Source organism: Rhipicephalus microplus, chromosome X (genome assembly GCF_043290135.1).
Source record: "Rhipicephalus microplus isolate Deutch F79 chromosome X, USDA_Rmic, whole genome shotgun sequence".
NCBI classification, from domain to species: domain Eukaryota; kingdom Metazoa; phylum Arthropoda; class Arachnida; order Ixodida; family Ixodidae; genus Rhipicephalus; species Rhipicephalus microplus.
Genome location: NC_134710.1, coordinates 309,515,090 through 309,659,268, shown reverse-complemented (window position 1 = coordinate 309,659,268; position 144,179 = coordinate 309,515,090). Strand labels below are relative to the sequence as shown.

The 144,179-nt window shown below is 45.2% G+C and overlaps 5 protein-coding genes, 1 long non-coding RNA gene and 1 pseudogene across 7 annotated transcripts; 3 read left to right on the top strand and 4 right to left on the bottom strand.

Annotated features, from left to right (window-relative positions):
* Positions 1-58: 58 nt before the first annotated feature.
* Positions 59-838, bottom strand: LOC119162108 (uncharacterized; annotated as a pseudogene).
* Positions 839-24,534: 23,696 nt separating this feature from the next.
* LOC119162110 (dolichol kinase-like) lies at positions 24,535-25,217 on the bottom strand. The gene has a single exon (XM_075876643.1). The coding sequence runs from the start codon at positions 25,104-25,106 to the stop codon at positions 24,564-24,566; it is 543 nt and encodes a 180-aa protein (XP_075732758.1). The 5' UTR covers positions 25,107-25,217; the 3' UTR covers positions 24,535-24,563.
* A 16,271-nt stretch (positions 25,218-41,488) lies between these two features.
* LOC119162111 (eukaryotic translation initiation factor 3 subunit G-like) lies at positions 41,489-50,310 on the top strand. The gene is made up of 3 exons (XM_037414586.2): positions 41,489-41,507; positions 42,936-43,069; positions 46,666-50,310. Exons 1-3 carry the CDS (start codon positions 41,489-41,491, stop codon positions 46,774-46,776), a joined length of 264 nt encoding a protein of 87 aa, XP_037270483.2. The 3' UTR covers positions 46,777-50,310.
* A 16,011-nt stretch (positions 50,311-66,321) lies between these two features.
* On the bottom strand, positions 66,322-104,474 carry LOC119161324 (GPI-anchor transamidase). Of its 2 annotated transcripts, none has more exons than XM_037413735.2 (9): positions 104,242-104,472; positions 104,008-104,174; positions 103,783-103,918; positions 98,180-98,291; positions 84,667-84,763; positions 81,900-82,017; positions 72,139-72,249; positions 69,282-69,454; positions 66,322-66,550 (listed from the first exon to the last, which is right to left on the bottom strand). In XM_037413735.2, the coding sequence occupies exons 1-9, from the start codon at positions 104,320-104,322 to the stop codon at positions 66,469-66,471; spliced, it is 1,077 nt and encodes a 358-aa protein (XP_037269632.2). In that variant the 5' UTR covers positions 104,323-104,472; the 3' UTR covers positions 66,322-66,468. The 2 variants fall into 2 exon arrangements, with proteins under 2 accessions (XP_037269632.2, XP_075735605.1); XM_075879490.1 differs by lacking the exon at positions 66,322-66,550 and adding an exon at positions 66,634-66,712 and having other exon boundaries at positions 104,242-104,474.
* Positions 104,475-105,056: 582 nt separating this feature from the next.
* Positions 105,057-108,492, top strand: LOC119161323 (uncharacterized). The gene has a single exon (XM_037413734.2). The coding sequence runs from the start codon at positions 105,380-105,382 to the stop codon at positions 108,380-108,382; it is 3,003 nt and encodes a 1,000-aa protein (XP_037269631.2). The 5' UTR covers positions 105,057-105,379; the 3' UTR covers positions 108,383-108,492.
* Positions 108,493-127,395: 18,903 nt separating this feature from the next.
* LOC119161325 (uncharacterized) lies at positions 127,396-131,220 on the bottom strand. The gene is made up of 2 exons (XR_005108447.2): positions 130,619-131,220; positions 127,396-129,658 (listed from the first exon to the last, which is right to left on the bottom strand). It is a non-coding gene; the product is annotated as an uncharacterized LOC119161325 (long non-coding RNA).
* A 396-nt stretch (positions 131,221-131,616) lies between these two features.
* On the top strand, positions 131,617-134,330 carry LOC142776224 (uncharacterized). Its single transcript, XM_075879489.1, has 3 exons — positions 131,617-132,001; positions 132,130-132,376; positions 134,153-134,330. The coding sequence occupies exons 1-3, from the start codon at positions 131,863-131,865 to the stop codon at positions 134,328-134,330; spliced, it is 564 nt and encodes a 187-aa protein (XP_075735604.1). The 5' UTR covers positions 131,617-131,862.
* The last annotated feature ends 9,849 nt before the right edge of the window (positions 134,331-144,179 follow it).

The following is a 144,179-nucleotide window of genomic DNA, read 5'->3' as shown; positions in this document are numbered from 1 at the left end:
CATGGAGACGACATCATTTATTTATTCTAACGTGAATCTTCAAGACGTTGAAGGTAGCTTAATTGAGCGTTTTCAGTTTCCTCTTCAGTGTCGCGCCCTTCTTTGCCGCCGTTAACTTGTCGGTTTTCATTTGGACGTAGTTTTTCAGTAAGGTGTTGGTGGCTGCCCACAAGATGTTGTGAAGCACTGTCTCCGGATGGTGTCCTTTGCAACAAATATCCAAATCTTCATTGTCAATTAAAAGGTGCTTCACCACACTGAGAAGAAGCTGCCTTTGGTGCCGTGCTTCATGAAACCGGGTGGTGTTCTCTTTCGAGGTCAGCTTTTCAAGCACAATTTGTGTGTGCAGAACAGCACTTATTACTACTGGTTGGGGAAATTTTAGGGCCCCTCTTGTGAGGCCTTCGATTAGCATATCATCAACCATTGGTATATCCCTATCTTGTCTCGTGATGTTGGCCGCACAATCTTCACAGGGAATTTTCCTGAGAGCGGCGTGGGCGCAGTAACCTGCAATATACACTGTTGCAGGCAAGCTTTCCTTTTTTGATTTCACGTCCTCTTCAGTCAACTTGATGCCATATTCTTCTATCACCTTGGCTGCATCAAACACACAATACTGCTAGGTTGGGACAGTTCTTTCATATCTGGAAAAACCAGCGAGTTCTGAAGCCTCAGTTTTGCTTCTGATTCAAATATTTGTTGGACGGAAATATGGTAGTTGGATCCACATAGCCGACGGTAATGACCAAACCTCTCCTCGAGGCTGTCTGTCTGAAACTTTGCAAGCAAGACATATTCAAAACCTAGCTCCTCCAGGCAATACCGACTGACTTCGATCAAGGAGTACGACGTGAGACGTAGCGCCGAGTGCGTCTCCGTGGTTAACAGTCCCGCACGGCCAGGGCCAATCTTCAAGTTTTCCCAAGTGTCAAGCCAGTCCACGAATGCATTAAGAAACTGCAGCTGCATGTCCTCCATACTTCTTACGGGTGCTTGAAGAGGATTTCTTAGGTGCTTGCCTTTCGATGGTGTTTTAGTGTTCACAACGCACCACCACTTGTGTATTAATTCAATAAATTCAGCAGTTTCTCGGGCACAACTCAAACCAAGCTTTGCACCATAAGTTTTTAGCGCTTCTGCAATAAATGGACTGATCACTTTCAGTGCTAGCTTCATGTTTTGTCTTTCGATGTTAGAGGGGTTCAAAGCCTTACAAGTAAGTCCGTATCCAAGCTACGAAAGATTGTGTTGCTCGGAAGCGTACGAAGTGTTTCAAATGTTGCTTTCTTCACTTGGACCTGTGATGTCGTACTTGAAAGTTCGGGATAAAAAATGGAACAGCCTTCATTTTTCTGGTTCAACCAGTTGTTACGGATGCACTTTAATAAATGCACGGTATCGACAACAAAAAATAGCGGCTTTGAATTGTCTGCTGGATGTGGGTAAACAATGTCTATTGTGTTATTTTTTGAAAAAAAAATGACATTACTTTTCGGTTCACCGCGTTGTTATCAGTGATAACGGCAATTACTGTAAGTCCCGCTTTTTCAAGACCCAAAATTACTTTTTTCAGGATGTCGTGCAAATGGCTGGCTTCAATGCTGAAAACGGGAAGGATGTGTACCACATCTTTGTGCGCAGAAAGCAATGAATTTGTCATGAACACGTGTGCTGTTTTTGCCGCTTCAGAGGAATTCGATGCCGTCCCTGTTAATGAGCCACCCTTATACTCAGAATACTGCTGGATGTGGATTTCATCTAACATGAGTGTTACGACTCTTTCGTGTGGCTTTAGAAGGCTCACTTTTTTTGTAATGTACTGCAAAAAGCCTTCATCGCTTTGTTCGTTTGCAGGACTTGCATTGTACTTGCTGCACAGCCTTAATATTGTGGAAGGATGAGGTAACATTAATTTCCCAGTGTTGCGAACGAATTTGTATGCGTGAGGAGAGATCGTATGAAAAATGCTAGATAATATAAGAATATCTGAAGAATATCTCATAGCTCCTCGCTCTTTAAGAAGAAGGCGCATCTGTTCCTTCAGAAACTCGAACGCTTCTACTTTCTCTTCTGGTAGGAGGTCACCATCAGACAGGTCATCAAAAATAGAAAAAATAATGTGGAAGCAGGCTTTCAATTTTTCTTCTTTTTCGCAGACATCTGGAGCATTGAAATGCTCCACACTTTCAAGAATAGTGTACAAGCTCCGAATGTCCTCTAGTTTTTCAGGAATGGGAACATCAGCAATGTGCAGCTTCATCTTTTTCCAGTAGGCAGAAATGTGCAATTCATCGGAAACAACCACAGAACGTTCCACCTCTGGAGGTAGTGTGTTCCTCTGAATATGCAGAAACATAACTGCAGCTTCCGTGCTGCTCACTATCCAATAGTCCGACAACTTAAGTTGTGAGAGTTGTGACACGAGCTGCTCGAAAGATGCCACTCTATTCTTGCGTTCCTCCTCTTCGTGCGAAACAAGCGACATCTGAAGGCCCTTTTGTAGCTGGTCTGCCTCACGGTGCTTCCGTTTTGCGTCAGGCTCCTTGCGAACGGGAGCACAGTCGGATAGATAAGCGGGGCTGTTCGGAAACATCGCCGGCACTGCATCTTCGGTTAGTCGAGTAAGGCTCATCGGAACTTTTATAGTCTTTCCGTTGCTATCCGTGTAAGTGGTGGTAGTCCTCAAATACTCCGCTTTAAAATGAAGTTCGCAGACCTGCGATATGCAAAAGCAAAAAGAATGTTTTAAAATATTTTAGCAACATTTTATATATGTTTTTCTGCCTGATTACATTCTAGAACGTTATAATTAGCAAGGATTGAAATCTAGAGTGACGCTGCTCCGTAATGCACTGCACTAGCACAGATCTGCGACACAGAATTCGCTTTGTATGAAGGTTTATCGGTAAAAATTTTAAATGCTTACCTTCGGATCACGCAGAGTGTCGATGTCGACGTCCTCGCGACGAATAGCACGTTTCCATTTTATCCTGCGGTCGTCTTTAGGGAAGGAGAACAAGCGGACCTTCGGTCCACCGTCATAATTTCCACGACAGTTCGGCACGCAGCAGCGGCCCATCCTGTGAACTTCCTGGTAATTTCACGCGAACAAACTTCACTGCTTGGACTCCAGATAACACAGCCAGGGCCAAAACTTGCACATATCTCCGAAGAACGTCCACCAGCACTATTTCAAAATTCTTGTGCAGCGTAGCACCTCGCTTTGCCAGGGTCAAACAAGTTCTAACAGGCTCGCCCTAACGAAGGGAGTCACTGAGCCTGCATTCCCCAACCGGTCCTCACAATGCCCACCAGTTCGTCGGGCTAGGTGTGCTGACGTCAGACAAGGAAACGAAGGGAGTGAAGGGGCCTTGCAAATTCTAGGAGGCGCTGGTAGCACCACGGAGGATTTTTTTTTTCGTTCGGGCTGTCAAGGTGGATGGACGTGTTTTTTGAGCGCTCCGGATCGACTGCGCAGATAAGTGTTTTTGCATGTTTTGAGCTTGTCTTTATAATTATAAGGCAGCAGTTGAAATCTTCGTAACACTTATTTTATGGTACGGCTTTTTCGGGGGCCAGTCACCAGGTATTTATTAGTTAGTGCGGGTGTGTGTGTTTGAATTTTTTTGTTGTTTTTTTTTCTTTTGCCACCCCGTGGGGGAGGTGCGCGTACATTGAACACGCAAATTTTTGTAGTAAAGCTTAGATTTTTTTCTCGTAGCACAGGGCTCGAGTTTAGTAATTATCGAGTATAGGGACAATTGGTGTCAGAAAGGCATGGTTAAAAAGACTGTAAAGTGTTCAGGATGTGGAGTGGGTTTGAAAGTGGACCCAAGCGTAGAAGCGGATGGAGAAGAGGCTGACGCGAAGTGTAGGCAATGTGAGGTCGAGGAAAAAATGGAGAAAATGATGGTTGCCCAGAGTGAACTGCTGATGAGAATCGCCAAGCTCGAGACTGAGTTGGCGACAGAGCAAGAGAAAACGAGGGCAATGGGAGAAAGACTGAAGTCCGCCGAGGAAGCGCTAGCGAAGCTGAACAAAGAAGCGACCTACCGAGAGAACAGTAGGGAACCGGCAACCAGAACGGTGGAGAAGGAAAAGCAAGCAAGTTTGGAAAAAACAGGTTTAGCCGGTTCAACTGTCGCAAGGCCCAGCTTCAGCGAGGTAGTGGTGGGGCAGGGAGGGAACAAAGCAGACGGCGTCACAGGTGCAAGTAGCCCCCAGGTGCAGAACGCTCCAGCTGAAAAGTCGCAGCATGTGATAATCGCCGGGGACTCAAATTTAAATCGATGCACAGAAGCCACCAAAGAGAGGGTAAGAGGTGACAAGAGGGTGGCAGTAGGGGCGTTCCCAGGACGCAAGCTGGAAGCAGTCATGAGGCAAGCGAGCGCAAAGCTCAAAACGACAGCTGATAGACGAAACCTAGTGATAATTTTAGGCGGTTTAAACGATGTACTAAATGGAGATGCAGCAGGACTAGCAGCCACACTGGCGAAAGGCGTCGATGAGATGCGCGCCACTTCTCCTAAGGTACAGGTAGTGATATGCACGATACCGGAGGTACTGGTGCGTGATAGCAACCTGCAAAGAGTGTTGGTCAACGCAAACCAAGAGATATGGCAGATGAGTCGAGAGAAAGGCTTTGAGGTGGTGGAAATAAACAGAGAGGTGCATAGGTGGGGGGGTTTTCAACGAGACAGAATTCACTTCGATGGGCGGCTAGGTCATGAGGTGGGTTGGCGACTTGCAGGACGCGTGGTAGCTTTTTTGGGGGGCAAGCGAGCCCTTCGGGGTGCAGGATAGCTAGTAACGAGGAAAACAACCAGGGAGACTCTTCGACAGGTGGTATGGACAGATACGATTCCAATGTGGCACCAATATCTAAGATAGGTAGAGTCCGGGGCATAAATAGACGTAGCCACGAGCGCCGAGCCAATTCAGACATAGAGTATATTAACACGCAGGGTGGTAGGAACAGGCTGAAGTGGGAAGATATAGAAGAACAGCTAAGGGAAGAGAAGCCGATGGTATACGGTTTTGTAGAAACACATCTCAGGGACATGGAACAACCTCCGAACAATCCGGACTACGCGTGGGAATATTGTAATAGAACAGAAGGCAGCAGAAAGGGGGGTGGTATTGGGGCATTCATTCATAAAAGTACAGACTGGCAAAGGGTCAAGCAGGAGTGCAAGGAACATTTATGGCTAAAAGGGAAAGTGGCAGGTCAAATGACACTCCTTGGTTTCGTGTACTTGTGGACGGGAGCAAAGGCCAGAGAGGAAAACCAGACAATGGTAGAGTGTATATCAAAGGACAGTCAGGAATTAGGAAGAGAGTGCGAGATAATTATACTAGGAGACATGAATGCGCACATAGAAGATATAGATGGGTATACCGACCCGACAGGCAAAATGATCATGGATATGTGTGAAAGGCTTGATTTGATCATTTGCAACAGTACCGAGAAGTGTGAAGGGCAAATAACATGCGAGGTAGGAAGTCTTCAGTCGACGATAGATTATGCACTGATGTCACATAGGATGTATGATAAGCTCAGGGGAATGCACATAGATGAAGGTGGCTCCAGAAGTCTGGGTAGCGATCACAAACGTATCAAGCTAAGTTTTGGAAGAGGAGTGAAAGTGGGAAGGAGACAAGATGAGCAACTACAGGAAAATTTTTATCCAGAAAGGCAAATTGAAATAGCCACTAAACAAATTGAGAAAGTAATCACGGAGGATAATAAGACAGTGTGGACATACACGAATCTAATTAGACTCTTTGAGCTAGAGCTTGCTAAGATGCATGACAAGTCACCCCGGAAAAGAAGACACAAACCCAAAAGTTGGTGGGATGAAGAAGTTAAGAGAGCCATAGCAAAACGTCAGGAAGCCTCTAGGAAACACAGACATGCTAAGCAGCGGGGTGAACCGACAGATGATGTTGAAAGAAAATGGGCAACCTTTCTAAGCTGTAGAAGGGATGCATCCCTTCTGATCAATGAAAAGATTAGAAGGAAGGGAGCTCAGTGGCTGGCAGAAGTACATAAAAAAGATAGAAAGGCAGCTGCGAAATTTTGGAACCATCTAAACTCCCTAAGAAATGAGACGAGCCTAGAGCTTTATAACTACAGCCCAAGGTGCTAGGCTAGAAGGGGACGAAGCTATTGAATATATAAAAACAAAAGTGACAGAAAAATTTCAACAAAGAAGTACTTTATGCACCACAATAGACGAGGACGAATCAAGTGGTGCAATGGCTCCATTTTCACAACAAGAGTGTGAAAGGGCTGAGAAAAGGGTTCCTAGTAGTACATCAACAGGCCCAGATGGCATTCCAATTAGGCTGATAAAGACGTTAGGTCCGAAGTCTAAGCAGGCTTTGAGAGAGGCAGTGAGCACAATAATAATCGATGGTGAAGTTCCCGATGGATGGAAACTTAGCAGGATGAGCATGATCTATAAAGGAAAGGGGGACAAAGCTGACATAAACAACTACCGTCCTATAACAGTGACATCAGTGGTCTACAGGCTGGCGATGCAGATTATAAAGGAAAGACTGCAGGCGTGGATAGAGGATGAGGGGGTGCTGGGGGAACTGCAGAATGGGTTTCGGAAACACAGGAGGTTGGAAGACAATCTGTTCTCACTGACGCAGTGCATCGAAATAGCAGAAAAAGAACACAGGCCCCTGTGGCTAGCATTTTTGGATATCAAGGGAGCGTACGATAGCGTGGTTCAAGAGGAATTGTGGGAAATACTGGACACACTAGGCGTGGAACATGTAGTCACTAATCTTTTAAAGGGTATCTATAAAGGTAACAAGGTAGTTATAAAGTGGGAAAAGCAGGTATCCAAGCCTGCAGAGGTAAAACGGGGGCTTAGGCAGGGGTGCCCCCTGTCACCCTTATTATTCATGATGTACCTACAAGGATTAGAGGCAAAATTAGATGGAAGTGGACTGGGCTTCAACCTCTCTTTAGTCAAACAAGGAAAACTTATTGATCAGGCACTACCAGCATTAATGTACGCAGATGATATAGTGCTAATGGCCAACAACAAGGAAGATTTGCAGAGATTGATGGACATCTGCGGTAATGAGGGAGATAGGTTAGATTTTAGATTCAGTAAGGAAAAATCAGCAGTCATGATTTTTAATGACAACGAAGGTAGTGAGCTTAGAATACAGGAGGTCACGCTAGAGATAACAGATAAATACAAATATCTGGACGTATGGATAAGCAATGGGACCGAGTATCTGAGGGAACACGAAATATACGTGACGACGAAAGGTAACAGGAATGCAGCAGTCATGAAAAATAGGGCACTGTGGAATTACAATAGGTATGATGTTGTGAGAGGAATATGGAAAGGGGTCATGGTTCCTGGGCTGACGTTCGGCAATGCGGTCTTGTGCATGAGATCAGAAGTTCAAGCAAGATTAGAAATTAAGCAACGTGCAATAGGTAGGCTTGCTTTAGGAGCTCACGGTAACACACCAAATCAGGGAGTACAAGGTGATATGGGATGGACATCATTTGAGGGCAGGGAAGCTAGCAGCAAGATAAAATTTGAGAAGCGATTGAGAGAAATGGGGGAAGAGCGTTGGGCTAGGAAGGTTTTCAGCTACTTGTACATGAAGAATGTCGATACAAAATGGAGGAAGCGAACCAGGAAGTTGACTGGTAAATACTTAGAAAACAGCAGGTGGCCAAACCAAAAAGAACTATCGGTTAAGAAGAAAGTGAAGGAAACGGAGACTGACATGTGGAGAATGGGCATGATAAAGAAGTCCGCACTAGAGATCTATCGAACGTTTAAGCAGGAAATTGCCAAGGAAAGGATCTATGATAATACTCGGGGTAGTTCTCTACTGTTTGAGGCCAGAACGGGAGTACTGCGAACCAAGACATATCGGGCCAAATACGAAGGGGTAGACACAGTATGCAGTGCGTGTGGAGAGGAAGAAGAAACTGCCGAACACTTGATAATGTTTTGTAAAGGGCTTCACCCTATAGTTCAGGATGATGGCGCAGAGTTTTTCAAAGCACTGGGGTTTAGGGACCGGGAGGGCAAAATAAACTTTAAGCGGGTAGACTTGACTAGAAGGAGGTTATCTGATTGGTGGCTAAAGTCAAGGCACGAGTGAAAATTAAACTCTTCACTGCAAAGTACGAATCCTCAAACTCACTTTTTAAGGGAAAAAAAATATATAGTTTTTGGTTCATTAGGTATTACGGCTTGGTGGCGCTAGCCACTGCCCGATCTAAAGGGTACAGCCATATCCATCCATCCAGGAAGGAAGGAAAGGGTAGTACACACATTTGTCTAATTTTCGTACTTCTGGCCTGCTTCTGGCTCCGTGTGTGTTCGTGTGGCTTGGAGCTGTTTTTTCATAAAAACCTAAACTAGCAAACGTTCACCGTTTGCACTTCACAACCTTATTCTTTTAGGCTTACCATTTCGAATCAAGTCACCAAGTTCTAAAGGGTTTGTTCTTTCTTTCAAAACAAAACCGTAACCAGCAATAAACGAAGCCACAAGTACGATTCGCCGCCCGCAAGTACGAAGACTATGCAAATGTGTGTACTACTCTACCCATCATTCCCACGGTCGTTGAACGATCGCAGCGCCCGAGTGCCCTCTAGTTAATTTTGGGAAACTCTATGATTCCGACGACCGCCGCTTCCCAAGTGACCGCCGATAATCCGGCAGGCACAAAAAATCTAGGATGCGTTGACAACACAAAACGCTAGCAAAAGCTAGCCAGGGTTGGCAAGTGAGCTGCGTAGCACTATAGTGTACTAGAATACTATAGTAGCACTGCATTGCTTTCAGCGCCACGAGGGGCTGGTCAAACCCGATAATGTCTTTTGCAGGAATAAAATAACAAAGCTTTTTTTCTTCCGATGCTGGGATTTGAACCCATTCCCTCATACTCCAAAGACAAGTGTCTTCACCACTAGACTACACACCTTTTTTTTCTTTATTGCCTATGTACATACAACATTCGCAAACAAATATACATCAAACAAAGGAGAAACATGAAACAAAGAAAAAAGGTAAAAAGCGTCATACTTAACAGGCTTTTTAAAATTCCTTCATCTGTAAAAGGCTTCCTACTTGATGAAGCCATTCGGGCACCTCTTGTTGAACCTTTTGTGATTCCACGAACGAACAGACAGATTGAAAGACGTATTGCCTAACCGGACGTGCATTAACATCAGCATGGCGCACCGCCATTCTAGATTGCCATATACCGTGCAGGCCCAGTAACATAACTAGGTCGAAACCTTCTTCATTTGATACTGATAGAAATCTGATGCCATAGACATCGAGAGGCAGATCCTTTTTCAAAGTCCTTTGGAGAACATCCCGGAAAAAGACTGCATCCCAGCAGTCCAGGGAAACATGTTCGATTGTTTCCGGCTTTTTGCAGAGAAGGCAATCAACACCCCAAGGAACGAATAAACCTTTTTCTTGCATCCATGTTTTCACGGGCAATTTAAAGAAAAATGATTTTGCTCCAGGTGATACCTTCATTTTTTTTACACCGCTTAAGACATTTTGGCCTGGGCCTACACGGTATAATGTTCTATATATGGGAACAAGAAGAACTGTTTCTACTAAATTTTTGTATAACTTTTTACGCGAAACTCTACTGAGGTATTCCAATGAAAAACGCGTTTTTAGAAAGAGACATGAATCAACAACTTCTTTTAGGAAACCTCTAATGCTTGCTTTCATGTGACCAGATGCTACCACATTCCGATGGAGGCGGAAATGTTGTAGGCCCGTGTGCTCAGATTTGGGTGCACGTTAAAGAACCCCAGGTGGTCGAAATTTCCGGAGCCCTCCACTACGGCGTCTCTCATAATCATATGGTGGTTTTGGGACGTTAAACCCCACATATCAATCAGATGCTACCACGAATTCTGGCAACCATCTTCCAAGCCTAAGCTGTATAACAGTACGTATGAATGGGTCTCGATTATTTCGGAAAAACATAAACCGATTAACTAACTGACGAAGGTACAAATGACACAGACCAAGTCCACCAGAGCTAGCCCGTCTGATTAAGTTAGTTCTACTTGTTCGCTCCCAACAAGAACCCCACAAGAAAACAGCAAATATTCGATGAAGCTTCTGTAGATTCACACGTGAACAATGCAATACCTGAAGGACATACCAGAGCTTACTGACTAAAAATACATTACAAAAGGTCGCTCTGGCGAAAATTGATAGCTGTAAACCATTGAGTTGTTCAACTTTTTCTCGTAGCTCCACGGCCTGACGCCGCCAGTACGGTTCACTGTCACAATAATATTCTAATGGCACATTTAAGTATCGTACCGGTGTAGTAGTCCATGAAATACCAGCAACAAATTGTGGAGTCACAGGCCATTCGCCGTGCCAGTAACCCAGGCACTTGCTCCAGTTTACCAAACTACCACTTGCATTTCAATAAAGGTTCACAATTTTTATGGTATCAGCGATACTATCATAATCTTTACAAAACACAGCTATATCATCTGCGTATGCCAGTACCCGTACTTCAGCTTCTTGTAGTTTGTACCCCACTATGTTACTGCTTTTCATGACGTTTTGGCAAAATGACTCTATATAAGTTGAAAATAGAAGGGTAGACAAAGGGCAGCCTTGTCGTACAGAACGTCCGACATTAATTCGTTTCCCAAGAACTTTGTTGATGATTAGCCGAGTTTTACATCCAGTATATGCCATTCGAACTGTATCTCGAATTACTTTGCCAACATTGACATAGCTAGTCTAACAAAAGAAAAAGAATTTCGTGTGGTACTCGGTCAAATGCTTTTTCTAAATTTATTTGGATCATCGCGATGTGATCGTTTGTGGCATCGCCGCACTTCAATACACTTCGGGCCTTGTGAATGTTTGTGAATATAGTGCGCCTTTTAATCCCACATGTCTGGTGGTCGCCTGCAATGTTACTAATAACTGTCTGCAGTCTCCTAGCTAACACTTTCATCAAAATCTTGTAGTCGATATTTGATAGACTGATGGGCCTTTACGATTTCACTTCACGTAATTTAACTGCGTCCTCAGTGTTTGAAATTAATATAGTATGAGATAGCAGAAAAGAAGGTGGTAGAATCTTTATGTCTAAAGCTTCGTTGAAAACCGCTGCTAGGATCAGTGCTAGTTCGTGTTTGAATTCCTTATAAAATGCGGCTGTTAACTCATCAGGTCCTGGGGACTTTCCCAAATGGAGGGCAATGATTGCTTTTGTCACTTCCGGTTCAGAAATAGGACATTTTAAGCTGTCTTTCCTGCCGTCCTCAACCTTTGGCATTAATTTTAAAAACGCATTCTTGAATTCATCTACATTTTCTTTCCATTTATCAATTAAAGTGGTGTAGTACGCGTTGAAAGCATCCTCTATAAATCTCTGTTCACTTGTAACGTTACCCATGTATTCAATCTGATGTATAACATTCCGCTGAGAGTTTCGTTTTTCAAGACCAAGCATTCTTTTGGTCGGTTTCTCTCCTACGGTCATTTCCTCTGCCCTTGCCCTTATTTGCGCGGGACGGTACTTCTCCTCATCAATAGTTCCAATTTGGACTTTACTGACCTTATATCATTTGTAAATAAGCCTGGTGTTTTGCTTTCCTCTGCTAGCAGTTCTTTCAGATTTAAGCATAGGGTTCTTTCTTCTTCACTCTTCTCGTGTTTTATTACACATGAGGGTTCTATAGCTCTCAACTTTATATTCTGTTTAAATTGTTCCCACCTCACTCCATATTTTTGGTCTCCACTGTCTATGTTTACCAACGCCTCTCGAACACTGTCCATAAATATTTCATCTTCCAAGAGATTAGAATTTAGCTTCCACGTGTACCAGTTAAATACTGGTCTACGTCTATTTCTTTTACCTCTTACAAATGATACTAAGCAGTGATCACTAAATGAAATAGAGAGGACATTGTACTCACTGATAATCGGAACTGATTCCAGTGACACGTAAGCCTATAGGCGCGCATGATTGGAGCCTTGGAAATGAGTATACAGTATTGGTCCTTTACCAATACACTGTGCAACATCTTCAAGGTCTAAGTCAGAAATTATATTCGTTAACGCGACTGTGCTTGAGTCGTTGAAATGCGATGTACTTGTTTTATCATCGGCACTGATCACACAATTAAAATCTCTCATTAGGATGACTATGCGATCGCATTCACAATAAGTACGAATTTCGTCAAATGTTGCACACCGTTCATCAACATTAAGAGGTGCATATAAACAAATCATTCGCCAGTTAAGAAAAAAGAAGGCCAATCACATACAACAGACCTTCCGGATGAATCAGACGTGACATTTTGAACACTGGCACCTAAACTATTCCGCACAAAGATCACACACCCTGCCGACCTACCAAGTGCATGACTGACGCTGGCGGTGTAGCGTCCAGTGAAACGTTGCAGTAGGCTCTCGGTGGTGTCCATGCTCTCCACTTTGGTTTCCTGAACTGCAATAATGTCCAGGTCTTGGTCTATGGCCAGTCTGTAGAGCTGAGTCTGTTTCTTTCTGGAAGCCAGTCCTCGTACATTGAGCGTCGCTGCTTTCACGAACCCGCTCAGCGACGTGATCGGTGAGCGGGTCCAAGCTGAGAGCCCTGCATGTTCACTTATTGGGCTCTTGTCATCCAGGGTGGATCCATGTTGTTCATTTTTAGTTTGAGCGGCCATCGTCGCGTTTGAGCGACGACGACCGTTGTCGGGCAGCGTTTCGTTTCTTGCCTCCACTGACCACCTTCCGCTGCACTTCCGGCTTTACTTGCGTTTCGTCTACTTGAGTGCCGTCGTCTGAGTCACGACGGCGTTTTGCAGACGCCGATTCTAATTACATCCTTAAGGTATCCAGGTCACCAGGCAAATCCTCATTTTCGTGTGTTTCGTTCGCCAAGGAGTGCTGTGAAGCCGAGTTTAGAGGAGTCGAAGCAGCGTTGGCCTGGGACGCCGGCGTTTCAGGGCGCATTGCTTGCAGCTGCGACGCAACGTGCATGGCAGGCGCAGGACGCGTCTGTTCGCTAGTCGTTGGGGCCGCTGGATTTCCCATCTTCCGCCCGGCGTTCATGTCCAGGGCTGAAGAAACTTGCTTGTTTTTTTTTTTCAGCACCGGCGTGTCATCCGATGTCGTCTGCTTCTGTGATGTCGCAGGCAAAGACGCTTGTTCAGATTCCTCCTCATCCATGAGAAGTTCACTCTGTTGAGTCTCTGGTCGTCGCCCTGCAGCTCGTGCGTATGAACGGTTGCACTGGTCCTGCTCATGACCGAAAGAGTGGCATTCTCTGCACCTTGGGACCTTACAATCGCGTCGCATATGCCCCGTGCTTCGGCACCGCAAGCACAAAGGTGGTCTTCCCGGCACCACGACCAGTGCCGTACTGCTGCCTATACGCACCTGATGGGGCAGTTGATCCACAGAAACGCTGTCTCGTAGTTGCATGCGTATTACACGAGTTGTCGATTCAACTCCTTCAATATCCTCGACTCTCCATCGGTCATCGGTCACCTCCTTGACGTCGTCCTTTTCATAGAAGTCGTTCCTTGACGTCGTCGTATTCATAGAAGAAACGTTATTAAGCCAGTGCCCATCATCTTGCCTTCTTTTCAAAAGTGTATATCGTCTGATCAGAATAATTCATTTGCTATCTTTGAAGCAAGCATGCATATGTATGCGTGGCAGTTGGTTGAATCTTGAGGGTTTCCTATGGCAGTAGATGTAGCCTCCATCTATCTGGCGACCTTTGTGTTGTGGGACTCTGCTTTTGTAGCTACAATGGATGTGACCATACATTTTCTCATGCTACCGAATTCTGGTTCTGTATGTTCAGAGCACTTGTATATTTGTAGCTAAAGCTCCTCACAAAATTGAATTTCCTCCTTAAAACCATACAGTAAAATCTCGTTAATTTGGAATTTCAGTCAATTCAGCCACAACGTCTAGTCCCGTCCAAAATATACATTGTTCTATGTCTGAAAACTCTCATTATTTGGACAAATTCGGCCGCACTTCAGTTAATTCGAACGCCCGACCGCGGTCGAGTCACGATGAAGAAGCAGCAGCGGATTCTGGCGCACCTAAACAACTTTGAGATTGGATTGCGGCCTCTGAGTGAGATTCAAAACTTCGTCAATGAGTAGTACATCTCGGAGGCACCTCCCCCCCCCCCCTCCAAAAAAAAAAAGAAGACCACATAGTGGTTTAAATAACTGAAATGGAAGGCAGTGCATCACTACTGTCATCAGCAACAGTCAACCTACGGATTTACCCTTCCGTTTTTCTTGCACCTCGAACACGTTTGCGTCACAATTGAGTTGGATTTCTCACCTCTAGTATGATTTCCATTATTCATCTGTACGTGATCAGTGCCATCTGCAGTCTTACTATTTGCTGTTTCTTGAAAAGTTCAACGGTTTTTATTTCGTTTTTATCACCGTGCTCTGTGTGTGTGTGTGTGTGTGTGTGTGTGTGTGTGTGTGTGTGTGTGTGTGTGTGTGTGTGTGTGTGTGTGTGTGTGTGTGTGTGTGTGTGTGTGTGTGTGTGTGTGTGTGTGTGTGTGTGTGTGTGTGTGTGTGTGTGTGTGTGTGTGTGTGTGTGTGTGTGTGTGTGTGTGTGTGTGTGTTGTCTACTTCGTGCACGCGCGCCTGACCACCGTGCGAGCGACAACAGGATGGCTCCCCTCTGTCTTCTGCGACCCCAATCGCCCCAAACTCCCGCATCGAAGAGGACGAAGTAAGAATCAAATGATTTGGCTGTGAAGGTGAAAATATTGAAAGCGTTGCAAGTGGGAGCATCTCGAAAAGAAGTGATGGAAAAGTTCAATGCGAAGAAAAGCACACTAAGCATTTACGTGAAGAACGAAGACCAGATTATGCAAGCGTATGACGGGGACATGTTTGGCGACCAAAGGAAGAGACTTCGAAAGGCAGCGCATCCCAAGCTAGAAGAAGCGCTGTTGCGCTGGATTGCCGTTCTGCGCGTTTTGCCTTTGAGCGGCCCCTTTATCTGTGCACAAGCAGAGAAGTTCGTGGTGACTATGAACATTGACTCCTTCAATGCGTCGGAAGGCTGGTTCGACCGCTTCAAAAAGCGACACGTGATGGTGTTCCGCAATGTGTGTGGTGAAAGAGGTGCGGTTGACAAAAGTGTTGTGCAGGACTGGCGGTCTAGACTAGCCGCGCGTTTTTCTACGTACGAGCTGTGCAACATTTTCAATGCTGATGAGACAACGCTGTTCTATAAGGCTCTGCCTGACAAGACAATCGCATTTAAGGGGGACCCGTGCATCGGTGCAAAACGAAGTAAAGAGCGCGTGACAGTTCTTCTGGCTGCTAACATGACCGGCACAGAGCGGCTGCCGCTGCTGGTGATCGGGAAGGCTGCGAAGCCAAGATGTTTTAAGAATATTAAGCAGCTGCCTGTCGACTACCGGTTCAACAAAAAGGCTTGAATGACTGCCGAACTATTTCAAGCCTGGCTGCGTCAGCTCGACTGCCGCTTCGCGGTCAAGGCTCGGAAGGTGTTGTTCGTGCTAGACAACTGTAGTGCGCACACGAATGTGTCCGGGCTCGAGAACATTGAACTGCTATTCCTGCCTCCGAACACAATGGCTTCCCTGCAGCCGATGGACCAGGGAATCATTCAGTTCGTGAAAAGCCGCTATCGACGGCAGGTACTCGAGTGGATGTTGCTCTGCATGGAGTCAGGCAAGCAGTAGAAAAATAAGCCTGCTAAGAGAAATCCACGTGCTGACATACGTGTGGAACAACACACCGCCTGCAGTACTCGCAAACTGCTTTAGGCGTAGTGGCTTCGTGCACGACGCTGCTGATCCAGGTGTAAAGTAAAAATGGCCAATGAGGAAACCGGCGAAGAGCAAGATGGCCGCTATATAAGCATCATGCCAGCTGATGTGCCCCTAGGCGATTACTTCGCAATTGAGTGATGTTGCCGTGGCCGGCACAGTGGCCAACATCGATATCGTCGCCGAAGTCTTGGACGGCGAAGGGGAATAGGATGACGAGGACATAAGTGATGCTGACGAGCGTGCACGCCACACTATGACAGAGGCTGTGCATGCGTTAGCCGTTTTGGAAGACATATGCATGCTTTCCTCGGACAGTGTGCACGGAATAAGCCACCTGCACGAATTTCGCAAAATTGTGACCATCGCGCATTGCATTTGTGAAGCAAACCATGATCACAGACTTTTTTTAAGAAATAAAAGTCTGATGGTGTAGAAGACATTTTTCAAGTTTTTTGTTCGTACTCGCTATAATTCGTACCCTCGGTTAATTCAGACATTCTCTCCGGTTCCGTGAAATCTGAATTAACGGGGTTTTACTGTAACAGCACTCATTCACAACTTTCAGCATCTTCATTAAAAGAAATCCAAACAATGTAACATCTCGGGAAAATCAAGGCTTGAAGCGATGAATGCTGGCGTTAACATTTTGACATTCCTTCCATTTGTCCTGATGAAGGCTAGTCCTGTTGTCCAAGCACTAATGTAGCTGTTAATCATTTCAATTACGATAGGGTCCATCAAGCTAATTTTTAATTCTACATGATGATGTGAAAAATTTTAGTTGATAATGCATTATGGTCTATCAATATATGGCGAGTTCAGTTAACTATCATGTTAATTACCATATTGCACCTGTTGCCGATATTTCCCACTGGTGCCAATTCAATTTTGATAAAACCATCTCTTTATCTAAGAAAAACTCCATTTTAAACATTGGTCATTTTTAAAACATTCAGTGTTATTCTGCATAATGCTAAATCAAATACAATTGTGTCATTAGAAATATGGCCTCACTCTTAGAAAGGAACATTAGTAAAGCAAAACATTAGGTTAGAAAAGATCGATTAATTATATTTTCAGATTTATATAATGCTCAAATTGGCCATCATAGATTCATTACCAAAAGAGAACATGAAGAATTCTTCGATATCTTTGAAAAAAAAAAACCTAGTTTCTGGACATCAACAAGATGACAGGCTACGTGACGCCAACAAGAAAAAAGAGTGTTCCACACTCGCCGCAACGGCAACAGGCAAGGCCGACTGACGCTTCCACGTTTAAGGGCCAAACCTCATAAGCGCGAAAATGCACGCGACAGCGACGAGCGACGCGACGTAGATCAGCGTCGCGCGATCAGTCGCTAGCGCAGGCAAACCTCATTCACGCGACGGCTTCGGCGAGCGAATTCCACTGTCTCTGGCATGAGGCCGTCTAATCGCACCAAGAAAATCGCGTAGCGAGCAGTATGCAATTTGAAAAGAAGATATATTGTTGTGTAATGAAACGGAAAACGTTTATTATTACCTTGCAGCACTTTTTATATGCACATGCGTAATAAACATTGCGTTATTTCTTGTTGCGCGTACGTGACTCGGGCATGGTCACGTGCACCTATGCAGTCTTTGTCTTTTCCGGTTTTTCGCTATTGGCAGCTTGAGCCCAGCACTTCCGGGCGATGAGCGACGGTTTCCAAATCTGGAGAATCAAGCGATCGCGCTAAAACGAGCACGCGACACGTCGCGCGAACGCCCTGTTTCGTCGCTCATAGCATCGCTCGTCGCTGTCGCGTGCATTTTCGCGCTTATAAGGTTTCCTCTTATGCCTAGTTCACACTGAAACATTCGCTTTCTACAGCGACCGAAATTCCCCTGCCACCGAAACACAGCGTCGTTCGCACTGGACGCGCCCCGCGCCGCCGAATATGCCATCTACTACGGGGCGAACGCGGGATGGATGCGCTGTCACCCGGTTGTTGTCGCGGCTCGCAAACGCTACTACGCTATCCAGTGGTGCATACTTCGACGATTCTCGTACGCAAGACGCAAGAAAAGACAGTACTGCTTACTTTGCTGGCAAGTGGCTGTCTTGTGATGCACGAAGAGCAGAAAAACCACCGACGCCAGCGGCGTTGGTGGGTTCGTTTTGCTTTGCAAGACCGCAACAAGCTCGGTCACGCCAACAGCAAGCTCGGTCACCTCTTTCACGAAATACGGAGGTGAAGTAGGCACAGAGTAGGTTAAACTCCCGTTGGTTTCAACATTCAGTTACGTGCACTGCAGCATAACAAGTGAGTAGGGCTTGGCCGCCATTTTTCAAAATTCCTTGACTAGCGCTCCTATTGGTCCGCCGTGACCGATTCGGCGGCAGACGCCGCAAAAATCGGTCCGAGAGCGATCGCCGCGGAAAGGGCCCTTTCGGCGTATCTCGCCGCCGCCGAACCGGATTCGGAGCACTTTCGGCGGCCGGAATGCTCAGTGTGAACGCGGCCTTAAAGCGGTCCTGCGACACTATTTGAGCATGTATTTTTCATCGGTTCTTCTGGTGATGTGGAAAGCGCCGATGTCATCGCGCACATGGCAACACCGAAATGGACGCTGTTATAATTTTAATCTACGGGAAAAACTACCTTGATTTCAGACTACAGCGACACACGTCGACTATTTTTGTTATGGGAAGTGACGTGATGTCATGTGACAGGACGATAAACATCACTCTCTTTTGATTGGCTTGACGTGAGAAACAGCGTGCAATATTCGTATGGTGGTAGCTAGGCAATACGAGTGAACGCTGAGAATAGCAAAAACCTTTTTTTAAACTTTCTCAGAAAGAAATCGTTCCTGTTTCTAAATAATGTATTTTCAGAACAACGAACACAACACCTGCGAACAAGGCTATGGTATGCCAGAAACTAAAAGCGGAAACGCGTGCCGAATTTTCAGAGAACCAAAAATGCTACTGTCGGTGGGCGCCAGCGTTGCTGTAGAACGCGTCTTGCATGCAAGCCGAGAAGTGACCACGCCCAAAGCGTATGTGTGTATCTTACACAGTGTGACCATGGGAGCGTTTGCTACCCAATTCGTGTGGTTCGCAGTGACCATGCTAACGACCCCGTCAAAGAGAGTGGTAGGGAGGTATTGTGTGAAGGCCACCATGAAGTGACATTTCCGGAAGGTCTTTGAGACGCGCACTGTGATTGGTAGAAGTCTTTGACGTCGGCAGGCGAGTTAAATGCAAAAGAAAACGTTTCTCCTCGTCGTCTGCTCGAGTATTGAACTTTGAGGACTCATGACTTGACTTGCCGTGCACAAATATCGAGCACTCTTGTTGCATTCGTCTCGGAAATTATAGATGCACGCGTTCCGGTGCTAAATAAAACTGTCCCGAAATTGTAGCAGGGCCCCCTTAAATGCAGATATGTACTCAATGAAGTGGACGGGGAGATGACAGCCACCGTAGCTCAATCGCAGAGCATCGGACGTGTTATTCGAAGGTTATCGTTTCGTCCACTTTTGTTTCTTCACAATTACATTTCAATTACTTCTAATAACATTTCCTATAGTTCTCTTGGCATCATTGTTTATTAGTTCTCATTGATAATGTTTCCATAACATGTGCATGGGATGCAATAACTGACGGGTGTGGGAACACAAGTACAGAGAGAGCGAGAAAAACAAGGAATAGAGAGATTTCAAAAAAATATTGAGATTGAGAGGAAGGGAAGAAAGAGGAAAGGAACTATAGCGAGAAAGACAAAAATATAAATAGATGCAAACACCACAGTTTCATCACAAGGGTTAACCAATGAATGCGAAAGCAACAAATTTAAATGGTATACGAAGCGAGGCTGGCAGTGAACTCTTCTGAATTCAATCTCGTGCAGCTCTAAAAAACACTGGTGCGAGACAGTACGGATGCTCCGAGGACAGTTTTCGCGCAGTCTCTTCGCTTCTAAGAGCAGTGCAGCACGCACGCTCTGCTGAGATGGCGTGCGCGCGCTAGCAAAGGAGGCGGCACCCGTAAAACCTACGTCCCCAGTTGCTGCTCAAGTAACTCCCCCCAATCGGTCGCATCTTCTCATGCTTGTTAAAAAGAGAGGCGGGGCGTTTGCTCTCTGCTTGAGCATTTGACAGCTGGTATAACAGGCGGGGGGGGGGGGGGAGGGGGGAGATCTTATCACATGCGTTCTCCGCACAACAGAGATGGGCAGGCTCGTTTGATCTCTGCTTCAGCCACATTCGTTGCCCCACTCGTGCACTATTACCCGAGGGTGGAACGGGCGACGCTCCCAGGGATCTTATCAGTTTGGACCTTATATGGGACATGATGGCAATGGCGAAAACCTGTGGAGACTGCCCATGCAATTGTTATCGCAATAGAAGAGGAGGGAAGAAGAAACAAGGCACGCCACCCAGTTCCGCACCTCATTCAGGCTTGGCACTATTAATGCGAAGCTGCCTTAATTTGTTCGTATCACTTAGTAGTTTTGTAGATAATAAGACCTCTGGCCAGCCCACTCATCGAGGTTGACGTGATGGATGTACAATGTAGGCGTTTTTTTTTTTTTTGCATGCGTGTGCCTTCTGGGGAAAGGAAAAGAGAAGCACAGCACAGGTAAATTGTTCAGAAGGGAGAGGAAGAAACTGAGTACAGGAGAAAGAAACAAACACGAAGAGAAAGAGAGAACTTCGCTAATTAAGACTGTGTTAATGAGGAGTTTTTGGTAGTCTAGGTCGGCCACCAACTTTGCTGTTATTCCAGCCTTGTACTACTAATGCAAGCTGCCCACATTATTATTATTATTATTATTATTATTACTTCCATGTTTTAGACACGTTGGCTCAATATAGTTTCCTAAAACTTGCCATGTGAAGTGTTTGGCTTTATTACAACACTATGTTGTTAGTTTTTATCTATTTAGAATCATGTAGATCTTAGCAAATGTTATCAAAACCTATGATGCCACGGTGAGTGGTGTGGGAGCCTTATCACCATACTCAAAGGTGCAGTGCAGATATTTTGAAATATTTATGTTGTGTGTTCTCTCATTACTTACCTTGAGAAAGTGTAAGCCTACTGCACAATGAAGTCACCTTAAAAGAAAGGTATAGAAAAAAGAACCTTGTCAAGCAATACATTTACAAAGTTGAAAACGAACCAATTAGCCTGCAGAAAAGTACTTTTTGATTAAGTATTTAAGCACTGATCCTTTCTTTCTTTTTTTCTGCAGTGCTCAGATGAGGTGAATGGCAGCATCCTATCGGAGATTGTCAAGATAGACGCCATTTCTATACTCGAGTTCCAGGCTGGCCCGATCTCCGTCGCAGACAACTTATGTGACAGCAACAAAGAGTTCGACTGCTGTTGCAGAAAGGCCAGTACTCGCAATGCATTTGCGACTGCAAAATCCTTAGGACAGCCCTGTGTTGGCATTGGTGACAGCACATCCACTGCTGCAGTGTGTTCCAACCCCCCCCCCCCCCCGTTGTACGCTAACTCGTCTGAACACGTGCACAGGGAATGTCAAACTTCTATGTCCACCTGTGGTGATGCAGGACAGACATTGATCACACCCATCGTAGTGCCCATCGTCAGCATGTGTGCAAACCCTGATGTTTGTATGGATGCAGAGAAGCCCTCTGGCAATGTTTTTTGTGACAGTGCATCATTGTGTGTTGACTTCAGCTTGTGTGAGGGTGATAGGGAGCCCTGGAGCAGCATACTTGACTGTGAATTGCCACGTGCTGACGATATGTGGGTGGATGCAGAGAAGCCAACTGACACCAGTAACATTATGTTGCTGTTTGCCGACTCTACTGTGTCTCAAGTTACAGGGGAGTCCACCAGCTACATCTGCTACAATACACCAATACGTGCAGACTCTAATGTGTGTGTTTATAAGGAGAAGCATGAATATATGACACCTGAAAATTCCGTTGTCACTTGTGATGATGCAAATCGTACTACTGCTGAAAAGGAGAAAGTGGGCGGTGATATGGAGGAGCATGTATATATCAGTCCTGAAAATTTTATTGTCACTTGTGGTGATGCAAACTGTCTGACTACTGAAAAGGGGGAAGTGGGTGGTGATATGAAGGAGCATGTATATATGACACCTGAAAATTCTGTTGTTACCTGTGACGATGCAAATCGTATGACTGCTGAAAAAGAGGAAGTGGGCGGTGTTCCTGTTCCTGACAATGTGCAGACATCGTTTAGTGCCCACACCTCACGGCACGCGAGCTCGCATGAGCATGGGTCTTGGTCACGTGATACCCTCCACATTCCTATCACTGCTGTAAAAAACCATTGTGAGAGTGACCGCATCATCTGATTCAGATTTCAGCAATTCACCCATGACTCTCTCGAGTGCCGACCTTTCATCGGAAGCAAAGACACGGAAGCGGATTGACACAAGGGATGGTCACGCCTTCTACACATCTTTGATGCCCAAGGCGGTGGCAGCGAAGGTTGTCACTTCATTAGAACGACCTTTCTTTCTCTCTAGGGCTGATTAACCCATTGCTAATCCATGCCTAGAGAAAAACAAAACAGAGTACTCGTGGCTAGAGGAGTTGCCAGAGGAACTAGAAGGTGAAGGAATGGCAAGACCGGTATTAAATGAAAGCGACATCATTCAGGGAAGCTTGCTAAGTAAAGCAACAAGTGAAACGATATCACCACCACAAGCCTTGTGCAATGAGCAAGCAGCTATTGAGGGTGTGCTCATGCATGACGGAAGCTTCTTGTCGAGAGCTGCGAGTTATTGCTCCAGTCCACCAGGTAGAAGGGAGGTGTACTCGAAAAAAGGCTCGGTAGTTGCAAGTGAAACACAGTCTGTGGGGTTGGTGGAGCCTTCACAGACTGGACACGGTGACGATTCAAGGACGGTTACAAATCACCCTGCATCTTCTGCCATGTCGAACGCTATCGCTGAACCCACAGTTGTGCCCAGCCGAATCAGTGCACCAGGTCTTGTAGAGGTTTCCTTCGGAGGATCTCTTACATGATCCTCTGGCACCATCATTATACATTGCTAAGAGCATGTCAATTATTGGTCCGCGCAATTTTGTGCTGAAAATTCATGTACAAGTGCCTCATTGACAGAAAAGATTTCATTGCAGTCCAGTGACCTTAACGTTAAGTACTTCACTTAGTTGAAGGGTGATGTGGGCGGTGAAGGTGGATGTCTTTCACTGACTGCGCCTGCTCCGCATCAGCGACTTACTTGCAGCTTAAAGAGAACGAGGAGTCCCTCGCCAAGTGCAACATTAAGCACTACTGTTCGACCATCTAGTCATGCAGGAGGTGGTTCAGGCACTTTGCAACAGTGCATGTCAACTGGATTACTACTGCGATCAACAAGCACTTTATGCAAAAAACCTTCTAGTTCTGATGTACAGGAGGGCAAAGTAAAGCGAGCTAGACGGGGTTGCGAAGCAAAGTTACCATCGGCACGACTACAATGAGGAAAGCTGTTATCCTTTCTCTTTCAGGTCTACAGAAAAGCGTGCAGAATGTAGTACTCGAGTTACCATCCGATGTCGTCACAGGTGGTGACACACAGACTGCAGCTGTTGATCCAATGAACAAACGGGCACGTGCTCAAAATGCAAGGTCAAAACAGCAGGAGCAAGTAGCGAGTAAAATTGCGAGCAAAGGGCGTAAAAGTAAGACAACAAAAAAGCTAAATAAATCTCCTCTGCCTCCGAAACAAACGGTCACTCGTACTGATTTTGCAGCCGTGGACAAGTTGGCCGCCATTAACGAAGCCGTGGCTGCCCCGATGGCCAATGAAAGTGCACCAAAGAAGTCCGAGGTAAATGCAAGAGCTCGGAGGCAATGTGACCGAACCTGCCCCAATAAAAAGGCGAGGCAGCCTAAAAAGTGTCCAATAGCGTCGCCTAAAGAAGCAAAACGGGTTGCGAGCGTAAAAGGGAAAGGTGGCACCCCAAATGAGGAAGTATACAGAGTCAGACATGGGGCCTGTCCTCAGCCCCACATCTAATGATCTCAGCTCCATTAGCTCAAAACCAAGCAAAAGCAGCTTTTCTGGCACTTCCTACAATGCCGCCAGCTCCTTCTCGACTTCTAAAACAGGGAACTAGAAGTTTCTAGTCTGCCGAGGATTACGTAGAAGCGATAAAAAAACAGTCGCTTTCCAATGGAGGAGACTGGGAGTGGGTTTCCTGGGTACCACACCATGCTGGCAACTCGTCTGCCTTACAAGAGGGACAAGAAGTCAACTGTGATAGCACCAAGGTGTAGACGGACAAAACAAAGACGTCTGCTAGGCCAACAACTGAAGCAGCTTCTGCCACTTTTGGTGTGGAGCTAGATCGGTATGTCTCCGGACTGTCTGCCTCCACGGACGTTAGTCATTATGACAATGTTCTTTCAGAGTTGTTAAATAGCACTGCATAGCCGGATTGCTGTTTTTTTCGTTTTCCCGGAAGATATCAAGGGGTCCAGCAGCAGAAACTGCATTGTGATTTTGTAAATAAATGTACATACTTGTGCAAATCAGAATTGTTTGATAGCACTGCATAGCAGTGTTGCTGTTTCCTCCGAAGATATCAAGTGGTCCAGCAGCAGAAACTGCATTGTGATTTTGTAAATAAATGTACATACTATATAGTCCGAATCATTTTATTTCACATTGCCTTGCATTTGTTCTCGTGATTGATAGCTTTACTATTGAAACATTTTCATTGCAATGCATACAAGGCTGTCATCATAGGATACACAAAGATTGGGAGCGCTAAATTGTCCACTTGAGTTGTGAATGCTTCAAGGTACGAGTCAAGGCAGACAACCACAATTAACAGCAGTGTGCTCAAATGCCACACAGTCGGCACAGCCACAAGTAACAAAGGGAAGTAGAATACAAACTGTGTGACAATGGCGGCAAGTGTCCCTTCTGCAGACTTTGGTGTGCCAGGCCACTGGGGCTTACTGAGCTTTGACCCAACAACTGATGCTGCGGTATCCCCAATGCCGAGTGTGATCGTGCCGCTAAGTAAAATTGGCATTTTGCCTGGGTCTTTCATCGGTCCCAGAAAGAGCAGCAGGGGTGCGGCACACCCAGTAAATAGATAGGCAGATGTCCGAATGAACGTGCCTGCGTCCTTTTCGTCTACGAACATCGCGAAGGCGTTCTGTATGCGCGGCCCTACTGGCAGAATGGACAACGTCCGAAAGACCTTCAAGGGCACGAACACCCCGAGAGCGGCCCCACACGCAAGGTACATGAAGTCAGGATGTTATATTACTATGGGTAAAAACACCGACACAACCGCCGCGTGGAAAGCTTTGCGCACCGCACAGTGGAACTTTCACTGTAGTTCGAGGTATACCGGTACACAAACAGTCCGGCTATTACTAACAGGATGGCCCACGAGACCATAAGACAGAGTCTCGTGTAATTGCTGAAGCAGTGGTATGCGAGCCAGCTCACTGGTTATGCATTCACCATGACACAGCACAGGGGATAGACGAACAAAATTGCCGCGGCACAAAGATTCGCGTAAAACCACGTCGCTCTTCGAAGTGCTAGAATTTTTGTCACAGCCATCACACACACGGCTAGACTGAATAGTCCCGCTTGCAGAAATCCAGCTGATGCGGAACATTTGAGGTCGCAGTTGTCCCTGTACACAATTTTGCATGCCACGCTACATCCCATGACAACGACGAAGGTCGTGATATATATATATATATATATATATATATATATATATATATATATATATATATATATATATATATATATATATATATATATATATATATATATATATATATATATATGTGTGTGTGTGTGTGTGTGTGTGTGTGTGTGTGTGTGTGTGTGTGTGTGTGTGTGTGTGTGTGTGTGTGTGTGTGTGTGTGTGTGTGTGTGTGTGTGTGTGTGTGTGTGTGTGTGTGTGTGTGTGTGTGTGTGTGTGTGTGTGTGTGTGTGTGTGTGTGTGTGTGTGTGTGTGTGTGTGTGTGTGTGTGTGTGTGTGTGTGTGTGTGTGTGTGTGTGTGTGTGTGTGTGTGTGTGTGTGTGTGTGTGTGTGTGTGTGTGTGTGTGTGTGTGTGTGTGTGTGTGTGTGTGTGTGTGTGTGTGTGTGTGTGTGTGTGTGTGTGTGTGTGTACTTTGGCAAACGAGCAGTAGCTCGCCTTGAGCAAATGATGGCGAGTAAGCTGGAAAGGAAGTCACCAGGTAACTGAAGGTTCCTGCAGGAGTCACAGCAGCAGTGGTACTCCAAATGGAGACTCCAGTCACCGCAATAAGCAGTGCCGCAGTTCATACAGACGAAATGTCATAAATAAAAATGTCCGTGATCCTAAAGACGACGGCGAAAGACAGTACGAGTGCCTGACTACATACCACTTCGATGAAAGTGTAAACATCTCCGTGCTCGTATCTGTTGCCGGCGGTAAGCAACGCAAAAGGCAGGAGAAGGCTCAGCCACAGTCCCCAGTCGGCATGCGGCCTCTGGTTGAAGTCTGGAGTTTGTGACTGCTGTCAGTGTAGTAGTAGGAGCAGGATAATCAGAACAGCCACTACAGTCAAACACTCTGCGATTATGCCGAGTCGAACAGCGGTGAGAGCCACGCCGACAGCGATGACAAAGCGCTCCAAGCAAATTCTCATTCCTTGACTTGCTTCGGTCATTTCTAGGCGTTTTCGTGGTAGGCTACCCCTACAATACGCACGCGACATACATGTTCACTGATCGGCACGTCAAAGAAATCGTACGTAGCTGCTCTTGCGTGGCTCTTGCTAGAAAGGCGCGCGTGAGACGGCTGAGCTGCGATAACAGCCGCTTGTGTTGCTCATTGCCATTTGAAAGCTGGAAACAACACACAATATCAAAGTACGTGGCAGCAGGAAATATTGTTTTAAGTATGTTAAGCTTACAACCAACTTCACAGTGGAGGCACGTTGAAAACTACCGAAACCAACAGGGGGGGGGGGGGGGAATCCCACGTGACTATTTTACGCGCGTGCACAGAACAAAGTAGCCCTGACGTCACGCGTTCTGAAGCCGTGGTGAAGCCAGAAATCGGCCATATTGACTGGGCGAATTCTCCTTTCTTGTTTACATATGAATGCGAAGCAGAAGGCACGACCTGTGGCGCGACTCCCACTCCGGCTCGGAAAGCACGTGGGCTGCGCAGCGCGCGTATCGTGACGATCCGAAACTAATAGAACGGGGCTCAACACTGGTAGGTGCTCTGTGGCACTGTCGTCTCGCGTCGTCGGCAAATCACACCTTTGATTGGCTTGTTGTCTGTGAATATGCATTTATACGAGATCGTTGTGTTTGCGGATGACGCAAGGCTTTAGAAGTTCATCCTACAGATAGCGTATGACGTCACGGTTGCGTGTGCAGCGTTCAACGTGCCATCGCGAGAGGTTTTCCCAAGCCCGTGACAACTTATCCGAGATGCGAGATGGCTTCCCACCGGAACTTGATTGATTGATTTGTGGGGTTTAACGTCCCAAAACCACCATTTGATTATGAGAGACGCCGTAGTGGAGGACTCCGGAAATTTTGACCACCTGGGGTTCTTTAACGTGCACCCAAATCTGAGTACACGGGCCTACAACATTTCCGCCTCCATCGGAAATGCAGCCGCCGCAGCCGGGAATCGAACCCGCGACCTGCGGGTCAGCAGCCGAGTACCTTAGCCACTAGACCACCGCGGCGGGGCCCACCGGAACTTCGCTGTTTGCTTTCGACAACATGCTGCTGCACTCCTCCGCGATGAAAGGATACATTTCCTAGAACAGAAGGACACATCCGGCGGCTCTGAATGTTGGAGACAGTGGTGACCCGTATCCGTACGCAACGGTGACGATTGGAAAGCATTGTCCCGGTGCTCTCACTGAGGGCTGCATCGTCAAGAGTAGAAAAGACGCGCATACCCCATTATGTTTGACACAATTAAGAAGGCGATTTCCGAAGCTTCTTGACGTGTTCAAATTTTATTGCGTTTGTGCGAGGTAGTTTAATATTGACCGAAGTTCTCTTCGACCGCCCCGCCCCACTGTAGCTTGAATGAAGTGCCGCCACGTTGGTGCGATTGTATGAAACTCTATGGTGCCATTGTTGTGACGCACAGATGCAAGGGATAATCTGAAGCTGCAACATGCTTCTATGGAGGAGGGCCAATGCAGATTGCATTGTTAAATTATGTCACGTACCCAAGCTTAACTTACCGGTTCACCTGAAAAAAAAAGTTCACGGCAATTACCCTGCCGAGTTGCACAGTTTATTCCTTGCATTCAGCTCAAAAGGCTTGAAGCACGTAACAGGAAGCTTATTTGAAAAGCTCAATAGCAACGCTTGCCCTCAATAAAACTTTGTTCCATTTCCTGTACACTCGTCTGGGTAATATACCGACGTATAAGTATGCAGTCAATTTACATCTCTCTCCAATAAATGTTGGGCAATTAAATCTGCAGCGCACGCGTCGTTGCGGTTTCTCACGGAAGTAGGAACGGCATCCTTGCGGAGGCGAACTGCCACTGGCGCCGCCTGATTGAAGTGCTCAGGTGGGAAGTGTTTTGAACGCACAAAAGACCATTTCGTTGGTTCCCAGTCGTGTTGGCTGGGTCTAATGGCCTCGACTCATAGCCTTATTCGACGGGGATCTTTAGGAAACCTGCACAAAAGCAATTATAAATGTACGCAAATTCGCTGACATTATTGACACATGGACAAATAGTGATGAATAAATAAAAACACGGTGATATCACGACGCGGACAAAGTGAACGAAAGAAGAAACTCCAGCGCTAGCTGTGCCGTGTCGTCAGCATCGTGGTTAATTGCGCTGCGTTTTATTGCGTTCAAGAACTGTCACCAAGAGCCGTAGATAAAACCCAGCAACACTACGCTGACGCATGCAGTATCGTGCATATATGTTCTGCGAGGATACTCTCGATCATATCGTACGTCGAACATAAAAGAAAACTCAATACACTCACCTGTGGAAGCTGACGCCGGGTTCCCGTTTTATCGAGGGCATCGCAGCTCCTTAGCCGATGCAATCAGGTGTATCGCTTTACGGCTCGGTCTGCTGGCGATGCCCCTGCGCTCTGGCCAGCGCGACGCAATATCGTCTCCTAGCAACCACATGAGCGTGCCCACAAGTGCGAGGAGGAGCGCTCCTACTCTTCCCTGCTTCCAGCTTCACAAAATGTGACGTCACAGCCTCTCCTCAGTTTTTTTCCTTCCTCCATGCTTTGACACACCTTCCTCCGTGTGCTTTACATTCGTATGTAAACAAGAGAGGAGAATTTGCCCAGTCAAGATGCCGACTTCCCGCTTCATCGCGGCTAGAGTGTACTGGAAGTGTTCAGTGGCGAGACCATACCACCATAACCACGCCTCGCCGCCTTATCCCTTCCACTATGGTGGCTCCTTCTAGCCACCATACTTCCGCGTTGCCCACAGCGGCGGCACTGCAGTCGAATAGTACTGAAAGAGCCGCGCGCCGCGTGCAGGAACTGCTATGTGCTTCGACTCCTCCGTCGCGATTTCTTGATGCAGATTTTTTCGCACCTGCCCATCATTCATGTCTAGCACATGATGTCATCGCCCTTGAAGTATGACACGCCCATCTCCTGAATTTGAGCTCCATAAAAGCCCTTGTGAGAGATCGAAAATAATTCAGAAAGGGTGTTTCGTATACTGCATGATATCTTCTCTCTTAACTCTTTCTTCGTTGGTTAGGCGTCTACAATATTGAGAATAACTGAGCTGAATAATTGGAAGTTAGCTGTGCTCAGAAATCTATGAGATTAAAAAACAAATACTGTATCACACGCACGCAGAACCAGAAAGCTACAAGGAAAAAGGGGAGAGGAAGGGAATCTGAACCCCCTACACCGGGAAATGTTTTGTAATTTAACTTTCCACGGTATACTAAAATAGTTTCAGGCATTCACAGCGACCCCGAATTGCCAAAGTTAGGCGTTCTGCTGCACACCACACCACCTCAAAAAAAAAAAAAAAAGAAATCCTGGGTAGCCCTGCGCCATAGTTTACAGTTGGCAAAGCGGAACATAGCGTGTCTCTACAAATGCGCACTGTAGATTTCACCTTTTCGAGTATGAGGTCTCAAAAGTAGCTCAACTCTAACGTAGTCGGACGAGAAATGCACCGCCTAAAAATAGTAGCTGTGCGCATATATATATATATATATATATATATATATATATATATATATATATATATATATATATATATATATATATATATATATATATATATATATATATATATATACCAGGTTCTTTGAACGTCATTCACGCTGGACCCGACGTATTGTAGGCAAAAAAAGGGCGACGAAACTTTCGTGGAAGCGTCTTTAATAGTAAAGACGCTTCCACGAAAGTTTCGTCGCCCTTTTTTTGCCTATATATATATATATATATATATATATATATATATATATATATATATATATATATATATATATACATATATATATATATATTGTGACGAGGCGAGATTTCCAAGCACACAAAGCGCCTCAAACAAATACGATTTATTGATCGCAGGCAACTGACTGCAACGACTTCTTCGTCTTTTGCCCTCGGCCAAGGACACTCGCCCTGCTTCGTTGTCCTCACCACTGGCACATGTGCGCGGCATTATTCTCCTTTAAAAAACATCGTCCCGATGTTAAACGTTTGAGAAGCAAGGCAAAACCAAAACTGCACTGTTAGTCACTGAAAGTAAGGCTTCATCCGAAGCACGTGGACAATTTCTGGTGAATGTCTGCGCCGCTTTGAACACTGCACGCCATCCGGAACAACCTCGTAGTTGACGTCACTGATGCGTCACAGAACCTTGTAGGGTCCGAAGTATCTTCGCAACAGCTTTTCGGAGAGCCCACGCTGACAAATAGGTGCCCAGACCCATACTTCGTCATCCACGTTGTATATGACGGGTCTGTGCCGGAGGTTGTAATACTTGGCATCGTCGTCTTGCTGTTTGGTGATTCGCAACCTGGCAAGTTGTCTGGCTTCTTTCGCTAGCTGGGTAAACTCTTCGGCGTCCGTCTCATTGCCATCATTTTTATGAGGGAGCATTGCGTCTAACGTTGTCGTGACCTCACGTCCGTAAAGGAGATTAAAGGGTGTCTTCCGAGTGGTCTCCTGACGAGCCGTGTTGTACGCGAACGTGACGTAGGGCAAAATGATGTCCCAGTTCTTCTGCTCTACATCTACATACATGCTTATCTAGTCAGCCAGGGTCTTGTTGAGGCGTTCGGTGAGCCCGCTGGTGTGGGGATGATACGCCGTTGTCTTCCTGTGAGCTGTACCACTTAGTCGGAAAATGGTTTCCAGAAGCTCTGCCATGAACGCAGTATACCTCTGTCAGTGATGACTATTGCGGGAGCGCCGTGTCTTAAGACGATGGCTTCGATGAGAAATTGCGCCGCTTCAGCTGTCGTTGCCCGTGGCAGAGCTCCTGTCTCCGTGTATCGGGTCAGGTAATCCGTGGCGACGATTATCCACCTGTTTCCAGTGGTAGACTTTGGGAAGGGGCCCAGAAAATCCATGCCAATTTGTGCAAACGGTGTCGCCGGCACTCGGACAGGCTGCAGCAGGCCAGCTGGTTTGATGGATGGTGGCTTGCGGCGCTGGCAATCTAGACATGCCTGCACGTAAGTTTTGACAACTTCGGCAAGTCTTGGCCAGTAATAGTTCTGCCTTATCCTCGCCAATGTTCTTGTGTAACCCAAGTGACCAGCGGTAGGTTCGTCGTGACAGGCTTGCAGTACCTCACGGCGAAGCGAAGAAGGAACGATGAGCAAGTAGCTGCTGCCGGTGGGTGAAAAGTTCCTCTTATAAAGAACGTCATTTCGCAAGCAGTACTACGGCAGCCCTCTCGCAAATAACTTCCGAACGCTATTCGTTCGCCCTTGTAGGTAATCTATAAGTGGTAGCAGCTCAGCATCGCCACGCTGCTGTTCAGAAAAGGCGGCAGTGTCCACAATTTCGAGAAAGGCCGTGTCGTCATCATCGTTGTCCGTGGATGCCGTCTCAACAGGAGACCGAGAAAGACAGTCGGCATCGGTGTGTCGTTTTCCCAACTTGTAGGCAACAGTGAAGTCAAATTCTTGGAGCCGAATACTCCATCGTGCAAGGCGTCCAGACGGATCTTTCAAGTTGACTAACCAACAGAGAGAGTGGTGATCACTGATAACGGTGTATGGGCGGTCGTACAAATAAGGACGAAACTTCAGGACTGCCCATACCATTGCAAGACATTCTTTTTCCGTCGTAGTGTAATTAGCTTCAGCTCGGGACAGCGTCCTGCTGGCGTAGGCGATCACGTTTTCGTTGTTGTCCTTCGACTGTACGAGCACTGCTCCAAGACCCACATTACTAGCATCTGTATGAAGTATTGTTGGCGCGTCTTCATCGAAGTGGGACAGCACGGGGGGTGTTTGCATGTGCTGACGAAGCTCGTGAAATGCCTGCTGTTGGTCTTCGCCCCATCTGAAGGGGGTATCTTGCCGAGTAAGTTGTGTCAATGGCCATGCGATGCGCGAAAAATTAGCAATAAACCGCCGGTAATAGGCACAGAGTCTTAAAAAACGTCGCACTGATTTTTTGTCTGATGGCGTCGGGAAGTTTGCCACGGCGGCAATTTTATCCGGGTTGGGTCGGATCCCTTGGCTGCTCAAGACGTGACCGAGGAATGGAAGTTCGTGGAAGCCGAAGTGGCACTTTTCTGGTTTTAGAGTAAGACCGGCGAAGCGTATTGCTTCAAAAACTGCTTCGAGCCTTCGTAAGTGTTCCTCGAAAGTGACCGAAAAGACAATCACGTAGTCGAGGTACACCAAGCAGGTTTGCCACTCAAGTCCCGACAGAACCGTGTCCATGAGACGCTGGAATGTTGCTGGCGCCGAACACAAACTGAAAGGAAGAACCTGAAATTCATAAAGTCCATCGGGCGTAACAAAGGCGGTCTTCTCACGATCTCTCTCATCCACTTCAATTTGCCAGTAGCCGCTTTTTAAGTCCATAGACGAAAAGTAGCGTGCGCTTCGTAGTCTATCCAATGAATCATCAATACGCGGCAGAGGGTAGACGTCCTTCTTTGTGATCTGATTAAGCTCACGGTAGTCGACGCAGAAACGCAAGCTACCGTCCTTCTTTTTGACGAGTACTACAGGTGATGCCCAAGGACTGTTAGATGACCAAATAACACCATCTTCTAGCATCGTTTTCACCTGTTTTTGAATTGCCTCACGCTCCTTTGGGGCGACTCGATAAGGATTTTGCCGGATGGGTCTGGCGTCGGAATCCGTGATGATGCGGTGTTTCGTCAGTGCCGTTTGACCAACTGTTGATGTGGATGAGATGCAGCCGTGGAACTTGTTCATCAGCGTCAGAAGGCGGTTTCGCTCAATGGGAGATAACATGGGACCAACGTCGACAGGTGTCGGTGTAGTGATAGTAGACGCTGCTGCTTCCTCCACTAAATGACAATCTTCTGTTTGCGAGAGTTCGTCAAAATAGGCAATAGCCGTGCCTTTAACTATGTGTCGGCGTTCTCTACTGAAATTTGTCAATAGTATAGTTCAGCGCATCCGTCAATAACAGTGATGACAGCCCTGGCAACAGAAATGCCGCTAGTGAATGCGAGCTCCTTGATGTGTTCAGCGATGCCAGTACTGTTTTGTAACTTGTCACAGTGCACGGATACGAGGGAACAACTTCGTGGCAGCAGTATGACGTCGTCATCGGCAATACGGAAGTGAGGTGGCTGGTGTTCCTCACCTGTAGCAGTCTCCAAGCTTACAGTGAACGTTACGCTTCTGTCACGGATGTCAATCACAGCCCCGTATTCGCGCAAAAAATCCATTCCTAATATGAGCTAGCTGTTTACAGCACTCGTGAAGAATGACGAGGGTGGCGACAAAGGTGGAACCAGCGATGAAGAGTCGGGCCGTGCACTTTCCAACCGGTGTCATCAACCGACCTCCTGCAGTTCTTATATTGGGTCCCTGCCATGGCATCTTGACCTTCCTTAGTCTGTCGGATAGCTGCAGGCTTATTATAGAAAAGTGGGAGCCGGTGTCCACAAGAGCCGTCACTTGGTGGCCGTCAATGTGAACGACTAGGTCAGCGCTGATAACGTCGGTTACTTCGGCAGTTGTTCCATGCGTCGGATTAGTCGTTGCTGTCGTCGTCTTTTCACAATCGGGGAAAGTTTTAGATTCGCTAGCAGTATAACGGGGGGGGGGGGGGGTTATTGAACGTCCAGCTGATTTATTTCCTTGTATGCTGCTTTCTTTTACAGTAAATTGTGTTATGCTTGAGTAGCAATAAAGGTCGCATAGCAATCTTTCTGCACGAATCACATTCTGTCTGGGCCTCTTGGGAGAAAAATTATTGAGCCAAAGCGTTCCAAACAGTAATTGTCTAGCCACTAAGCTTTTCAAATAATGGCTTTAAAGAAACGGGCTTAAATGGCTTGTCTTGTAAAATTAACATCAATTATCTACTGCGTGGTGGAAAGTGGATTGAAGTGTTCAATTTCTGAGAACATGTGTATTATAGCCCTTTAAGGGGCCATGCAAAAGTCTTTTGACTGCCCACTGTAGCCCGGTAGTCCATGTGGTGTTGAATGCTGAGATTAAAAAAAAATAATTGTAATGATTGACACATGGGAACTGAAGTTATAAGTTTTCAATGTTATGAACCTGAGAAGTAAACAAAGAGAAAGCATTTAATTTCGCACTTCACTGACAGGTGACCTCAGTGACTGCCTCTTATTAAGGTACAGAATATTGATTCAATTGCAATTGAACCTGAAGGAGCCAGGAAAATATGTTTAATTTAATAGGAGTTAGTTTACTCAGAGATGAGTAGACGTGCACAATACAAGTACGAAACCAATCATATCCATGGCACTTCCATTTAAAATTTTAAGCCGTTCTGTTAAGAGCCTTCAGTCTACGGTTCATCGGAAATCTCTTGTAATGATGGTCTATTAAAACCGTGCTACAATGCACCTAGAGTTGTGTTACAGTTCTTTTCAAAATATATGACAAATACTTTTGTACCCATTGAGGTATCAAGAATGTTTACATACAATAGTTTGGCCTCGCTGAAACCATACAAATGTTACGTGTGATAGGACATTTCAAGTAAATCCAACCGTGCAGCAACTGGCGTCTCGCTGCATTGGAAAAGTTGTGGTACGCTGAATTTTTGTAGGCAGGCCACTGTAAAGCCAAATTTCGCTAACGTACATACACTGTACCGTTAATTTCATTCAAATGGGTTTAGAACAACCATGTTGTACTGCATGCAGTTCTCGCTTTAGATAATTGTGATATGTGATTCACTTTGGGAACTCGCCCTTCCTGAAAATCTTGCTCTCGACAAAGCACGTGAAATGTTGCATAATTTATAACCTGCATATTATGCTACAAAAATATTTGCTTAATTGAGAAAAGTATACAAATATAATTAAATTCAGCTAGTTTTATCAAAATCAATTACAAGTTTTAAAAAACGTTTCAGGTGTGCCGTGAAAGATACTGTAGGGCTTGCTTTTCCTGCCACGTCTTGCATAAAGCACTATTGTTTTTGTTAACCTTGTGATGCACATAGTGCTTCTATTTGTTTTATTTATACGTTGTGTATTTAACGACTTTATGGCTGAACCTGGCATAAAAATGCAGGAGCGGTAAACTGCTTGAAATGTTGTTTCTGAAGTCTCAGCTAGTGGAGCATTCTTCATCTCTGAGAGTACTGTGCAGATAAATATCATCTCCTGTTTGTATTGTATATACACTCAAACCTCGATGTAACGAACCCACATATAACAAAATATTAAAAATAGTCTAGCAATAGATACACTGTTAAGAATTAACTTTTGTAATAAATTTTTGGATATAACAAACTTATTTTCGTGCAAGTTGCAACTTCATTATAATGAGGTTTGATTGTGGCTATATATCCCTTTTAAAACGAAGTAGTTACTACTTCAATGCTCTCGTCGGCTTTTATCATGCACCTTTTGCGTTACCCACAGTCACGCTTGTAGCCACGCCGCTTATATGTATTTGCATTTTCTTTCTATCATCTAGAACACTGCATTAAGACTGGTTGCGTGTTATGTATCCAATTATTACATTCGACATGTTTTACTTAAGTTCAAAGTGCTGGGAAACTGGAGGTCACTTTATGTTGGGTTGCTATTTTGTAGTGATGTCTTTTCATACTTGGCTAGTGGTCAAAGTGACTGTTCACTTTTATTATCAATGGCATCCGCCAGGTATGAGCAGTAAAGGATACAATCAGCGTTGAAGAGAACAGCGCACTGTTACAAAATACTGACCTCTGTTTGTCAGGCTAAGTTGGACTGCTGTTCAGAGGAGGGTAACTTCCGGATGTGGCTTTGAACGTCGAACTTGTAGCAGAACTGGTGGCTGCGCATGGCATCTATGCTATCTGCAGTGATGCTGAAAAAACATTTATTTGGCAGAAGAACAACATCATGTAACTATGGAACAGCGGAAAGCACAGACATTGTCCTGAAAGTGCCACCTAGCTGCTGAAATGGTTTTTTTTTTAATTTCAGGTTGTGCGGCACTACAAGATAGAGCGAAGGCTGGTCTCAAAGTCTGTAGCAAAGAGGAGGGTGAGCTGTCAATTACATTGCATCTATCTTTTCATATTTAGGGACAAATTACGGTTTTGTGTAACAGCACTTCTGTGTTCATTTAAGTTCTCTAAAATGTTGATTTAAAACATTAAATCTAAGCAAACCATGAATTGCTTGTTACGCATGCATGTAGTCAAGGAAATGAGCATTAAGTGAAGCTTTTGTGGGCTCGCAAGTGCTAATGTGCTACAAAAGAGTGCCGTGGTGAAACTCTGGCTCATGATGACTGGCACAGTGAGAAGCAAACAAGATTGATAGGCGTAGACACTGGTAAGTGCGTGCGTATACATGCGTGTGTGTACGCACGTGCATGCGTGCTTTCACTCTGCATCAGTAGTCTGGCTTTAACTTATATTGGTTTGTGTATTTTTGGGGTTTATTGTGCTCAGGAAACGTGGTACTCATTACACAGAAGTGCCAAGCAAAGGAAGAGCCCTTGTGGCACCTTTTATCGTGTAATATGGCTAGCCTAATTGCACGCTATTGGCATGCTACCATCTTTTGTCCCGTAAGATGGTGGAATGCCAATAGTACAATTCTGTGGGATCACTGAACTTGCCATGTCAGGACAATGAGAGGGTGAGGCTCATCTTTGTCGGAGACACCAAGTCCATGCCTTTCACAGGTGATTTCTTTCAAAGAAAAAAGAGCATTCGAAAGAACAGAAAGGTGACCATATCAGGGGACTTAGTTCAGACATGCAATTGGAGTGTGTTGTCCCAAAGGCTGTTCCAATTGCATTTTACAGTGAAAGCTGTTATGAGATGAAAACTCGAGTCACTGGGGTGCTGTAGTTGTCCGCTACCGTTGATGTCCGTAACCACATCGCACGAAATTAGAAAAAAAAAAAACTAGTACCAATGACACAGCCCAGTATTCAACCACTGAGCCACGCCGGCGCTTGGGACTTGTCGGCAAACTTGCCTTAGGCAGACTTCATGTCGGGAAAGCAATTGCGTTAAGGGGGCAGAAATGAAAAAATTCATTTTTTTAAAAACTGACATATTTGGTTTCTGTATTTTTCTATCCGCAAATTTTCACACACCAGGAAGTGGTAATTTGTTTGTAATGTCATTCTAACTGTTCAGATTCTTGGTGCTGTTAACATGCCGAACCTGCAAAAAAAGGGGGGGGGGGGGGACCGACTTCGAGGCTTATTTATAATTTTCCGGCACCTGTGTTAGAAGCTCTGCTACAAATTCATGAGGACCTTAATGAGGATTGCAAAACATGTGCACCATGGTTATTGTTTTTTGAAGAAGCCGCGTGTTCTCAGATTTTTCCATTCTTCTCAAAAAAGTAAATTTACCACTGTTCAATTTTGAAGTGCCTTAATATCTCTGCAGCTAGGGCAGGTACAACAATTATTCTTTTTGCAATAGAAACCTCTGTTTGTGTAGAATGGAAGTATGGGAGCAGAGTTTAGAGCACAAGCCTTTTTAATTAATTACTCATCAAAATTGTAACTCAAGTCCAGCTACTTTTGAAAATGGATAGTTCTTTTTGCTGTAAAATAACGAAGAAAGGCCTAAAAACAAAAAAACTTGTATACTTTCAATCTATAATCATTAGTCTACATTGGAATATCCTAAATATGACTTTTAATTAAGCACTTTTTTCTATGGCAGCCTTAAACAATAGGAGGTGAAGTTATCTTGGGAACAAGATGACTTACAGGAAAAATAATTAAATATTTGAAATCAGAAGAAAAAAACTGCATAATCCTGTACAGTTTGATCAAGATGACTGAAGTTATTAAAAAAAAATGTCCAAGACCAGTCTGCCCCCTTAATACAACTTGTAAAGCGTTTTAAAACAGAGAAAGAACAACCAGTCGTTGCTCCATGCAAATAGCGTAACAGTGGGCCGTCCAATGCTCCAACCCATTGCAAAAGCTTGTTTTTGTTCACCTATTAACTGTGGCGCATACCCGCTTCAGGCATAATTCTTCATCGTCGTCAGCCATGGCATGAACAATTGACAAAAAATCCCTTGCAAGTGTTTAGAGCATACCACATTTCTCAGAAGAATGACAAAAAGTAGCATAGCGAATGTCAGCCTAACCTAAAAATTTTATTATTAATGCTGTAGTGGGTATCAAGCAATAGCATAGCGAATGTCGGCCTACTGACCTAAAATTTATTTATTAATGTCGTAGTGGGTATCAAGCAAGTGTGCTTGCAGCAGTTACCTAATGAGTGTTCAGAAATGGCTCTAAAAGGCCACTCTTGTAGATTTCGCTGTGTCTGTGCCACGCAGGCCTGTCGTTTTTTTTTTATTATAAATCAATTACTCAATTTCTCTGTGTCGCTTGAAAGGCTGCTTCACTTGAAGGACAGTCACTGGTGCGCGCTATCTCAAGGTATAAAAAGTCTCCTCATAAACTTTCTGTGCTAGTAACCTCCGCTTCGCATTTAGATAACTGGCAGTACGAAAACTGCTTCGGCAACTGGAGTGATCATTGTCTCTTTAGTGAGCATTCTTCTGAGTTACGTGATATCGGGTCCAAAATATACAATTTGTCAGTATCATTTAAGCTCTTAGCAATGAATGCGATAGCAACAAATTGTATTTTTATACCAAATAATAAGGCTTGACGTCATCCATGATGAGTGCTCGTGATGGGGTTGCCACTTCGAAGGTCCGCGCACCTTAAGAACTCGATGCATGCGCAGTGTTCGATATCCGTACAACAACTTGTATGACTAGAGACTCCCGAAACACCTCTTGCATGCCGATGCACGTACAGATAGAATCAGACTTGCCTAGAGGGCCCAGCCGACCGCTCCAGCTGCCGTTCTATTTTAGAAATATTTAAAGAGAGACATCGTAATTATACCAAACATGATAAAACTACGTGTTAGGCCCTTGTGCTATAATGTAAGCGTCAACGGAAGCTTGTAGCTAACGTAATATAGAAGCCACGGCCAGCAACAGTGTCGACAGGCACGCGCTTCGCAGTTCTAGATAAGTTTGATTCTTTCTGTACAGCACAAACAGCCTGTACGAATGGACCTCCGAAATGGTGCAACTATGGTGTACCCGTTTTGATTCATCATTCACTACTTAATTAAAATTATTCATAAATGTCTCGTCAAAATGAACCACCCTAGTTGTTGGAGGACTGTCTATGCTATTTGAAAACGGTATGATCTCAGTGTGCTCGAAAATGCACCTGAGTTTCCCTTGAAGACATAATGGTTGTTATTATGCCTACCTGTGAGTGCATACCAATTGCATAGCACGATAACATTTTGCGCTGTAACAGTTGACTGCAACGCTGAACTTGCAGACGCGACAATGTGCCGCAAACGGATTTCTGTGATTTTGATAAGTGGGAAGATCAGTCCTTAGGGTGTCGCACAATGCAGCGATACCCTAAAGACCGATCATAAGCAAGAAACGAAGGCCAGGTGGGCACCGCCGACAAACACGCCACTATGACTTATTGGCAACAAAAAGCTTTACCACAGTAAGCATCTCCAGCTATCTGCTAAGGCATGCATCTGGGATAGCACCACTCTAAGCCTGCTGCACACTTATAATAGGCGACTACCTGAATGTGCTGGGCCGACGATTGCTGCCACCTTATTGTGTGGGACCGTGTTCAAGCGCGCACCCCTTTGTAGAAACATAAGCAGCTCGCTGTCACAGAATTTAGCGTTGCAGTTCGTGGGCATCGAGAAATTTCTCAGTACAGTCAATCTCAGGTGAATCGAACTCGATCGTATCTAATAATTCACTAGATGAAACAGTTGATATATCCCCTTGAATTTCCCATGCAAAAGTATGGGACTGTTGCACGTGTATATCAAACTCCTGCAGAGCGTAATATCCGATATATTGAAGGCTGCGCAGGGTCAAAGCCCAGAAAGTGCATTTATTCTGGCAAAGATTGCTCATTTTTCGGCCACGTTCTAGGAATTAGATCTCTCCTCGCGCACAGGTGACGAAAAGATGGTGCGATTCATTGGTTCCACAGCGTTTGCGATGCATCGGCACGTGACGTACGATCTCTTGTAGGTTGTAACACAAGGACACAGTGTTTTCAAAGGGGCCAATTGCTGAGGGCACCAAAATCACTTTGCCATGGGCACCACAATCAGATGAATTCGAAGGGACTCAGCGGCATCGTCGCGATGAGGGCATTCCCTTTTTTGTTTGCTTACGCATGATGGCATGCGGGCCCGAAAATCATGGCCTTTGAAATTCGCAACCTAGTTACGTATTTTTGTTATTTTGGTTATAAGATACAGATTTCGGCAGCTACGATTTTTTTTTTTTTTTTGCTGCTGCTACAATGCCCCTCGTGTTATCGCGATTACAGAGACATCAGTGGTGGGGTATGTGGTCGTTTTGTTTGTTGTTTGTGGGCAGCATTGTCACTTTCGGCTTGTGCACTCAGTAGGTTTGGTCTCTCTTTTAGGGCTGAATCTTCTAACAGCCGTCAAACTAAACATTGGGTCACTCGTAGTTATAGAAGTCATTATAATGACTGGTGCTAGGAACATAGCCAAGAAAGACACCGTTGTGCTCAGTTTTCTCGTGGGCTTTCGTGACAGGTGATGACTTAGTGAGTGTCATCTTAGCTGACAACAGTGTACGGTGCCTTAGTGAATTTCGCTGCTAATAAGCATTTCCAGGTGCCACCTGAGACGGTAGTACAGAATAGTACAGAAAGTGACTTTATCGGTGCCGATGACATCATTGTTTTTGACTGCATCAATGTTGATATCATAGCTGATGTTACTGGTGCCGTGGAAGTTGACATGTGTGGTTATGAAAATGCTGACTCCTCCAGTAAACAACATTTTACCACGCTACAGAGCTTGCATCGGTGCACACCATCAATCAACATTGTTGTAGCTGAAGGAGCTGAATTTTCTTATTTTGAAAGCTTCAATGCTCAATTAATGAGGGCGATTTGATGAACATGATGGCGTACATAAGGCAAGGCAAGTGTACAGAATATTTTCACGCGAAATTAAGTGCGGTAACTTGCAATAGAAGTTGTCGCCTTTTTTTAAGCCTACTGTGAGCGTGTCGTCATGTTAGCACTTACTACGGTTTCCGAAAGGCATTTTAGGAGTTGCAATATAATAATATAAGCCCTAATTACGCATATTTCTTGTGTCAAATTATCGATATATCGGAGATCGACTGTATTAACGCTAACATGCGCACGGTACAGCAAGTGTAGCGCTAGCCATTTTGTGCTATTAAGCGCCTGCCCAAATGCGCCTTTCTCCGCTGCCAAAACTACTACAGCATCGCTTACAAAAAGCTCGTTATCAGCACGTTAACCCAACAGACTACTCTCTGTGTCTGGGCATGGTCTAAAGCAGAGTGGGCGTATTCCACAGCAATTGGATCAGCAGTAACAGCAGCCACACAACTAACTAGTAGACAATTCGGCTCTTAGCGACCGTACCACGTTTAAAAATAACTCAGTTTTTGCTTTGAAGCAGACCGCGGAACATATGTATTGCAGATGGCAAATTATGCCCGTTCTTTCACTACACCACACTGCGTATCCTGGACCCTGCAGTAGTTTTGAAACGCTTCTTGGCATCGCCACTCCGTGCTATCAGACTGTCGTGCCAGAGTGACAATCTTTTCTGCACTTTGGCAAAAAGAGAAGACTGGCTTTGTAGTGGAAACCTAAAGCAACATTTGCTGTGGCACTGTATTTATTCCTTTGTTGGCGGCGATGGCACATGTCAGGAGATGAAAATTTGTAGGTGGTAGTGAATACGTAGTACATTTAGTGCATAGGTATGCTGCCATTTCCGTCACATACTTATTAATGAGGTTTCACTGCAAGTGAATAAGCTTGAGCCTATATAAGGCTGACAGTAAGGGCGAGCATGAGTAGATATGACCACAAGTCGATAAAAACTGATGGAGCTCACTCAGACTCACTCAATAAATATAGTCGACTCCCATTTATATGAAGTTCATGGGAACCACAAAAACTTCGTATGAACGAAGTTACAAGTAAGCAAAATTAACAAAAAAGTGCACATTTATTGCTGCGAACCTGACTGTTCTCTGAAAAAATAGTTTCGTCATCTTCTTCTCTTGCCAAACCTGGCTGCTTCATGTCCTGAGCAGTTGTCGGTCCCTTTAAGCCCACCAAAATTTTACTCACCTGGACTCTCTCATACTCACAGCCCGGTCTGATTCTGATCAGTCTGTGCGAGTCTACTCATGAGCGAGTTTGCGGACCTTTGTATTATTCTAATGTTTTTGCAGTCCTTTCCATCATAAGTCAATAGTCGCTAGTATAGTAATGTTGTACTTTGCTGTGCATGCATGTGTAGTGTTAATATTGCCCCTCTTATTGTTTTATTGGCAGACTAATTTGCCCTTTCTGCCCACAGATGAGGCCGCTACAATTCGAGTGACTAACCTGTCTCAAGATGTGCAATACTCTGATCTACGGGATTTGTTCCGGCCCTTTGGTCAGATCGCTAGAATTTACCTGCCCAAGGACAGGGTCACTGGCCAGTCGAAGGTATGTTTTTAGCATTATGTGAAGCAAGTGAGAGCTGTACAAATCTGTTGTACAGCACGGACCATTTAGTATAACGTAACCATTTACAGTGCAGTTAATATGGTTTTTTTTTCTGACTCTCGTGTATCTCTCATTGGACTCCATATGTATGCATACAGCTTATTTTGAAGTCCCCCGAGGTGAAAAACTGGTTATAATGCGGTTGCCGGAAAATGCCTAGACATGCAGGGAGCGAGCTTGCTTTTCAGAGAAGCGCAGATGCGTCGGCGTTGGCCGGTAAGAGAGCAGCAACGGCATTGCTCTACTATTTTTAACCTTTTTTTAAAATAGGCACCATGGCCGTGTCCCAACCGCGAACAAAAACTTTGTTTCACGCGTGCTGCCCTCGATTTAGCTCGTGAGTGTGATCTGTTCTACACCTGATTACTGTGTTGTTACGGCATGCCTCATTGCAGCCCACACGCTAGGCTTAACGAACGCCAGCTGCCTCATCACTAGTGGCCACAGACTATCCAAGTGGTGGTTTGGGGCCGAGTGAATGAAACATGTCACACTTGTTATATATAGAAGGGGTGACTTACCTCTTTAATGAAGATGAGGGCCTGTGTGTGTAACACTCGGGTAGCAGTTTGTGGTCGCCACTGTTTTTGAAATTGCACAGGCGTTAAGAAAATGGAAAGCATGTGGAAATTTTAATTGCCGTTTACCGTACAGTTTCTGCACATTGTGGTATCACGGCGAAGTCCACATGAACGAGGAGGTCCGAAAAGTTAATTAGCGGCTTTCTGTTAGGGCACTTTTTTTTTTCCACGTTCATGATGGCACTGCAAGCCCGCAAATGCTAACCGGTCAATATTATTAAACTTAAGCTGATGCTAACTTTTGTCTCGATCGCATGTACTGATAGTTGAAACCGCATGGTTGTTTCTTAGTCAGTTTTTATACACGTGCAGCCTTTCAAAAATGTTGTTTTGCTCATAGCGCTTTACCGCTTATAGTGCAGATATTTGCAACTTTGGCAACTTACGTTTAAGAATAAGCGGTCTATTTTGTAATTACTATGTTCCAAATGTGTATCTAAAAGACTTCTTAAAAAGGCTATATTCAGTTTAGTATTGTGATTAAAAGGAAAGATGCCAATATGATCAGAATGCACACAGCAAAGCCCAGTTACACTGTTTCAACGGACCAGAAAAAAAGCCAAAGTTATACAATTACGAAGTTTTCCTCTCAAGCTCAGAAGTGATGTTGAAGCCATATAATAATTTTGAGGTACTATACCACCGTGTATGGCATTTAATATACTCAAATCTAGGCAGACCCTAATTCTAAGCCGACCACGCAAAAGTTATGAAGAGTGTATGCTGAGGATAAAACCTGCATAAGAGACGAAACATCTGCCATCTTGTTAATAATTACGTTAAATCAAAGTGGTCTTATGATAACTGGTTACAAAGAAGGTTTAAAAAATTGTTTCTCTAGTTCACAGCTATCTGACTTGAGCCGATTTGTGCTGCTGTTTTCAGCCACCTGTCAAACATGATTAGTTTCGAGCCTCAGGCAAAGGAATGCTCCACCGGCATACCAGGAACAAAGCTAAAAACTTAAGGGACAAAACAGATATACAGATACAGTATAACCTCATTACAAGAGACCCCCATAGTGAAGAGGATTTTGGTCTGTTGTAATAGGAGTATGTAAAATACTCCTATTCTGCTTATTGTCTGCTTATTGTGCGTCGGGAGGTCACGGCTGTCTTAAATCGCACTACTTAGTGACATTCTCGCGCTCGTTCTGTGTTCACAAGCTGTTAAGACAGGTGCAAGCGGAAGTTCAGTCTTCAGATTACGATCACGCACCGTACTCATCGCGAACATCGCACTAGCGCATCTCGAACAAATTGTCATAGTGTTGACTCATTGGCAAGAAGGTTCTGCTTATCAGTGCTTTGGACCTTCCGACAAAGACAACCGCTGGACAGATCTTTGCGGCCATACGCATTGCAGCCGTGCTTTCTGCTCGAATTCGTGTCTAGGCCTAACTCAATCTGCCCCAAACTTGGCGGGCAGAACCGTCGCGCTAGCGAATGTGTGAAAGCGAAGAAGCCGTACTGTGTTTCATCACAAGCAACAGATCACATCAGCCGCTGGCTCCTTAGCACCACTAATCATTGGTAGCGCATTGGTAGAGGACACCAGCCAGGCTCGCCAAGCACCAATTACGCCGCGGGCCAATTTTTTGTCGCTGTAGCTAAACATAACTCGTCACTAACAGATCAGAGATATACGACTTTCGTTCTTAAATTTGTACGGCAATATCTGCGGCCCTATTCCCATCCACAAAGTATGCTAAGCGATGTCTGAAGCTAGAAGTTATTGAATTTGGGACGTCCGCGGTAGCAAAGTTTGCTGTAAAGGAGTCCTGGCCACCTTGCTGGCCTCACATTTTAGTGAATTATATCCAAATGTCCATTGCACCCGAATCCGTAAAAAACGAAGCTCAATCAAGGGAACAAATAAGGAGGTCGGCGTAACGCTGCATATTAGTATGTAGTAACTGAATGTCTGTTGTAAGCAGATCCGTTGTAACGAGGTTATACTGCATGTGGCCCCCTCCCTCCCCCAAGCAAGGGGGGGTTGTAAACTTGAAAAGCTGTTGAGTTGCAATGTGATTCATTTTGGTTTATTGCACGGATGATGTTCTTCTTAGCAACATCTTCTCCTAAACTGTGTGGAGAAGCCCTTTTGTGGAAAGTTAAAAGGTGGAGAGCATATGATAAAGAAGATTGCTTGAGAAAGTGGAAAGCGGTATCTTCCGTTACAGTTACTGTGTACGAAAGTAACAATGTTACAGTTACAAGTTTCTCTAACTTAAAAGTATCTAAAGGGGACTCTCGTTAAATAGAACGTGAATGGCCCAAGAAAATGTGTTCCGTTTAACAGAAGTTCCATTTAACAGCTATCCGTTTACTGATTCTTGTGTGGTTACAGTTACAAGTTACTGAAAATAGTAACTAGTTATCGGGGTGACGTGTGACTACTAGTAACTGTTCAATGCCCAAGACTGCCTTACCAGCCCTGAGGCTAAGCTGATGTGCCTGTCAGTTGCCCCTGCCTCGAAGGGACCTTCAAATTGTGGCCATAGTTGTCTCGCTGTCAGCCTTCATAGCACGATGATCTGCTTGCTTAGCCCATCAAAACGTTTTTTTTAAGAATTTGCTGGTTGTAAAATGCGATTTAGGAAATTTCCCCTAGTCATTTACTTTTAATGGGCTAAAGCTCATTGTACCTTAGGGTGGTGCTGCTACCCCCAGGTTAGTTTCCTTTGCTTTTGACCCTAGGGGGACAAACAGGAGCATGGCATGAAAACTGTGCCTTTCATAAGAAACCTACTGTCTTCACGTATCCACTGTTTGTTTTAAAAATCAGTTGTAATACTATTGACGCCCTCTAGTCTCTCTCATTGTTGTGGCTGTAGTTTAGTTTTATCATGTCATATAGTAGTAACCTAAGGTTAAATTTTAGGTTGCAGTTATATTTTTTTATGCATGTTTTTATTCGTACAAAAATTGCTGATTTGGTTTTCTTTTCTTGCAGGGATTCGCATTCATCAATTTTGTGCACCGTGAAGATGCTGCACGAGCTATTGCTACTGTCAATGGCTATGGATATGACAACCTCATTCTTTCTATGGAATGGGCAAAGTAAGAGTGCAGCTGCATCACTGTACTGTACTTAATTGTAACCATATTATGCATACCCGACCCCGAGAGGTTGTGGAGTTGGATATTAAACATTGAGATGTGATTTTACTTCTGTTGCAGTAGACTAATAATGCAGTGAGAAGGGTCTGCTTTATTGGATGTGTGTGTGCTATACAAAATTAGAGCCACGCTATGTTGCAAGGTGAATTTTGTAGGCTTGTGCAAATATTCGAATGCTTTGATTATTTGTACCAATAGTAGAGTATTCAAATTTATTTCAGTTAGAATTTAAATTATTGAAATTTTCAAAGTTTGCAATGAACGAATAAATGTATATCAGTCCACCCGTAATCACCTGTAAAGGTGGCTTCACTGCAAAGTAGAGATGTTAAACCATGAAAGAATCTGTCTAAGGGAAATCCGCTCTGCCCCGAAGCCCCACTTCAAATTGAAAGGAGCTCTGCAACACTCAGCATGGTGAGAAAACGCTGCCGCTCGGTGGTCGAGGCCACCAAGAACACGTGAGCCAAATATTATAGTGCAGGATGTTGCCTGCATTTCACAATAAATTCTCAAAGTCAGTTAAAAATTGCTCACTTTTCTGAGCAAATAACGCCACAAGCTCAAAAATCAATCGGCACAGCCGTTGTATCAGCCATTGCCTGGTTTGAGCACGGCGCGCTCGGCCTTACTGGGGCCGCCGCGGGAAGCCGCCTCTTGTACAGGCGTAAGTGAACAATCTCCGTGAAAAGCAGCATACTCAAAAAAAAAAAAAAAAGAGAGAGAAAAAGTGCTCAAAAGTCATGATGCACGTGTGATGTATTTTCTTTCCCCATGCCATCCCTCCATGCTTTGCCTCCAGCGCTTTCGTCTGAACGAGAAGAGAGAATGCAGTTACAGCGTGCGACAAATCTCTGAAACTCCGCTCATACTGGAAGGATTCTAAAAATTTCTGTCGTGGTGAATTCGGGATGCAATAAGTTTCTTTAGTGAATTCATTCTATGGCTACTTGAAGAAGTGTTGCAGGGCTTAATTAAATGAACATATTACTGTCAAATTGATTCGTCATTTCTTTAAGCTTAAAAGCATATGACGGCTTGTATGCTTTAATATGAATATTTATATGTTACATATTTTTTATTATCACTCGCATCATACTGAAAGTCAGATCCTTCTAATACTCCGTTGTTTTTACTTCCTTTGAACGAAAAAAAAAAATGGCATTTGCATGAAGGCTTTATTTTTAATTAAAAAAGTATTGTGCAGGTTTGTTAGGTCATGAGAAATATGCCCATTTTTTATATGCCATACATATATATACTATTCGAATTCGATTTGAAATTATTCGACCAATATCACTATTCGCTTCGAATTCACTTAGAACCTGAAATTCATTATTCGCACAAGCCAAGAATTTTATGTATTACTGCTGAAGGCATTCACAAAAATGAAAGCACTGAATTTATAGTACATAATGAACAGGCTTATGCAACAAACTTACAACCACATGGCATGGTGCCTTGCATGCAGTTTTCCGTTTTTCAAGACACTGGCTGCCGAAACTTACGCCTGCACGTAGGTTTGTAGTACTTGGTCTAGCTTGCTCTCATGATCTTTGGTCCAAGCACCAATTAGTGGCAGACATCTCATGATTGTCTGTTGTTCACCATGTTTGCTTTAACTGTAAGGATTGACTTGTGCTGCTTCGTTGCCTGTCTTCTATAGAAGTCATAGTTTAGTGTTGTGTTGACGCAAGTCTAGTTGCAGCAGTCGTACGGCTTTTGGAAATTAAAAAATCATTTCAAAGAAGGCTGGAGTTTTGGGTATGACTGAGCTAAAGGGCACTATCATAGCTGCTGCTTTTTCAACACATAACAGTGTTTGTTGTAAAGTGGCCTGTCTAATCACTAAGGCCACCATATTGTTTAAAGGGACCCCGAAACACTTTTTTGAGTAACCATGGAATCGATTCACTGGAAAAGAGTATTGCCTCACAAATTCTACTTGCAGAAATTTTAAGAATCTGTCCAATATGAGCGGAGTTACAAAGATTTCTCACACGGCGCAATTGCAATCTCTCTTTTCTGAACCCCGGCGAAAGCGCTGAAAGCTAAGCAGGGAGAGATGAGAGGGGCAAACAAGAAACGTCACGTGCACCTTATGACCTTGAGCACTTTTTTTTTCTTCGAATATGCAGCTTTTTCAGTGCCATCGCGCGCGCACGCATGGCGAAGTCACGGCCTCTCGCGGCGATCTCTGTAACAATAGAGCGCACCATGTTCTAATCAGCCAATGGCTAATAGATGGGTAATCTATGTGTGATTTTGGAGCACCTTCTGTCATTTTTCGAGGGAAGAGAAAGCAATCTTTAGCTGACTTTGATCATTTATTATGAATTCCAGGCCGCATGCTGTGCGATATTTGGCTCACGTGTTGTCTGCAACATCTACTACCGATCGACAGCATTTTCTGACCATGCTCAAAAAGTGTTGATGGTCCCCTTTAAGCTGAAAGAGTGTGTTGGGGCCATGTATTTTGACTCCATTGATTGTTAGCGTATGTTGATCTAAGTTTCATACCTGAAGTAACACGCCATTTTGAGTGCATAACATTGGAAAGCAGCATTAGAAATGAAACTTAATTACTAAATGTATTATCCAGTGTATAAATTCAACTTCATAATCATCTCAGTTTCAGACGCATCTTCTGCAACACACAGTCATTCAATAATTCTGTATTGCCATGCGCCGTCGCAGTTTGGAATAGCCTTCCGGATGAAATTGTTTCTTTGAGAAATCCGGCCAAATTTCGTGAGCTACTGCAAATTTATATGTTCTCTTGATTTTGTATAAAGATGCTTTATTTTTCATTTTGTATTTTGCTGCATTTGCTTATAGTGTTTGTTCTTCTTCCTTCCATTGTACAATTTTCTTTGCTTTCTTCGATATATTTCTTTTTATGCTTTATGTATTGTCATTTTTCTGTAACCCCCCCTACTCAATGCTCCTCTGGGGCCTGTAGGGTAACATGAATAAATAAATAAATAAATAAATAAATTGCACATTTGTTTACTCATTCAGCATGGTGAAAAGTAATTGCACACTCTTGTGTCAGTCAGTGATATACTCACACATGGCACTTAATTTTCATAAACCATAGAAAACGGACTTATACAGTTAAATCTCATTATAATGAAATGGGTTATAATGAAAACGTGGGTATAATAACGAGCAAATTGTCATTCCCCTTGAAAGTCCCCGTAGAAACCAATGCATTGAAAACCACATTTTAACGAGGTAAAATTTGCCCTAATAGTATATAAAGAACAAATTTTATTAGGAAATGAAATTCTGAGCCAATGTCACGACAGCACACAACGCGAATTCGAGATGGTGCGCAACGTGACAACTGTAGCAGTTGAAAAGTACTGCCAAGCGTATGCTGTTTCTGGAGGAGAGAGTCTTGTACGGGCATCGCAAGTGCACCGCTTGGCTACCACCGACAGCCAAGGACTCCTCAACACTGCGAATGTCTCACCTTTTTCGTTTTTTTTGTGTCTTATGTTCTTCCTTTCCCCTTCTTCACGGCGCTGAGTCATGCTCCCTAAAGGACTGTAGTAGAGAGTGCCCTTTCCACTTCTAATCACTCTCTCTGCACCAGACAGGTAGTTAAAGTGTATAACATTAGATCATAAGCCGGCTATGATAAAAGCCATTGAATCGGGAACAAAAAAAAGCAAAGTGACAAGAGACTTCAACGTATTGATGCGTACATTGTCAGCGATCTTTAGCAAGCAGGAGTCCATCATCAAAGATGTTTCATGTGGTGTGAATGGTAACATAAGAGAATGAGGGCTGCTGCGTTTTAAGCGGTTGAAAGGGCCGTTTTTAAATGGTTTTAGGTCAATAAATTTGCCAGTGAGCGGCGCCATGCTACAAACAAAAGCAAGAGACTTCGCCTGTGTCATGGGTTATGACAACTTCGTAGCAAGTTTGGGTTAGTTTCGACGCTTCAAGGAGCGCAACAATATCGTTGAAAGAATGGTCTGCGGCGAATCGTAGTCTGTCGACAAAGCAGAGGCTACGAAGTAGGTGAAAGATAACCATAGTGTGGATTCTGGAAACATGCAGTACAGAGGATATCTCAAACTAAAAAATTTCGAAATCTAAACTTGGCTTATGCAAAATACGATGTCATGAAACAACTTTCAAACAGAAAAGGCATTGTTTTTAATAACGCGAACAAAACCGCTCTCTTTTTCAAGGTGTTGCGGCACAAGACTTCAGCCCCCAGGGGTGGGCCGTGCCATGGCAGCAAAGTAAGCTGTGGATCACTGCGCTACTTTGTGCCAACATGACTGGTTCTGAGAAGCTCTTAATTTTCGTGATTAGCAAAAGTACATCCTCCAGTGCTTCAAGCGGAAGAAGCAGCTCCCAGTCAAGTAGACGGCCAATCGCAAAGCCTAGATGACCAGGGAGATTTTCGCAAAATGGCTTTGCGAATGGGACAAGAAGCTGGCAAAGGCAAACCACAAGGTGTGCCTTGTTTTAGATAACTGCACTGCCAACCACACCGCTGCCACATTCCGTAACATCGAGCTTCTGTTCCTCTCTGCCAACTGCACAGCAAAAATACAGCTGCTTAACCAAGGCACGATTATGTTGCTGAAGGCAGGTTACCGCAAGCGCGTTATTGACAGGCTTCGGCTCAACATTAGGTTCAAGCGGAACACTAATGTTGACTTGTACGTTGCGCTCGAAATGCTTCAAGCGGTGTGGGTGAGTGTGACGGCAGCCACAATTGCGAATTGCTTTCAGTACGCCTCATTTGCTGCCGCACCAAGCGCCAGCAATGTGCTATTGTTAAACGAGTCCGCTGCGCCGGACGATTTTGCCACATCAGACGAAGTCGCAGCACTTCGTCAAATGTGGCGCACAACACATCAGTTTGCAGCATGGCACTTCGTGATGCCGGTGTCCTGCCCGACAGAGAGTCGTTTTGCGACTATGTGAGTGCAGACTCGGAAGTAGTGGCTACGGAACAGCTCCACGATGATGACATTGTGTGGGCTGCCAACGATCTGGATGAGACCAGCGACGATAACTCGCGACAAACAAGAGACCAACGTGCAAGTGGCATCGGAGGCGTTAGACGCGGTAGATGTACTGCGTCGCTACTTCGGCGCTCACAAAGGCGGGGAAGATGGTTTGAACCTTGCAGCCACAGCCAGCGAGCCATCGTTTGCATCAGGAAGATGCATCAACCTCTGATTAACAACTTCTTTGCAGCTAAGTCTGTTTGAATTGCGAGCTGTGTATTTTGAAGTCCAATAAAATAGGTGCATGACATTTGCTTTTTATTTGCAGAATGTGGTTATTTTGTTGCGTACCAATGCAGCGAGATGCTATTTAGACCATTATTTGTTTTGGGTTAGTACAGTACATAATATTTGCAACAAATGGCCCTTGTGGCTATAACAAAATATTGGTTATAACAAGCGAATTGCAGTGGCCCTCCAATTTTGTTAATAACAAGGTTTGACTGTACTGCATTTGAAGCCATTAAAGGCCTCATCCTTCAATGCACTGTTAAAAGCCCTGCTACTTTGGTGGCCTGCAACCATGGGGTTGCTTGAAAGTCCTCTGAACAACCTGTGCACTACTACCCTGTAAGCACCTTGAAGCACGTCGTTCACATTGCCTCTCTGGCGTTTTGTCTTGGACATGAATGCATGAACAATAATCACATCACGCTGAATGCACGCTTACTAAAGATAAATGGTGACCAGAAATAACGTGGGCGGCTGAACTGCTGAGTTCTAATATGAAAACTGATGATGATGATGATATTGAAGTGGTGTTTTAATTTTGTGGAGAATGGAGATAGATGATAGATGCTACAGAATCTGTGGAAACAAAACTTGTCTTATATGCTGGAAAATACAACACTAGGTTTTGTATTTGCTGACTCCAGGGTGGTGTCAAAGTACTTATCATATAAAGTTTTCGCTTTATATGACACTTTACATCTCAAGATACTGAAATTTTTTTTATCTCCTTTAGCAACAGTGCTGATGAAGCAATTCTTGCCGAATGGTGTAGCTAATAGGTCATTTGTCAATGCTATTTTAGTTATTTGCAGCTTCCTAACGATTTTAATCAATGTATTATTTCATTTTCTTTCGCAGGCTTTCTGGTACCGCCTGAAAGAACTACCATTAAATCAGCCTGTGGTTTTAAGTTAATAAAAAGCTATTAGGTATTATTTGGAGTGTTGTTATTGAGGAGTTAGCGCTGTCCCCTCCTTTTATCATAACTCTATAAGGCCTGGATTGAAGTGCAATTCTGCTCAGAGATCACTTTATTTAATCAGTCTGAAAGGAGTATGGACCCAAAATTTTGAAGGTGAGATAGCTCGCAAGATAAATTTGTGTGAGCACACACATATCTACAAAATACGGAAGAAAAATTAGCCTAGGACATGTTTAAAATCAATTTCAGTATGTGCCACACCACTGCATGCAAAACTCACGATTCGTTTCTGGGGTTTAACATACCAAAACTATAAGATGGAGGGACACTTTAATAGAGGGCTCCAAAAATTTTGACCACCTGGTATTCTTAAACGTGCCCATAAATCTAACTAAATAGGTCTCAAGCATTTTCAGCTGCATCAAAAATGCAGCCGGTATCAGATCCCGCAACCTTTGCATCAGCAGTCACTCGCCATAATCACTAGACCATCGTGGCAGGTTGCATGCAAAACTTAGCACCTTGTGAAATGGACATCAACTTGGTTTGACTTTGTACGACCAGCGCCCACCATTCGAGAGTTTCTGCGGGCACTGCAGTGTGCTCCTAGCATGCATGCACAATTACCTTATGAGCACAGTGTGTGGAGGGTGCATTACTGTTCTGTATGTTCACAGGGCCAGATGGGTTTACGAACAAATCCCTGCAGGGTCCCGCCTCTTTCGGCCCTTCCTGAAACCAAATTTGCAACAAAAACACCCAAAACATTCACGTACTAGAGCAGACTAACCCCCGAATGCAGAGATGTTACTTGGCTCGCGTCTTCGACTTGACTTGAGTAAGTCGACGTGAAGCAAGCAGCGAACTTCAAAACGCCCAAGTCGGCCTTTGTGTTTCATAGATGCTCAGGCTGTCTTGCTTGGTCAAGTGAAGAACGAGCTTTAAAGTAGAAACATGCTGATCGCCTGGTAACGAGGTTAATAATAAAGTTGTTCGCGTAAGGCACGTGTTACAGCAAAAAAAGATCGTATATTTCAAAATAACTGTAAAAAACGAAGTGCCACAAGCATATTTCTGCCATTTTACGGCTAACGAGCGGCACATGGTGCCAGCCGCCGCAGCAATATGCAGTGTTGCTTCTGTAAAGCGTCCGTTGCCCGCTGGTTTTAGTGGCCACCCAAATGCGGCGTGTTTCTGCACACTTGCTTGTTTGGAGGCGAAACTAGCATCACGTTGGGTTATTTCGGCGCTTTTTTTTTTTTTTTCAATTGAACGCCACGGCGTGCATTTGTGCTGACCTGACTCATAAGGTAACGCGATTTTCAAGGTATTCGCCTTTCTATTCGACTGTGGACATGCTTGTAGTGGGCTAAGTCACAGTTATATATGAAAAAAAAAAAACAAGTTGTGGGAACAAAAGTGATTTGTATCCAATATCGAGCTTACTGCAACTGGAACAAAAAAGAGGTAAAATTTTCATGTCAGTGCTCCTTTATAGGAAGAATCAGTTGATTCCTCTCAGTGGCTGGCACAGCTGAGACTGCCATCCATGGTTTCTTAATAATTTGACGATGGAGAACTATAGATATATATATTATGTTTGCATTGCTCTTAAATATACCGCTTTTATGCAAGCAATGCTTTTAAAAATCCATGAAAATTTTACAACATACGTATAAGCTATAAATTAAAATGTGAAATTTGTACACCTTGCATGGCCATGGGGGCAAAATTTACAGCATATTCGCCCTAAATAAAGTCTTGCTTCATAGAGTCGCCAAAATTGAACTTTTTTCAAATGTGAGAAATTCATTTGTATTGACATAGTGGTTGTCAAAAACATTTCAAGCACTTCCCATGTTCTATTTCTAGAGGTATCATCGGAGTTTGCAAGCAGTGAAACCTCCTCTTGAGCATTAAATTTCTATCTAGGTTCCTTCGAGTTTGCCCTTAATAGGGTCTGTTAGAGCTTGTTTCTACTTAAAGTTAATTCTATAACTTTGTACGCAGACTAGCCTAAAAACATTTGCCGATCCTAAAGGCAGTGCCTCAAAATGCTAGCTGTCGTGGGAAGCTGGAGGCTAGCACAACACAAGCATGCGTGCAACTATAACCCAATGGTTCATTTAACTGCTGCGTATGACAGGTTCCACTGTTGGATGGCAGTTTCGACAAGTCATACACTTGTCTTGAAGCCATTATCAGCAAAATTTGCCTGCTCTAGAAGTGCCTAACCGAAGACAATACTTGTAAGAAGTGCAAGGTAAATCGATGTTGGTTCAATGAGAATGTACAGAGTTGGCCATAACTCACAGGTACACAACTATCAAGCTGTTCCTGTGATCGTATTCTTATGATAAATTTTACTGGTTCCTCTTGCTCTTCAGCTTGATTTTCACCAATGCAGAGCCCTCCCTTTCGTAGAGCTGGTAAAATTGAATGGCAATTTGTAAATTCCAAATATGTGGTAGGCAAAATCCTGTAGCCATTCAACCAACTAAGCCATGTATTTTTTTTTTTTGCACTATCAGTAGAATAGCACTCCAATAGAATGTGTATGTGTTTTTTTCTCAATTTTTACTGTGAATTGAAGCGAGACTAATCTGCCTCCGTTTCGCATGCATTTCTATTCTCGTGCATCGTGCAGACACCATCCGCGATCGAGCCCTCATAAAGCTTACTTCTCCCAAGTGAGGGGGAGATTTCATAGTTAGCACCGTGTCACCAGGGGCCCACAGACAATGGACACCGCACGTGTCTGGTGTACCGCGAGCAGCCAGCGGACACCGGAAACTGCTTTTGCCTTCCTGCCCGAGTCAAACAAGCTAGTTGTTCCCATAGCAATAAGAGTAGCCACATACTTCAGTTTAATCTTGGTTGTGCACCCATGTTAAAGGTGGCAGTGCCTCTCATCTGGAGCTTGTCACTTCGAATAAAACAGGCAAATTTGTCTCGAATGCTACAGAGTGACCAATCAAATATACTATCATAAGTATGCTATAGCGTATCCAAGAGAAGCTCTGACCTAGTTGTTTTTTTTTCCTGTGCTATCCATAAGGTAATAATATATTTGTATTCATAATGCTAAAACATAGCAATGACATCGCTGTGAACGTCAAGACTACTGGTCTTATTACATCTGTAGTAGTAGGCCTACTACTGTAGTGGAGTTCACTATCAACACTAAGTTGAACATTGGCTCAAGAATTATGAGGCAGTTCATATGAGTTGCTTCCAGTGCTGACGTGTCTTATAAATGCCAAACAGATGTGAGTAGACATGTTACCAACATTTTTTCTTCCCTTCATCATACCTTCTGATTGAAGCAATACTGAGTTTGAGGTTACAGGAGCAAAAGGTGTTCATTTTGCCAATGTGCAGAAGTCATGTGCACACTTTCTGAATATAAGGCACTGAATGGGACACTTAAGATAAAATTTCAGCATAGTAGTAAACTGCCATTTTGTAATGCCGAAGACACCAAGCTTGTGACAAAGAGACGCCTGGTAAATAAGAAAACAAACAAAAAAATGCAGGTGACAACGCCAGTTTTTGCAACAGTTTCCATGATGTCATAGATTTTAACTGTTAACTAAAACTTGTGTAGTTCCTCAAAAGTGAAAATGAAGTACATGGCCTTCTGAGGGCCAAAAGCTTAACATGCCAAGTTCCAACCCATTGTTGAGCCAATCTGTCCAAAATAGGAAAAGCACTCTGAAATCCATGACGTACCCATTGGAAATTTCTAAAATCTATCAATAAATCTATGGTCATGAATTTTCAGACACTAGAGTTTTGAGAGTACAGTGAACTCTCACTTGCACAAACGTCGATTCAGCGAATACTTCAGAATAACAAACTTTTATAAAATCCCCAATGGTTTTCTGATGCATTTTATGCAAAATCTTCTGAATAGTAAATATTTAAGTTAAACAAATTTGATCTACGTATTTAGGCTCATTCTGGAGGTCAATTCAATGAAGTCTTGCACTCTACAGCACTGGCGTAGCCGATGCGTGCATGCTGCCCCCCCAAATCACTTATCCAGCGGTGGCAGTGCAACACCATGTGTGCATGCAGTTCCACCGAGGCAAGGAGGCCGTGTGGAAGACAAAAGCGAGTCACATGCGCTTCATTATTAGCGCAGAGCTATCTGACTTGCAAATTGTTCCCAGTGTTCACCCGAAACCAAAAAATGGAGTGTGACGAACAAGTTGTAACGACTAAGGCAAGTCAAAATTTCATACTATATAGCCCTGACTGTAGGATATGTTAGAAAGTTGCGAGGCCTCATGTCACAGCTCAAGCTGTGCCAGTGCAGCACACAATACACAGAAACAGAGTAGCTGGACAGCTTTGTCTCTAATTCTTGCACTTTAAAGCCACCAGTCCTGATGAAAATTACAAATTCTTATCAAAATAAATTTTATTTCACACGCTTTTATTTCTGCTGTGCCCAATGCTGTTCCATTTTCTAGTAAATATTCAGTGCATTTTCTGTTAAGTGTACCAGGTATTCCTATGGCCCCTTGATGTTCACTCAAATGAGAGTTCACTATATATAATTTATTATTCTGAGCAAACTTATTGTCTCACTTTAATGTCCCTAACTCCGGCAATTTTTTTACCATGTCAGGGCAATGGAGCTTCTATGTTTCTAAGACACTCTTGTCACGCACCAGATAGCTGAAATGCTCAGCGAATTTGAAAATTTTTAATAAGCGAAAAAGCGCAATACCGAAACCCAATCGAGGGCGCTGTCTACGTATGACGTACTATTTGGTAAAAGCCGGAAGTCGTGCAAGACATGATGGTCCCACCTGCGCGAAGTATGAAGAACTATAAAAGCGGTGTCGAGCAGGCACTTGGAGCAGAGGTAAACACGCCGAGAATCGGCTGACATGTCCGAGACTGACAGTGTCTCAAATCTGTCAGACAGCGGTGACTCAGAAGTATATTACTCTAGTGAGAAATGATAAGAACACACGCCTGCCGTTTCGCTCGGAAACCAGTTGTCCTTCCTGATCACGCTGATTCCCTTACGACAGTGAGCACTCACCTCGAAAGCTCGGATAGGAAACTCTCTGCATCTTGTGTGAGTGGTTTGTGCAGCCCACAATGCAACACCAACTACCACCCATCGCACACCTATCTACCGGTAACAGAAAATCGCGTGCCAAGCCAGTTAAGTGCCGGCCAAGCACCACGGAGGAAGGAAGGAAGCTTTTCCCTAGCAAACACCGCCGGCGTCGCACTGTGGCCAGGACAGTAAGCGCCGTAGCGGCCAAAGTTAGTGATGCCAATGACGTGCCAAACTAGACGTCACCCAGACAGTGTTGCCGGAATTGTGAGCGTTTTGAGGCAATCTTTAAAATTCATTTACAAACAATCAGCGCATCTCTGACACCTGTGATTTGCCATAAAAAATGGAAATGTGCAAAGGAATGTACCTTGCAAACTTCATTGAGATGCACTGACTTCAAAGAATCACCGGAGTCGGCCTTTAAGGAGCACCGACATCAAATTTATTCATGTCAAGATTTTTGCATTAACCAGTAGCTATCGACCCCTAGTAGTGATTCGCGACCTAAAATGCAACTGAGGGGCGAATAAGAATCACTTTTATTGATTTATATAACTCATTCTCATAGCGCGTAACGAAAACTCCACAGTTTCGTGCCAAGCATAATCGTGGTCATGAAATCATTAGTTTTATGCTGTTATCTTCTCTCAAATGCTCATTCACTCCAAATCGACATGGCAGTTGAAGGCATACGATATTACACTAAATCTTTAAAACAGTATAAAAATAACGTAATTTTCTGGCTTTGAACTTCTTCACATATTCGTCCTAATGATTAATGAACTGTGATGCTATCTTCAACCTTTAGTTCGGCGGCTTTTCTTCTAAAAATTTTACACCAAATCACTAATCTACAAAATTACAATGGCTGAAATGTGCATCTACAAGGTAACACTGACTAACCACAATTAGCACGCCTGTGCCACAATTGCTGAAACTGACCGCCCCTTTTTCTCAACTAGATTCTTTTGAATCACACACAATGGGGTCACGTTCCTGGCGGTTTCCGAGCATGCCAGAGACTACAAAATGCACAAACTGTAAGCTGTTCACTGCCGTCATATCTCATTTTACACTTTGGTCGGCTCCCCTCAGGAATTTGAAAGGGACGCCAGATACAGGGGGGAAGGAAGCCTGGGCCATTCTCTTTGTGTTCGCCCCCAGGTGGTATTTGTCCATTGTGCTCTTTCGCCTTTGACCCTTCGACAAGGTCGCTTTCTTGAAGTCGCGTTTCGTACCTCGTTTTCCCCCTCTACACTTGTGTTGCCGTTGGTGCCAAAAATGACATTTCTGCAAACCATCTGATGGCCTACCCTTTCGTCTTTCTCGCGGCGGGGTGGGACCTGTCCTAGGCTTACGCGATACCGAACACTTTCGCTTTTTTCTTTTTCGGCGATGTTTTCTTGCCTCCTTTCTCTCGATTCGTCGGAAACTGAGGGATTGGAAAGCTCGTCAGATCTTATGCTAGATCTTCCCTCTCGCGAGCGCTTTTTGAACTCTGCATCACGACGGGCTGTCAGGCCAAATTATCTTTGTCAACACTGATGAAATAAACTGGGCCCTCTCAGATGGCATCGCTGCTCTTCTGAAGCGTCGGATTCTTGCTCTCATCAGCCACTGTGCTAACCATGTCTACTTTTGACGCTCTCAAAGCGTCCTCTTGAGGCACAAGGAAGGTTTCTAGCTCTTTACTCAGCCCATTAGGGCTGCTAGCACCCACCTAATCCTCGAAAGGACCGTCTTTTGATACCGCCTCGACCTCTAGACTGGCTAAGGCCTCGCTTTCCGCATGCTTTAGCTTGATGCTTTCTAGAATACCCAGGCCCTTTTCTGTCGCAATCTCTGGTTTTAGCGCTTCATGACGCATTTCAACGTCCAGTGCTTCCCCACGCGCCTCGCTTTCAGACTCTTGTCTGAGCTGCTCTTCTTTTCTGCAAACAGATGTTCCGAATATACGGAACATCTCTGCTTTTACTACCTCGTAGTTCGCGTCCTGCTCACTGAGTCGTGCAATAGCATCATCTTCTTCACAGGGCAGAACCGCGAGTAGCCTTTGACACCATGTGTCTCGCTTCAATGACAGTTGCTCGCACTTCTGCTCAAACATCATAAAGTACAAGCCAATATTTCCTGAATCCGTATATGGCTGCATGTACCTAGACATCCAGAACTCTGCCTTCAAGATGCGATAAGGTACCACTTGCTGGGGACTACTGGCCGACCTATTCCTCAACTCAAGTTCTCGTTTGCGGATCGCAATCTCGTGCGACAGTCTTCACCATTGCCCCCCCCCCCCCCCCGCTGTGCCAGGCCTGCACAGCTCAACACAACTATCAGCGCCGCGTGGGGGCGCTGCATTTGAGCCAACATTGTAACACTCCTCCCCTCTTAGGAGGTAGACTACAGGGAGTACTTATTCACCGGTTTCCTAGTCCTCGTGCCACATCGCAACTTCAGCATGCTAGGCGTAGGCACGACAGAGTCACTGTTCACATGCACACCACTGTTGAACGCAGTCCCGTCGCTCTCCGTGGCACAGCTACTCCCAGAGAAGCTAGTTCCAGGTAGCTGTTCCAGATAAGGCACTTCTGGAACAGCTGGTGCATGAAGAAGCGGCGGCTCCAACTGTGGTAGAGCTGCAGCGATAGCAGTTTCAGGAGAGGCCAATGTTTCTGTCTGCACAAGGCGCAAGTGATCGCTGTGCCGGTTTCCCAAGATGCCATCTTCAAAACGGACACTAGCTGATGACGGAGCGACGTCCACAACACTGGCAGGCACCCAGGGTGTACCCCTGCGAAAGTTTCGTGCGTACACGTCATCACCTGGCTGCAGTGATGCAGCCTGCCGGGACCCTCTGTCAGCATACAACTTCTGCTTGAGCTGTTTTAGGAATACAGATGTCTGCAGGCTTGGCCTGAGGACATCCAATGGAGTCTTGAACATTCTTCCTTTCAAGAGTTCACACGGTAGCCGACCTGTCACTTCATGTGGTGTGGTCCTATAGTGGAACAGAAACCTGGAGATCTGCGTTTGGAAGTTCCCAGAACCAGACCTCAAGTTTGTTCTTCACAGTTTGTACAACTCGTTCAGCTGCACCATTTGAGGCAGGGTGATACGGCGGTACAAGCATGCGGTGTATTCCATTTCGAGTTAAGAACTCAAGGTACTGGGCACTGGGGAAGGCAGGACCATTGTCGGAAACTATGACATCAGGCAGGCCATGCTGAGCGAATGCAATTCTCAATGCAGAAATGGTAGCTTCTGCAGATGTGGAAGACACAGAAAAGACTTCTATCCACTTCAAGAACGCATCCACAATAACCAAGAATGTGTGACCTAGGAATGGTCCCCCAAAATCAATGTGAAGCCTTGACCAGGGTCGCTGTGGAAAAGGCCACGGCGTCTGCTGAACAGGCTGTGCAGCTCGATGTTGAGTCTGGCAAGTAGCACAGCTCTTCACGCTGTTGGCAATGTCATTGTGAATGCCTGGCCACCAAACATGGCTCCTGGCAATCGTCTTGTTCTTCTCGATGCCCGGGTGGCCCACCTGACCACTCGAGGCGAAGCTTGCACGGGAACAGGCATGTTGGCACCCAGCAGTCCAAGAAGTGGCTTGTGGTCAGTGTGTGCTTCGAATGAGATGCCCCACAAGTACTGGTGAAACCGATCCACACCAAACACTAAAGCCAGTGCCTCCTTGTCGAGTTGACTGTAGTTTTGTTCTGCTTTTGACAAGCTCCTCGAGGCAAAAGCAATGGGATGTTCCCCGCCATCAGCATATTTGTGCGCCAGAACTGCACCTATACCATAAGGCAATGCGTCACGGCTGAGGCAAACAGGCCTGGCAGGGTTGAAATGCACAAGAACTGGAGCTGATGTCACCAAGTGCTTGCAGGCATTGAATGCATCTTGTTGTTCATGTCCCCACTGCCACTTCTTCCCTTCACAAAGAAGCAAATGCAGTGGACGAAGAAGTGACGAAAGATTGTGTAAAAAACGCCTGTAGAAGTTTACAAGTCCTAAGAAACTCTGAAGTTCCCTGACATCCTGAGGCACAGGTGCATGCAGAATGGCTGCTACCTTGTCAACATTCGGGGAAAAGCCTTCCTTGCTGATGATGTGCCCGTGATACTCAACTTGTGGCACGAAGAAATGGCATTTTTCAAGTTTCAGCTTGAGGCCAGATTCCTGAAGCTTGCTAAGCACAGCACGAAGGTTGCGAAGGTGCTCAGCATCATTTGCACCAGTCACAAGAATGTCCTCGAAATAGACTGCTACATGGGGCTACCCATGTAGACTGCTACCCTGAACAAGTTCTCCATCTCGTGCAGATGAGACGCCAGAAGGCAAACCGGGTGTACTGAAATAACACCATATGCGTCGAAATAGTGACCTACTCCCCAGAGGACTCGTAAAGGACAACTTGCTGGTACGCATCTCGCAAATACAATTTTGTAAATTTCTCACCTCCAGCAAGCACAGTCCACAGGTCCTCGATCCTTGGAATGTGGTACTGCTCCACTGTTGCCACTGGGTTTATGGTGACACCAAAGTCTCCACAGATTCTGATGCGTCCATCCCTTTTGGTCACAGGAACAATAGGTCCATACGGCAGTGGACGTGGCTTGAAGAACCGAGGCGGAGCATTTTGATTGATATGTGGGGTTTAACGTCCCAAAACCACTATATGATTATGAGAGACGCCGTAGTGGAGGGCTCCGGAAATTTAGACCACCTGGGGTTCTTTAACGTGCACCCAAATCTGAGCACACAGGCCTACAACATTTCCGCCTCCATCGGAAATGCAGCCGCCGCAGCAGGGATTCGAACCCGCGCGGGGTCAGTAGCCGAGTACCTTAGCCCCTAGACCACCGCGGCGGGGCGAGGCGGAGCATCTGAAGGAACATGTAGAGAAGCTTTAGCACCCTTGAATGTACCCAGGCCTTCTTCAAACACTTTGGCGTAGTCTTGGACTAGGTGTTTGACGTCGGAAAGTGCGCGGATGTTCACTTCAACATCGGAGACGCCGATGCCCAGCTCACGCATCTAGTTGCGTTCAAGAAGAGTGGGCGATTCGTCTCCGGTCAGAAAAATAAGTAGGTCGGTCTCCTTGCCATGAAACTTCACACTGACGTCAGCTTTGCCCTGAACCTTTTTTAGTTCCTTGGAATAGCTTCGCAGAAGCACTTGTGACGGCTGCACAGGAACCGAAGGAAAAAGCTGAAGAAAACGCGATTTGGCCATGACAGAGACACTTGCCCCAGTGTCCACTTCCATGCGGAGCGGCTTGCCGCAAACGTCAACAGTAACGGTGAAAGGCGGCACGTCGTAGTCGACCGGCCACATGTCAAAAACTTCGTAAGATGAAGTGATAGCGACGTCCTGCTTGCGTACAGTATTAACACGATGACGGTTACTCGACGACGGTGAACTGCAAGCCGAGAACGAACGTGCCTTGGGCTGTTGCTTTGGGCTTGGCTGTCCCTTCGTCTCGAATTGCACACCTTCGCCAAATGACCTCGTTCGTGGCAGTAATTGCAGATTTTCTTCACATGCTTGCATTTTGATGCAAGATATTCGTCCCCGCAGCGGTAGCAGGTTACGCCCCCAGAACCTGACGAGACACGATGAGTCGAGAAAGCGCTGCTTGTGTTCGCTTGCGCTACCTAACCTGCGTACCTTTTTGCTGCTTCCATTGCCAGGGCGGTCTGCACGGCATCGTTGAAGGTGAGATCCGGTTTTTCCAGAAGTCTTGTCTGGACATTCACATTGTTTATGCCACACACAACGTGGTCGCGGAGCATGTTTTCGAGTTCAGCCCCGAAGTTGCAGTGCATAGACAGGCTTCTTAGTGCTGCGATGAAATTGCTGACGAATTCCTCTTCCGCACAAACGCGCGAGTTGAAACGAAAACGCTGCACGACAGCAGAGGGCTTCGGACAATAATGGCTTCCAGGAACTTGAAGAATCTTGTCCAGCGTCTTGTCACTGGGCTTGGCGGGCTTGACCGAATTGCGGAGCAAAGCATACGTTTTCTGCCCGCAGCAGCTGATGAACACGGCAGTACGCTTGTCTGGGGCGACATCATTCGCCAGGAAAAATGCTTTGAGCCGGTCTACATAACAGCGCCAGTCGTCTCCTCCCCCCTCGAATGGCTCGAGGTTGCCGAAACTTGGCATGGTGAACAGATGGCAGAGCGGTGCGGGAACGAAGACTTACATAAAACTTCCTTTCATGCTCATCGGCAGTTGTTACATGTGTAGCTTAACGGATGGCCAGGCAGTAGTGATACCGTGAACAGTAGGCCATCAGGCCCGCGAAGAACATGAGAACATGTTGAGCCCTTTGCCCAGAACGAACTGTCTATATTGTTTCCAAAACGCCCCCCCCCCCCCTCCCCACAGTGCCAGACTTGCACAGCCCAACACAACTATCACCGCCGCGTGGGGGCGCTGCATTTGAGCCAACATTGTAACAGTCCTATGCTTCACAAAGCTCCTCATCGTCAGCCCCCAAATCATTAATCACTTGTATGATTACGGGTTTTCGTGACAAACCCTTTGTATCGATCCCCGATTCCTCACACAACAGCAACAAGTCTGGCTTGTGCAGTTCCCGTAAGTCCATGATCGTACTGAGTGCTCGCTACTTCCGAACATAACTTCCCGAAACAACGAAACTGAGTCTTTCGGCAAAGTTAACTACCAGTTCCAAAATTTACCCTATTTTAAAACCTGGTTCACTCAAAGAAAAAGCCAAGCACTCGCCCATATATGATCCATGTCTCGAGACAGCTGCTTCCTGTGGGCTAACTGTTGCTGTCACTTGTAGCTTAGAATCCCAGCGCTCTTCACCAGTTGTTGCAGACCGGGGCCTACCCGAAGCGTCCCTTAAGACGTGGGCTGCCAAGATGTCAGGGTTACGTAAGACCCGGACTCGCGTGGTGCAACTTCTGGTGGAGGAAACTAATGCTGACAAGTTGGGGATACGAAAAGCAAACTGGTTTACTGGTGCTATTTACAACTATTTACAGCATAGAGGTTAGGAGTTCCGTGAACCACGAGTGTGGTGTGGATGAACTGTTAAACCATGGTTCAGAGCAACGTCCAGCACTTTGAAGCGTTGTTTTAAGCCCTGTCGGGCTCTTTGATTGTAACACCATTAACACACAAGACACAATAACACAAGGTCGCCGAATAGTAATTGCACCTCCTGACGCAATGCTCCTCTGGTCAGTTTCACTGAAGAGAGGGGGAGTGAGTTCCTTCCCGGAACAAGTTGGCGGTTGGGTTGCTGCTTCCGCCCTTCCCTGGAAGGGCAGCAAAGGATTAGCGACTTGTGCGGTCAAGCTGCTTCGCCGTCTCGCTAAACAAGCCATGTAGGGATATTGGCACACGGACAGTCAAAGTTGCCACATAATCCCTTTGTTGCTTCCTGCTGCTTGAGGCTCCTTCCGAGAGAAGAGCACAGGGGCTCCCGGACGTGGGAACGTCGCTCGGCTCTGCTTCTCATGGCGAGCATGGCGCCCATGGACGAGGGTCACAACAGCAGACACAAAGGGGTTTGTAGACGAACTAAAATTCACTATTAATGATACTTGCATATTACTTATAAGTGATATCTGCTATACGCTGTTCCAGTTTGATAGCTTGTGGTCGTGTTGGTGTGTAACATGCGCGTAATGAAAAGACATCCTCATTGCGCTTTTTTCGTGCTTCGAAACCAGATGACTACAACTCACAACAGCTCCACGACACCTGACCTACGAGCACTCGTTGAATCATGCTCTTTTCTTTCGCCATCTTTTTATAGGTGGTTTGCATCTTGATACTTTTACGAAATCATTCAAAGTGGTGTGACAAAAATCAGACATGGCGAGTGAGTGCGTTTCCAGGCTTTCGCGCCAGTTAGCGCCATGATAAGAACACTTGGATCGTAGACGTCATCGCTACTAGCGCATCGTCACTCAGGATGGCATGTGTGAAATGTGTCACACCGAACATGTAGCACTAGTGTCAATGTCGCAAGGCACTCTATTTTCTATTAAGCTATTGTAAGCTGTTTGCCGTCGAAATAAGATAACGTCCACGCGACGGACACAACTCAAATTTGGCGCAGACGATTTATCCACACCAAGCAATTGAATGAAGGACAAATCTCGATTCTGAAATTTGATGTCGGGGCTCCTTTACATATAATGGAATCTAGGCACTCTGATAGTTCCATTTTTTTTATTAAATATCATAACTTGCAAGCTGGTACAAGTGTGCTTATCTACAGTTTGTGCATGACTGTACAATGAAATAGCGATGACCTATCCTTGGTCATTGCGCAGACATCCCCCAAGTTCATGTGGCTTCGCTATGAAAGGAACGAAAACTGCCTAATTTTTTGCCAGCCTTGCTTCTGGTTGACAGTGATGTTTTTTTCTTGTGGTTTGCCTCTGAAAATTACAAAAGGTCATGTCACACAGCAATTTACAAGTCAAGAACGAGTGCAATGATTTCATTGAGAAGTCTCAGTTGAGGAGCACATACTTTGTCAGGAGAATTTCAAGTTTGCCATCCTGTTGAAAAATTCGGCTTTCATCAAAGCTCCGAAATACCTGCCAAAGTGTTACACACTTCTAACCAAAATGCTGCAAAACTTTTTTTTAAGCCAGCAACACATTACTTATAGCAGTGAACATTTGGTAGTTAATATCCTCACAATTCTTTATGTATGCTGCTAAGAAGGACTTTATTGTTTGTTCCATAAAATTCAACCATAAAATGGCAAGAATATAATGAAGACAAGTAGCATCAATGAGACAGAAGCTTTCCAGTACCTTCTTTTTCCTTTACTAACTCACAGAACATTGAATAAATGTGCTAGTCTCTAGCCACTTCACTTCATCATTGCCCACAAGAGCTTGCACTGCACTTTGCTAAATACCCAGTGTGCAATCAGTACCCAGTATCCACTTAGCGGGCTGATAATGCATTTATCTAATGAAACATTTACTGATGGGAATAAAAGAAGGCCATGTGGACAGTCAAGTCTTTATACTATCGCAAACCATCAATCAGTCTAAAGCCTGAGATTTTCATGCTGGAGCATAAAATGTTTGCCTCATCAATGTACTGACTGAAAATGCAAGAACTTAATACATGAAAGTATTGTTGTTGACAGCTGTAAGAAGTCTCTACTTGTTTAAGAGCTTGCCTAAAGTCGTGATAGTAAAATATTATCGCGGTACAATGCGAACAGAAGACAGGCAGACGTTGGCAAAGTGATAACAGTGTGTTCTAAGCAGCTAAACAGCAAGATCGCATCCTTTGTCTTCGAACATCCAGAGGCCTACTATATAGTGTCTGCTAAATCCCCTCATTGTCGTTTTGTCCACATGTATATGTGCGTCAATATTTTCAGTTTTAGATGTTTCTTTACAATAAGGTTCAAAACTTATGCACCTTTCAGTAGTATTTAATCATAACAGTACTTTGTTAGAATCAACATGAAACACACTGTCAGCATCCCAAAATGATGGGGTGAGACATCTCTGGAGTATAGCTTGCACTCATAGCCTTTAGTTGGGAAGCAGTAATATGTGAACATAGCATTTGAGTCACTTATAAATATAATGCATAACTAGAGCAGGAATTACCGTAATTACTCGAATCTAACGCACACCTTTTTTCCGGTTAAGCGAGTTCATAAATCGCATGCGCTTTAAAATCGGATGCGAAAAAAAAAATGAATACGGTCATTCTATTACCATCAGCATTTCGAAAATGGCCGCCCACTACGTGCTTCGGCATGGCGCGTCGGCCATTTCTGCCCATGTGTTTCCCATGTATGTGCGGCACTTCGTACGTGTGCTGAGGAGTTTGTCATTTTGTAGTTCATTAGCATCGACGGCATGGAAGGGCCGACTCCAGAAACTCGACGAGTGCACCACGATGCCGCTTTTAAAAGAAAAGTCATCGCATGTGCCGAAACAGACGGAAATTGGCCGCATCGCGGTCGTTCGGAGTTCCCGAAACGTGCGTGTGGGACTGACGGAAGCAAAAGCAGAAGATTGTCAAAGATTCATGCAAAGGCTTCAGTGGACCGCAGCAGGGTCGGTTTCCGCAAATTGAAGTGCTGCTCGCCGAGTATGTGCTTGAGCAGCAAGCGGCACAGCGGCCCGTGTCGACAGAACTACTCCAAGTGCGGGCTATGCAGTTAGCTTTAAAAAAAGGGCTAACGCGGAGCCAGTTCAAAGCGAGCAGGTGCTGGCTAACTAACTTCATGAAGAGGAAAGGCTTTTCCCTCCAAAAGAGAACGGGCCTGTGCCAAAACTTGCCGGAGGAGTACGAAGAAAAGCTTCACAGTTTTCAGAGGTAAACTTGCGGCACAACAACGGCTACCTGCTTGGGCAAATCGGGAATGCCGATCAGACGCCTCTTTACTTCAACATGCCTGGCACCACAACCGTCGAGAAGAAGGGGGCGAAGCAAGTTCGCATGCTGACATTGGGCCACGGTAAAACAAGAGTGACGGCAATGCTCCGTTGCACGTCAGATAGGCACAAGCTTCCCCCGTACCTCATATTTAAATGGAAGACGCTCCCGAAAGGAGTCGTTTTCCCGAGTAGTGTGATCGTGCGAGCCAACGAGAAAGATGGGTGCGCATTGCAATCGATGTCTTACTTTTTTTTTTTTCTCGTCGTGAAAACCGAGTGCACGTTACAATTGAGAGCGCGGTAGAATCGAGTAAATACGGTAAGCTTTTTTGTGGAACTTGTGCCCCACAAACCTGTTATGCTGACTATGCTGAGTACTTACTACCAAAAATTATGGATAAGGTATAGCATAAATATTGCACAAAATCAAGCCACATCACTAAAATCATTAGTTTCAAATGAAAGCGATGTCTCAGTTTTCGCGTTCATCACTACTTTAATGGAAGTACTGCAACAAGAAGTTTGTTTGATAATAACCGCTATTTCAATTCTGTAACTGCTCCCTAGGTGTAACAAATGCACCTAAACTAAGTGACACTTTAGCATCCCATACCCAGTCTTTGATTATGAACATGCCACAGTTATTTATTTTTCATTAACAATCATACTAAAATTTATCCTCATAAGTTGCCATATTCTCTGCCTGTAGCACTGCAGCTGTAGTATAAGAGCTCGCGGCCATACTCACAGAAATGAGTTCGATGGTGGCAGGGGTTTCAGTGAGACCTTCTGTTGAGTGAGTTCAACATTCCGCACACTCCCGAAAAAGTCTGTCAGGGGCACTTGATCCAGGTTACGTGTGAATAAGTCCTTGCGTGACACCGCTGTCGAGATGCACACTGACTTGGGACAGACACGCAACTGCAACATAGAATATTGTTGGCATATGTGGAGAAGCTGAGTCCAAACACTATGCTCCCATCTAGCCAACTGTACCAGCTTTGGTATTAAGTAAGGTTTTTAGAAACAGCAACACAAAATTGTTGTTGATTACGACTAACATAACTTGCATGACAGAATAAACTCATTCTGTAGATAGACCTAGGAACTCATACAATATGAAAGGGAAGCTAGCCCAGCTGCAATAACAAGTTAAAATGGGAGGCTAAGCAAAGCACTTGCTCAGTTGTGTCTGCACTGTTCTTCATCGCCAGCATTGTAATGTAAGCTTTTGCTGTCATTGAGTGAAATCATTTGCTGTTTGCATATTCATTGATATCAATATTTACTTCTTAATTTGGTTAGTAAGTAAATATTCAGAACTACAATGAATCCAAAAAACTTCACGTTACAAACCATAGGGCTTTCATGTCCGATTAGAAAAGCCTTAGTAGACGTGTTTTTGTATCCACATTGACTAGAGTGCAGGAACCAAATCTTCACCCTTTTGTTGTGCCACAAATCATAGCAAGATAGCTAGACTGCCACTAAAAGGGGCCATGAAACATTGTTTGAACATTGTCAGAAAATGCTGCGGATCAGTAGTCAAGCTGTGAATATGTTAGCCACATATTATAGCACTGCACACAGTACAAAACTTACAATTACGTTTCAAAGCCGGCTAGAAACCACTAGCTCCTCTCCCGGCAAATTTCATCATGAACAGACCTAACTATGTCAATGGAAGGAAGGGCACAGCAATTGGTTAATTGGAACATTCTTGTGCTACATAGTTTCTGCGGTTGCCTGCGGCAGAAACTATGCCTGCATAGTTTCTGCGGTTGACGGCACCACAGTTTGTACAAGGCCAGAATTATTTAGTAGCGACACTAGTACACTCATTATCACATCTAAAGTGAGCCTACACATTAAAGAAAAGGTAAAAAGAAAGTACTGATGATAGTGACGTACACTGATGTCGCTCCTTACCTCTTTTTCAACCCCACCCCCGATTCCCTCTGTGTAGCTTTCTTTCAGTACGCTCAAAGATTTGAAATGAAAGAAAAGGCACTCAAAGTGTGCGAAAAATCTTTGTAACTCTGTTCATACTTGATAGATTCAAGAATTTTTTTTTCAGCAATCAACTCTTGATGCAATAAACTCCGACAGAGATGTCAATGGGGCCTCTTTGAAGGGTCCCTGAAGCATCTTCAATAATTTTTTTAACATTTCGACTAAACTCGCGCATAAAGTTCAGAATGCCGTTAAAATGAACAATGCCAAACATGGCAGCACTATGAACTGCAGGCACGCCATAAATTCCAAGACACAATCCCTTGTCCTCTATGGGCCCTTTGGTATTCCCCAGCATTGGCCATGATGTCCCTATTCTCCTCTAGTCATGTCATTCATAAAAATAGCCTGTGCAAGTATGCTCACCGCTCTTTCTCCTCACACAGCAAGAAGGAGCACTCTACCAGGAGGAGAGACGAGCTGATACTAATCAAAGCTTAGCAAAGAAAAAAGCGAAGCGAGCGGGTCCCTTCTAAATCATCAAATCCGTGCGGCTGCGCTATTAAGGCACCATTTTGAAAAATTCTGATGGTGGTTGGCTCGTGCACAATCGCAACACCATCACCGAGTGGTTCAAAGCCCTTTAAGGGAGAGAGCTGAATTTGCTTCTTTATATATACGATACTACCACGACTACTGGATAAAAAACAAGATGCGGCCTGCTGTGTGCCGTCGAAACAGCGGGACGGGCCTAGTTCACCTCACGCCTTCTTTGGCGCCACCACCTCTCCCAGGAAAAGCACACGCATTTCTACGCTTAGTGGCTGCACATTACAGGTTCTATTCCGAATCATTATTAGGAGTACCTTTTACACCACATATGTGAACAGTTTGCCCTAGGAGAGCCAATCACTCGTGGAGTATAGGCCTCAATACTCTCCATGAATGCTGTCCGTTTGACTAACCAGAAATGAAAAGGGTAACTGATTCCACTCGTGGAGAGGCAATTGCCGGGCAGATTCCAAGGGCTGACGGATCGGCCAACCGAAACGCACCACAAAAGCACACATGATTTATTTGATGCTGTTGTCTCGAGCCGTCGGCCCGAGTCTACATCAGCGCTTGCTTGTAACAAAAATAAGTGCTCTGTTACGAATAATGCGCATCCCGATAAGCTTCTTGAAGCTGTAGATTGTAGGAGAATACATTGATGCTTCAAAGTAGTCTTTTTTTCGTGTCCGAGCTGCTCAGCGGCACACTAAAGCTTCGCGGCATCACACCACTAAAGGAACGTCTGCCACACACACGTGCACCAAATAATCGTACTCGATCACAGGAAACATGAGGCAAACTGCCCTCCACACACGATTGCACACAAAATAAAACGCGAGAAAGCACACAGACATTCACAACTCTTCACGCAACCACATTAAAACACAAAATGCCATCAGCTTAGGGGTGCCAAGTGGCCAATAACAGCAAGAACTCAATGTGCTAAGATATATGAGCTCCAGGAAATGCCTTCAATGGTGAAAAACGTACTTGGTCCGAACATAACTTCAAGTAAACTAGTACAACTAAAATATACAGTGCCTCCATAGAGAAGGAAAAACTACTTGTAGTTAATAAGCATCAATCGATTCAATACTCACAAACTGGGCCATAGTCTTGGTGTTGTTGGTGTTGACCTCCTCAAGGAACATGAGTGCATAGTATGTGTACCTATCAATGACATATACTCCTATTGTCGGGTCACCATGGTGCTGCAAGAAAAATACGAATGCAATGGCACAGTACAGCCAGCCTGAAAGTTTCTGTAAAATTGTAATGTATTTAAAAAACATGAAGCTATAAGCATAGCAAAGGAAAAAAAAATGTTCAGTGAGCATGTATACAGAGTGATGCCCTCTCAGGATGCACCAGTTGGCATGCGGTATCGTTTATAGTGCGGTTATTCGAGACTCCCGCAACTTACCTTATAAGCGGTCTAATACTGTATGTGAAATGTCAAGAAAAAAAAAAAGCCGCCCACACTTGGCGTCATGTTTATCTCCCACACATACTTTGTCCTGCGAATGGGGAAGGGGGTTAGATGCTTGTGCACACGTGCCTATCCTTCGGTGGGGAGAATCGTGTGCCTTTGGCTTTCACCGGAACGATCGAGTTAGTTGCCAGGTCCACAAAGGTCACTTTGCTTGCTGCACAGGCCCCATTTGCAAAAAAGAGCGTGCTTTTTATACAGAGCGAAGTAAACAACCGGGACACTTGTTAGTCTCCCCTCATCTGTACTTGTGATTACATATCGTGCGTCGTTTTGTTTAAACAGCGTGTTAAGTGTCCAGCAGAAAACGTTGTTAGTTCGCTCTTTTCCTGTGTATGTTGTTTTCATGCATCATTTGTGCGTGAGCAGCACGCTGCACATTTGGATTTGCTTGCCGTTCTCAGCGTTACATGCCAAGTTGTTGCTATCGCATTCATTGCTTCGCCCTTGCGGCAAAATTGTGACTTTTTTGCCTGAAGCATCTAGTGAAAATTTGTGGACAATCAAAATTTTTGAATGACTCTGGTGGACCTGGACCTTCACCCATCACGGAAGTGCAGTGGTTGCAACTCTGGCTAGCGCATATCGAATATTTCAGGATATGTATGTACATTTAGTGTTTCTATACGAAGATATATATAACAGAATAGCCTCGTATTTTAACCATAACCAGTTTGAATTAATCAGTGCTTTAAATTTAGTAAGTGCTGAGGATCAAGCAATGCTCCATACAGCTTTTGCCTGGTTTTCGTAATTTTTTTGCGTTGATTTATCACTACGGGGCCGTAGTGCATTTAAAGTTTGGTTGGTCATGCAATGTAGTTTTCCAGCCAGTCCTTTACTCTACTCTGAAGCTTACTTATGCCGTGTTTTCCTTTGCTTTAAAATGTTTTACTGTTAAGGCAAAGGCCTTACATGCCTCCTCAAACGTTAAAATTCACCGACTGCTTCCCACGCCGGCGGCATCAAGATGTGACACAATAAATTACCTTTTCATGCTCATGATGCATCGATATAGAGAAGTAACTTCTCAAGCTTTCACAGCTTGCACAAGTTTTGTATAGTTTTTTTTTTGTGCGTCGTCTCGTGCGCCATCACCCTAGAAAGCTTCAATTGGTAGCACTGAAGTCTCTGTTACAAGCAACGGATGTGTGCTTTGAATTTTTCAAGCTGTGAGGAGCTGCATATAGCTCCGTCTGTTCGGCATGTCACCTCTACACATTTGGGCATCTCAGTGCTTGAACAAAAAAAAAAAAAACAGCTAGCATTTTACTCATTGTGCTTCCGTATTACTGGCATGTAACGAGACAGAGGCGACCAGTATTCTCACTTTCATTAACAGCGTCATTACCGCAGCTGTGTCAAAGGGGTTCATGCACAGTGTCGATGCAGGCTCAACAGTATCCGGCTCAGCTGACAGTTGGCGGCGACACTTGATAGGGGGCGAGCTCTGGACCTTTTTGCACTAGACAAACACGTGGGGAAGCCGTGGAAAATTCTTGGCACAGAGCCCAGCAAAAGTTTTGGAACATAATGTGGCGTCTTCACAACTCCCCTGATTAGCCACTTGCTCGCGCGATGATCCCACTCTCATCGAAGTGCTTTTCGCACGCCTTGCACTTGCAAGAGATCAAATGTGAAACCACCATTTTCTAATCGCGGTATAGCGCGCTTTCTTGTTTCCCGCTGTTCACTGTATAGGCAGCGAGAACATAGGCACTTTTTCGTCATTTCCCTTTGTAACTGGATCGATATTCATGTACGTCACATGCATGTGGCATTCTTTTCGATCAGGCACAATGCGCACACCACCAAACATGCGATTAAAAACGCGTGGTGACAAGCTATGGTAGCGGCCTCAGTCTCCCTGATGCCCCCAGCGGGAACGCAGCACCGCCCCACGGCTTCCGCTTGCTGTGCACAAAGCTCTCCCATAGAGTTACAGCGTAGCTTCATGACCATTAAAAGTACTGATGGACTTTGCTTTCATATCTAAAAACTGCAGGATTCCATCGTCAGGCAACTCATGCATGAAGCATAAGCCAAGCCAATCTGCCAAAAGGCGTTTAAAACATTATCTATTAGATGGTTGTTTGAATTCTTCTGTTTTGTGAGCAGAATTACAAAATCATCGACGTAGTTAGGAACTTTTAAAACCTGTTCACTACTCAAAATTTGTTCCAGTGTTATGTCAACCTGAGAAAGAAAAAAAGTGACAGCTTTGCTGCAAAAGCAAAGCAATTAACGCGATAGCAACAAATTGGAAAGTCATGCGCAAAATGGCAAGCAGATCAAAACGTGCCCCAAGTTTCTCACACACAAATGACACACAAAATGTACTCACAGGTACAGATGAACGTGAGTAAGCATCTCAGTTGTTAATTCGCTGTGTCTCAAAAGCGCACTCTTTTCGCGAACGGAGACTGCAACGATCGCAGTGACCTTAGTGCACCCGGTAACTACAACAGAATCGTTCCGGTGAAAGCCTAAGGCCAGCCAAGACGTACGATTGCCCCACCACGAGATAAGCGCGCACGTTAGCGTCCACCTTGCTCCCTCTCTGCGGGGCAATGTACGCGTGGGAGATGAGAGTGCGCGCCGCCGCATCGTGACGGTGTGGCGATGGGCGCTTTTGCGCCATCTTGCTGGTGATGCCCTCAGATGCCCATCACTAGTGGTAAGTGGCGGATATAAATAGCTTGCCATTTGAACGTTGAAGGAGGAGCTCCTTCATGACTCAATGATTCACGCCTCGCACTCACGATTCATAGGTCCCACATTCGATTCCACACATTGGAGTCTTTTTCTGAATTATTTTTCTTTCTTGTGTTTTCACACATATAGATACCTATACATATAGGGTGAGTGACGGCGACGCTGACGGCAAAATTTAGCTGAGAGTGTCCACATAATTGCAATCGCAATAAAATGTTACACAATAAAGAAGCAACATATGACCCGGTACATACCACCTTACACTGTAAAGAAATTTTACCATCATATGACACAAAGGCAGAGGCGAGATAGGCCTATAAAAACTTATCTGCATGCATGCCTACTGTATCCCGAGAATCAGCGATTCTGTGCGTATTCATACAGGTCATCACCAACTGAAGAAAGGCGGGTCATGGGGCGCTGAATAATATAAAGCGGCAAATCGCTGCAGATCCCTACAGCTCAGTCACACGTGTTCTAAACCGCCCATTCATAGTACGACAGCTTCTAGTTGCGCGACGTCACCCAGGCTGCTGATCCGATTCACTGCGGCATGCATGGAGGTAAGATCGCCTGGTAGAGTGGCAGCACCTGTCGGAGCAGAGATATCAACCACTCTGTGATTTTCGTCTCTATTGTCAGACGGTGTGCCTGTGTGCAATCTCGGAAATCTATCTAGATTGGGTGAAGCTCTGATTGTCAAATGCACTCATAAGAGCTTTGCGATAGCCAGCAATGCCAGTGTGTCTACGAGTTGAGAAGACACAGCAGGGTTGAGATGGAGGGTAATATATAATTGTTCGTAGCGGCCTTGGCACATGGTGTGTCGTTAAATTAGTGGTGCAAATGATTATGATGCTCTCGCATAAACACTGACAGAACTTTAAGAAACTCTTTCAGTATCCCTTCAAGGGTACGAGATTCTATTTTCCAAGTTGTCTACAGCTGTCCACAACTTGTACCACTGTCGCAGGCAGGGCAATATATTCAGCCACATGGCTAAAGATATCATATTTCCACGCGTGTTTCTTATTTTTACTTTTGCTTCATTTGGTTTTCTCCCCCAAAGCCTGTCAGGAATGCTCAGTGCAAACTGCACCTCATTGATCGAGAAGGTACATGATCATTGTAGATTGTTCTGTTGAGATTGCGCGCAATACACAAATGCGCAAGATTATTCCAGAGCTTGCGCAACGGCTAGTAATAAGACTGAAATATTCGACGGCACTTGTATGAATGGCGACGCGCTATGCCGCTTGTCAGTTCATAGACGACCGACGCCCTGTTCACCGCTATCAGTGCCAGTGTCTTGTTCTAATCTGACTTGCCTCTTATGTGGCCACAAGTTCGGCCCATTAAAAAGTTTAACCTGAACATCCAGTCTGTTCCCTTCGTCCGCGAAACACCATCGTGACAATGTTGACTGCAACCTTTGTATGAGTCATGGGCTTCATGGCCAAATGCCATATCATCATGGTGTGGCTTTCTGCCATGGTGCTGTTGCTTAAGTCTGTCCAAAGTTTTGTCAGTTTTACGCAGAAGGAATATCATCAAAAATATGCTGTGAAAAAATGCTGCTTTTGAACAGCCCTAAGCTATAAAATTGATTAACTCGTTGCCCAACTCTCAGAGTTCCCCACTTCTCACATATCACGAAGTCACACAACATTACGCCAACGACAGCAATACCAACTCCCACCAGAATACTTCATGTAAGAGGAGGCTGTAGACTCTACTTTTCTGAATAAAATATACCCGACTCGTTATACCAATGCCTGTCCAGGATGTGATGCTATCCCCACAACCTTTGTTGTCACCGTAGAGCGCACCGCCACCTACTTCTCTCCCCTCCCACCAATCCTTCGGTCCACCTGTGCCCCACAGCAGTGGGAAGGCACCCTTCAAGCCGGTGCCCCCTAGGTCTGTCAGGAGCTCATTCTACTGGCCTGGGCAATTGCAGAGTTTGCCGTAGGTGTCCTGGAATAGGGACCCTCCCTGTTTTCTATGCATTTGATTAATAAATGCTTTCATCTGTAACAAGCATGTGGCACCCTGCCTAACCTAGTTTCATTACATTGCCTGGTTTCATTAGCTTGCTTACTTTATTACCTTGCCTGGCACGACCGAGGCAGACAACCTTGGTCGTGCTTGGAAAATAAACACTCACGAGCGCTGCTCGCAGTCAGTAGCTGTTACTCCACCATGCGTGTGGTGTCGTCCTTGTCAGAGAGCGGCGCCTCGGCCCTCGCTCTCGTCCACGGTCTTCGAGACAGATCGTGACACTGGCGACGAGTTCAGTCAACGAGTCGACTCACGCCATCGAGAGCGGCAAAACAACGCCCCCCGCATCTGACGCCATGCCGCTGTACAGAAGGCTAGAGCCGTTCGAGGGAGACTGGTCCACCTGGCCCATCTATGAGGAGCAAGTTAACGTGTTTTTCCGCGCTAACAACACGCCTGAGAAGAAACAACGGGACATTTTCTTGGCAAGTTGCGGAACCCAAGTCTTCAGTCTCCTGCTCCACCTCCTAAAAACAACTACACCGCATACCAAGACTCTCAGTGAGCTGCTGACTCGACTGCGCTCGCACTTCAGTCCGGCTTCGTCCTAGCTAATGGGGCATTTCCACTTCAACAACCGGAGCCGCCGGGAAGGAGAGAGCCTCGGGCAGTTTGTTGCTGCGCTACGAGGTTCGACGAGTACCTGCGCTTTCAGGGACCAGCTGGACTCGCTGCTACGGGTCCGTTTCGTCTGCGGCATAAACAACCCCGGCATGCAGACGCGTCTCCTAGAACTTCCCGACCCCTCGCTGGATGACGTAGTGAAAGCAGCACTGGCAATAGACGCGGCGACAAAAGACGCCAGCGAGATTACACGTGCGGCGTCAACGAAAGCTGCGGTCAACAAGATGGTGGCAAGGGGCCGTTGATGCAGTCGCTGTGGTGAAGCCCATTCCCCCTCACAGTGCCAGTTGGTACATTCGCAGTGCTTCACATGCGGAAAAACTGGGTACCTTGCACGAGTATGCCGAACGGGGAAGCAGAACAGCGGACCACAGCAGTAGCTGGCTGGCAAACTTTTCAAAAGGACCTTCCCCAGAGTGGCCGTCAAGGCTTCAGGCATGCTGCGAAGTTACTCGGGCGAGCATTCCCAGGTCCAAGGCCAGGCCCAGGTCAGTGTTCGTTTTGGCAACAGGGAAGCTACCCTTCTTCTGCATTTGGCCACGGGGTCATCACCAAAGCAGCTTGGCAGGAATTGGATTTGCGCACTGGGTATTCAGCTGCCAGAGGGCCAGGAAGCAGCCCTATATGACGTACAAGACATCCTCAAGACATCCTAAGCCTCCTAACAGAGTTCCAGCCACTGTTCAAGCCAGGGGTGGGCACATTCGCAGGTACGACTGCTGTCATCTATGTACCTGAGGGAGTCCGGCCTCGGTTTTTCGAGCCTCGCCCGCTGCCATTCGCACTTAAGGACGGGGTCACCCAGGAGCTCCAACGGTTACAGCGAGAAGGCATCCTGGTACCAGTCAGGACTGCAGATTGGGCCGCTCCCATCGTTCCAGTTCCCAAGCCCGACGGTTGTGTCAGAATCTGTAGGGATTTCAAGGTTACGATCAACCCCGTCGCTACGATAGAAAATTACCCCTGCCTCGGATTGAAGATCTCTGGTCGGCTTTGTCTGGTGGCCAGAAATTCACGAAGCTTGACCTCAAAGATGTGTGCCAGCAGTTGGTGCTCCAGGAGGCCTCACGGCAGTACGTCACATTATCGACAACTACGGGGCTTTTCCAGTATACACGTTTACCAATCGGCGTGGCCTCGGCAGCAGCCATTTTTCAGAGAGAGATGGACAACCTCTTCGGGAGCATGAGGCACATTGCAGTGTACTTGGACGATATCCTCGTCACTGATATTGATGATGGAGACCACATGCAGAATCTGCACGTTCTGGCCAGACTTCAGAATGCTGGTCTCAAGCTCAAGCAGGAAAAGTGCATGTTTCTGGTTTCTAGTGTAGAATACCTGGGATACGTCATCTCCCAGACCGGCCTGACTCCGACCCCCCACGAAGTTGAAGCTGTTCTGTAGGCGCCAAAGCCCCGAAACAAAAAAGAACTGCAAAGCTACCTTGGCCTCATCAATCTTTACAGCAGGTTCCTGCCCAACCTGTCTGCACATCTGCAGCCACTACACATTCTGCTTCGAGATGGCCAGCATTGGGTGTTGAAGAAGGAGCAGGACATGGCCTTTGAGCACAGTAAACAGCTAATCACCAAGGCACCGGCGCTGGTGCACTTCGATCCAGCCAAGCCTGTTGTTCTTACTGTAGACGCATCACCATACATTGTAGGAGCAGTCCTAGCCCACAAAGACGACAAGGATGGCCAAGAATGCCCGGTGTGGTTTGCTTCTCGCCGTCTTCACATAGCAGAGCAGCGTTACAGCCAGCTGGATAAGGAAGGCCTCACCCTCATGTTTGGGGTCGAGCATTTTCACCAGTACCTGTGGGGCCGAAAGTTCGAGGCAGTCACGGACCACAAACCACTGCTGGGGCTACTGGGGCCAGTCAAGGCGGTCCTCGTGCAGGCATCACCTCGAGTGGTATGATGGGCCTTGAAGCTGGCAACCTACAGCTCCAGTTGACGTACCGTCCGGGAAAAGACCTGGGGCCTGCTGATGCCCTGAGCCAGTTGCCGCTGCCAGAGGTGCCTGCAGCTGTTCCAGAGCCAGCTTAAATGCTCGTGCTGGAGCATGCGTACCCCGAGGTAATCTCCAAATCTGCTGTGTCGCAGGCGACCAGTCGGGACCCGGCCCTGTTCCAGGTGGTGAAGGCAGTATGCCGAGGGGAGGAATTGGTGCAACAGCCCTACAGCCACAAGGCAGCTGAGCCGAGCCTGGAGCAAGGCTGCCTACTTTGGGGTTCCAGGGTGGTGATCCCACAAAGTCTCTGGTTCAGGGTCCTGCAGTTGCTGCACGCGGGGCAACCTGGCGTGGAAAAGACAAAAATGGTGGCCCGGTCCCTTGTTTGGTGGCCTGGACTGGACCAGGACATTGCTCACATGATGCGGAGCTGCCAAGTTTGCCAAGAACATCAGCGGGTCATGTGAAGATCACCCCATGGCCATTCCCCCAGAGGCCCTGGTCCTGCCTTCACATGGATTTTGGTGGCCCCTTCAAAGATCACAACTTCCTGGTGGTGGTTGAAGCATTCTCAAAGTGGGTGGGGGTTATACCTGTCACCACTCTGTCAGCAGGTGCGACCATTGCAGCACTTCGGCAGATCCTTGCAGCCCAGGGGCTGCCGGACATCATAGTCTCCGACAAAGGGCCCGCTTTCCCTAGCGCACAGTATCTGGCCTGGCTGACAAAGAACGGAATCCGCCGAATGATGGTTCCTCCGTATTACCCTGCTTTAAATGGTGCAGCAGAGCGGCTGATGCAGACGATTAAGGATAAACTTAAGAAGAGCCAGGTGGGGAATTTCTGTACGCAGGTCACCCGCATACTCTTTCGGTATCGGACCACACCTCATAAAGTCAACAGCCGTGCCTCCTGCGAGTGTTTGCTTGGGCGGATGGTGAAGACACCGTTAGACATTCTGCACCCAGACCTCCGGTCCACGGCGCTCCTCGAACAGCTGAAACAGAAGCTGACTGCTGACAAAGGGTGCCATACTGGGCTATTGCCCAAGCCCGGAATGCCAATATTCGCCAGGAATTTCCGTTCTGGCCCACCCTGGTCTGCTGGACAAGTGGTCTCGCCTGCAAGCTCTTTCTCCCTGCTCGTACGAATGCAGGATGGAACTACATGTCACCGACATGCTGACCATGTGAGGGCTAACCGTAGGACCGGACTTTCATCTGCGGCAGCACCACTTGCGGCCAGTGAGACAACCGTTTCGTAAGGAATAGGCCCCTGCAGTTGTGCGCCACTAGTTGGGCCACCGGCAAGTTCAGTGCCACCCCTGTCAACTACGGCAGAATCTCGGGAGGAACCGAGAGTGGCTCAGGCAGCACCTAGTGCTACCGCACCTAGTCCCTCAACACCTGTACCCAGGCGGAGCAGCCGACGACAAAGAGCACCACACAGATTTTTGCCAACCTAAAGCAACGCTGAAACGGCTGGGACTTGTAATTTTTTTTGTGTGTGTAATAACTGGGGGTGAGGGGTGTAATGAGCGTGTGGCGCCCTGCCTAGCCTATTTTCATTATATCGCCAAGTTCGGCAGGCAACCTTGGTCGTGCTTGAAAAATAAACACTGACGAGTGCTGCTCAACAGTCAGTAGCTGTTACTCCACCATGCGTGTGGTGTCGTCCTTGTCAGAGAGTGGCACCTCGGCCCTTCCTCTCGTCAATGGTCTTCGGGACAGATCATGACACTGGCCACAAGGATGGGACGAAGGAATACATTTTTATGCAGTCCTACATTGGAGGGACAATTATGGGCTGTTCAACAGGCCCGCGAAGCGCCTGAAAGACTAGGTCTTTCGGTCCCAATGTGGGAGCAGCCCGCTTTGGGCTAGGACACTAGCGCAACCTATTGGACATTAATAATGTTCTTTTATCCATCGATCATCTCAAAGCGAGATCTTCATTGAATATATACACTATGTATTAGCACAAGACAGTACACGCACTATCAAGTAAGCTCACCGAGAGCGAGTCTTCACCAATCTTGCTGCTGGCCACAGCAAGAATATTGGGCGAATAAAAACGCTTAAACATGGACTCTGCCTGGCATGTGTCAATCATGAAGAAAATCTCATGGTACCTGCAATCAAACAAATGTGCACATATTACCAAATTAATTGAATAAATCAAGTGCTTTACTTTTAATGGCCATTTTCAAGCCACATGTATAACTAGAATAAAAGAGTGTGCAGTGGCACAATGTTCGTTTCCCTCAACTCTACAGCGCACATCATTTTGTTCAGCGAATGAACATTTTCTGTTGGCAGCAAAACATGGCTGCGCAGCAAGGTCTGTTGAGGCATAGTTGAAAAAGGTTCACAGAATCATAATACTTTGACTGTAGACACAAACCTTGCAACTCCAAAGTAGCAGATTATGCCGAGCAGCAGCGTCGTTAATTATAACATTAACTCACATGCCTGGAACATTTTTTTTTTTCCATAGAGAGCCTCTGCCTTGAACCAATCATAAATGCCTTGCCTCCAGCCACAAGTTATGAAGAGGCACTGCAAAACAGCGCTTGCCGCCATGCCGCTTAGTCACATTACATTGGCAGCTCTCAGAGGCAGCTGAAAGAGCTCTGCATGTTTACAAGGAAGATGGCGCTGGAGGCACTGTCCACTGTACCAAAAAGGGGCAGAGAACAGGCAAATTGGGCAGCACGTTCAGAGGTCACATTTAAGGCAAGTTAGCTTCTGGGCTTTTAGCAGTACCGTGAGCTCTAAAATGGCCGTATTCTTTTACTTCCTAGCTTTCATATACATTTATTTAGAGGAAACGAAGGTTAAGGTATGTTCACAATTTCAAATGTTTTAAGATGACATCACAGATTAGTGCCAATGGAGGCCAGCAGAGCACACTGTCACTTTAGGAGTGCAGGTTTCGAGTAGGCATTATTCATTATAGATTAAATCATTTGCGAAAAATATTTTAAAATCAGCATGCCCAATTCTTATTAAAACAATAAAAATTACAACCAGGCAGCTCCAATTTCTTATCGCAACACCTTTAAAAAATGAATACACATACTTGACAATATTTAGACGAATGAGTTTTTAGCAAGAAGGAATGGTTTCAGATGAGGAAGTTCATACTCAGTCTCTCAAATTCACAGCAGTGCAGCTAAGACTTTAAGCCTGACACATGTAATTTCATATAACACTTAATAGTTAAGAAAATAACCTTTATGAAAACTGTGCATATTTTGTTGTACAGCTACTTAAGCACGTAATGTAGTCTGATAGCCTCATCTTAACAAGGCCTTGTCAAAACAAAGGTCCCTACTGCGTCCTTTTTATGCTAGCTCTTTAGCCCTTCTTATTTATCTTTTTTCTTTTTACAGATAATGTCAGACTTCACAATAACTTAGAGTAGCATGTTTTATTCCGCAGGAGGGTAAACCAAGCTCCCTACTTTAGTGCCTAGGCAAGAAAAAAACTGCAAGGCTCATTGTATTAATGTTCTTGCAAAACTAAATCGAAAAACACCTGCTTGTCTGACTGATTATTCACATGTGTACCTATATAGCACTGGCTCAGCACTTTGTGGGATGTACACAGTGGCCAAAAATATTTTTTCATCATAAATTTTTCAGGTAGATAAGGTTTGAGACGGGGGTAATATATTGATATTGCACAGCATTTTCGAAGAGATGGCATAGCGGAGGGCTCTGGATAAGCTTTTTGAAATGTGTACGTAAAGCATGATACGTAAATGCTTTTGCATTCCTCTGATGGCATGGACCCATCAATTATCAAATTGTGGCTGTTACAGCCAAGACATCACGCAACCTTTCACTGCATTTTTGTTTTTGGGTTTCATTGGTCAAGACAAAGTAGTTTGCTGTCAGCAAACAGCTCCAAACTACCCTGTGTGCTTTCAAAAGCAGATACTACTAGGCTATGGAGACATGCGTGTGTTCATGTTTCTGACTGGATGAATCCTGCTTTCGTTTTCACTTAGCTCTCAGCCTACAAGACAGAGTACAGGAAACCATCTATTAAAAACCACCACCAACCCACAACACTAACATCATGTGCCAATTTACTAAAGCAATAATAATACCATGCATGCACACGAAGACTGCATGAAAGAAATATTCTTTATACGTTGACATTGCCTGTGGCTTGCGCAGTAACCTGCAGTGCTATACAAATGTGGCTTCCTAGACTACGCACGATTTTACCAGACCATATATACGCTTCTTGAAATTGTTTTTGCAGTTCTGGGACCTAACATGGTGTACACTCGACATGCGCTGTGAAGCAAGGACATCTGCATTTTGGCATTGTGCGACTTAGCAATAAAAGAATGAGGTGCAAGATGAAACGGTGCAAGACAATGGAAAACCCAAAGCAGAATTTTATCATTTTATCAATGTCTTATTTAGTACTTCTCACTTTAGCTTTTATTTTCACTGTTAATAGTATCTGAGAGCACATCTTCATATATGCAGCCAGTGGGGTCTAGACACACAGACATCATATCCAAAATGCAGGGGTATACTATTACTATTTGCACAATGAAATGCTGCTGGACAATCCAGTCTGCTGATTTGCAACTATATCCAATACTGCCGTTCACACCATGAATGTCATACTACTGTGGAATTCGTGCCATGCAATGAAACTTCTCTATAACACTAAAACAGCTGGTTTTTTTTAGCAGCAAGCACACAAGCTCAATAATCAATACATCAATGCTCAATACTTGCATAATAATTACCCACCTCCGTTTCTGCCACATCTGCTCAAATGCATCCGCCAGCTCAACATTTGTGACTTCTTCAGAATCCTGAAACTTGAGAAATCCATCCCCACCATGGCCTGAAGCATAAAAACGTGAGGTGGCTAAGGCATATACAGCCATAGTGGAGCACTACTTGCTTCACTGTTCTACATCAGGACCAATGTCGTACTTATTCATGCCCTTCCCAGGGTGTCTACCAATTTGATACTTCTAAATTCCCCGACTTTTCCAGGTTTTCCATGATGATTAAAAGCAAATTCCATGACCATTACGTTTGCATGGAAAAATCTGTGCAATGTAAACAAACTCTCGAGTGGAAAAAAAAAAGCCAGGCGCTCCATATAAGTAAACATATTTACCAGACGTACTAAGAATATTCTGAGCACGTACAGTAAATATGAAAAAAAAAACATGTATATCTGGCCAAAATAAATCCCCTGAACCAGGCAGTGAGCAAGTCAGCTGTTCAATGTTCGGAAGAACCAGGAAGCAACCACACAAGTTAAAATAACCGCAGATGAAAGTTTGAAGGAGCCTACGACAGTCAGACATCGCAGTCAAAGCTGCTAGGAAACATAGAAGCGGTGCCATCTTGTGGCATCCGTGTAAAATAAGGACGCAGGAGCCTGGCCGGATCTGCCACTGGAGTATAATCTATTTTACTATAATGGCTGTAGCCTACGACACTTAGGATGCGGATTGGATTGAATTAGAATGACCTGAACTGCTGTATTTACTGACTCAACTATTTAAGATGTGGATTGAATTCTCTAATTCTGATCTGATTCGACCTGGATTGTTGCATTTACTATTGATTTGCATCGCCACCCAATTTTCCCACCACTAAAATATTCTTTTCAGCAAAAAATAAAAATAAATTACTACTCACGTATTCTGTGTACCATGCCTTGATGAGTAACGAGAACATTGCAAGGATAGAGCTGTACCACAAAATTTTCTTTCTTTTTTTCTTCTTTTTCTGCTGAGCACATGCATGTCTGTATTTTATGTCACTGGGCTCTGATACTTGAAGTGCAATGAAAGCTGGGGACATTGTTTAAAGTGCCGACATTTGAATATGTGGTGGCAAGAATGAATCTATCAAGTTGCAACAGCTTCCTTGATTCCACAGATGAATCATGAATGTCGGCACGATACCATGATTTACGTACTCTGCTGTGGACGTGACGCTGAAAAATAATTGCAGATTTATTTACACAATCTCATGAAACTGAAATGAAAAATTTAGCTGAAGTTACCAAGTGCTACCCTTGCAACATGACTACCAGTAATAAGTGTGTAGCTGAGGATATTTTCTGTTGCAACAACAACAACAATAATAATAATAATAATTGTTAAAATTAATTATTATATTTGATTTATTAAAAATACCATGAGCAACCCAGCAAGCTTCTGCTGATGGCAGGCAGTTCTAGCCTAGACAAACCAGACGGCCTTCAAGCCAAGATGAAATCGTGCGTAGACAAATATGCATAAAGTCACAGACATGAGTAAAGTTGTGGTTCAAAAGTCAAATATGATGTGTGATATGTAGAAGCAACAGACATCAAAATAGTGAATGTACCAACATGGAAGCTAAGGAATGCTTTAGTCAATGTGAAGGACAAGTTGCTGAGCAGAAATTCCGTAAGTCTTGTTTATGCCATAGGCGTGCCACAATTGTGACAACCAATACATCGGTGAAGCTGGTAAAAGTTAAACCACACAAATATGACGCCACGAAACGACGTGTGGCCTCGACTGCCCTCGCTGTACACGCGGAATCTACGGACCACCAATAGACTAGTAAAAATCCCGTGTTCAGGACAATGAAAAAGCCTGCATTTTCCCACAGGGTGGGGGGGGGGGACTCAAGTACATGTGCCACGGAGTGGTAGGGGTATTGCGTGAATGTTACGTGATTGGGTAAGGTTTGCGAATGCTTAATTGTTACTTTGTCTTTATTATTTGTATTTATTGAATAAAGGAGAAGCATTCCTTTCAACGAGTGGTGGGACACTTGCCCCACTACTGGCTGAAGGTACTGTTGCTTCCATTGGATCTATTTGTGTTAAGCAAAGCGTAAAGTCAGGAAAAAGCCAAGTAAAGACGCCCTTGACTTGATTCCGAATGCCCGATGCAGTGCCTACGTTTACGGGTGGTCAGTGAACGGATGTGCAGCGCAAGCAGTCGGTTTTCACTAGCAGACGCTGCCTGCGTCGGCCTTGCGAGGCGAGAGAGTGGGGGAGCGACAGTTGCCACAAGACACGAGTATGCGCAATAGGGGTGTAGACACCTCCACCGACGCCGGATTTGCGAGTAGGTGCAACTGTAAAATGCTCTGCATTTGAAAGAAGCTTGTATCATGCCTGCACCTGGAATCCAGATACAGACGACTGCACATACGCTGAACAGGAGTGATGGGACGCTTCTGACAATGTACTCTCGCTGCTTATGTCACGTATTTAGGCATACTTAAGAACACTGTGCCTTTCTTATGGCTTTTATTGTAAACAAGGCTCCCTCCCATATCGGGTGCCGAAATGTAAGTAAACTGTGTTTTACGGGTCAGTGTATCCTTTCGCGTTAACACCAAGAAGCAAAAGTTATGCACTGTCTTTTTTTTTTCCACAAGCCTTCTAGCAGCTCACTGTAGTTGCAGCTGAGAGAGAAACTTTTTAAGCTTTGATCAATAATAATGCTTATTTTTGTGACAGTCACACAGAACTGCTGTCAGTTTCCATGACCTGGCCAGGTTTTTCAGAAATTCCCTGACTTTTCCAGGTTTTCCAGGTTGGTAGACACCCTGCTTCCACCATAGTACACAATCAATGTTAGTTATAGCTCTCCACTTTATGATCTCAGGATCACATTTTGTCCGAGAACTTCTCAAGAGCACTGAAATTTACACATTAAATTTTCCATTGGCGAGTTATCACCGCAAGCGTTGCCTCATCACTGCAAGCGTTGCGAGTTATCACTGCGAAATATTCTAGTTGTCACTGCAAATATTGCGTCCTCATGCATTAAAAAGCCCCACACACGTATGTGCGGGCTGGGCTTTCATCTTCACGAGATGCATGGTGATTGTAGAAAACAGATTGAAGATGGAGCTCGGAGGCGAGGAAGAAGAAGTAGCCAGGGTCACGCTCTGCATATTTTTTTTTTTCTGTTCTGTCAACAATAAACCGAAGACGTATCGGTTCTGCGGTCTCTCTGGTCCTTCTGAAACATGGTGCCGTGACCAGGAGGATCTGAAGACAGACGCACAGACTTCAACCCCATTCGCAACAACGGGTTGAAGAACGAAGCAGCGGCGCCTGACTCAAGGACGAACCGTCGAGAGAAGGACCACAACCGACGACTGTTGGCGACGCACATAAACAGGCAAGAGCTCTTTCAACACGTTTTAAGCATGAATAAAGAGGTCCTATCGAAGAAGCAGAAGACGCTTCGAGCAAATGTGACGACGCTTACGAGCGAAATCGATAAGAAGATAGAAGAAGACGCCGATCGAGCGCAACTTATGATGCTTCTGAACCAGATGAAGAGCGTGTCACAGACGTTAAGACAAGTTAACGAACAGATTGAACCGTTCATTGAAGAAGACGACGTGGAGGAGGAATTTGAAAGAGTTTTACATTATGAGATGAAGATCGTCGCTGCAACGACAAAAATAGAGGAGCGATTACGCGAGTTAGAACAAGCGACGCAACTGACTACGAGAATAGTCACAGAACAGGCGAGTTCAGTGCAAGGTACTAACCAAATCTCGGAGACGCAAGAGCTTGTGAAGTTGCCACATCTTGAGATGATCAAGTTTGATGGGGAAAAAACAGCATGGCCAAGGTTTTGGCATCAGTTCGAGACATCGGTACATAACAGAGTGAACATGCCGAAGAATCAAAAAATTAATTACCTTCTGGCGTCTCTGAGCGGGGAGGCTGCGTCCCTCATAGAAGGTTTGCAGTTTTCTGATCAGAATTACGAGCATGCAGTCGCTCTTTTGAAAGAAACCTTTGGACGAGAAGATAATTCAAAAGAGACCTACATAAAAGAGCTTGCAAATTTGGAAGCAGTGAAGAGTCCTAAAGATGTAGATGGGTTGAAGAAACTCTTCCAAAAGTTGCAAGTGAACACACGAGCATTGCAGTCATTAGGAGTGGAAATGGGTAGTTACGCCACAGTGATAGCTCCTGTTGTAAAATCTGCGCTACCGGTGGATATGAGGATTGAGATGAAGATGAAGGAGTTAAAGAAAGGTGACAACAGACCAGCAACTACGGAATCGGACTCAGCCTCAAGAGACATCACGAGCAGTTTGAAAGAAATTATGGAGTTTTTAAACATATATATACGCAGCAGAGAAGAAACTCGAGAGAAAAAATACGACGTTACCCAGTCACCGCACAATATGAGGCGGACTAGAACATCTGCGCTTCAAAGCACCTCGATGAAAAAATGCATCTTCTGTGAGATGACTGGACACTAGACGGAAGATTGCAGAAGAAGCATTAGTATGCAACACAAGAAAGAAGCCTTGCAATGGGAACGAAGGTGCTTCAGATGCACCAGACCTCACCACACGGCGAAGATATGCCGCGCTAATGTACGCTGCAAAACATGCAAGGGAAGGCACGCGACATCCATGTGTCGACCACGTACGCCTGCAGAAAAGTCAGCACAGCAGCAAAGCGGTAATGATGTTGAGCAAGTGCCTAAGCACAAGTGCATACTACTGCAGACAGCCTTTTCGTGGACGAAGGGAGAAGACAGCGGGTGCTACGCACGGATTCTGCTGGACAACGGGAGTCAGAGGACATTCATCCTCAAAAGATTGTCAAGAAAACTAGCGTGCAAGGTAAAAAGATCCGAAAGGATTAATGTAGGATCATTTGGAGGAGGAGAGATGGAACTAGACATGAAAGTCGTCGAGGTCAGCGTGAGGAAGGATCCCATCTCGAAGCCAGTCACGATTGAGGCACTGGAGATAGAAGTTATATCCTGTGACGTTCTACCATCGCCACCGTTGACAATACACGAAAGAGCAAGAACGATGGGAATTCGTTTGGCTGATGACAACCAGAAGATGGACAAAGAAAAAATATGGAAACTTCTATATTAATTGGAGCAGATTATTACTGGACTGTCGTCACTGGTCGCATTTGCGAGATTCATCCAAAAGTAATGGCAATAGAAACAATATTGGGATGGACAGTCCAAGGTCCTGTAGGACTTCATTGTGTGCCGATGAAATCATCGACGGTTATGGTACTCAAGGTCAGTGCCAAGTCGGACACGACTGTGGACGAACTGCAGAGATTCTGGGATTTGGAAAACATGGGCATCAAGGAGAAACCAGCAACAAAGATGAACGATGAACATGTGCTAGACTACGTCCGACAAACAATGGAATTCAAGGCAGGAAGATACCAAGTGCGGCTACTATGGAAGGAAAACGTGACATTGGATGACAACAACACCATTGCAGAGAAGAGGCTTATCCAGGTGACCAAAAAATTATGCAAGGATAAAGATGAACTCCTAGCCTATGACAAAGCTATTCGAGAGTACTTTGAGCAAGAAATAGCAGAAAACGTCGAAGAAGATGCTGGATCCGATATACAGAACAAATTTGTATACTACATGCCGCATCAAGCAGTAATTAAGAAGGACCGAACAACGACGAAAATACGGATCGTCTTTGACGCATCGTCAAGCCAGAATCCAGGTGAATCCTTAAATGACAACTTGGAAAAGGGGCCAAACCTAAACCCCGACATCACAAGCTTGCTGATGAACTTTCGACATCACAAGATCGCTATGTCAGCCGACGTGGAAAAAGCATTCTTGCAGATCAAGATACATGAAAATGACCGAGACGCACTGCGATTCATGTGGTGGGAAAGAATACCCAGCGAAGATATGCCAACCCCGAAGATAAAAACATGGAGGATGACGAGGGTTACTTTCAGAACTACACCAAGTAGCTTCCTTCTAGCAGCCACGATTCATCGACATTTGGATAAATTCGAAGAAAAATATCTTGCAGTTGTGGCGCAACTCCGGAAAGGAATCTACGTCGATGACGTTTTACTAGGAGCCGACGAATACTCGACATCGACAAAGATATACAAAGAAGCGCGAGATATTTTTCGCTATGCGGAAATGAATTTAAGAAAATAGATTTCAAATGACGCCGAGATTAGAAAACTCTTTGATGAAGAAGGAGAGGATCTGGATCGAGGGATAAGAAAAGAGGGACAAATCAAGATTTTGGGACTGAAATGGAATTTCGTAGATGACATGTTGAGCTTTCCCGACACTACATGGCAAAATGACAAGGACATGAGACAACTCTCAAAAAGACAGGTCTTGAAGGACACGGCAAAGCTATATGACCCTTTGGGTTTTTTGACACCATTTTCAGTCAGAGCAAAAATATTGCTGCAAAAAATTTGGATGGATAAACTGAAATGGTATGACCCGTTACCAAGCCAGCATAGATCAGCTTGGAAGGACTAGTCAAAGGAGCTTCAGCACTTAGATGACTTCACCGTTAACAGATGCTATGACAACAGACAAGCTGAAGTGAAAGCATCGACTCTACACGTGTTCTCCGATGCGAGTCCAACGGCATATGGAGCAGCAGCATACATTGTAACAAAATACTCCGATGGAAGCAATGAAGCCAATTTAATCATTGCAAAGGGTAGAGTCGCTCCAATCAAAAAGATTACACTAGCAAGATTGGAGTTGTTGGCGGCCACAATATCAGTCAGATTGGCCAGTCATATAACTGAGAATTTCATCAGGAAACTGAAGAGTGTGAAATTCTGGACTGACTCTCAAATTGTGTTATGCTGGATAAAGTCAAACAAGACGAAAGATCTGTTTGTTCGCAACCGCGCAGCAGAAATTAAGAGCAAGTCCAATGAGAGTCAATGTGGTTATGTTAAAAGTGATGAAAATCCTGCGGATTTCATGGCAAGGGGGATGAAGATGAAACGTTTGCTGGACAGTGAATTATGGTGGAAAGGCCCCACGTGGATCAAGAATGAAAAACAAAGGCCTGATTATTACATCACGCAAGAATCGGACAGTGATGACAACAAAGACGAAGAAAAGACAGTGGCATGCTTAACTACCACCACGAGTGAAGAAAAGATAATTGATGTGAGCAGATTTGGATCATACAAGAAAGCGTTATGAGTTACCGCGCGGGTGATGCGTTATATAGGAAACCGACGAAAAGAAAGGAAAACAGGTTCGCTGACAGGAGAAGAATTGGACAAGGCAGAGTTTGTGCTAATAAAGCAGGAGCAGAAAACGCTACAAAATGCAGTGACACGAATATATGACAACATGAATCTGTACAGCACGAACATCTTCGAAGATAATCAAGGTGTCCCAAGAGTAAAAGGGAGGCTTCAGTGGAGTGATTTGAGCTTTGATAAGAAGCATCCTATTATTTTACCAAGAGAAAGTCACTTTTCAGAACTCCTAGTTCTGAACGCGCATCAAGTAACAATGCACGGTGGCGTTGCGGCAACATTGACACATCTAAGAACGAAGTTTTGGATTCTGCGTGCCCGACAGATGGTGAAATATGTGATAAAGAAATGCATCACATGTAGGAGATTCAATTCTAGACCAATAGCACAAGAAATTCCACTACTACCAGCTGACAGGATAACACAGACGAGGCCATTCGACACAGTTGGTATAGACTTTGCTGGACCGCTAAATGCTCGAGAGGAGAAAGGCGAAAAAGTTACAAAGTTTTACGTTGTGATATTTACGTGTGCAGTAACAAGAGCCATACAACTGGAGTTGGTAAAGAGGGTGTCATCAGAAGCGTTTATACAAGCATTCCGAAGATTCGTAGCTAGAAGAGGATTGTGTACAACTATTTACATTGATAATGCAAGAGCATTCAAGAAATCTGAGAAAGAGATGAACAAGATATTAAAGATGGAAGATGAAAGGGTTCAACAGTATACCAGTAACCTGAAAATAAAATGGAAGTTTATTGTAGAGTTAGCTCCATGGTGGGGAGGATTTTATGAAAGACTGATCAGAAGCTTTAAGACATCCATGGCAAAAACTATAGGTGCTCGACTTTTGGATGAAGAAGAACTACGGACTGTGGTTGTTGAAGCAGAAGGAGTACTTAACAACCGGCCTCTTAGTTATGTGTATGACGATCCTAACGAGCCACAACCCATCACACCGGCGAACGTTATAGGAGGCAGGCAAGCAATGAACAAGCAGGAAGAAAACAGACCCGGAGAATACAGTTTCCTGAATTACTGGAGTGCAAGAAAACGGGCAATGATAACATGGCGGACCAGATGGAAAAAGGAGTACCTGAGGGAGCTTAAGTGTGCCAGCAGAAAAACAGAGCGTCACACAAATGTACAAGAAGGAGATGTACTTCTGCTTGGAGAAGCACGAAAAAGAACTCAGTGGAAACTCTGCAAGGTCGAAAAGATTTTCCCAGGCAAGGATGGACTAGTGAGAACATGCTTGCTTCGTACACCTGAAGGAAAATTAGTCAAGAGGCCGATTCAACTGTTGTATTCGCTCGAAGGTTGCTTCGGTTGAATCTGGCCGGCGGGAAGATGTAGAAAACAGATTGAAGATGGAGCTCGGAGGCGAGGAAAAAGAAGTAGCCAGGGTCACGCTCTGCATATTTTTTTTTTCCTCTTCTGTCAACAATAAACCGAAGACGTATCAGTTCTCCAGTCTCTCTGGTCCTTCTGAAACAGTGATGTAACACTGGCTGGGCCAACCATGTTATGTTGTGCCTGTGCGGCACCAGGGCAGCATGTTTTTTATAGCAAAAAACTTTCTTCGCAACCTAGTGGTCCAGTGGAAGGTGCCTGCTCATATATTCACACGTGTAAAGTTGGCAATATGATGCCGTATGAATAGTGATCACCCTTCATGTAGAAAATAATCATTTCGTGAATGTGTTGAACAACATTCATAACATATCTAAGCAGTAACTTTTACATGGCATAGTCCATGGCTGTACAGGTGCACCAGTGATTTAGTGAATGATGATGAAGCACAGTGCTCATTAAAATTGCTAAAATGAGTTGACTTCGACAACCAGCTTTAGTGATTGCTGCATAATTTTACAGCAAAAGCTATTATAAGATAACAACAAGGGTAGCCTGCGCCATATTTGTTTGCCGCCGCCACCGCCACTGTCCGTAACCACTATCACACAAAATTAAAAAAAAACTAAGTAAATAAACACCAATGACACAATGAGACTTGAACCCGGGTCCCCTGCATGCCAGCCCAGTATTCTACCACTCAGCCGCGCCGGTGCTTGAAACTTCGTTGCAAATCGACCCTAGGCAGGCTTCTTGCCAGGAAAGGAATCTTGTTAATATGAGTAATAAAGCGTTTTAGAACAGCAAAGGAATAATGAGGCGTCATACAATGCAAATTGGGTAACCAGTGGCTCGCCGAATGCTCCAATCCATTACAAAAGCCTAAGCCATAATTCTTTGTCGTCGTCAGCCACAGGATCAGGAAATTGCACAAAATTCATTGGACAAGTGTAGCAAGCACAATTCTTCTCCAAACAATGACAAAGAATTACTATGGTGAATCCTTCCCCCCTGCATACAGATTACGATGATTTATGGCATAGTGGGTATTCTGCAACTGTTCTTGCAGCAGTTACCAAAAGAATGTTGAAAAAAGGCTCTATAAAGGCCGCTCTTCCAGATTTTGCTGTGACTGTGCTGCACATTCAGCGCTGGCCTGGCGTTTTTTTTTTTCTTTTTTCACATGGATATTCAACTGAAAGAATGAAGATTACACGGAGAAGATGTTGAGGAGGCGTTGAGACTTCTCATTACTTCTGACAAAATTTAATAATGAAGCCACTGACGAATTGACTGAGATTAAAATTTTTAATTGAAGCAAACTAAATGATAAAAACTGCAGTAATAATGAGCAAGATTATGAACAGTCTGCTTCTGTACTAAATCGGTCTGGTGACCATTCACCATCTCCTGGCTGCCAGAGTAAAGATGGTGGCGTTGAGAAGCAGACCCATTTTTTTACTAAGTATGACCTATGTGAGCCAATGAGAAAACCAATGTTCTGATTGATGTCAAGACTATATTTTTCAGAATCATTTAGTGACAATTTTTTTTTTATTTGCTCAAAAAATAGCTATGTGCCTCATGTTCACGCATAAAAAACTTTGTAAACAGCCCCACAAAAGATAAAATAGCTGCTAGGTATACACCTGATCATGGGCTGCATTCGATCTTTCAGGCACTTCACAAATCACAGAAGAGCAGAGGAATCATAAGCAACAAAAAATAGTGCCCCAAATAAATCGGCAGAGAAGTCTTCTGGAGTGGCAAAAATACCATGCACAGGCAAACGATTGGATCCATATGACCGCTGGCCATCACTTTACAGCCTAAAATTTGCATGTCACTACAGGCTTCCAGGTTGCACTTCTTGTACAAGAAAACTTCATGAAGAGTGCAATTTATCCCTTTAGCTTTCAAGCAACAAACAATGCTTTAAAATGTCCCCTATACAGTGCCGAACAAGGATTTTCTAATGCCCATAAAGTGTTACGAGTGTATGCATTGCTGCAGTCAACTACATAAATAAAAGCCCAGCCCAGACATATGTGTGGGTTTGTTTCCGGGGACCAATATCTATATTTCTGCTGTTCAACTCTTGAAAGGTGTAGCAACACAGTACACAAGTCCAGAACACCAGAGCATTTATTGCCGCAACAATCTGTTCGAGCTTTTATGTGCCAGCCACAGTGACGCCACGAATTGCCGAGACGCTGGTTAGTGTTTTAATCATTCTGCTAGGCTATAACAAAAGGCTTATTAAAATTCTTGAACAGGGCAATTATTCGCTTATATTTTCCTTGGGCCACAAGCAGTTAAGGCTCTAGTATAGTTTGTAGCTTTTTTTATTGCACAATTCGTCTTTATTCGTCATTTTATTTTTAGTTAAACACCTGCACTTGCATTTCCAGAAAACAATATCTTTGTCTGCCCTGAAGTATATCAGCCTTCTTAGACATTATCACATGTAACTCATCTGTCTATCATCGAAGCTAACGAGAAAATTTGAAATGTATCATTTTAAGACATTTTAGAACAATGTATGCAGAAGTGTCAATTTACAGTTGGCCTCACAAAGAGTGACAGTGTGCCTCGCTTCCTGGGTCATACATGGGCGTATTCTCCCATCAGAATGCCCTCATGTGAAAACGTGTAGGCTACCAACTGGCTGTTATCCGTCTGGCTAAATACTGGTAGAATGCAACAAGTTATTGCTCTGATCATTTTAAGCAACAATACGCAACAGTAAACAGCGCTTCTGTCAGAGTTTTTGGAAATAACAGCGAGGAAGGAAAACATGAAAAAATGGGAAGCACAAAACTCCATGGGTTAAATGGGAGTGGCATTTCAGAGTGACTATATGAGTTGGAAAAACATAACAGCAACATATTGAGAAGTTGCACCATTCGAAATTTCACAGTTACATGTAAACTACATGCTAAGTAGTACACCTAACTACACTGCTGCACCTCCACTAAGCTCAACTAATATTTTTATAATTTGTCCATACTTTCCAATGAAACTGCCTTGGTGCAGTGAAGAGTGAACATTATGCATAAAGTGTCATTATTCTGAATCCTAGCACAGTTCAGTGGCATCTCACATTTCTTTTCTTTTCTTGTTTAGCAGCCTTTTTGATAAGTGCACAAAGAACTGCATTTGCAAACATATATTAGAGGAAGGTATATAACAGCTGCATCTTGCCAGTCCTCACCTATGGAGCAGAAACATAGAGGGTTACAAAAGGGGTTCAGCTTCAATTGAGGACAATGCAGCGAGCAAGGAAAAAATGGGCCCCGTATCTGCATTTAATCTGCAAATTTCATCGAAAGACGATAGTCTTGCGTGTGGAGAGAGTGAACAAAACATTTATTAGATGTTGTGCTCAAGAAAAATCGGTGAATAGTATTCTGGAGGCGCTGCGTTAGAGTGCCTCGAGCGTGCAGCGGAGGCGAACGAGCGCATCAAGTCACGTCACACGTGAGACATCAGCGCCATCTGGCAGTTTTTTTCAAAAACAAAGCGTGTGGCTCTGAGACGAGTGTGCACTCCCGCCTCGGAGGTGATAATCTGTAGAACGCAAGGCGACGGGTAGGTGCCACCACCGTCTCGTTTTAACAAAGCGTTGGAAACACTCGCCTTTCCGTGCAAGCGTTGGATGGTCAGCGCAACGTGATAAGCGCTACGGTCTTTAAAATTACTTATGTATGCGTTTTCTAGTATAAGGCGCATATGCAGAATATATACGTGTTGTTATGGTGCCCCAGACACGCGCAATAATTGCTTTTCAATCGACAATTGCACAAGTATGAATGCTGAATCTTGAGCAACATAGGTGGGCGCTGCGGATGGGGTCGGCCGTTTCAAATACCGGATGCTGTTAAGAGTGGACAAACAGAGAAATGTACAGACAGGCAGACAGACCAAAGTTTTTGCGTCGAAAGTCCCCAAGAAAGACTATCGTCTTTAAAAAAAATAATAGGAGTGACTTTAATTGATCGATATGATTTATATCTATATCTGAATTATAACAGCCCCAAGCCACCATATGATTATGAGAGACGCCGTAGTGGAGGACTCCGAAAATTTCGACCACCTGGGGTTCTTCAACTTGCACCCACATCTGAGCACACAGGCCTACAGCATTTTGGCCTCTATCAAAAATGCAGTCGCCGCAGCAGGGATTTAATCCCGCGATCTGTGAGTCAGCAGCCAAGTACTTTAGCCACTAGACCACCGTAGCAGGGTAGGAGTAACCTTAAGAGACAAAAACAGAGCAGAGTGGGTCAGGGAACAAACTGGGGTTAAGGATATAATAGTTGAAATCAAGAAGAATAATTGGACTTGGGCCAAGCACGTAGCATGTAGGCAGGATAACCGCTGGTCACTAAGGGTAACTGACTGGATTCCCAAAGAAGGCAAATACACGAAGGGGAGACAGAAAGTTAGGGGGGCCGATAAGATTAGAAAGTTCGCAGGTATAACGTGACAACGGAAAGCACAAGACTGGGTTGATCGGCAGATCATGGGAGAGGCCTTTGCCCTGCAGAGGGCATAGTCAGACTGATGATGATGATATGTCAAACACTGGCTTAAAAAAATCACCTCATACCTGTCAATTTTTAGTCATGAAAGATGCAGCTATCTGTGCTTCCAGGTTAAGGTTATGCTTTTAAACACAGAAGAAAATGGAGCAGATTACACTCACTTTATTAAACAATCAGCCCAACAGAGCCTTATTCCCATAACGGTCAGAAGCAAGGAGGCAGGCACTCAACTTCTTTTGCTTAGCAGTTAATGTAACAATGCTGCAGCTATGGCATTACATAAAATTATTCCACAACCTGCAACAGTATTCTTATATACCTGTCATGTAGATCAGAATGTTGCTATACTCATCCGTAAGAAGCCGCTTCGAACGTGGAGTGTTGGCAGGCAGGCGCCCTGTCAGTATACGAATGAAGTTCTCCACTGTGACCTGAAAGGTATAGGCTGGCTGGTACATCAACGTTCTTTTTTTTTTGTCATTTACAGTGATGAAGCTTAGGCAGAGCGAAACTAAAAACCTCCAAAGGAAGCTTGTGAACAGTGGGGAACATGAAAAATGTGGCATTTCTGCTGTTTTGCTGTTCCCCATTTCTTTTCAAGCAGTTATAGCTTGTATGGTAATATAAAGCCACTGGAGTCATTCATACCACAATCAAGAACCATTCTAGCTTCTTTTCATTGCCATCAAAGCCAGACCGTGATGAAAGCAGCGCGCAAAACTGTTTGCATTTCTTTCCATCAACCCTGTGCAGAAGAGAACTATACTAGATGATGATGATGATGATGATTTGTGGGGTTTAACGTCCCAAAACCACCATTTGATTATGAGAGATGCCGTAGTGGAGGGCTCCGGAAATTTGGACCACCTGGGGTTCTTTAACGTGCACCCAAATCTGAGCACATGGGCCTCCAGCATTTCCGCCTCCATCGGAAATGCAGCCGCCGCAGCCGGCATTTGAACCCGCGACCTGCGGGTCAGCAGCCGAGTACCTTAGCCACTAGACCACCGCGGCGGGGAGAACTATACTAGAGAACAAGGATACAAATGAATGCAAGCATGGTGCAATCAGCTTTCTTGTCCTATGAACTACTTGTTTCTGAATGTTGCCACAGTGTGTCTCATGCTACCTTGTTGATGAGTTAGTTTCTTAAGCCCTTAACTGGGCAACTATTTACTTATGAATGACCACACCTTGAGGAGATAATATTTTAGAAATACTGCATGCAACAAAACTGTTTTACACTACAGTGACATAGACAAAAACAATCAGTTAGTAAACAATTAGTAGACAAGAACAATTTAGCAATGCTTTATAGTGCTTTTCAACTCAGAAGCCTATTATAGGGTAAACAAATCTTGAAGCTGTGAGGTGTCGAGGCCACTGTCAACCTAAAACCCATTCATTACTAATCGTTTTGTTCTAGCAATGCCAAAGTTTCATATTGTGATAGCTCTCTGCCTCTTCAGGGAATCTATGCTTCGAAGTTTGGCACAGTACAGAACCCATTCAAAAGTCTTGGTGCCCGGATACAGTAGAGCCTCGTTACAATGTTCCCGCTTAATACAATTTCCCGGTTCCTATGCTCAAAATCGCAAGAACTAAATATGCCCCCTAGAGCCACGTGTCAATAAGTACGGCATAATACATTCGAGGAAAATACGATCATTCGGCAGCAACATTCGACATTGCAGCAAACCCCGGTTGTATGATACGTTTGGCGGGTAAAAATTCTCATTCAGGTGTGCAAAAAATCACTCACTCCTGCTTGTGAAGCAACAAGTGGCACACTGCCACCACGCGACAATGGCGATTTCTTTGCTGCATCGAATTGTTACCCCTCTCCCACACAGAGGCCTGTCTGAGCCGTCAAAGTAGTCAAACAGATTTCAATGCCTGTTATTTTCTGTAGCACAGTGGTTTTCACGATTTAACAAGGCCTGTAGGGCTGCCGGATCATCGGTGCACAGTTACTGCCGGCACTTGACTTCCTAGACCTGTTTTCATGCTCGTATTACGCCATCGGCCCTGCAAATGAGAGCTCTCTTCCGTTTCCACTGTGGGCGCTCTGCGATAGTTGTCCGTGGCCTAACAACGTGGAATTTTTCCACAGCGCATGCCCTCTGCGCCACAATGGCAACGAGATGGACAACATCACTCTCAACACAGCCAATAGCGCACGTGGTTTACGATGCCGAGATCGGCGTAAGTGATGTCACAGCCAATGGAGACCACTCTCTACTTTGAAATCGATCCCAAACGGTTTAGAAATATGCAGGCCACGCCAGGCTGTCTCTGGCCGTGCCCCGTGCGAGGCTGTGCGTTGCTCAGTGTACATAGTTCGCGATTTGAGACAGTAGTGTATAGCATGGCGTCGAGAAAGTGCAAGGCCTTGTCGATTAAAGAGAAGTTGAATATCCTTGCAGTTGTTGACAGGAGCCCGAAGAGCAAGCGAATCGACACAGCGAACTTGAATCGCCAGTGTCTACTGTGAATACCATGCTGTCGAAGCGAAAAAGATCGAGACACACGCCTAGGTATTCAGCGGGGCAACAAAGCAAGCCCGCGGAGCCCGCCATAGTAAGATGGAGGAGGCGCTATTGAAGTGGTCTAAGCAAGCACGGGCCTCCGGAGTTGACTTTGACGGCAGCGTGCAGCTGTTTCAGGAAGTGCGGTTTTCGATGGCAGCTTGCATCAAAGCATAGACATCACTCTGGAGTTTTGCAGACATGTAGCACCACCTGTCAATGCAGTTTTGAGTAGTGCCAAGCCCAACTTCTTTGCACAGTTTGCTGTGCAACCAGGTCAACTACAGCATACGAAACAACAATTTAACTAAATATTAGGTGTATTCGAGCATTGAACAATCAGAAAAAGTGCTATGAATTTCTCTCCGCGATTCGGACACAACAACAAATCACCATGAAGTGCCAGAACGATGGGAAAAATAAGAGCAGATGTAACAGCTTTGCGCTCTGCAAAGCAAGACCCCAGTCGACGCTACTGTTGCGTTCTACGTAAAGCACTTCATTTTACTTATTTACGCAGCATTCGCAAAGCAGAATGGCAAGAGCGCTGGATACCGGCCGTTGCACACGTGTTGGGTAAGCAATTAATTACTCGCGTTTTCCACAGCCGGTCGCATGAGAAAGTGTGATATAGGTCTCCTGTTATTATTTTGATTGATTGATATGTGGGGTTTAACGCCCCAAAACCACTATATGATTATGAGAGACGCCGTAGTGGAGGGCTCCTGAAATTTTGACCGCCTGTGGTTCTTTAACGTGCACCAAAATCTGAGCACACGGGCCTACAACATTTCCGCCTCCATCGAAAATGCAGCCGCCGCAGTCGGGATTCGAACCCACGACCTGCGGGTCAGCAGCCGAGTACCTTAACCACTAGACCATCGCGGCGGGGCATTTTTATTGTTTTGATTAACCCAGAAAACTGTGGTAATTTTGATTATAAAGCGTAACAGAGCCTCTGACTATGTTTATTGCTCTGAACCTCACTATGAACTTGTCAGCCTCATTTTTTGCTGGATTTGGATCGTACTTTTTCTACGATCGTACAATTATTTTCCTGAGGTTCTACTAGCTATGCATGCCTTGTCTTGCTTACGGAGTGTTACACAATGAACGTACTCTGCTCCATGTGCTTTACACATTGTTTGGCCCACAAGCGAGGAGGTGCAACCTTAAAAACAAGCATCTTACCATCATTTACATTTTCTAAGATAGAGTAGTGCATCTTCTGCTTGAATTAAAATTTCACTTTATTATCACTTTTCCATGGGGTGATTGACTCCCAAATCTGTACACATACTCAGCAGGGCATTCAATATTGCATCATGCACAGCTGATAGTTTGTTCGCTGAAGTAAAATGATACCGAAATAATTGTAGATGTGTTGACAATTCTGTTTTATAACTTGTGGCAAACCTCTGGCAGGCATGTTCAGCCTTGTGGATACCTCTGCGTCCTTCTAACAACATGTGAACTTGCTTTTTAATTAATGGAATCATTTCAATGCTAGGTATAGCCCCTCACTTTTTTTACAGATTTGTGTTGATATACATGCAAAGAAATGAAACCAATTAGGCCAACTGTAGATTATAATTGGGTACAACTTTAGAAATTAGTGGGCCATTTCATCCTCAAAGGCAGGTGCAGACAAACTTGCACTATTAGACGTACACTTCAGACAAACATCATGAGCTGGACATACACTGACCACATCTGCAGAGAAAACTGCCGAGTGCAAGAGTGGGACTATTTCTTTCATCGCAAATGCAATCGGCTGCCGCACTTGGGTCACCTGGACAAAGCCTCCTGCAAATCCTTAAGTTGCACTTGACTATGACGGCACACCAAGGCACACACTTTAGGGCTAAACCCTACATTGGTGGCTGTGGCCAATATTAAATGGCATACATATTTACCTTATTCTCACAGAGTAAAGAAAATATGTCATAATTATTCTGATCAAGCAAGAACAAACAAATTTGTGTTCACTGTTGCACACCCTCACCCAACAGGTGAAAATTTGATACTGATTGGCAAATTAATTAACACTGACATTATATTCTCTTAGAATCTCTGGTTTGTGCATAACAATGTTGTTAGGCCACGTATACGATAGAAGCAACGTGAGCTCTTTATACTATGCACACTGTCACACAGGAGAAAATGTGTCATGAGGAATGGCTAGGGGAACACTATAACAGTGTTGACGAATTGGTCAGGATGGTGCATTGCATAGCACATCCCTCGTGATGCAGTAGTAAGCCTATACTTATCAACAAAACTGCTAGCCAGCCTAGTTGGAATTAATTAATCTTTTAGCCACTTTGCGCAAGTCAAGCAAGGACAAAGGAGTACACATGAACGAGTTGATTTTTGAAAAAACATCTGCCCATGTACCCAACATAATCTGCGCGATCTCGTCAAAAAAATACATCGCTAGTGCATATAACAGTCACATGTGATTTACAATGCCTCAGATCAGCGTGCCCGCAGCAAAAGAATACATCGAAGGCACATCTAGCAAAACACTTAGAGAAAAAAGAAGAACGTCATTAAAAGTATGATGACAGGAGTGAAATCGCTTTGTCTAGCAAAGCAATGGAAGGATGGCTGATGCACTTTTTTTTAGTTTTTCAATCCAATGGGCTTCTACGATTCTCCCGATTTGATTACGGTGTTTGAACAAAATGCTAGCTCTGCTAGGCTGATTCGTACAAAGTGGCTAAAAGATTTACCAACGCTCACTTTTTTAACAGAAATACTGGTTATTTGTCTGAGAAAAATAGTATCTTCTCAAGCAAACATCCCACATGACAGTACATATATGGTTGCTGGCTGCTCTCTTTGTGCAAAAATGAAAGGTGTAACTTTTCCATGACCCATTTTAAATGCTTGGTTTTCTTCAAGTACCGAGCTTTACAAGTTTGACTAGATTTTATAGAAAACATATGTGCAGAACGTATATTTTCATGCGAATTTGTTGCATATATGCCTCAATTTTATGAAAACAATGTGTTGTTTATGGAAATATCCACTGCGAAAGAGGCATAACTTTTTTTTTTTTCGGGAGGTTTAACCACAATCGATGTAGTACATGTTCGTGCGTTAGTTTGTAAGTGCGCGGCATATGATCACGCACAAAACTTTTTTTTTGGGAGGGGGGGGTATATTTTTGTTGCCCTGGCTATGCCATTGCACTTTAGCTTCCCAATCGTTAAAGGACACATTGTCTGCAGAAAGCTGTCGGTTTTCCTTGGATCCAGCTCGCCTAAGCTTATTGCTGTTGTGGTCATACATATCCATCATGCGAAGAACCCCTCAATTATAAGCAACGCCATAGGTTCCTCGGCACAAAATTTGAGGTACAATCGGAGAGCGGTAAGGGCACTCTCACCTCGTATCCCCTATAATCGACTTCCACGTTGTCGCCGTAGACGTTGATGTGGTGGTGAGCATTATTGAACACAGTCGCCGGTTTCGGATTGCGGAGGTTGCAAGGCATATCATCGGCGATCATCAATATTATCTGGCTAAATGTGAGACGAAATCACCCAAGTACAATTACTAAGCGACAAGGCATCGCTTTCAAGCTTGCTCAGGCACACTTGAAATGTCGTACCTGTCCGGAATGCCGAAACGCTTGACGCTTCGGTAGATGGACAGCACATTCGCGACATGCCGGTAGTTGAACCAAAATCTTGATGTGCACACCAAAACGGCCCAGTTGTTGGTGTGACCAGATCTGAAAAACTCGGAGATCTTCGCATCGACGGACTCGTCCACGTTCTACTGAAAGCAAGGAAAAAAAGAAACGGTGGAAATTCGGCGAGACAGAAAACGGCAGGGAACTAACCTGCGCTTGGCAGGACAGCTCTGCCAGAGAGGTTAGCACTGCCAAGTAAAATAGGCACCAAACTAGCTTCCACGGGCTCATTCTTGAAATGTGTGAACGGCAGGCCCTTTCCGAATAAATACTCTACCGCTCCAATAACTGTTTATGTCACTTTCGTATAAGACCAGAGAACATCTCTCACTCCACAACTACCGCGACAACCATGCCTAGCCAACGCCTCCTAGAATTCGTGTGCCTGCCGGATGAGCGCGAAACGCCAGTCAGCTACGGCGGCGCTGCCTACGTAGGAATAATAGTTTTTGTACATGGCCTTTGAGATTAGTATTTTTGGCGTTTACTACCAATTTCAGAGGATCCCTTGTATTAAGAAAGTTGCTTGTTGAATGACACTTACGTAAGATTAGTTATCATTGCTTTTACGCTTTTTTTAACTTTTTACGTTATTTTGTTGCATATAAGCTTCTAAAATATAAAAACCTTTTTGAAGATACTTCTACTTGAGTGGCGCTACCCACAGTAGTTCTGACGACCGCCGCTTTCCAAGTGACCGCCGATAATCCTGCAGGCACGGGAAAGCTAGGAGGCGTCACAGAACATCTACCAGTGGGCGCGTCAGCGCGTTTTATCGCGATGCGATGTTGCTGGTGAGACTAAAAAAAGTGTGAGCACTGTCACAAAAACAAAAAAAGCCATCTTATTTTTTTATATTACTTGTACGAGCGCTTTTGAGCATGCTTCATTATTTGAAATAAATAAGTATTTATGTATTATGTAGGCGAAATTACATTACACTAGCTTTTTTAAAGTCAATCCAATCCAGTGCTTCATAAAAACGTCAAGAGGGATAAGCACAACGGTTGATGCAACATTTCCATTAGTAAGTGAATATTGCTGGTAGCATTCATGTGTCCAGTATTTTCCGTAATATTTCTTTGTTTTATCAGTCCGTGCGGCGCGTGGTTTTTCAAAAGTGTTGTCACCTCATGGATTATATAGCTTTGAACGCTGCCCCGGAAATGTGCGTCGCAAACAAAAGCTACAGCGGACCATTCTTGTGCGGTGAGGACTTGTGAAGTGAGCGTGGTGTTTCTCCGCCTGCCGCAAAATTTGTGCGTTTGCGTCCCGCGCCAGCGTCACGATGGCAAATACCCAGCAGCGAACTTATATCTACCTTGACTTCGACATCGAACCGTTCACGGCGGAGCTCGTGTTTCCTCAGGGCATCCCCAAGGGTGGCGCTGTGTCCCTCGTGTTTGCGTCTTTCGAGGACAAACGCGTCAAGACGACAAAGTTCACTGAAGAATTTGCCCGTATGGTGAGCCAGAAGTTCCGCGTCTCGTCCCCACTCGTCAATGCCAGACCACAATGCTTCATCCGCATCTCGCTCGTTAAGGACGGCGCAGAACCGCCGCCGCTCCCGAAGCCCAACAAGACTGTGAACCTTGTCAAAAAGCCACCAGTACCGGCGCAGACATCACAGCAGCCGATGCTAGTACCGCCAAAATCTCGGTTCCCCGTGACCATCGACTACGACGACGAAGAGGAAAATGTAGAGGAAGCAGACGATACCGGTGTGCTCAAAAAAGCTTCAAGGAACGCGCGAAAACGCCGCGAGCCTGTAGTCGTAAAATCTGTTGCCGTTGTCTCTGATGCATCGAAACAGGCTGCTTTGAAAGCTGCTGCGCAGAAATTACCGGAGTCAAACAGTAGTGCCGAAGACCACAGTGACAGTGATGAATCGATTGAGTCGCAGCCAGGTTCACCTTTCGATGGCGTGGGTGATGGCGCTGCTGAAAGCATAGCGTCAGATGGTGATGAACCCTGCGCGTTTCGTTGCATTTTATGCCCCGAGGCATTTCACTTCGAATCAGAGTTGCAGAAGCATCGAGTGCTAGAACATGACATACTGGAAGCCTGCAAGCATTGCAGCAAGAAATTCCCCACCAAATTTAGAATGGTACGCCATATGTGGTCACACTTGCCTCGTAGCAGGTTTCCATTTCGCTGTCAAGAGTGTAAGAAGGGCTTCATTACAAAGAGAGAGCTCCTTGGGCATAAAGCCAAATCACACATGGGGAAGCTGCTTACACACCAGGAAGATGTAACAAGAAGAGAGAGCATATTGGAAGCTCAAGGAGCAGTTGCTTCACAAAAGTTGCTCCCCTGTCCACAAAAGCGCTTGCTCTCTGCTGCTGTTGAAGAAGAAATATTCTTCTGCGAGTTCTGTTCAGAAGTGTATTTGACAGGCCACTTCTATAGACAGCATGTATCTAAGCATCATGCTGAAAAGCTTGACATGTATCCTGTTGACATCAGTCTGTTCAATGGAGTTGAAAAAGACCCTAAATGTGGCCCTGATGAGGGGAAGTTCTGCTGCACACTCTGTGACAAGTGTACAGGGTCGAGTTTCCGAGAAGTGTGCAGCCACATAAATGATGAACATCCCACTGCAGGTGTGTATGCCTGCAAACGCTGCACCCTTGTGTTTTCTAATGAAGAGGAATACGGGGCACACAACAGCACCCACCTTGTAAGGGTGACTCCTAACGAGTCTTCACCAGGATCTAAAGACTACCACTGTAATTTGTGCAGTGAGGTGCTCGATCAGCGAAAAACCTTGGTTCGTCACTTGCAGCAACACCACCGTGATCCCAATGCCAAGCCCTATGCATGTCACATATGCCCATCTCGATTTCGGGGCAAGTCAAGCTTGTACATTCATGCGCGCAAGCACAACGCACTGGTTGACCGTCGTCGCTTCCCTTGCTCCCAGTGTCCCAAAGTCTTCACAGCCAAGCAATTTCTTAAACGCCATGAGGAGGCGGTACATGCTCGAATGCTGCCTTTTGCATGCACCTACTGCTCAAAGCGCTTCTACTTTGAGCGTCATCTGCAGCAGCACCTAGTTATGAGCCACCGGTCAAAGCTTACCGAGGAACAAGTCGCTGGATTAAGCCTTATTCAGAACTTTCAGTGTGAAGAATGTGGTTTCACCACATACAGTGACCGCACCATCCGTCGCCATGTATACAGCCACACAGGCACTTACCCATTCACATGTGAAGCCTGCAATCGGGGCTTCGTCTTCCGCTTTGAGCTGACAGCGCACCATGCAAGGCGTCATCTGCACCAGAAGCTGCACTGCCATTTGTGCTCTCGTATTTTCTTCATCAAGGAGCGGTTTGAAAACCACCTGTCTGCTCATGCAGAAAACTGGGGCTTCACGTGTGCAGTCTGCGGCCAGCTGTTTGAGACTCAAGGTTACCTGGAAAGCCACCAACAGCGTCATTCAGGCAAGACTCCATACGAATGCACCGAGTGTGGAAAACGTTTTAGTGCACCCCAGGGTTTGACCTTCCACAAGCAACAGCATCACCACGCCAAACGTCCTCGCCATGTTGGCAACTCTAGCACAAATCACTGGCCCCTCGGATGTGACATTTGTGGAATACGATTCAAATACTTGAGCAGCCAGCAAGCACACATGACCTTCCACCACCCGTCTACTGAGGGCGAGTCGCTGCAATGCAGCTACTGCCAGCGTAGGCTTGGCTCCAAGCTGGCTCTCTCACAGCACCTTCGGAAGCACACAAATGAGAAGTACAAGTGCAAGCACTGCGATCGCCGTTTCCAGTCTTATGTAAAGTGCCGCACTCACCAGGTTGTCATGCACACACGCAAGTTCACAACATTCTGCCCATTTTGCAGTAAGGGGTGCTTATCGGTGTTTGACCTTAAGCGGCATCTCAAAACTGTCCACAATGCAATTTTGGTCAAGGAGCCCAACCCTGAAATGCTTGATGCTGATGGCTCTGAAGCTATAGAGGTGATGAATGAGAGCATGATTGTTGGGGAAGAGGCTATCCACATAGTGGAAGAGGATGGAATGGAAGGCATAACTGAAGAAGGAAGTATGCAGATTGTTGATGAAGGTACCATTCAAGTTGTTGGTGGCGATGGGATCCACATTGTTTCTCATGAGCAGGCAATGGAGCTCATTTCTCAGGAGGGCATGCACCTTGTCGAAGGGCAGTACATTCAGGCAAATGTTGGACAAGACGTTCACGGAGTAGACAACAGCGGACAGAGTGGAAATGAAGTGGTTTTGTTGCAGCTTGAGGAGTCATCGCTGCAAACATAGAACTGCTTGCACTTGTCAATAATCTTTCATTCATGAAAAAAGAACTTGCTTTGTTGAATGAAACTATTTGTATTTTATCACCAATACAAGTTAAAGTTTTTTTTTTGGTAGTATTGTTGCATCATTGAATGTTAGGGCTGACACATGTCCCCTCGGAGCGGACAGTGAGGAAAAGGGGTGTACTTTGTACATTATTTACTTGCTAGCAGACATATGGTGTGGCTTCAAACAACTTGTTAAAAGGTTACCCGACCGTGTAGTGGCAGCTCATTGTATTTATTTATTTATTTATTTATTTATTGGTACTGCAATCCCCTGGAGAGATTTTAGCAGGTGGGTACAAAAGACGTAAACATCAGCATATAACACCAGGCAAACAGATAGAACAGCCTATCACATTTCACATAGTAGGCAGCCATATAACACAAAGCAAACAAATAACTATCACTTGCGTTTTACAACGTAAACAAACGTAACAAAATTTTACCGATAACACATCACTCTCATTTTAAGAAAAGAAAACAGAACTAGCACACAAGTAAAATCCAGTCAGTTTAGCTTGAAATACTAAAAGTAAGGCACCCTTTCATGTTCAGTGCCATAAAGAACACGGTGACGGGCATAATGGCATCAACCATGTGTTATTCTTTCTCTTTGGAAAGGGAAGTCCTGCAAATCTGCTGGTAAGTGCTAACCAGGCCCCTGAATCTTGCATAGAGCAAGACACCACCCAATCATTAGGGCTAGTCACAGCAACTGTTCCTTGCACCATTGGAGACGCTAGGAGGCACGAAGCAGAAAAGATGTCCTCGCTTCACGCTCTGTAGTGTTCTCTTTTTGGTGCTTATCTCACGATAACGTCCAGAAAGTTTCGTAATAGATTCTGGAAGTTTCCCGGCGTCTAACGAGAGTGCATCTGAAGACCGGGATGCAGATATCTGAAAATCGCTGCCACATTTGCTGCGACCACAGCTGATGGCCTGCTAACCCTAACGCTGGTTCAGCGACAGCCGGGCAATCGGAGAGACGCTACAGCTTGGAATGTCTCCAAGGCATGGGTGACAACGTGGATTGTGACGCGGTGAGTGAAACAACTGTCGCCTGTGCAGACAACAATGCTAGCACACCGAAGGAACTTACCAACGACGATGCCTCGGTGAGTGACAATTTACCCGATCCTACCAACGCCAATGAAGCGGACTGGCAGCTCAGCAAAACGCTTCGGTACACAAGAAACAAGCCCAGGAACGCCGCAACCCTGCCGCACTTCAAGCCCAGTAGAAACAAATGCAAAACAGTAAGAAGCTGGGACCGAGAGTACAGAAACTCCCTCTGCTGCCTAAAGATGATTATAAAATTGTCATGCGCCCCCACCAAGGCCTGCCGTCGAAAGCGATCGCTGCTCCTGAACTCGCAAGAGCAATCATCGAAACCTGCGACCACCAGTTCACGGACGAGAAGTTCATTTTGCGTATCAACTGAGGATCCAATATTGCCATACTATCCACAAAGTTTTCCGAAGTGGCTGAACTCGTTCGGCAGCTTCAAGAACTTGTCATCAGTGGCAGACCGCACCTGGTGCGTGCCTACATGGCTACGGGAGAAGCACTCCGTGGAGTTGTTCATGGTATTCAACCCAATACGTCTATGGAAACTCTAATGGCCCATCTTCGCATACACACTCAAGGCATCGAACTTTTGCAAGCCAGAATGATAGGCAACACCAAGAGCGCAGCCGTCACTTTCTATGGGGACAAGCTTCCTCGAACTGTCTATTTTTATGGAGGTGAACTTATTTGCCATCCATTTCGTGCTACTTTGCAAGTTTGCAAAGTCTGCAGGAAAAAAGGCGGCACTGAAATGCGCCCCTTTATCCCTATACATGATAAATCAATTGCCGGTGTAATTTATCACATCAACATTGCCATTCCTAATGTTGACTTGCCTACCTTCATCGAGCCTGCAAACGAGGGAATTGTCATTACGCAAGTGCGGCATCTTGAAAACACGTGCTGTGTAAAAGCGTTTTTCAATGGAGATTGCATACTGTCCCACGTTAAAGTGAGACATTTCGGACATCTGGTTCGACCATTCATCCAAAAGCCACTTCAATGTCATCAGTGCTTCAGGCTAGGACATGTCAAGGGCGTATGCCCCAACTCACAACTGTGTCTCCGTTGCGCTGAACCTCATGCTGAAGACACCTGTCGGGCAACTACTCTGAAGTGCGCCAACTACAGCGGTCCTCATGTTGCTTCTGGCCCCGCTGCGGTAGTCTAGTGGCTAAGGTACTCGGCTGCTGACACGCAGGTCACGGGATAAAGTCCCGGCTGCAGCGGCTGCATTTCTAATGGAGGTGGAAATGTTGTAGGCCCGTGTTCTCTCTCGTATTTGGGTGCACGTTAAACAACCCCACGTGGTCGAAATTTCCGGAGCCCTCCACTATGGCGTCTCTCGTAATCATATGGTGGTTTTGGGACGTTAAACCCCACATATCATCAAATTGAATAAACTGGGCTGTGTCCCGTCACTAGTGCTAACAACCCCCCCCCCCCCCCGCCCCAACTCTTAAAGCGCTTTTCCGCAGGCGATTAGTGAAGTGTACTGCGGCGAAAATAGCTTTAGTGGCGTTCTTCATGGGTTACAAGGCCATAAACAAAGTATAAGTGCAGGTGGTCGAAATTTCCGAAGCCCTCCACTACGGCATCTCTCATAATCATATGGTGGTTTTGGGACGTTAAAGCCCTCAGATCAATCACTCAATGTCACGTTGCCTCATCGAAAGACTGTCCTCGAATCCAAAAGAAGCGCGCGATTCTCAAACAAATGGCCTGAGATAACTCGACACACAGGGAGGCAGCTGAAGTAGTCCGGCGTCGACATCATCGAATGTCTTCAAAGGAGGCACATTCCCGAAATGCTAGTTCCTACTTTTTAGCTGTTCCACTTAGTAGAGTCGCGAGAGGACCCACCACTTCTACGAAAAAAGCGGAGAAGCCTCCTTCCCTGGAGGAACGGCCCACACTCCCGACCTGCTCTTCTGCCAAAGAATCTCGGCAGGTTGTGGCCACACCAGAGCCGTCTTCAGCCATGGAAGATTTGTCTAAAACAGATCGTCAAGTGATCTCGGTGCTGCGTTCCCTTATAGAAGCCATCCGAGCGATATTAGTCGACATGAAGACAGCATCTGCTCGAAGCGCACTTGGAGTATTGGACGCCATAAGCCCAGTTCTTGAATCTCTCAACTAGGAAGATAGCTACACACACACCTCATCATTTCGTAAAGAAGACAATGCTGCATCCGTCATCCAATGGAACGCCAGAGGACTAAAATCATGCCTTTCAGATTTTCGTCAGTTTGTGTATACCAACGTGTTTCCAGTCATCGTCATTTGTTAACCCAATTTGTCGAGGTACGAAGCTGTCGTGTCTTCAACAAATGGTGCATGCGTCAAGATCATCGTCTTTGTTCGTCGTCAACTGACATGTTGTGCAACCAATTGCACCTCACGATGACTATCAATATGTGGATCACTATGAAAATCAACAAACTCATGTTTACTCTCATAGGTGTTTATATATTGCCTTCGAATAATCTCAGTTCCAGGAGATTATCTGATATTTTGTGAGAGTGTCCTGCACCATGGGTCATCATAGGTAATTTCAATGTGCACCATCACGCATGGGGAAGTAAGCGGACAAATGCAAGAGGACGCAGGTTAGCAAACATCGCCTACAACTATGGCCTTACTCTCCTGAACGACGGTAGTCCCACTTTTCTTCTAAGGGTGACATATGGCAGCTGTCTCAACCTTGCTTTTGTCTCTAACTCCCTCGTGAGATACGTCAAGTGGTTTCCAGATGTTGAGACACGAGGAAGTGATCACATTCCAATCTACCTTAACATCAAAGGCTTGTCTAGTTGTGGTCCGCGGATGACCATTCGAGCAGTCCAATGAACCAACTTCAAATCTGACATGAAAGATGCTTGCAGCGATGGCCTACGATCTGGGTTAGAGCAAGCAATTAAGAGCACAATGCAAAACGCCTCTCGCACGATGACATCTTCCGCACGAAACGACTTTTACATAGAGTTGGAGCGATTCCGAGCACTTCGACGCCGGGCAAAGGGTCGGTATCGTTGCACAAAAGCAATTCAGGACTTTAGGGCAGCCAGGAGGATGCAAAAAAAGATTCAGTGTCACATAGATAGATTAGCGTCAGAACGATGGACAACGTTTTGCCAGTCACTAGACCCTCGCAAGCCACTCCCACACATTTGGAAAACAGTGCAAGGTCTGCGTCACCTTACAGAACAGCATTTTCCATTAAAGCGCTCACACTCTTTCAAGGGCGACAAGACATTGATGTCGCAGAAGATTTCTGTGTGAAGATCGCCAACCAAGCCACTCGTCAAGATTCTCCAGTGAGAGGTGACGTCCCCCGTTTCCCTGTACCAAATGGACCTCTCTTTTACAATGGAGGAGCTCGAGGCGGCACAAGCTCCCTGCATGCGCTCAACTTCTCCGGGTCCAGATGGTATCCCGTACCGAGCCTTGTGCAACCTTGGGGAAAGTGCAAGGAGAGAACTGTCGAGCCTTCACAACATCTCGTGGCAGGATGGCAATGTTCCTGACGACTAGAAAGTAAGCCGCTTGGTACCCATCTTGAAGCAGGGCAAATCCCCACTCGAACTCGCCTCATACCGCCCAATATCACTGGCCAGCTACGTAGGAAAGATAACGGAAAGGATGATACTAGGCCGTCTGGAGTGGTATCTTGAATACTACAAGATTTTTTCGAATTTCATGGCTAGTTTTCGATGTGACCGCTCTTCCATTGACAATGTCGTTGATCTAGTTTCGTACGTTCAGCACGAGAGATCCCGTAAGCGAATATCTACAGCTTTGTTTCTAGATGTGAAAGGAGCGTATGATAATGTACTACATGAAGCCATTTTGCGTGCTCTTGTGCTGGTTGGCCTTGGTGGTTGAGTCTTTCGGTGGATTTCAAGTTACTTGGCTGCAAGATCATTCTTTGTGTTGACAGAAGATGACCCAACTACGCGACGCTATACTTCCAGGCGTGTTCCTCAAGGCGGAGGTTTTAGCCCGACGCTATTCAATCTTGCACTGATTGGCCTTGCTGAATACTTGTCAAGTACCATTAAGATCTCAATATACGCAGACGACATCTGTGTCTGGGCTCCGGCAGTCACACGTCCTCAGATACATTCCTGTGGTCAAAGAGCAGCAACTATGATAGCCAACTACTTTTTAAAACAAGGTCTCAGCATATCACCAGAAAAATATGCGCTGGTGGCCTTCACTCGCAAAGCAATGACCCTTTATGTCATCTCAATCTGCGGAAGACCCACTTCTTACGCCAGAACCCACCAGTTTCTGGGCATCATTATTGATAGGGACCTCTGTTGGAGTCTGCATGTAGCCTATATGAAGAAGCACCTGACCCCTATTTCCCAATTGTTTACGTTCCTGGCAGGAAAGACGTGGGGGATGTCAGTAGACGCAATGATGGAACTCTACAGAGCCCTGTTTCTCGGTTTCCCGAGATACAGCTTGCCCGTGCTGAGCAATACCTGCAAGACCAATGTTAGTGTTCTACAGGCAGTACAAGCCTAACCACTGAGAGTGTGCCTTGGTCTGCCCAGATGTACGTCAACAGAGGCAACGATTGCAATTGCTGGTGACTATCCAATACAAACTTGCATTGCTGTAGAAGTCCTGAGAACGCACATCAGACACTTTGCATGTGCTCCCGGTCATCACCTTGCACTGTTGCCTTCAGAGAGGCGCCAAGCATCGTTCGCTAAAATGATTGTGAAGTACAATGAGAAACTTCTCTCGGGCTTCACTCATGCATCTAAACCATCGATACCCCTTTGGTGTCTTATTCGACCCACAGTGCATCTTAGTGTACCAGAGATCCAGAGAAAATGTGAGCTTTCATCGCCCGTGCTGAAACAACTGTCTCTTCTTTTGCACAAGAAATATTCAGACAGCGTACATGTATATACCGATGGCTCTACGATGCGCCAGTGTTCGTCTGGTGCAGTAGTTGTCCCAGCAAGAGGTGTTACCATCAGCTTTAGGACTGATCACTCCACGGCATCTACAGCAGCGGAACTAACTGCTTCGCGCTGCACTTTGTGTGGTCAATCGGGAACCACCGCAACAATGGTTGATTTTCAGCAACTCAAGGGCTGCCCTACAATCTGTGCTCTCAGCACTGCTAGGCAGGCTGTATGAACAGCTTGTTTTTGAAATTCGATGCCTTCTTCACACTTCACACGAGAAAGGGCATCATGTGACGTTTCAGTGGCTGCCAAGTCACTGCGGCATCATAGGAAACAAACATGCCGATACTGCCGCGCGGGCAGCTCTTGAAGGAACACGAGAAGAAGCCATACCATTTTCGCGGACCGACGCTGCCAGTAGTCTTCGACGACTTGCGCATGAAATCATGTTTTCACTATGGTGCCCACCAAGCAACGAGACAAATCGTCAACACCACCTGTCTTCTTTGATGGCTCTCCACATGCCTACTGGGCTCGACCAAAGAGGAGCCACCCTTCTTCATCGCTTATGGCTATGGGTGGCATTTACAAAATCTTATTCATTTGTCATAGGAACGACCGACAACGCTCTCTGCAATGCCTGTCGTTGCGAAGAGACCCTACACCACATCCTGTGCGACTGTTCGTTGTATGACATCCAGAGACAGTCACTGGCATCCGTTCTTGCGCGCATCGACAACAGCCAAATGTCTGTGGACACTATTCTTTCAAGTGCCCGAGAGAAGACATTGCAACAGAAAGCGACAAAAGCACCGTTGAAATTCCTACGCAACACCGACTTGAACAAGCGGCTGTAACAGCAATGTCAACCACCACGAAAGACAAGACTGGACTATGAATGAGTGTGCATGTGTGTGCTGCCTAATGTGCTGTGTTTATCTCTCTTCCCTCTCTCCTCTCAATCTTTCATCTCCCCTTTCCTCCTCCCATGTGCAGGGTAGCAAACCAGCAGCTGCCTATAGGCTGGTTTACATCCCTGCCGTTCTTTTCCTCCTATTTTCCTTCCTTCTGCAGGGAAAAGGGACACCATACAGACGTTTGCCCACAACCTGATAAACCCATTTGCAAACTTTGTGGCACACACAATCCTATCTCCGGACATTCTTGCCAACTGATTTAAGCCTCACGCGGGGAAGCTCATCTTACCGGGGATCCTGCGTGCTCCAAAAACTTTAAGCTAATGCTACTGCACAACCGACCCGATGAAAAAGTATGAAAAAACTACCTTCACAAGCTTCCGAGATGCCACCGCGATGGTTTTCCTCTGAAGATGATGAAGAAGCTATCAAGCTTGAAGGGCGCCCCACCTGGACTCTTCTAAATCCCGATCTCGTTCTCGTCAAGACAAAAACTCCAGGCGACCAAGACAATGAACCAGGCAGCCTAGCAGCCAAGATAGGCAACTCCACTCAAGAAGCACAAAGACCAACAACAGCAGGGGATGAAGACTCCAGATATAGTGGTAAGGTGGGCAGACGTCGCGTCTCCTACGGCCACTCCACTTATACACAGCCAGGCGCCGCAACTGGTTGCAACAGAAAACAAACAACTTGAAGCGCAAATCAAGAGCTATGCCCAGAAAATAGACCTGTTAGAGAAGAAAATAGAGATGCTTTTAGAACAAAGGCAGGCAGACAACACACAGCCACGACCAATGCAATCTTCTCAGTTACAAGTGCATCAACAGACACCTACTCTACGGTTTAGCCAGAGCAAGGAGCTGGTAGCTGCTTCCCAATGCTCTTCCGAACGAGCTGCAGAGCCAAATGCCACATACCAGTGGATTGAAGGACTTCAACAGGGTTTGCTAGAACAATTACATAAAAGCCTGCAACAGCAAACGAACAAACAATTTCAGCTCTTTTATTAGGATTTTCAAGACCTGAAACGTCACGTAGATAAAACCCTTCAGAGCGTCCTAAAGAGGAAACGGCAGCCCGGTACAGACTCTAAAAGCCAAGGAGCAAAGGTCGTTGTAACAGATACAGAAGGAACTGCCTGCAGCAGCAATATTCCCAATCATGGCTAAGCACTTTCGGTCTCAAGAGAATCTCGCATTGTGGTCTTGGAATTGCCATTCCTTTAAAAACAATCATGGCTGTCTAACGCAACTCGTCCGCACAGCATTGGTCCAGCCTGATGTAATCTGCTTACAGGAAGCTGGAAAGGGCTCGAAGACACTCACAGGCTATCACCTGTTATCAGATACAGTTGATCCCAGAGTGGCACTTCTGGTAAAGAAAGACATGGCAATTGCATATGATAGCCACTCCTTTCCAGAAATTGCCTCACAAACGCTCACTATATGGCCAGCAAAGAAAGGGCATCCCAAAGTAGTTATTTGAAATGTATACAGCCCACCTCAGTTGCGCTCGGCGGACTTCAACACACTAATACGCACACTTCATAACAACATAACTGGCCAAGATCTCTTATTCTTCCTTGGTGACTTCAACGCGTGGAGCACTACCTGGGGCTATAGAGTAGATCGTCCAAAAGGGACCAAGCTGTTGGAGGCAACCCAACACTACAACTTGGAGTTGCTTACCCCCCCCCCCCGGGTATGCCAACACGACAGGGAACTAGCGTCAAAGGAGAAACCACACCTGACCTTGCCTTTAGCAACAACATGCGGCAAGTGCAATGGACTAACCTCGGGGAAACTCTTGGAAGTGACCATTACATAACGCAAATCCAATGCAGCTCCACCCGCCTTAGACGGCCACTGGGGAAAACAAAGTTAACAGACTGGAAGAAATATTGCGAAGCACATGAGAACAGACTCCGCAAATCCACCACAGCACAAGAGTGAGGAGAATACATCACTGAAACTCGTGCTCAATTTACCAAGACATATCAAACAAGAGCGGACAGACTGGCAGTGGTCAATCACCTAGCACAAATGTGGGAGGCCCAACAGGGACTTGTTAAATGCTGGAAACGCCAAAGGCTTAATCGTAAACTGAAGCAGCAGATTTGCCAGCTAACTGATGAAGCCAACTCCTATGCTGCAGTGCTCTCACTATAGTGAACTAGAAGACTTCTAGTGGCGCGAGCAGCGAGGCGTGAGCGAGCCGTTTTCATACTGATGCCACGAGGTGGCGCCACTGCAACTTTTCATAGGACGAGATCTTGCGGCATTTTTTAGAATTTTGCTTGTTGTTTTGCATTTTTCAGCTCATTTATTGACTCCATTCGAAGAATACATCCTTCTCACTGGTGAAAGCCCACACGTTTTGATGGCTAGCGTTGTTAAACATTTAAAACGATGTGTACGAAGACCACGTCACTATTAAAGCGCGAAGAATACCGCATTCCGATTTTCGTGCTGTCAGCGAAACTTTGACTTCGAGAGCAATTTTTTTTTGTTATAAATGCCACTAAACAAGGACGTACCATTGTGATGACGTGCAAAGCTAACTGTTCGCATGACCATAGGCGTGCACACGAGTCCCCCCTGCCGCCGCTAATGACCTAATGGGCGCAAAGTTTTCCCCATACATTTACTTAGTCGAACCTTTTCCATCATTGTTTAAATGACACGGTTATGGCCATGAAAGTTTTTGATGATTATGGTGGTTTTATTTAGGCATAATTATAAAAAATGACATCACAGCCATGTTCATATGAAACCACACTTCAAGAATTTATTGACAACTTACTTCACTACAAAAATAGTAACAGGAAACATCTTGACCGTGATGATCAACAGCTTTCATGTACACACTCATTTAGCACCTGCTCAACTTCAAATGCTTTGATGCCTGCCGCCTTTTGTCGTTAGCTCGATTGATACTTTTCGTAAAGAAATGCAGGCGTGTCGTTAAGTAAAATGCAGTTACGTCAGCAGCTATGGCTTCAGCATGTTCTGGGAATCCAAGCGTAGTTTGCTGCTTTTTTTTGACAATGTGTAACACATCAAGCACGCTTTCAGAGTGCAGCTCTAAAAGGCTAAAGCAGGGTGTTTATGACTCCTCGAGGTCGGCCACAAATTTGCACAGCTTGCCTGCAGGATAAAGTAACCCGCCATTGTCCTTCAAACGGACAAGCTCAGCCATATTCAAATCATCAGCTGCCTCCTTGGTGAGCAAAAGAAGGTTAATGCACTCTTCACAACCAGTTTTGAGAATGCACTTTCTTGCGACATAACCGGCAATGTAAAGTATTACTCTGTGATCGCTTGATGCCACAACAACAGGAGAATGATCTGGCGCAGCCTTAGTGAGTAAGGCATCTGCAACATCTAGGTTTCCATCATCGAGAAACTTGTCAATCAGCTTCTGCCTCCCAGTGCAAGTGTTCTGCTCACTAGCATCTGCATTCAAGAGTGAACTGAGAACAGCAGGCTCACAGTTCCCACTTGAAACAGAGTGCGCAAGATTGCTGAAGCTGAGACAGTTCACTGTAGCAATGAACTGCTGAGGTGTCGGGTGGGTATTGCACCCCGACGACTGTCTAACGATGCCAAAGAGATGTTCGACAGGGTCCTGGCTCAACCTGCTCGTCATCAAATACTTGAAACCTACATTTTCAGTCAAATACTTCAACAGCAACAAGGTACTTGATAGTGTTACTCGCAGTCCAGCTGCTGTGGACTGACTGAGAAAGCCCCTTTGCCCATTTGTGTGGCATTCCCACTCTGACAAAAAGGTTAGAAAAGAGTTTAGCTTCTCAGCTGATCGAGAGTTGGGGCGGAGTGCTTGAGCTGGAAAGCGCGATGTCATGACTTCTATAACACCATGTGTGGTCCTGCAAAAGAATGTTTCAGTGAGCTTTATGCGCAGCTAAGAAAGCTGCAAAAAGTTACAGTAGCACAAAATTAGGTAAATATAAAATTTTGCAATGCTTACTCAAAAAAGTGAATTGTTGCTGCTATGCTAGCACACAGATGTTCCAGCCTGGGTTTGTGCAGCTGAAGCCCATGTGTTACTTTTTCACTGAACAGCTAGACTGCCAAGCCAACTCACATTTTTTCGAAGTTGTTAGGGTTTGTATGGCGGGATGTGATGCCAAGCATAGCCTGCAGGGTAACTTTGCTGTTATCCAGTTCCAAAGCCTTGCTAATAGCTCGCATAGTCACCTGCATATAACCAAAGCAGTGATAATCCACTGAAAGTTAGAGCGACTGGAAGAAAATTTGTGGTAGGTTAAATAGCATGTTATTTGGATTGATTAAGGTACTTGCTTGACCCTTCGGTGTTTTAAAATCCAAGCATATCAGCCGGTTTCGAAGGCACTTGAGGAGATGAGGGAAATCTGATATGAAGTAGAGCTGACGGTGCTCGTCTACTGGATGTGGTGCACTGCACTTGATCTCATTCAAGGAGGCCTTGACACCCATTAGCATCCACATGCGTCTGTTCCAACTTGCACCGTCTGATGTGATGAAGTCCACCTTCAGGCCTGCTTTTTCGGCCAAAATGATGGCTTCAAGCATGATCTTGGTCAGGGTACCTCCATTGACATTTCCTCTTGTTGCAAATGCTGCCAGAATTTGAGTCCATTTCGCAATGAACGGTACGAAAATTAAAACCATTCCATGGTCACACGGTGTGTGCTTATTTTTAGGAGACGTAAAGCTACCTAGATCCACAAAACCATCTATGTGGCCGGTTGTTGTTACAGAAAGATGCTGAGAAAGGTGCATTTCGTCTACAATAATTCCACCGTGGCATGCGTATTCCTCCATTGTGGCTGTCTTTTCACTCACCACATTAAAAATCTTTGGGCAGAAGCCAAAGCCTGTTCTGTACGACTTCACATATTTGCGCAATGTTGTTTTACTTGGCAGTGACAGAATATTTTCTTTTCTCAGGTGCTCATAAAGCTTGGCACTCTTCATTTTCACTATAAGACATTTCAAAACCCATTCATTGGAATATCTCATGCCTTTTGCGCTTTTTCGTGATGCCGATTTAAACATGTGAAGTGTTGCTTCACGCTGTTTCGGAGGAAGGGCTTCTATCCTAGAAGTCAATTCCTCCTCAGTGATGGCGTTGTTTTTAGCTGACATTGCTTTCAGTTGATTTTTCAATGCAGTGGCGCTATTCTTCAAACACCTGGTTTTTTTGCCTCTGAAGCTTCAGGCGCGGCTCCCTTCTTAGGCACATGAGCTTTTTGGCACGACTTTCTAGTCAACAATAGCTTTCGATGCGACTTGCACTCTGGGCAAATAAGTCCTGTACATGAAAGAAAAACAATTGTTTAAATACCCGAACAATAAATACATGCGGCGCTTGTAGATCAAAGCACTTGAACGCACTTACCATCGGACAAGACCTTCCCGGAGCACTTGGCACTGAAGACGTAGAGTCCGTTGGTGTATGTAGCTGCTTGCTGCTTCACCATCAAAACCGGCAAAATTTGCCTGAATTTGTTGTCCGACATTGCTCCCTTGCAAACAGACATTGCCATGGCATCATCCAGTACAGCTGCAGCGTCGCCAACGGAGGCGATTGTTTTTTCTGAGCACAGAACGCCTTGACAATAAATGGCAGCACAAACTTCGTCTCCTGAGGACTTCTTGAAAATGACAGCTCGCTCATGACAAACAACAAGCCTTCCTTGCTTCTTCAACGAAGACGTCGCGAAAACCAAGCCGACACTATCATCTTCAATGCGGCACCACCTCGGCGATTGTGCTAGTGAACGTAGGGTCTGAAACTTGAAAGGCGAGGATTCTGCAGATTCAGATCCTTCAAGCACCTCATGTTCGTTGTTAGTGTAGTCAGCGCTTCTGACGTCCTGGCGCGGCTTCTTTCCTCGAAGTGGAACTGAACGTGCAGGTCTCTTCCTTTCCGTTATCTGTTGCGGGGTTTTAACGGAGAGATAGGCTGGGCACTGAGGCAACAACGTAGGAATGGCATCGGGAGCTAAAGACGGCTCGCCTCTCGGAATGCGCACTTCCATGTCATCGACCACATGAATGTAATCGCGCAATATGCAATGCGCTTCGAAATGATGTTCACACACAGCTGATGATTCCGTCAGGCTCTTGTCTGCTCTTCTTAGGTTTCGCTCCCATTTACTTGGAAGCGAGTCGTCTCTTGGGGCTGCGAACAGCGATGCTTTCGGCGCGCCCGGATAGCCGGTACGGCAGCCTGGTGCAAAACAGTGGGAATCTGTTCTTCTTTTCGCCATGTCATCGCGAAAGTCCCAGTCGCTGGTACAATATAGATCCTGCTCACTGCATTGACTACTTAACGCCAAGATACGCAAGATAATGTCAAGTTATCCGAGTAACACTGCGCGCACAAAACGAGCAAAACCACAACCCTCCCAGCCATGTGCCACCAACTGCCAGCGAGCACGCCGGAGGCTAGGAAAAGGCGCAGTGGCGCCCTCGCCGGCCGTCAGTGTCATCTTGCTTCACCCGAGCCGGCCGCAGCCGCTGCCGGTTGCACCACTAGAAAATGTTCTAGTTCACTATAGCTCTCACAAAGCAATTGGCTAACTTTCTGTGATTTGCTCAAAGGCACTTTAGGAACGAAAAAAACCTGGGTCATATCCTGCTAGCACAAGAACCGAAACGACAAATACATCAACAAAACTAGCCGCCGACAGGAGCACCGACCAACTTCTGGACGAGCTTACGAAAAGTTATATTGGCAGCGCCAGGCCTTCCACCACGAGCAATGTAGCTGTACAATACACGGGGTACCTGTATTCCATTCGATGCTCCAATCATGGTTGAGGACCTCTATTCAGCCGCTCACAGCTTTCAAACAAATGCTTCCCCGGAGCCCTGATGGTATCACCAATGCCATGTTAAGGAACCTTGACTGAGGAACACTACAAGATCTCGCAGACTACTTTAAAAGCGTAGTTTGGATGCCAGAAGGAGAACTACCTGCACCTTGTAAAAAGACTAATATAGTTCTTATACCCAAACTACGCAAACCCAAAACACTCAATAACCTTCGTCCTATTTCATTAACTTCGTGTCTGGGGAAGCTGTTTGAAGAGGTCGTGCTGCAGCGACTTGAAAAGCATGTTGAGGAACAGCAGCTCATGCCAAATATGATGTTCGACTTCCGCAGAAGGGTCTTAGCACAGGACATATTTCTTATACTCAAGGAAGAAGTATTGAATCCACTCTCAGCCAGTCTTGACAACATAGTCTTGGCATTGGATGTGCACAAAGCGTTTTACACTATCTCTCACATAATGATATTGCAAGGATTGGAAGATAACGTATTTACCACTACGTTCAAACATTTCTGCACAATTGCACTGCAACTCTCGCATTGGGTTCACTCAAATCCAACCCCTTCAGTCTGCCCAATCGAGGCACACCGCAAGGCTCTGTATTGTCTCCCTTTTTAACGTTGGGCTACGCAAGCTGGCCATAATGCTCACTTATGAACCCCGCTTTGGCTTTGCACTGTATGCAGACGATATAACCCTTTGGACCATCCAAGGGTCCTACGGTGAGCGCCAGGATAACTGCCTTGAGTATAGTTGCAGACTATTTAGAAAAAGCCGGGATTAAGTGCGCACTGGCCGAGTCAGAATACATTCACATACGTCCATATAAGTCGTGGTCTTGCCGAGCACCTGAGCTAACATTTTACTTGGGAGGATTGCCACTCAGAAGAGTTAGCACCCTTCGAATACTTGGCATGCACATTCAGGGAACAACAAGTGTCAAGGTTGCCTTAGATAAGCTGAAGCATACAGTAAAAAGCTCGACGAGACTCATTAGAAGAATCTCCAAAGCAAATAACAGCATGACTGAGCACGACATGCTGAGGCTTGTGCAAGCACTTGTTCTGAGTGGGCTCACCTATGCTCTCCCTTACCAGACAACCCGGAAAACAGAGCAGAAGCAAGCCGACATATTAATTCGACTTGCGACTAAAGCAGCCCTTGGACTACCTACCAGTACAAGCACACAACACCTGCTGGAACTTGGGGTGCATAATACCTTCGAGGAGCTGGCAGCTTCCACACTCATCTCCCAGCGAGAACGACTCTGTGGCACACCACAGGAGAAATTTCTCTTACAAAGATTCATATATCCTATCTCACCACAATATTGTTCTGAAGCCACCAACCTGCTCTCACAAAATCTCAGACAGCGCATCATGATGCAGCCTATCCCTCGCAATATGCATTCGTACCACCATATAGAACGCCGAAAAGCTCGAGTACAGAGGCTGCAGCGACTGAAGAATCGTCCTGACGTTTATTATAAAGACGTCAGTCCCTACCCTAATCAGTAAGGGCAATCTCATGCTTTTGCTCTCGCTGTAGTCAACCGAGGTAAACTTGTCAACTTTGCCTCCATACGTACCTCATTCTCCGCGTGAGCCGAGGCCACTGCCATTGCTCTCGCCATTCGAATGGCAGACAAACAGGGTATCTCTGCTTACGTTGGCTCAGACAGCTTGTCGCATGTACCTCAAGGACATACTACCTACAAAGGCCGTCAAGCTGTTAGGAAACGAACTTTTCTTTGATCATTGGTTAGTCTGGTGTCCGGCCCATTGGGGCCTGGATGGCAATGAACTTGTTCATGTCCAAGCTCGTGTACTCATTGGCCGAGCCCCACTACCACCCGTTGCTGAAGAGAATACAGGCGAAGGATTGACTTGGCGCGGAATCTTAGAGAAACAAAGATTAGATCACCGCATCAGGGCACCTCTCCATAAGAACCTCAATAGACATCAAGCTTGGGACTGACGCTGCCTGCAGACTAATAAATTCCCAAATCTGCATAAGCTTCACATGATGTATCCGGCAAGATATCCCGACGCATGCCCATGGTGCAAAGATACTTCTACACTAACACATATTACCTACAGCTGTCCAAAGCGACCTGCCACAGTCGACATAGGACATACGCACCCAATACATACGTGGTCATGGGAGGCGCGACTCGCTGAACGGACTATGGGAAGCCAACTAGCGGCCCTTGGCCAAGCCTGCCAAGCTGCTATAGCCAGTGGAGCCTTAGAAAAAGGGCGCCACCTGTGATAAACCACTTTTTTTTTAATAAATGTTGTTTCTCTCTCTATTTCTTGCACCATATTTACCAAACTTGTGTGACAAAGCACCATGAGTGTTTGCGGCCTATTTGTAAAGCAGTAAATTCCAATGAGTTCTGCAAAAGTTACATTTTGGCGACTCAATGAAAATGTGTGTACTTCTGAAAGGTTGGCTTTAGTGCTTGTGTTTCAAAAAAACCAACAAATAGTGCCACATATGGAGTGTATGTATAGCCACACTTAATATGACTTACAACACCGGAATGCATAGCCTTACAAGCTCAAAGACTTTCACGAGCCTTTATTTCTAAAACGAAACACTGTTGCTTCTTCAGAATGATCCTCAATGATAGAATTTGCCTGGAGAAATGAGAGCGAATTGCAGACAAGCCCAGACTTCGAGCTTTTCAGGCTACACATTGCAATGTTGCATTTCTTGCCAGTCATATTGACCACAACAGAGCATTTGTTGTACAAGTTCCATGATGTCCGTGCTCATTGCTGCTGCTTTCATTAGCACTATTCAGGGCAGCATTTTATTGTGCAGCAGGTGTTTCCTTTTTTTTTTTTGACTTCCAGTATACATCTTAAAGAACAATCATTAGGATTAACTTCTGGGTTATGATGACAGGCAACATAATTATTTTCATTCATTTGAAGAATTGAGTGGTTGAAGCCATGCGTGTTGCTCCATGTCGAGAACTGCAACTATCAAGAGCAGGGAGACTAGACTATATATTGATGTGGTCGACCAGGCAAGCCTTGGAGAGAAGTCGAGCAGAGTAGCCAGAGCTGATGGCAAGAACTTTCATTGACATTATTTACATATTGATGGTAGCGTGATACTACATGATGGTAACTTGATGGAAGCTCTCGATAGAAGCTTCTGAGAACTTGTCTGGAGCGCCTTGATGCTCGCGTTTTAAGGCCTTGGTTTCCCAGGATTCTCTGCAGGGAAAAACAATGGAGAACAAGGCAGTTCAATGAAGAGATAGTATTCATCTCCGCCCCCAAATTTGAAAAGTCGAACACTGCCTCCTTACCAACCCAGGAAATAAGGAAGAGGCACGCCCAGTTTGTTCCACGCCGAAGGAGAAGCACAACGCCAGACAATGGCGTTGTGTTTCTATCCTTCCTTCCAGTCTCCACCAGCCTTCCAGAATATATCCTTCCAGTCTTACACCAGCCACTTTTTTTTTTTTTTGAGGTGTGCAAATAACAGCATATACATGCAGCCTACTGCTCTGGCCGCGCTTTTCATGGAAACCCTGGTGACCTTGATGGAGCCACGTAGACGTCAGGCTCTGGAGTTTTGCGGACACGCAGCGCCACCTGTCGACGCAGTTTTGAGTAGTGCGAAGCCCGACTCCCTTGCACAAATTGCTGCGCAACTAGGAGCAACTACAGCGTACGAAACAGCGATTGAGCGAAATATTAGATATATTTGCGCATTGAACACTCAGAAAAAGAGCTACGAATTTCTCTCCGCTAGTCTGACGCGTCACCGATCCGCCGTGAAGTGCTCACTGGTTCACACACCTGCACGACGCCTAAAACAAGAGCAGACGCAAAAGCTATGCGCTCTACGAAAAAAGACCTCAGTCTGCGCTACTGTTGAGTTGTGAATTGCCACGGACGTAAATGACTTCAGTTTTACTGATTTCTGCAGCTTTAGCAAAGCAGAATGGCGAGAGCGCTAAATACAGGCCATTGCGAACGTGTTGAGTAAGCGTATTGCTCGCGTTCTCCACAGACGTTCGCTCGAGTAAGTGTGATCATGTAAATCTCGTAATATTGTTTTGGGTAGCCTTGACGGAGAACCGTGGTAACTTTGATTATGAAGCTTAACAGACCCTCTGACTGCGGTGCGTGACGTGCAACATTAGACAGGTGATGGCCGCGATAAACATCGCACACGCCGCGACCACCGATAATCTGATGGACACCGATGGACGTCCACTGGACAACCACTTCCGGATGTCTCGATTGTCCGCAAATCGCCGATCCGCGTCCAGCGGACATCCGCAGGACTCTAAGGCACATACTAATTAGAGGTCCTACGGGCATCCAGGGCGGATGTTTAACGGACATATAGGCAGTTTTATTGTTTTTGTAACCTAATCTCTAATAAATAAGCATTGGGTAAATAACAGACCATTAGTGGGCACCTAATCGAACATTCATTTTTATTTATAATGCTTAATTGGTGCAGCTGGTCATATATGATAGATGAAGTTCGGTTCAAACAAAAGAACAAAACACAAATGGTGTTTGTCTTGTCTCGTTCACTTTCATGCGGCAACAAGACAAACACCAGTTGTGTTTTATTTGTTCCCGTGTTTATCTTTCCACCACACCTCTTCTATGTGATCAGCTGCACCAATCAAGCATTGTAAATAAAAATGAATGTCCAGCTATGTGTCCAATAATGGTCGGTCATTTATCCAATGAATAGTGAATCTGGTCGAGGTCGCACACCACTTCCCATGAGAACTTACTAACAATAAAGAGACTTGCATCGTTCCACACTTTTTCACATTTATTCATACAAAAGAACAGGTTTCTACGCATTGCAAACTGCTATATTGCAACTGCCATAAATTGAAAAGCGTCATGACTTATGCCATCACATTTCCCCGAGGCAGCGTGTATGTCTCCAAGATGTAACCATTTGGCCGCCGACTTTCTGTCTCCTCATAGCATTCGTCATGTATGTGTCCCATCTGTTACCGTCCTGTATGTATTTGATATGTAACCATCGGTTAAGTCTTCCAACTGCCATAATTTTGCTACCATGTTTATGTCTACTCAAGTGTGTGTATTGTATGTGTCCTATAATTAGCCTACCTTTATGCAGATCAGAAATTAGGCCAGTTGATAGCCTGTATGGTGCTGCATAATTGAGGCTGTTATAAGTAACAAGCATGTGAAACTGCAAAATATTTATTTATTTTCATCTACACTGTACAGTTTGGAGCATTTTACAGACAATATTTGAACAGGTAACGTACATCAGCTGGTGGTTGAAAACAAATAAGATTAACACATCAGCCTTAGCACAATGAAGCTTGAACATATCATTGTCACTGTGAAAGTTTTTTTTACTTTTTCAGCATTTTTCTAGGTAATTGAGAGTACATTTATTTCTCAAACACAAACAAATGTTTTACGTAATAATCTCATCACAACAGTAACTTCTGACGAGAAAGCTTTTTTCAAGGCATTCGAAACACTACGGAGAGTATACTTAGATAATATTTGCACACCCAAACTAGCCATGTGTTCTATAATAATAGGTAAAGTAAATCGCAGTGACTTGCTGGGCTTTATAGGCTAATGACCAATGTATGTAGCCTTACAGAGTATAAAAACAGGACAATCATAACATCAGAACCAACTCATGCGGCAATCCTTAAATATTGCAATAAATTAGGAATGTGACGAATACCATCAGTGCACTAGCAGAGATACCTGGTTGGCAACAAACTGCAGTAAGTAGCATCCATCACTGAAAGCAACACTACAGCTCACAACCAGCAGTAGACTTAATGTAACCCTTGACTGCTGAACTGAAGGTCGCGGAATCGAAACCCGGCTGCGGTGGCCGCAATTTTCATCGAAAAAGATAGGCTTGAGTAAGACATAGGTGCATTTCCCACGCAGTCAAAATTTCTGAAGTCTTTCACTATGGTATCCCCGATAATCATATATTGTGGTTTTGATCACGTCAAACCCAGCACTTAGAATTCCTATTAAATATTACACAATATGAGGCAAGCAAATATCATCATGTAGTTTTAAAAATGTCACCATAACACTTTTAATCAATGGACTTAAGTTACAATATTCCAGAATGCCTTCTGTCAGTTATCATTAACAATGTCAAACATGGTTAAGTATCACTAACATATCACACATGGTTAGTTAGGTATTGGCAAAGTTAGGTATGATTAAGTATGACTGTAGGAAATCACTTGATTGCACTTATGGCATTAAATTCCAGAATACAATAAACTAATGTTACAAAACATGTTAAAATAAAATATTTAGCCAATTTTAGAATGAAAATAAAATTATTGATCTACTACTGACTTATCACAGTGCAAAAGGTTCAATTGTAAAAGTGATTAATTGCACATGACACACAAGTCTTGAGGGCACCTTACTGTGTAGATTTTGAAAAAAATATATATTCTGTAAAAAACTTTGGAAGCAGCGCTGACACATTCAGATATGTGCTTTGTACTTGCATTAAAATTCATCCTTAAAAATATAAAACCACCTTTTTAGATCAGTTATGTTTCCAGGGGGACTCTAAGTAAGACAATAATGCTGTCAGCTACCCAATAAACTAAGAATAACGAAATTTCGGTGGCTACAATAAGTGTAGCCACCGAAATGTATGTTTGCACAGAAAAGTTTGTGGCAGTTGTGTTTCTACACAATCCCACTTGAAACAATTCTTCGAGCATGTCTATGCTTCGAGATATCCCGATCCGAAGTTCAATTGTGCTTTTCATCATGACACATGCAAGGCAGTGAGGTTCAGCTAACTATTAATCCCTGGTGGGACGAGCACTCACTGCTAGCTATCACCAGCCGGTAGTAACAGGGTAACCATTATAATATTTACCTATGGCTTCGACCCATGGTCAGATTATACGCGGCCCATCAAGGAGTAGTAGCTGTGTGCTAGTGCTCACTGTCCTGCATGCATAATGATGCAAGCTGCAACTGAACTTACTTGCAGGATATCTAAGCACAGGCATGCAAAATTTTTTTGGATCTATGCAGAAATGCGACTGGCTCAAATTTTTAATACATGCATAGGGGCCTGCTGCAGTCTTCACTAAGTTCAATAGTGCATCTTATTCAACGGCACGGCTGACATTAAGTATTGTTGCACATTGTATCCCCCTGAACACATAGCTATCTGCAAAGGTGGCTTTTACACACATAACTTACAGCACTGACTTTTTGAAAGAAAAACAAAGGGCTTAATTTTGAACATCCTGAATATGCAGGCTACTTGAATAAAGCAACCAGGTGGCTCAGTGAAGTTCCCTTTTCATAGGAGACAGAAGCCATGTGTAGCTGTTGTACATCTGCAGCCGTTTCCGCGAGCTGCCACTGTTGACAGGCTTGTCCAGAATTCTTTCACGCTCAGTTTGCACAAGGTGCATGCATAGGCTGCAAGGGAAGCACAGAAAAAACAATGTAGTGACATGCGTCTCTTGGCAAAACTGGAATTTTACAGTCTTTTCAAAATGATTTAGAACAATGTATCTTAAATTAGCAGGATGTACACAAACTATAGATGTTACAAAATAAACTTTCTTGGTGTTCTTGGCGAACACAATTGCAACCTTATGAAATAATACGCAATTTCCACATCACAGATGTGTCAAAACCATGCTTATAGCGCTCGTGCATGGTGCTTCGACATGCAAATTCAATGATACCACAACACACACATGATGGTACACAATTTCATTGATTATCTATAGCAGGTAACATATAAAATTAAATGAATTATGAATTTGACTTCAAATGCAGCTAATGTAGATTTCTTCGAGCTCCTAACATTGGAACGATTATACCTATAATGTCAGATATTAATGTCATTAAATTACTATTGTTTGCTACTAAACTACGGTCATTAGTTTAAGTGATTCTTGTTGGCTAAAAATGCAGTACGCCTCACTTAAGCACCACAGGCTGTCTAATGAAAAAAAAAAAAAAAACATGGAAATACGTTTAGCAAGGTTTCAGCCATTATGTTGGGCGAGGCGCATACAATATTTATTAAACCAAAACAAAATAACGAAATCCAAACATGGTGGAAACAAGCAAAGCAAAATCTGTGGTGCTCGAACACTTGGACTAATGACCGAATTTGTGCTCGCACAGTAAGGTATAGCGATTCGGCCGCATTTAGCCATGAAATATTCGTTCGAAAATGCAGTTCACGTTTAACGAATAGCTTAAAATGCAGGGGTTGTGGCCGCATCAGGTAATCTATGTTGCAAGTGTATACCGCAAGTTCGAATTTTACTAAATGAGCTGCATGAACACCTAAGCATAATGCAACGTTTGCGAGCCCTACCTAAGACGATGCAACATGCTGCACACGAACACGCATTAACTCACGTATATCACGGTAATAGAGAGTTTTAGTGCTGGGTACCCAAGCTCTTGGGGCGCTGCGGGCTTGGGGGTGCACGGCCTTTCGTACCCAACCCATACCCAACTGGAACGCCTTATAAATGCGCGCACGCAAACGCAAGCCGCACGAAGATCACATGCGCTTGCAGCGCCATAGCGTCTTGTCGCGTAAGTATTACTTAATCATTTTTACAAAGTAACATAAAGTAAACTAGTCTCAACAAATCATTTAAAAATAATATTACAGTTATCAACACGAAACAAAAAAGCTTTTTCGCATGCGCCACGCTTGCGACTGAAACCGGCACCGTCGATGCCAAGCAATCCAGACGGCCGGTCGTAGTCCAACAAGCGCGACGACAGAGAAACGGTGTAACGTGGAACTCTGTGTAACTTTTAGCTTGCACGTTTACTTTTTTACGTTAACGTGTTATCGGATGCCAGTTTGTGTTTACCGTCTTACCAGACCGCGCCTCTTCTAACGTTTTGAGCTCCTCATAAGTAAACATGTATGCCTTTATGTTTTCGCAAACCATATGTGGTGATGCTAACTGCATTTAAACTTCGTTTAACTTAAATAGGAATGAATCCCCATTGCGGCAAAATCACGATACTTTTTTTATTGTGTACAGTATCCTGGTATACGCAAAAAAGTGAAAAATACAAGGTCACTGAAACGATAGTGTCGACATCTTGTGACACTTCGTGCAACCACAGTCATGGACATGTTGGCTTATGCGTAATGTTTTTGAGGTGAAAATGAATAAAAAAGGTTATTCATTTGTAATAACGTCGCTGCGCGGTTCTGCACCAGACGTACAATACACAATGTTTCTGCAACCACAATGTTGTGATTGGTTGATTATGGCCGCGCTGGATGGCGCCACCTATTCAGCTGGTCGGGGAGGGGGGGGGGGGGGCTGGCATATTTTTAGTTTCTATGTTCCAGACATATAAACTAAAAATAGCAGTAAACAGAAAGTCGCCATGACACCTAGAAGAAGCAGGTGGCGCTTTTCGTAGTCAATAACTGGTCTCTTCGTTTTGGCTGCACCGGCTGAACCAGTTCAAAGGGTGCAGCACCTTCGTCCTCGTTTTGCCGGAGCAGCGCGCGCCCTCTGTCGCACCCTCTGCACTGGCTCCCTCGTTTTGTCTAGGTGTAAGCCTAGTTCCTGACGAGTTCTGTACCGGCGTGCACGCACTCCAAAGCAGGTGCAGAGTAGTGCAGCATGGCGGGCGTCCCCCCAAGGCCAGAGCAGACGACGTTGCAAATAGTTGTTCAGGGCGTTCAAAAGGAAGTTAAGGCACTTCACAATCCCGACGGGTCATTTATGACGGACGCCAACGGTTACGTCTATGAGGCATCAGGTAAGTCAGGCTGCATGCATTGCCAAAAAACGTGGTTAGCGGCCAGGAGTCGTAGTCGGTCAGCAAACAGCCTCGTAGCATTGCTTATGCTATGTCGGTATTTTTAATCTTGGTTTTCGCCCTTGCAGACGGCAAGCGCGTTACGTTGCGGTTCATGGCAGGGAATCGTGAAAATGACCCCCCTCCGGCACAACCGCCGACGCCTTCTCCTGCCTGCGACGGCGACGTTGACAGCGATGGGGCTTTAGCCGCATTTCCAGCAGCAGCCGCGTCGGCTGAAGATGTGGAAGAGCTTTGGAGCGCCCGAAAAACAAGGTTCTTCATCGCCAAATACTCGGAAATGAAGGACTTGGTGGGAAAAACCAGGGCACTTCGGTATGTCATCCTATGTCCAAAATTATTTGCAGCTTTTTATTATTCCGTTTCACTCTAGGCAAGCACCAACAAGATAAGGGCGCATGAAGTTCACAATGGCGATGGTTATTGTTGCCTACATTTTACTGCCAGCAATTTACATTTTACTGCCCCCCCCCACTGAAAAAAAAATTTGGCTATGCGCCTGACTGTGACATATACGTTTACATATACACACAAACAGTATGTATAGTCACGCACATATATACACAACGAAGGCATTCGTAATGTTTCATTAAGTCAAGTGATCTTCAAAAACAGCGACGGTGCTTTTGTGTTGGGCATTGCACAACCGCTGTCTTGCCGAAAAGGTGCAGCACCTCCAAGCTCAAGCCATGTTGCAAGTGTAGTGCTGCCTTGAGAATTTGCACTAGAGGGAATTGCATGTTGTTATTCTGAGGCACATCTCTAGCAAGTCTCGCCCTGCAGTCCTTGTGTCTTCACTGTCTGTCCGCATTTCTCTCGCACTGCCACTTTTCAAGATGGTGCAGCTCATTGTTAAAAGAGATATGCTTCTTGACACGTGCTACCCTATCTTTGAACCTAGACTGCGCCGTCGTGTCAGCAAACAAGGTTGCGCAGCTGCATGTTTTACAATGCAAAGACAGGTTAGAATATGGCTGTCTCCTTAGTGAAGCTTTATGATCCAAAAGAGTGATTTACACAATGTTCAACTTCTCCAACATAATGCTTCCCGCACAAAAAGAACGTTCGCAGTTATCAGAAGTGTGTGAATAGTGAATTTCGGAACCTAATCAAGTAAGAGTCAAATAGTAATGGCACCAAATAGAATACAAATAGTAATTGAATACTGTTTGAATAGTAAGTAGACCATTTTCAAAACAGCCTTAGAACAGAACATTTTATTTGAAACAAATAGTCACAAACTTTCGACAAAGGCCATTACAGTCAGTTTGAATCTACTCAAAATACCACAATTACGAAAACTAAGGTAATCTCGTATGCAGCAGGAACTAGAATATTCGTAACATTTTGTAATTGTAGGTTCAACTACGGCATTGACTAGCGTTATCAACGTGAGACTTTGTCACCTCACTTTAAATAAAATTGGGACACAAAAACAAAACAATTTACAACCAAACATTGCAGATACAACTAAATATGTAACGGAGCAGATCAACCCGTCATCACAACATGGCCTGCGCACTAAAAGCGGATAACAATGGGCGTTGAAATTTACATCTGCAAGAACAATTTACGCAAACGCAAAACTTGTATCTGTTGCTAGTCGTGAAGCTGCAAGCACTCGTAGTTCCCACCTTTGGTTATTACAAGACGAAGACAGGAGCTGATAAATGCGATACAGCTAAAGTGCAGTAAAAATTGAGCAAGAATGGAGCTTTCAGAAGCGCATTCATTCGACAATCAATATAGTGTAGGTAGTCTTGCAAAAGCTTGGGCTGCGTACAGGTCACATTAGGGATTGAAAGAATGACTTGTAGCTGTTTCGTTGTTTTGGGGTTCTCCCGCCAGTGCCGATTATTAAAAGAATATTTGTTACTTAGAATATGTGCAATTCGATTCGACTTAGGAACCGAATACAGTGCTGTTTGATTCATTATCCAAAATTTTCGAATAATCGAACATCCCTAGCAATTATCCCTGAAAGCTACACATATGAAGTACTAAGGAAAGGTTCATGTGCTACTGCAAGACTTGGGTCACGTTACGTCGCTTCCTTCTTTCCTACTAACTGTGCTTTGCTTTTTTGTTTAGCACAAGAAGGCTTCTGTGGAAGAAGTTGGCTGAGGCCATCAATACGGAGTTCTTGTGCAACGTGACTGCCACACAAGTGGAAAACAAATGGAAGTCGCTGGACAGAGCATATAAAAAGTCAAAAAAAGACAACAATTCTTCAGGTCACCACCGTGTGAACTGTGAATATGAAGAGTAAGTTACGATTGTGTCTTCATATCTTCAGTGATTCTCATAGTGTCTATTACAGAGAGCTGGCAGAAGTCTTGGAAAAAGAACATAGTGTAAATCCAAGGCTGCTCTTGGAGCCTGGAAAAACAATCCTGCCTAGTGCAAGTCCAGAGTAAGTAAAAATTACTTAATTTGTGCTGTAGCCTGGAAATGACATGGCACCTGTACAATTACTTTCAACAGCACCAGCATCACTGAAGCACCTCAAGATGCAGCAGTCCCAGTCGAGTGCAACACAGCATCCAAAGTTCGGAGCAGCACAACGCCAAAAAGGAAGCGCCAGAGTAGGTCCCAAGTCACGCCGCTCTTGGAGGCATTAGAAAAAATGCAAGCTTCGAGAGCTAAGCAAGAGGAGGCAGCAGTGAAACAACTGGAGGAAAGAAAAAAATGGGAAGAGGCAAAGGCAAAGCGGCATGATGAGCGCATGCAGCGATTCGATCGGTTGATCGACGTACTCTCAAATAAGGACGGGTTATAATATGGGCAATAAACTTTTATAACACTAGCAGTGTCTACTCCATCTAATTTGTTAAAAAAAAACATTGCTTCTAGACGCGGCACCCCACTTCGCAAAACATTTGCACACTGAATAAATCGCGAAGCAAAGATGAACTTCTAGCACTGTTCCTTTGCAATGAACTCTCGCAGAGACTGACTGTAGCCTGGCAGACTGCAATCAAAATCTCCTTCACTTTCATCATTGCCCACATCTTCTTCTTGGGGAAGCGTTGCAAGTTCCTCAAGGAAGTCCCTTTCATCGTTGCACATGTTGTGTAGCACACACGCAGCCATAACTATATAGCAGCACTGTTGCACACTTTTTGCATCAACAAGGTAGAGCCTCCTAAAACGCTGTTTAAGCAGGCCGAAGGTGTTCTCAATAAGCACTCGTTGTTGACTGTGTCGTTTATTGAAGCTCTTTTTCCACGTAGGAAAAGAACTTCCATTGTCCTTGAATGGGGTCATGAGCCATGGCATCAGTGGATATGCACTGTCACCCAGTATATAATTGTCTTCACATTCCTGAATTGCGCGTGCAAAGAAGGGGCTCTCCCTCAGGACACGGGCGTCGTGAACCGAACCTGGAAACCCAATAAACACGTTCAGCAACTTGTTCCTGTCGTCGCAGATTCCTTGCAGGATTATCGAAGGCCACTTTTTCCGGTTGAAGTAAGACTGCGTAGATTCGCTTGGAGTGAGTATCCCGATGTGTGATCCATCGATACAGCCGATGGTGTTTCTTGGGCCCTTGCCTTTACTTTTGGCGAGGAAGCCGTTCTTTATGCGGGTCACTTCCGCGCTACTAGGCCAGCAAATTATCTCATCGCTAATAGCGTGTAAGAAGTGAACGACCCGTGTCACACAAACATGAACAGACGACTCGGTAACATCGAATTTGTCGCCTATGGCGTACATAGATATTTGTGAGCCTAGGTACACAAGCGCTATGAGGCATGTTTTTTCGGCACTGATTTGTTGGCGGCCTTGCACTGCCCTTGGGTAGAAGGCTGAAGTCTTGAACTTGGCCCTGAAACTATCAAAAGTCTCCCTGGACAGCCTGAAGAGGCGCTTGAATTCATACTCATGGTACCTGCCGATAATGCTTTCGTACCCGGGTACACGGTTGGCATCGTCGCGCACCAACGCGCACGCGACCAAGATGCACGCATCGTCGTACTCATCGTCGCAGTCACTGCAAACGGCACCGCTGACGGAATCGTCGTCGCTGCTCGAGTCCAGCAATTCCATCGCAGTCACAAGAAGTGCCATCACGGCCGTGTATTGATCGGACAAGGCGGCGGAGGCGGCTATTTTAGGCTTACACTACAAGGTGTTCTCCGGCCTGCACTCACGTCAACTCACGCCTTCGTTTTGGCTGTAGCCGTCGCGCGCTAGTGTCGGCTAGTGCCGAGGCGTGGTTGAGGCTGCACCTGCACTTGCTCGACCGGCGCTGCACGCTCACTGCACCGCTTGGCACCGCTTTTTCTGCACCTGCACTTTTCTGAACTAGTGCAAGCCAAATCGAAGATTCTTAACTTTTCGCAGTCAAAAAGGTCGTGCAAGGTTAGGTGCGTTCAATTCACCTGCACCGGTCGGAACCGGTTCACGGCTGTGCTCGCGAAGTTCAGAAATTGTGCAGCGTGAGTTCAGCGGTGCAGGCACAGCACGACACCCGAAACAAATGACGATGTGCCGACAAGGTGTTGGCCTTATTTCTTTTCGGTTAATTTACACCATTCAGCAAACACTGACCTATGGCGAAACGCACATGCGGACAGTTTATGAGGCGCAAGCACCTTGGCAAAACACACCGCATTTGTAGAGGCGGGTACGGCGCCTAAGCCACCTACGTCTAAAGTGCTGCGTCGTCTGCTCAGCTGAACGCGTGCCTGCACCAAGCCAGCACCGGTGCAGGCGAATCGAACGGACCTGTTGTGCAAGGTCGGTTGGCGCAGAAGCAGCGCGCAACGAGAGATAAGTTTCTATTAATTTCTTTGTGTTTGTGAACACCATTATTATTTTTTTCGCTCCTAATCAATAATTAGCGTTGCGAGTACTTTAGGTGTGGGACACGGGCAATGTTGTAGTGACGTTGACCACGTGAACGAGATGGGCGGCTGTTTTGAAGAAGGTTGGGGCGCCCGGTTCGTTGTTAAAGAGCTAGAGCCGAAAACGAAGGGGACCTAGTGAGAAGCTACTAGAAAAATTGAACACGTATGTGTGCGGTGTAGGCGGCAGCTTCAAACAGTTGAGGTAGGAGAGTTAACGGGGGCGACTGGATAGCGGGATTAGTGTTGAACGTAGGCCTGTCGGGCACTCGGTCCGATGGTCGGGCGGGCGATGGCTAAGGAGGCTAGGAAAACCACGAGCGAGAGTGAGCTGGTGCAGTGCGAAGAATGCAAGCGCTAGTGCTACTTAGATGAGACAGCGTTCACGAGTTTGGCCGACGCTCAGAAGGCGAGCTTCGTGTGCATGCAGGCTGTGCGAGGCACTGAAGGCGGCCGTGCAGCGCATGGAGGCTAGCATCAAGGGGCTTCAGGGGGAGCTTAGGGCGGAACGGGAGGAGAGGATAGAAGTCCAAAAAGAGCTCGGAGTGTCACGTGAGCGGGAGGAGGCTACCGCCAGCCTATTATAGCAAATGAAGGGTGACCTTCGAAAAAAACGGAAAGGCGGACCGAGCTCGAGCAGCGGGTAAAGAAGCTAATGGCGCCTTGCCCCGGCCCCGAGCGGTGTGAGACGGAAGGCGTGGGTAGCGGAGAAGGCGAGAAGGGAGGTCAGGGGGCCGCAGTGTCTGGCCACAGCACGGAGGCTCCGAAAACATACAGCTCGGTGGCGCAGCAGTCTTCGAGCAGGGCACAAACACAGGTCAGACGGCAGAGAGAGAAAATGGTGAAGCAAACAGGGGCGCCATCACAAACAGGAAGCCAGCGATTGGAGCGTAGAAGGGTCCTAGTGGTGGGGACTCTAACGTGGCCAGGGTTAGCGTCTTCAAGACAGTGAAGGAAGATGGGAGAGTCAGGGTGGAGGCACAGTCAGGGAAGAGCATGGTGGATGCACTGGCCAAAGCTCAGGAGGTTGTAAAAAACAGCATGGAGGGCGAAAATCTAGTCATTATTCATGCTGGGCTCAATGATGTGTTGAAGGGCATGGATCAGAACCTTCAGAGAAAGCTAGAGGATGGGATGCGTAAGCTCCGAAAAGCCTCTGGGAGGGTGCATGTGACCATATGCACAGTCCCAGAGGTCTGGGGGCAGCCTCGTGGGATGGAAAGGAGGTTAGTGGAGGCCAATTGTGTGATCAAGGGTTTCAGCCGGCAACTCAGATACTGCGTAATGGAAGTTAACCAAGACGTGTACGAGCCGGGCGCTCGCCCCTTTGTACAGGATGACATTCACTACAGTGGTGCGATGGGCAGGAGGGTAGGTAACAGAATGGGCCGCCAAGTCGTAGCTTTTTTAGGGGGACCCAGAGCCCTGAGGCCAACAGTGTAGCCAAAGACGGACCTAAAGGGGCACAAATATTCAAGCCACACGAAGTCCGTGAGAGAAGAAATCGACGTAAGCACAAGGGCTGAGCTAAGTCATACGTAGGCTATATTAACATGCAGGGTGGCAGGAATGGGTTAAAGTGAGAAGAGATAGAAGAGCAGTTGAGGCAGGCGGAGCTGATGGTATATGGGGTTGTGGAGACACATCTTCGGGACCTCGAGCAACCACCCTGCAATCCGGACTACGTATGGGAATATTGCAATAGAACAGAAGGCAGCAAAAAGGGGGGTGGAATTGGTGCATTTATATAAAAGAGCATAGGTTGGCAAAGAGTCAAGCTGGGATGCAAGAAATATTTATGGCTAAAAGGAAAAGTGGCAGGGCAAAAGACACTCCTTGGTTTCGTATACTTGTGGACGGGAGGAAAGGCCAGAGAGGAAAACCAGGCAATGGTAGAGTGTATATCAAATGACACTCAGGAGTTAGGAGGAGAGTGCCAGATAATTATACTAGGAGATATGAATGCACACATAGAAGATATAGATGGGTATACTGACTCAACAGGCAAAATGATCATGGATATGTGTGAAAGGCATGATTTGATCATTTGCAACAGTACCGAGAAGTGTGAAGGGCAAATAACATGGGAAGTAGGAAGGCTGCAATCAACGATAGATTACGCACTGATGTCACATAGGATTTATGATAAGCTCAGGGGAATGCACATAGATGAAGGTGGCTCCAGAAGTCTGGGTAGTGATCACAAACGTATCAAGCTAAGGTTTGGAAGAGCAGCGAAAGTGGGAAGGAGACAAGATGAGCAACTACAGGAAAATTTTCATTCAGAAAGGCAAATAGAAATTGCTACTAAACAAATTGAGAAAGTAATCACTGAGGATAATAAAAATATGTGGAGATACACAAATATAATTAGACTGTTTGGGCTAGAGCTTGCTAAGGCACGTGACAAGTCACCTCGGAAAAGAAGACACAAGCCCAAGAGTTGGTGGGATGAGAAAGTTAAGAGAGCCATAGCAAAACGCCAGGAAGCCTCAAGGGACACAGACATGCTAAGCAACGGGGTGAACCGACAGATTATGTTGAAAGAAAATGGGAAATCTTTCTAAGCTCTAGAAGGGAAGCATCCCACCTAATCAATGAAAATATTAGAAGAAAGGGTGCTCAGTGGCTGGCAGAAGTACATAAAAAAGACAGAAAGGCAGCTGCGAAATTTTGGAGCCATCCAAACTCCCTAAGAAATGAAACAAACCTAGAGCAGAGGTTTATAACTACAGCTCAAAGTGCTAGGATAGAAGGGGACGAAGCTATTGAATATATAAGAACAAGGGTGACATAAAGATTTCAACAAAGAAGTACCTTATGCACCACAATAGACAGGGATGGATCAAGTGGCATAATGGCTCCATTTTCAGAACGAGAGTGGGAAAAGGCTAAGAAGAGGGTTCTAAGTAGTATCAACAGGCCCAGATGGCACTTTAATTATGTTGATAAAGACATTGGGTCCGAAATCTAAACAGACTTTGAGAGAGGCAGTGAGCAGAACAATAATCGATGGTGAAGTCCCTGATGGATGGAAACTTAGCAGGATGAGCATGATCTATAAAGGAAAAGGGGACAAAGATGACATAAACAACTACCGTCCTATAACAGTGACATCAGTGGCCTACAGGCTGGCGATGCAGATTATAAAGGAAAGACTGCAGGCATGGATAGAGGATGAAGGGGTGCTGGGTGAACTGCAGAATGGGTTTCGGAAACACAGGAGTTTGGAAGACAATCTGTTCTCACTGACGCAGTGCATCGAAATAGCAGAAAAGGAACTCAGGCCCCTGTGGCTAGCATTTTTGGATATCAAGGGAGCGTATGATGCATCGAAATAGCAGAAAAGGAACTCAGGCCCCTGTGGCTAGTATTTTTGGATATCAATGGAGCGTATGATGGCGTGGTTCAAGAGGACTTGTGGGGAATACTAGACACACTGGGTGTGGAAGACTCAAGTTGAGTCACTAATCTTTTTAAGGAAATCTATAAAGGTAACAAGGTAGTTATAAAGCGGGAAAAACAGGTATCCAAGCCCACAGAGGTGAAACGGGGGCTTAGGCAGGGGTGTACTCTGTCACCCTTATTATTCCTGACGTACCTACAAGGATTAGAGGCCAAATTCAACCTCTCTTTTGGAGTGGGCTTCAACCTCTCTTTTGTCAAACAAGCAAAACTCATTGAACAGGCACTACCAGCATTGATGTACGCAGATGATATAGTGCTAATGGCCGACAATAAGGAAGATTTGCAGAGATTGATGGACATCTGCAGTAATGAGGGAGATAGGTTAGATTTCAGATTCAGTAAGGAAAAATCAGCAGTCACGATTTTTAACGATAATGAAAGTTGTGAGCTTAGGATACAGGAAGTCACGCTAGAGATAACAGATAAATACAAATAACTGGGAGTATGGATAAGCCATGGGACCGAGTACCTAAGGGAACACGAAATATACGCGACGACTTAAGGTAACAGTAATGCAGCAGCGATGAAAAATAGGGCACTGTGGAATTACAATAGGTACGATGTTTTCAGAGGAATATGGAAAGGGGTCGTGGTTCCTCGGCTGACGTTCGGCAATACGGTCTTGTGCATGAGATCAGAAGTTCAAGCAAGATTAGAAATTAAGAAACGTGGAATAGGTAGGCTTGCTTTAGGAGCTCACGGGAATACACCAAATAAGGGAGTACAAGGTGATATGGGATGGACACCATTTGAGGCCAGGGAAGCTAGCAGCAAGATAAAATTTGAGAAGCGATTGAGAGAAAGGGGGGAGGAGCGTTGGGCTAGGAAGGTATTCAGCAACTTCTACATGAGGAATGTCGATACAAATTGGAACAAGCGAACCAGGAAGTTGACTGGTAAATACTTAGCAAACAGCAGGTGGTCAAACCAAAAAGAAATATATCAGTTAAGAAGAAAGTAAAGGAAACGGAGACTGACATGTGGAGAATTGGCATGATTAAGAAGTCCGCACTAGAGATCTATCGAATTTTTAAGCAGGAAATTGCCAAGGAAAGGATCTATGATAATACTCGGGGTACTTCTCTACTGTTTGAGGCCAGGACGGGACTATTGCGAACCAAGACATATCGGGCCAAATACGAAGGGGTAGACACGGTATGCAGTGCGTGTGGAGAGGAAGAAGAAACTGCCGAACACTTAATAATGTTCTGTAAAGGGCTTCACCCTATAGTTCAGGATGATGGCGCAGAGTTTTTCAAAGCACTGGGATTCAGAGACAGAGAGGGCAAAATAGACTTTAAGTGGGTAGAATTAACTAGAAGGGGGTTATCTGATTGGTGGCTAAAGTCAAGGCGCGAGTGAAAATTAAACCCTTCACTGCAAAGTACGAATCCTCAACCTCACTATTTAAATAAAAAAAAAAGATAAATCTAGTGGTTAGTTCACTAAAAATTACGGCTAGGTGGCGCTAGCCGCTGCTCGATCTAAAGGGTACAGCCACATCCATCCATCCATCCATCCATCCATCCATCCACCCATCTATCTAACCCAAAACGGAATCGCGATTTTATAAGCATATTTCATTGGTCTGTCATTCGCGGGCGCCAAGCATAAATGCACAAACCACTTTAGGTAGAGTGTACTTGTACATATACCACAGAACATCTAGCACCTACTCTACTTTAGGTCTCTTCGATGTAGCTGCACCGGCGGCACCAGTTCAAAGGGTGCAGCACATTTCTCCTCCATTTACTGGTGCCACGCACGCGCTCTGCACTGGCCTCCTTGTTTTGTCGCGGTACAAGCGTAGAGCTGCACGAGTTCTCTGCCGGCCTGCGCTTGCTCAAAAAAAGGTGCAGAGAGGTGCAGCATGGCGTGCGTCCCTTCCTCCTCCCAAGCTTGGAGCAGACGACGCTGCATGTTGTTCAGGGCGTGCGTGCATGCAGTTCAATCAAGCTCGTACCACCGACGGGTAATCTTAGCACTGTCTTATCGGCAGCTATTAAGACGATTTCTTTTACATTTGTATCTCATGAGCCCAAAAATCCTTCATTGTTGTGCAGTAATTAGGAATCACAGGAAAAAAAGGTTAATGTAATAAAGATGCTTCTCGAGACGCAAGTACAGTGTACTAGAAGGGGGCAGTGGAGTGAACGAGGCGGCCGCGCCGCATCTCGGCTGATTCTCCGGCGGGTGACAGTAGCGGCGGCGCTGTTGTTTCATGGTACTGAGGATCGCGGGAGCGTCTGCATTGGGAGCGCGTGCGCCCGAGCCTGCGAAAGCATGTAATTGCTCGTTTTCAGCGCGTTTAGTGCGTTTATGAGCCTTTATCAGTGGACGCACCTGCTACGATCCATGATGCACGAGTAAATATGCAGGCACGCCGAAATTGCGTCGATACATTCAGTGTTTCAAGAGCCTGATGACCCGGAAAAAAAAATGTCAATCGAAATTTGCACGGATCCACCTAGCACTTTACTCTATCAGCGCTTTGAGCTGCGTTACATCATAGATGGCTACTGGCGAACTACAAAGAGAGGAGAAGTATCAAAACTATGATTAAATCATGCGCTCGTTTTGTCAGCAGTCTCTACGATACCCAAAGCACAGTGTTCCTCATATGAGCCTATATGCGCTCGATTGTTTCACGAGAAACCCGAGTGTAAGTGATGTTGTCACAACATTAATTGGTGACGACTTTTTTTTATCATGCCAGTTTTGGGAAAGATAATAATTATTGCTTTCCGAAAGGCTTATTAAATATTAAACTTATTAAAAACAACACTCAAACATATAAAAAAAGTGTCAATTGTATATATAGCCCGTCCGTTAATCTGCGTAAACTCATTGCAACCAGTTCTCACTTTGTATCGACAGCTTAAATTGTGCTCCTTTCCAAATATTCTATTGGCGTAACGCCATTGCAAGCGAGCAAGTTTATGACGATGTTTTGTATTATATGCGTAGTTCTATTAATAGGCGTCAAAAGTGTAGGCAGGCAGTGGTGCATCTTGTTTTGAGAAATTTACCTTCCTTGTATATGTACACACACACACACACACACACACACACACACACACACACACACACACACACACACATATATATATATATATATATATATATATATATATATGACCTTCGCACAGCTACTATATTTAGGTGGTGCATTTCTTATCCGACTACGTTAGACTTGAACTAGTTTTGAGACCTCATACTCAAAAAGGTGAAATCTACAGTGCGCATTTGTAGAGACACGTTAGGTCTGTTCGATTCGCCTGCACCAGGTGAACCAGTTCACGAGGTGCTGCACCTTACCATTCGTTTCAGCGGTGCAGCATTGACGACCGCTGAACCCTGCCATTCGTTTCGAAAGGTGCAGAAGAGGTGCAGCACCGGTTCACAATTTTCCTGCACCTCCTTCGCTGACGGTGCCGGCTTGGTGCAGGCGCGCGTGCAGCTGAGCAGACGACGCAGCACTTAGACGTAGGTGGCTTAGGCGCCGTACCCGCCTCCACGAATGCGGTGTGTTTTGCCAAGATGTTTGCGCCTCATAAACTGTCCGCATGTGCGTTTCGCCATAGGTCGGTGTTTGCTGAATGGTGTAAATTACCCGAAAAGAAATAAGGCCAACACCGTGTCGGTACATCGTCATTTGTTTCGGGTGTCGTGCTGTGCCTGCACCGCTGAACTCACGCTGCTCAATTTCTGAACTTCGCGTGCACAGCCGTGAACCGGTTCTGACCGGTGCAGGTGAATCGAACGGACCTGCTATGTTCCGCTTTGCTAACTGTAAAATA

Bases quoted from the DNA above. Each gene is read 5' to 3' on its own strand.
- LOC142776224 (XM_075879489.1), top strand. From the start codon at position 131,863: ATGGCGGGCGTCCCCCCAAGGCCAGAGCAGACGACGTTGCAAATAGTT. The intron at 132,002-132,129 runs GTAAGTCAGGCT...TCGCCCTTGCAG, and splicing joins TTACGTCTATGAGGCATCAG to ACGGCAAGCGCGTTACGTTG. The intron at 132,377-134,152 runs GTATGTCATCCT...TTTTTTGTTTAG, and splicing joins GGAAAAACCAGGGCACTTCG to CACAAGAAGGCTTCTGTGGA.
- LOC119162111 (XM_037414586.2), top strand. The intron at 43,070-46,665 runs GTATGTTTTTAG...CTTTTCTTGCAG, and splicing joins GGGTCACTGGCCAGTCGAAG to GGATTCGCATTCATCAATTT.
- LOC119161324 (XM_037413735.2), bottom strand. From the start codon at position 104,322: ATGAGCCCGTGGAAGCTAGTTTGGTGCCTATTTTACTTGGCAGTGCTA. The intron at 104,175-104,241 runs GTTAGTTCCCTG...TGCTTTCAGTAG, and splicing joins AGCTGTCCTGCCAAGCGCAG to AACGTGGACGAGTCCGTCGA. The intron at 69,455-72,138 runs GTGAGTATTGAA...TCTATGTTGCAG, and splicing joins CCAAGACTATGGCCCAGTTT to TTGCGTGTCTGTCCCAAGTC.
- LOC119161323 (XM_037413734.2), top strand. From the start codon at position 105,380: ATGGCAAATACCCAGCAGCGAACTTATATCTACCTTGACTTCGACATC.
- LOC119162110 (XM_075876643.1), bottom strand. From the start codon at position 25,106: ATGTACCTTGCGTGTGGGGCCGCTCTCGGGGTGTTCGTGCCCTTGAAG.